Here is a 142,125-nt window from a genome sequence, read left to right as displayed (position 1 = left end):
TTATGTGATCCTCACTGGTTTAGTCTCCTGATGATTGAGCGCGGCTCAGTTTTAGATTCAAGTAAAAAAATATACGTTGATGTTGTTTTCAGAGACAGTTTTAATCCACCAGCGAATCCAAGTGAAAGTCTTTCTTATGGTCCTTATCCAACAAAATGTGTATATTGGATGGCCATTCAAAAAAAAAGCTAGCCAATACAGTATAGATTTTTGGACATGCAATCAATAGATTTTCTTAGCTTTTGATATTGTGATTCCTCACATAACCATCCATCAATCTTCAAACCGCTTATCCTGTACTCAGGGTCGCAGGGGGGGGGGGGGGGGGCTGGAGTCTATCCCAGCCAACTTCGGGCGAGAGACAGGGTACACCCTGGATCGGTCGCCAGCCAATCGCAGGGCAACACAGAGACGAACAACCATTCACACTCACATCCACACACCTACGGGCAATTTAGAGTTCCCAATCAGCCTAATCCCCAGAGCATGTCTTTGGACTGTGGGAGGAAGCCGGAGAACCAGAGAGAACCCACGCAGACACGGGGAGAACATGCAGACTCCACACAGAGGGGCCACTGGGGTGGAGTTGAGCCCAGGACCTTCTTGCGTCAAAGATCAGGCAAAATCAGAAGCACCGATGATTAAAATGGTGCGATGGATTAAATTCAATCGTTGACGGATCCTTTTATTCTGACAATAGATTTAAAGTAGTGAAAGTAATCTGTTGTTTGACAATATCACAGCCTGTACATTCAGCGTCAGCTTGTATGCAGGTATTTTATTTCCCCTTATTTCAATAATTGTGACATCTTTTGCAATTAAAACATGTTCCAATAATGTGAGTTTTAACAGTGTTTGAATATACACCATTCGTTTTAATTACTGAAGGTTTTTCAAATAAAAATGCATGTGTAACAGCATTAATCGTTTGAGTTTGAGACTTCTCTGTACATGCTTAGTGTTGGAAAGTTATAATCTTTTGAGCAGAAACAATGGAAATATTCACTTAATGTTGCAAAACTATTAAACATTTAGATGCCCTTGCTTGAGAAGAAAGTATTAAATCACTCAAGAGAAAAGTGTGAATCCAAAGGGTTTAGCATGAATATGCGGGATGACGAGCTTCAGTCCAAAGAGACACATTAATAATAAAATTGCTCATTGGAAAAAAAAGATATCTTAAAAGCTTTAGGCCACAAAGTGCTGTAGGAGTAACATCAGAGGCGTTAACAATGGGCTTAAGTGATTAAAAAGCTGTTCAGTCCGTCCATCTCCAGAGCAACGGAACTTTTTCATGAAGGAGAATCTCATTATTGCCGCCATTACGCGACACCAAAGCAGATGCTTCTTTGAGGAGATCATTGCCATTTGGAAAACTGGTTTTAATGGATAGGCTGCCATCACTTCAGAGGGGAACAAGGCGGAGAGACAAACTCAATTAATCACACTGTGGCTTGTTCAAGGCTCAAGGTGGCGGCTTTGTACCCTGATGCTCATTACACCTGAGCTGGCGTCTTGATGTATGAAACAGGAATGGCTTACTAAATGTTTTGGGCTTAAAGCTCATCTATGTTCAGCCATTCATCATGTAAATTGACTCTCCCCACCCCCGCTTTGTTGTGCCGATTTGATCTCTGTAAAATGAATTCGTCATACCTGAGCCTCTTTAACACAATCTTCACTTGGAATTTAACACAGCTGAGGAACGTCTTTAAAAAGAAGAGTCGGTTCAGCGGATCATTTGATGAGAATGCTGTTTTCGGATGATTCATGTAAAACTTGGCACAATGAAACAACCTTTATTATACCAGGAGACATGCCATAATGGGTGTCTGTGTCTCGATTTTTAGTTGATATCTTTTCTACATTTGTCATTTTGTTCATTACAAAGCAGAGCAATGCCCCAGTTAAATGATGCAGTTGATTTATATATAGAGCAGAAATTAATTTAAAAAAAGCAAAGGAAGGGAAAGCAAAGGGTTCTAAAAACGGGGAAGGATGTGAATGTGTGTGTTGTCTTATGGGAATGTAACATAACAGTAATTTCCATCAAGGAAAACTAAGATACAGATACCAGATACAGTGAAAAGGAAATGAAGGAGAACAAACTTATTTTGCTCCAAAGTATTCATACTTTTCACCTTCTGGGTTTATGAAAATCCTTCAAATTAGACACATATAGAATGAGAGTGTCTGAGGCTGTAACCAATGACAATATAAGTACATATTATTATTCTAAAAGGATCAGGGTTGAAAAAGGTTTCTTAACCACTAACTTACAATATATATTTGAACAGATTATTCCATCAATGTGCATGATTTTTGCTGTCCATCAGACCTTTTTTTCTCCGGCCTCTCGGGTGATTTTGCGCCGGCGGGTTGATGTCAGAACCGGGTTGCTTTGCCCGCTCCCATTTGCTCCTCAGAGCTGCGGTGTGGGTGTGACGCCCAGGTGTGACGGGTTCACAGCTGTGCGTCTGCATCTGCTGCTGCTGTACGCACTCCGGGGGCAGGAGGCTACGTTTCACAGCAGACAGCGACAAACGTCCCGCATTAGTGTCATCTGGCAGAGAGGAGGGAGCCTCGTTGTCTGTCCCGATTAATAATCTAAAAGGGCTGCACTTTATTCAATAAAACAACCATTGCGCTTCCTCAGATAAAACTTATGTGTTCGGGAGACTTCCCTATAAAACACACAAATGACAAAAGGAAAAAATGCATTTTTAAGCTTTAGGGTTTTTTTGTTTTTGTTGTAATGCCGGTTTCTTCATACTTACTTTCTAGATATTCTATTAGGCTTTAGTCAATGTGTTTACTTACTTATGTGCCGTTTACTCTCTGGAAAGTAAAAAATGTCTCGGGCGTACTGGGTGCAGCTTAATGTAGAGATGATCTGGCCTCTGTAAACCTGAGGCGATAAACCACAGCTACTCCTCCATGCAAAACCCGGGAGATCCCTGTCAGATTGGATTTGTGTGAGACCATCAGGCTGTAACAGGAGGAGGGGAGCATCTTTTATGGGCATTATGTCCACAATAGGACTCAGATCTACCTTGTTCAAGCTATGGCGTTGCCACGGATCTCTTGCTCTGGTCCTAAATAATTGAAAGCACTTAGTGTGTCGGCATCATTGGGGACTTTGTCCACCCGAGTGACCTGCATGATGGGGTCAAAAGAGGACAATGTGAGACTCCCCAGGAAAAATTGAGAAATCTTTGTGAGACGTGTCTACAAGGGCTTTTACTACTGTGGCTGCAGGGATCTGCTGACAGCCTTGTGCTTTCTTAACACTCATATATTGCATCTTTCTTAAGTATTCTCAAACTCAATTCTCAATGGTCAGCTACAGACCCAAAGTAGAACAAATTGCTATCTAAGAGAGGGGGAAAAAGTTATAATATGCAATATTGTAATTAAAAAAACATGGAAATTTATGCATCATAAAGAACAGGTAATTTAGGGGCTCAAAGAAGGAAGGAACACTGAATTAATACACATTCTGCCTTTGCTTTCAAATGATTGTAACAGTGATTAAAGATCTACAAGGCTTTACAGAGACTACTACCAATGCTGCTGCAGATTAGATCTTAAAACAGGTTGGGTGAATCTGCAAATTACAAAAATACTCTAAATTAATTGTGAAATTGTTAAGAACCAGACAGGGAGAATTTTCGGAAGGTTAAAGACCAGTCGAGCTGCTGCGGCGCTGTGTTTTGCCACCTTACCGAGTGGCGTGCTGACTCAGCAGTGTGTGAGAAGATGTGCGGACAGCAACCTGACCCTCTCGACCCGCTCTAATGCTGGTGCCGTATCGATTCACTAAGCCGTTTGCGGACAGATTCCGTGCAATTGGCCCTTAAAACCAATTTATGAGGCCCCACCCTGCCGTGGATAAGAGGAGGTTTCTCCGATCGGTCGATGGGGCCTGAGATCACCCTTCTCCTCGGCGTGGAGACCCATATCTGAGAGGCCTTTTTGGCAGTTTTGAGCTGCAGACATGCGGCTACAACTTGGTTTATTTGTCGCAGCTGAAGAAGAGGGAGTGTTGTTGTCCAGCACAAGCTTTGTTTTCTGTGAAGTACTTTGATCTCGACCTTCAGTCCACTCACCTCTTGGTAGAAGAAGTCTGAGAGGGATGAAGAGTGGAAATCTAACTCAAAACGAAGCCTTTACGTTCTGCGGCGAGACGGGACGTGACCCCATGTCTCTTCCATGCAAGCTGTCTTCCTTGATGCCCTGGGAAGAAGCCGGAAGCTTTAATGCGTTGCGGCAAATGACAGACAGCAGATGTGAGAGACATTGGCGCCTGAGAATCAGTGACATGTTTTTCTGCACTACAAGCTATTATATATCTCCTTAGGCTAAAAAAATAGTTTTAGTTTTAAACTGTTTGGACTGCAAACAAAATTAAAATCTGCATGTCCACTGTGATGTGTTTTCATAAAGCATTTGAAACTGCATTCTTTGCTGCTGGTAAATCCTTTATTTGACATCAAATTCTCTTCCCAGAGTTAAAAACCAATTTCCCCATCTTTGTAATCCCTGCAGAATGGCCACACAACATATACCATAATCCCAGGGATACAAGATGAAATATATCCATCCTGGGGTCTATTCCTTCACTGGATCATGTCAGAAGAAAGCACACTGAACCAATCTGAAGTTGTTTTGTGTGATGAACATGTAAGATAGGAAGGAAAGGTCATTTAAGCACAAATGGAAATCCGCTTTAGACCTTTGTGTACTTCAGGTGGATTAGGACTGCTTTTGGGTCATTTATTTATATTTATCGTTAAGCTTTCATAACTTTGTGGTTCAAGTGAACCGTCGCGACTGGGGGATTTTCTTTTCTGGCTTTGTTCTGTTACGATTTTTTGCCTGAGGTCACGCAGTGTAAACACAGCTCTGGACAAACAAGCCCAACTGGATTTTAAATAAAAAATACCACAGGTCGAGTGAAAATAGTGCATGCCACTCAGGTCCAAAGTCCCTGCATCCCGCATGTACATCTGTTCACATCCAGCTGGGTCCACAGATTCATTCAGGCCCAAAAGCCACTTTGTATGCAAAACACAACGTCCTCTCAATGTTAATGTGCCATGTGTGGTATAAAACTCCAAGAGCCTGTGACACAAATTATAGATGGATATATCTATGTATTATTTGTTAAAATGGAGTTCAGAGTGAAGGGAGGGAGTGTAGGAAAAGCCTTAGAATAATCGTTTAACTTGTGGTGAAAAGTAGGTTAGAAATGAGGCCAAGGCTGCATAAATTAAAGGCAATTTTCGACCTCATAATTACAGCGTGAAATCACTGGCAATTTCTTTGTCACCAGGTAATCGCGTGCATATCAATTACATTTTAAACAGTCATTTTCATTTCATATGATTATATGAGCCAATCAAAAATAATTTACTTGTACCAGCTTCCACAGAATATTCACCTTTCTGCACTTTTAAAGTCATATGAAACCACATTATAGACAAAGGCAAAAACAATATTGACATATTGACATATAGAGACAAACATCTAAAACAAAATGTGTAGCCACAATTCAAATGTCTTCTAAGCTGTCAGAAATTCTTGGTTCAAACGATGTCATTACAATATGGTATCAACTTCCTGAAGCCTTATCATTTGTTTTGAACCCAAATCAAAATATATGGTGTGCACTGGAATGCGAAGCATTATGGCAAAGTCATTGATATGTCGACATTTTGCAGAGAAGACTTCCCCCTTAATTTTGTCTTTTCAGTTTCCGGAGAAAATCGATAACAGACAATTCATTGTGAGACCATAAAAGACTAATACCTCTAATGGGAATGTAATAGTTTGAATTGGGAATTATAGATGAAAGGTTTATGTTTCCATCATTAGTTAAAAACTAAAGCAGTATACATCATGATTGGTCCGAAGGGCCATTAAAAAACGAACAAACAAACATAAAGTTGTGTCTGTGGTCCATTTTCATAGCTGGGATCCTCCAGATCCAGAAACAATCCCACTTCTCGATATGTGACCCAGATTTAACACAATCTGGATTTTCTAGGACTCAGAAACTAAATTGATTAGGAGTATCTAAAGGATTAGTGCAATACATTGTAATAAAAACCTACCTGTTCCCAAAATGAATGCATTCATTCGATTTGAAACACAGAACTATCAAGACAAATGTATGTGCGACTTTTAAGCCGACAGTATGTCAGATAACATTTTACTTGTTGTTACAAGACTGTCAGAAAAATGTTCTTTTGGTGAGATGAAGAGCGTTTCAACACTGATGAATATATTGCATCTGAATCGTTGTTTTGTACTTTTACTTTTTATTTGCTCCTCTACGGTAAACTCAATGTTGCCGAATTTATCCAGAACTTCCGCATCCTGCTTCATTTTTCATTCAGTAAGTATTTTCCATATCTCATGAGAATGTTCATCTGACAGAAACATTTAAAAATACTCATTTGAGAAAGACTTAAAAGTTACTATTATTGCCTGAGGTGAGCGGATTACAAGACCCAAGGAAGCTCGGATCAAAGCGCTGCCGATAGAGATCGAGAGAGCCGTCGGAGGCTTGGATGAGCCTTCAGGACGGCGTGTTCAGCTTCTCCAGAGCAGCCGGTACAGCAGGAAGGTAGGAGAGCAAAGGAAAGAAGGCTGTAAAAGACGAGATTACAGACTTCAATATGAACCGTATCAACAATCTGTCATTTCCACAAATGTATTGACTAAGAGCCACACCCCCCCCCCCCCACACACACACACACGCATCCTGAGTGATGACGGAGGGATTTTGACAACATGATTTTGATGCCTGCAGCCTTCATGAACCTAAGCAAACAGAATTTGAAGCCTTGACGAAGGATTTCAGAATTGATCAGTTAGTTTAGATCTTCTTCACACTCTGTCACTTTTTGACCGTCTGCGTCGCTCAGTGCCAAAAGTCCTCATGTCCTCTGAATTTGAGCTGCAGTCAGCAGTACATTCTTGGCCTATCCTCAGAAAATATTCCATAACAAATCTCTGTTCAAAGAAAATGTAGCCCGCAAATCACAGGGATGATGTGTGAAACGGTTGATTTTAACCTCAGCCGTAAAGCTTTAAATGACAAAACAAATGGTTAAGTTGGGCTTAGGGAGAGAAATCACTTGATTATACTTTAAGAAAGATGGGTTGGGTTATAATATGAAAGCTGCTGTAAACATTTGTACAAGTTATTAACACTGGGAAACCTCAAAACAAACATTGTGAAAAGCCATCAACACTCATGCTGCACAAGTGTTTATTCTTCCTTTTTTACTTATCCCTGGTTTCTTAATATTATCATTTTGAAAAGTGTCAATGGTCAATCAAATAACTCGTCCCCACTATGAATATAGTGTGGCAATACAGTAAATATGAGTTGAGACTATGTACATTTCACCCCGGTGAACTTCTCTAAAACAGCTCCCTTTGAACTGCAAATGGGAACCGAGACAAGAAAAGAACAGAAAATGAGAAAAGGAGTTTATTTTACTGCTGCTGAATGGGAGTCACTCAGTTCCTCTTTAATAATAAAGAGCCAGAGATGAAAACAATATATTCATTTTTTTTTGGAGAGACAAGGTGTAACATCACACCTGCAGACGCACTAGACAAAAGTACATTGGCTGACATGACAATACTTTAAAGAGTTCACTGCCTCAAGTTTGTTTACATCTCATTGAGAATTTTTCAAAGGTTATTTTTTCTTCTTTAGGTGTCTAAGTGACTTACAAGGACATGGATTTTCAAACTGCTCTACTGAGAGAGTACGCTGCAGACGGCTTTCGGGTAACAGGATCAATTAAAACACTTGGAGCATTTTCGCACCGTCAATTAGCGTCTACTTAAGGTGTTTTTTTTTTTTTTATCTCTGACAACATTATAATAAGAAAAGAGAAAACATTCAGCTCTAACCTTTTCAGGAGACAAATTAGAATTAGAAATGTGAGAGTTTGAGAGGGGAATGCACAGATATCGTCAGCATGATGTGTAGAGTACAGAAAGAGTGTTTTACTCAGTTTACTAAATATTGTTTTGGGAGATAGCAGAACGAGAGTGTCCGAGCACACAGAGTGACCGGTTTAAGAAAATGTTCTTTTTTCTCTCCGGACCTTCGCATAATGTTGTCAGGGGACACAAATCGACGGTGCAGAATGGCACCCTGCGATTACACTTCAGTCTGTTTAGTATCTGCAGCCTTCTCCCTCAGTACTGCACCAATTTCACTTACCTACCCAAAATAGGGTTGAGGTAGAAAGAGATCAAAGTTACCCATTAACTGCTGGAACATGAAAATATGTTTCATCTCTCCTCTTGTTGGGCTGAGTTAGTGGCAAAGGTGCACCAATTATTTCCTTTGCCCTTGGTGGAACATTAGTGCAGAACAGGCTCAACGTTTTTGGTCCTCCTCACACACAACTAAAATCATCATGATCAAAGGGAATATTTCCAAAAAGCATTGTTTATATTGCTTCAATGGCTGTAGGTGAAACTCGGGTTTGTGCTTATTTCTGATGGAAAAACCGTACTTAAATAGACTTTCCACTATAAATTGGCTACATTGACTTGTCTCTTAATGCTCAAATGGGTCCACTGAGTGTGAATAATGCATTTAATGTGCTTTCTTAAACGTGATAATGGAGCTTAAAGGCAACTATGTTAACATTTGGTATAGCAGAATCTTTTTTATCATCAAGTAATCTAAATAACTCAACTCAATTTTGACATGGAAAAAAGAAAAACATAAATTCCTCAGATTCTTTATACAATGTATTTTCCTCAGAAAACATGGCATAAGGGTGGCAAATGAATAGCATTAGCGTCCTTCCTTAGCAATGTGTCAGAATACATCATTCCAATCACATCATTATCAGTAAATTGTGTTCTAAGCTTTATTTATGTGTCCTCAAGTTTCTTACATGCATTGAACTGTAAACGTAAGCAAGAAGATAAAACCCAACACTAGAACATAATGGAAAATGCTCCTTGACTTCCCATGTGGTCAATAGCTAGTGAGTTAGAGAAGTCCAGACAGGCTGCTGAAACAACACTATGGGAAGCCGTTAGAGAGGAAAAACATTGACAGTCCACCGCGGACGGTCGATACGGCTTTTTATTTGTACGGAATTATTTCCCCTCGTCTGTCAGAGCTGTCTTACTTGCGTTGAGACACAAATTGTGATTAAGTGTGTTCAGATCTTACAGGGAAGCCATGTGTTCACATCTACTTTACTGCTTTTACAAAAGGATTGTCGACCGACCTTAGGCATGACCTCATCAGCCGGACTCCAGATATTTGCTTTTAAAAGGGTACAGAGATCTATCTTTTTCCCCCTCCCCACAACACTAACTCTATACAAATTGACTTTTTTAGCCTGAAGTGTAAGTAAACTAATTCAATTAGCAGCAAAACCTACCTCCAGAGGCTTTAAAGTTACTGTTGAGTGAACACAAGATGAAGCCACCGGGGACACTCTCTCCCACCCCTGCCTTTGCTCTCAGTGCGCAGAGTATTAATATCACTGCGTCTGTTGTTTAATGGTTTACAGTCTGCCACCATGGCGATATGAGATACAATAATGTGCCAAAGGATTTTCCATTAGTCAAAATGCACTGAGTGAAAAGCTGGATACACTGAGCCCACTTTACATCGTCTGTGCAGCACCTTGACCCTGCATCAGAGGACACAGTGGGAGACATAATGTATTAACTCAAAAGATCTCAAACAAAAAGAGAGAGACATTTCTAAAGCTCAGCCTGCAATGATTCACCTTCTCTTTTCCTTTCCAGAAGCCGGATGAATGGATCAACAACTTGAGGACTTTTAAAAGGAACGTTTCAAAGTCGCACCCAAGGAGCAATGTAATGTTTGACTGGTGTGAGGAAGTGAAGCTATTCACAGGATAGGTGTTCACTACTATAACATCCTGTGGTCAATTCAAGTCACCAGCACGGGGAAATAACCCTTTCCAGGAACAATCGAGGAATCTTGCCAACAAGTACTGTATATAAAAATAAAGAGGCAGAGCTGGAGAGGAAGAAAAAGGAAATTATTCACTGGCTGTTATGATGCACCGGGATATGTGAAAGGTTTAAAATACCCGTTTCCTTCTAAAGGAAGTAAATATTCAGACAATTTTAATTATGGAAATGTGCTACCTAATTTTTGCTATTTATGTGGTAGTTGTACTTGCATTTGCTACTTTATTTACAAATAATATGTTTCTTCTGCTGTGTAACGATACTCTTCTGGTGATGTGATACGATACACTTCATGATACAGGAGTTACGATTCAATGTATTCAGATGTATTGCGTTATATTAAGAATACACAACCAGAACCTTTGAGAAATAAAAGTAGAACTTTTCAACCTGAGCAGTGGAATCTACATTTGCTTCATCACAGTCTCTGTAACATCAACGGCGTGCACTACTTTGAGAGGGCACGCAGGTGGTGGAAACCTTGCCAATTTTAACAGTTGCTCAAACTGATGTTGATTTCAGACATAAGTGGTTATTCAGAAATAAAAATAAAGTCTCCTGACATGTACTACTCCAAAAAATGTGATTGGGGAAAGCCTCGGATTTTGCAACTGTGACATGGAAAAGTGTTTTTTGCGAATATGGCAGGCCACAGAGCGTTAACTCAGACTGAAGGCTACTCATGTACAGGAAGGTCGAAAAGATCAAACTGTGGTATATCAATATGATTAGATAAGATTTCTTCCCTGAAAACTAGCTAATGGCAAACAGACTCAAAAGGTGTTGCATTGTAACAAGTTCAAATTAAGACCTTTGAAGGAATAATCATACAAAGATTTCACTTTTACAATATAAAATGGCCTGTACTAGTTTGTGTGATGATAGTTTCTGCGAACATTAGTGGGAGTAGAGCAGCAGTGGTGATGCATATTTCACTCTTTATCCACTTCATGTTCATCTTCTCTCACTCGCCAACATTTCATTAATCAGGAGAAGCTGTCACATTCCACACTGAGTAATTACAGCTAGTGTTGTTTAGTCGACCCGTTAAGGATAAAAATATCAGAGATGAGGTGATGATGAATAGGGTGAGGTGGCTATTAAATGTGACTAAAACTAACTAAAACTAGACTAAAATGTAATTAGTTTTTGTCGACGAAAACTGGACTAAAACTAAGAAGGATTAAAATAACTAAATGTGCATTTTCGTCTAAAAGACTAAGACTAAATCAAAAATAGCTGCCAAAATGAACACTGAGCTGAGACAAAAATCACAAAATTGATGATAGAAGAAGGAGCATTTGTCTTTCTAACCTAATGGCAGCAGAAGAAAGAAATAGCAGGCTTTTTATAGAATCGGTTTCTTGAATAATAAGGGGTTTTAAGGTAATTAATGCAACTCGCAGCACTCTGGAGGCAAAGGTCAAACCAATTGGCGTTAAATTCACACTTTGTAAAACAATCAAAGTGTAACTTTGAAAAGACAAGTTAACAAGTTAAAGAGCATATTGGTTGAGTTTCCTCGAGGATTACCTCATTTGTTTGTCATGAGAGGCCCAATGACGCACTTGTTGCATGTAATTTAGACATAATTCAATTACACTTACCATTGGCCCCCCACCTATGAGTAAAATAATCAGCCCGAACACAACAGAGGATAAATGGATCTTCATGTTCTAGATGCATTAAGATAGGTAAGCTGAACACAGCAGCGAGGCTTTAAAGAATTAACTAATTAATCACATTTTGAACTTCATTCATCTCGATTAATGGCGATTAATGAATGTTGTTGTTGTTACAATGTTGTTTTTAAGGAATGTTCTTTTTCTTCTAAAGACAAAGTAATGAGTAATCACTTAGGAAAACATATGTTTTAGACACTAGTGGAACATGTTGAACCAGCGACTCCTGCTGCTGCTGTCCTCCTGCACATCGCTCTCAATTGAATAATTCATAATAATTTATTAGCTGTATTTGAAGTGCCAACAATCTCCTCACATTTAGCCAGGACATTTTCATACCACAGTCTTTTAGGGACCTAGTGGTGGTCCTCTGCAGACTGTGTGCCGCGCCGGCTAACGTTAGATGTGGAGATGGAAGTAGCCTAGCAGATAGCTTAGCCTAGCAGTGCTTTAAGTGTTCTGTTTGCCACTCACCCCTTCTGTTTGACACGGGGAGTAAACCCTCTGCATAGTTATTCTCTGTATGTCGCGCCTGTTTGTTTCACTTCCAATGCAAAAACGCTTTCTCCATCTTGATGTACAACTGACTGCAGCCAGCAGCCGTTTTGTTTCCGCGGCCAATTTCCGGTTTACTTCCGGGACCGGGTGTAAACCGCAAGTAAACAAACGTATATTAACTAAGTTAAAATATTTTGTTGCATTAATCTCGGCCACAGTAATCGCAAACACTAACGCGTTTCATGTTAACATTCATAATATATATAAATACAGCTGCAATTTTTCTCCCAAAAAAGAGACACAAGCTTTCATACACAGACGCGGACAGATGGCAGCCCCAGGCGATGCACAGCAGAAGTACTGCAGCTAGTCTGCAATATGTTTGGTGGCGTCTATCAGGAGACAAATGACCATGTCATGTAGCAGTCTTTGTGCTGTGCTATGACACGTTAATTGTGGGGGGGTTTTGTAGTTGGTAACACAATCTGCCCATTGAATGTTTTACATAAAACAAATTTCTTTAATAAAATTCAAATGGATCTATTATTGCATCTATAAATGTTTAATGCAAACTGTGCAAGCATATTTGTTACAAAAAAAAGTCGCTTTGGAAAAAAACGTCAGCTTAATGACATGTAATGTAATGTCATAAAACCTGCTTTTATATATCAGCACTTGTGACAAGTTCAAGTGACATGTTTAATTTTTACAAAGTATTTTTAAACCTCAATGTAAACATTTGATGATTCCCACAAATCAATATTATTTTTTTCCTCAGAAATCGATCAGACTAGCCTGCTTATCTAAAAAGATTTGTTAAGCAGCAGTCTGTTGGAGAACGTTATCTCAAATCTTCACTTTGAAAACTTCTAATTGCTATGTTTGTATTTCAAAGTTCAACCTCAATACCAACATGGAAGCAACTTACCCTCTATGTTCAAATTTACTGTGACTCACAAAGTAATTGTTGGTAACCGTGTTGCTTGGACTATAAATGCAAGTGCAGTAAAGTTTAACGTGGTTGTAATTGTAAAAAGTCAGTCAGATAAATTTCCATTTGGTGGTCAGAAATTGCAGACGAATGGAAGCAGCTGGATTAAATAGAAGTTCTTTGTTTTCTACACCACCGTGAAAGCAATCACAGAGATTCTTTCAGAAGTCATAATATTTGAAGAGTTGAGGGTCTTTTTGGCTGGTGGAAAAACATTTTAACCGTGAACAGAGACATAGTCTAAACACAGAGCAGACTAAGGATCCTTAAAAAAATATATGCAACAATTGCCAAATCAAATAGGCGGTGGGAAGCAGTGGGAATTACATGCAATCTGTGTTTCCTTTTATCTGGGTGACCAGAGAGCTCGTAACTTTTGAACAATCTACCCTTTCGGAGGAATTTGTTCCCTCATTAAAACAACACAAGTCAAATCTTCATCTCCCTGCGCCAGAGAGCATGGATCTGTGTGACACACGTCTCCAAACTTTGTCTGTAAATAATTAATTTGTCTCTCGTGTTTTTTTTATTATTCACTCTGATGTAAATTATATTTGAAGGGCTGTTTTTGTGCATCAGTTTTGATGGATTGTTTTGTCATGCTTTGTTGTAAATAAATGCTACTGGTTCTTGTGAGTCTTAAATCACATTTACAAAGCTTCGAGGCGTGTCACTGCTCATTGCAGGTTTTATTGTCTGCAGCGGTTTACTCTTTAGATCCCTTTTGAGAGATGTCGCATTCCTAAAAACGGCCTGCAATTATTACTGCGCTGTAAAAGTTTATAGCCTCTCACACATCTTTAATCACGGAGACAAGCGGTGCCGTTTGTAAAGGTAGTGTGCCCTCCTATGCATAAAAATAGCTGTTTTATAACAACATCCACAAAAAATAGACTCCTCCACAATAGCCATAAACACCACTCGTCCCTGACAGGCCTCCATGTAAACACGGCCCGTCGTTCGACATGGAAATACATCAGAGAACAAATATGGAAGTACTGTGTTTTGCGTTTGTTTTTTCACACCACCTTTCTTCGTATCCACTTATAACTTTTAGACAATATATAATAATAGAGTTTAACATTTTAGCTCGCAGGTGCTTCAATTAACAATGATATACTGTATATTGTAGGATATTAAAACGAATTGATAACCAGGTTCATAAATTAACTATAAATAAAATGCATTTAGTGTACAACAAAACACAACCATGATTCTGGGGATATGTATTCGATAAAGTAATGGGAATGTCATAAAACCACTGTAATTTTTAAACTGTAATCAATAGAATAATACCAATGTACAGTTATGATTGTATTCAATGTAATATGATCTACCGAAATGCATTCATGTAATACTTGATATCGACACAACTGATAGACTGAGAGGCCTTCAAAAGCCAGGGGCGTGGTCACCACTCCCAAGGGGTGTGGTCACAGACTTTCACACCTTTACTGATCGGTAGTCAGCCATTGTTCTCGAGTTCGTTGGTTGTAAACAACAGACATGGTCTAGGGATGGTCGAGAGACTGCCCTGTGGCCTGTTGGTTGCGGAGACGAGCGTCTCCTCAGCTGAGATGTCCTTTTTAGCACAACATCCTTTCATTTATTAAATACCTTTGATTTTTACTGTTCACCCCAAGATGTCTCCCGTCCGTCTGGTGTTTCTTCATTATTTGAACACAACAATATGTATATATATATATATATCTTCAGAAATACCCAATGACTTTTGTCATTTTATGGTCAATTTCACGTCTGCTTTTCTGGGTACAAAAATAACTGATTGCAGGTATTATTTGACTATGTTTGACAACATAGGTGAAGAGTAACCCAGTCCAAATAATTCAGCTCAGCAGCAGAGTGTGACTACATGGATCTCATCCATCGCTGATAACACTTCTCTTTGGTATGTGACAATCCCAACACTGCAACTATGCAGATTATGCTCCATCTTAAATTAGCTTGCAGTTTCATCCTCGAGGTGGGAATGTAATGCAATGAGAGACAAGGTTTTTCTGTAAATGACCAGGAAAATGCCCAATGCAAGAAAAAATAGCTACTTTGTTGTTTTTTCCCCATTGCCCACAGAGTACAGAAATAAGCAAAGCGCATGCCTTTGTATCCCCACTGCCAAGGAATTTTAAGTCTCGTCATAATGACCGGTGGTGAGGAGGCTGTAAAAAGATTCCACAGGTGCAGCATAGCTAGAGAGAGCAGTTCAAGAGTTCACCTGCACACGCCAAAGCTCTAATTTGCAGATAGGCAACAGCTTTTTGTTGCTGCTCAGTGCTGCTAAGAGTAAAAAAGAGTGGAAAACAATTTCTCCTTCCCATTTTCCTCTTTATATTCGTATTCAGAATGAGCCTCTATTTTGAATGAAACATTATATTTACACTACATTACAACGCTTTTATCCTAAGCGACTTAACAATAAGTGCATTTCAACCATAAGGATGATGATGATCATGAAATAAGCCGATTTACAACTTGTTATAGATAAGAGCCATTATTAGTGGAATTTCAGTGCTACAATTTGTTTGTGTTTTTAGTCAAGGTAAAGTCTGAAGAGGTGTGTCTTTAGTTTGCAGCGGGAAGATGTGAAGGCTGTGTGCGGTCCTGATGTCATCAGAGAGATCGTTCCACCATTTCGGAGCCAGAACAGAGTGGTGATCTTGTCGAGTGTTTAGCTCTAACTACAGCGTCTTAAAAGAAAGACGGATAGAATGGTCAATACAGGGCTGACGATTGGAGATGATGGTGTTAGCGTTGACGGTGATGATAACAATAATGGTGATGGTGACAAAAGTAATTACTGACTGTGTTGGCAGATGAGAAAAAAAGCATTCTGTGGACAGATTGAGCCGTCAGCAGCATTGAGTGAAGCTGATGTGATCTCGTGGACTAACCCTTAGCGGGAGCATCCATCCTGGCTTCCATCCGTCCTGGCTTCCCTACACAATAAAACGGGAGCCGGAATAAAAAAGAGCAGTAACAGATGGAAAGAAAACAGCAGATTGAGTAAGAGATCACAAGAACTGTTTGAAAAGGAGAAAAATAAATAAAAGAAGAGAAAAATACAGACCAGCTGAGGAAATCGAGTCACTCAGCCGAACACAACTGTGAAAACCACCATCTTCCCTTTTGATCCTATTCCACATAAATCATCTGTCTCTGAAACGATACTCGCCAGGCGTCCACCCCCATCCTTTGAGATAACTTTTCACAAATCCCTGGATGCTTGGGTGAAGGCTTCCCCCCCCCGCGCCCCCTTGTCTGAGCTGTGATTATTTGGCTGGGGCTCTGCCACATCAAACCCCGCCAAGCTAAAGATTCCCCAGAGGAAAAAGCGCGAGAGATCTTCTCCACCACCCACCTATGCAGGCCAAAGATACGAGTAAACCAAATGGCACCCCACGGGATGCTGCCATCTGCTAGCGGACACCCCTCAAAGACACCATCACAGGGTTTTTAACGTTTTTTTATCTTCATTTCTTGTAAACGGCCCAGAGTCAACCCCAAACTGAGAAAAGTGAGGGTTATTTCACCCCTCAATACCAATCCCGCTTCAGCAGCCTGCTGTAATCTCTCAGACGAGGTGACCGGCCTGGCCTTGTAGGGGACATGCGGGCCGTTAGAAGCAGAGAAGTTGTCATGCTCGATGTGTGTCGGCGCTGATGAGGTCTGACCAAGGTCCTAAGAATTGCAAGATCAGGAGTTTGTACGGAACCGGTTTACGGTGTTTAGTTTCGCTCAGGTTCACCTGCCATCTCTCATGTCTGTACATTGAAACACAGTTTCAAAATGTGAGCTTTTAAAAAACACCTTTACAGCAGTAATTCTCTCCTAATTATGTTTAATGCGTTTTTTAAAATTATTAATCATGTGAATTTTACCTAAAGCAAAGAAAATCTCCAAACATTAACATGTGAGAAAAAAAGCATATAGCTCTGGATTAAAAGGGACTTAATGATTAACTTATTACCTGAAATACTGGCAGTTAATTTACGACTGTCATTTCATGGATAAACTTTCAGGTCTATTCATGTTTAGGAAAGATTTCCAATCCCATCCGACCAGGGATCAAACAGGAAATGCAACATCTCAAAAAATGAGTTTGTAGTATTTGCTGTCCTCCAATGTTTCTTACATAATTTAAAATGCAGATTTATAGTGATATTAACAGGAAAAAACTTTTAATGTAACCAACATCAGGTGGGAAACATTCAGCTCCCTGTCCATCGCCCTCCATCCAGCTACCAACCTTGTAGAGATTAATCCACTGTCAAATACTTGATGCTTTATTAATGCTTTGTACTTCATAGAGAGAACTCTTAAGTGAGCAAAAGTGGAGAAATCATTTTACTAACATCACAGAACAAGTTCTTCACATCAGTCTCGGGTGCCCAATTTTCTATTTACACCTTGTTCACACACAATGACACATAGTGACAATATGCTTGAGTAATGAGATCTCTGTTTCCAGAAATCGTCTCACCCTGCATTCACTGATTTTGTCACTTGCTAATAAAAACATGGATTTCCAGAAATCCACAGAAATATATTCATTTTAGGGGAGAGAAAGTGGCATGTGACATCTGGTGTTAACTGAGTGATGAATATCACAGCTTTCCAGAAAATAATATCGGAACTTTTTTTTTTTGTGTCTGTAAATCCTATTCTATGTACGGGCATCACAATAAATCAGTAAAATATATTTTACACATATATTTTCTCTTGGCCAGACTTTATCCGGTAAAGTCTTGTCAAATCATAGCAGTGAGATTTCAGTGTCAACGGGTTGTCTGCAGGCACTTGAAAAAAATCAATTCAGACACGGTAAATAAAAAAGGAAAAGAAAAATTGCTGACAGCATTTCTGATGGATATATCAGCAACACGTTGGCAGAAGCGGGTAAATGTTGATTCAGCCGAGAATCTCAGGCGGTTATCTCATTCCCGCCTGTCATTTCTATTGTCGTAGGCAATCCACTCTGCGGTAACAGTCTGTGTTTAACCTCCTCGGGTGATCGAACGCTTCCCTTCCAGGGCACTCCGGGCAGCCCCCCCGGTGCAGAGGGGGATCGATACGTGGAGCATTACATCTTATCAGGCGCTGATTACTTTCTCAACATTGATTGCAATTGGCTAGTACGTCATTTTGTTTTGTCGAGCCTGTTTGGTTTCCATGGATTTAAATGATCAGCAAACAGACCCTGACCTCGGTTGTCAGAGGGTTCTGTCACTTTAGCTCAAACTAATCACATCCAATGTCACAGCCCACTGCCGCTCGCTTTGTTAAAAACAACAGGATTAGTGCAGGGCGTTGGCCATCTTGTTACACTTTTGTGTGCTGAAAAAGACAACAACAACAATGCAATTCCACAAAGAAGACTTTAGGCTGCATGTGTGTGGGGCTTTGACCCACGGTCAAATGTGATGTAAACATTATGTTTATACAATCGGTCAAACAAGCGTGTAACCACGACCACCATTGGTCGGCACGGTGGCAGACTTTTGCAGTCAAGGAGAGGTTGAGGGCATGTCGGTACTTTCATCTGTGGGGCAGTAATCCCAATCCCTGCAGCTCGCAGCTTCCAATCTCTAAAGAGAGGAATGTGACGTAATCCAATATAGACACATACATCATTCATGCGTGCATTCCCATGAAGAATTCTATCACAATGTATCATCCACTGAAGAGACCACATTTAAAGGGCAGGTGGAGTAGATAACCAAATATGCAGCCACTGGCTCCATAAAACAACTCTGTTTGTGCCATCATGTTGGAGATATGATCATGCAAACAACTAGCTTCATGTCTACGCGTATCTTGGTTTCTAGCTTTCAAGCAAAAGTTGTGTTGTTGTGATTGCCTGCGTCTCAGCGGGTCGTACACTAACCAGACAAGCGGTTTGATCCCAGGCTGCCCCTGTCCACATGACAAATGGACTTGCACTTCTATAGCATGTGTAGTCTTCCAACCGCTCAGAGCGATGTACGCTGCATGCCAGTATTCAGCCATTCCAGCACTGAGGGCAGAGCCTGCTATGCATATCATGCCCATCCTAAACTAATTCAGATTCACACACCGAAGGGAGGCCTTCGGGAGCAATTTGGTCGATATGCAGACGTGAGGAGTCGCCCCATCAGTCATCAACACACACCTCTGCCCGATCCAACAAAAAACACTAGTTACGCGTAAAGCTAAATGACTAGAGGATTTATCACCGACGGTAAAATAATCTGGATCTTTGAATTGTTGGTGTGTCTCTCTTCACTATAGAGGCCAAATCTTGTTTACGAACGGACGACAGCAGATCAATGTCTGTTATGTACCGAATGTCATGTTGGTTAAAATATTAAATTAGCTAATGTTTTCTTTCCAGAGATTAAATTCATTGTTTAAAGTCTGGTGTAATCTCGTTTTTTAACAAACCTTTTTTCTCAGATATTCTTTTGAGCTGAGCTCAGCAGTACATTTCCCTCCCTGCTCAAACCAACAGCATTGCTGTTGCTGCTAATCTGCAGAGAGAGAGAGACCTATCAAGGGCCAGATAAAGCTGATGTTGTGATTTTAAATGACATATACCATGGTATGATATCGCATCTATATCAACCACCCCTTACCAAAATACGCCTTGTCTTCCATTCTACATATTAACTCCAAAATTGCGACAGTTTGACATGAACATTTTCACATTATTCAAGTCTTTTTGAAATGTTCTTCGAGGCTCGCAAATATTTTGAATACACCTTTCTTCCCAAACTCCTCTGCGCATACATAACAGCGGCAATCACCCATAATGCAACAGCAGACGACGGCTGTGTGAGGACGTGATGACATCCTGAGCCGGTGTTGTGCTGCGTTCAGGCTTCACATCTCCGACCATGACTGTTTGATCTGGCGCCTTTGCTCGAAGCTCTCGTACTTGACTGTGGTGGCAATTTCTCTAAATGATACAATTTCTACCTGTCACTTGGATCTTACAGAGAAGTCTGTCACTTGAGATTATGCAGTTCACTGTGTGCATTTCAATTTGAAACACTCTTTTCTGATTGGTGTGTGTTGTGTTAACCGTATCATTTAGTTAACTTTTTAAATGAATAGTGTTAGCGTGCACGTTTGCAGACGTTCACAGAATACGAATAAACTATTTCCATCAATTCAACAGATGCTTTTTCAGGACAAGGTGTCAATTCAATATCAAGCCTTTAGAGGAAGAAACGGGTGCAGGTAAATTAACACCTTGAGTGAATTAACTCTGAAAGCAAATAGTGCCAAAAACACATACATCCATATTAGTGGCCGGCAGGTCGACCTCTCACAGTGACCTTTTCACCACCGGCCAATATTTTCTTTTAGACAAAACGTTCCTGGTGCCATGCTCTAAAGTGTATCTGTAGGCAGTGCAGAGAGATTGTTCCCTCTGCATCAGAGGGAGCAGAATATAAGGAAACAACTGTTTCCTGGCATGCTCAGAGCCTGGCAGGGTGGAGCGGGTCCACTGATTTATCGCCGGCGCCCGGTTCACACTACATTGGCAGTCTGGCTCGCCTCTTAAATTCCCCGATAACACTCGGAGCTTGTCAGAATGAGGCACATGTTGCTTCACATTTCTCTTTATCTTGGGTGTGATTAAAACAAGTCTACTAAGGTTCACTGATTTATAACAATTTACTGAGAATTTATATAATATTTAGGTAAGCAGTTTTGATTTTAGGTTCAAACTGAAATTTAAATACTAAACAGGACATTTCTAAGTTTTGTATGTTTTGTCATTTGTTAGAAAGACAAGATCAACCCTCTGTTGTTTTCTTTTGAGAGCTCATCTGGGTTAGTCTCCGCTCCACTAGTCTCTTTGCAAATTCTCTTTCAGTATTTCCTTCATCTACCTTTCTGGAAAATGAATTTACAGACAAGGCAGCACAGGCATTGGGGTATAACCGCAGGTATGATTCCACTGTGACGGGGTTACCTTACACACAAAATCCACTAACACTCTTCTGAATGTATTTTGTGCTGCGATCTTGGTCGCCTGAAAGCATGTGCATCGTTCCGTCTGGTGCGACCTCCTCTATTGTTCAGTTTTATTCAGCGTTTAGCTGACAGCGCAGGATGTTATAACTGAACTGGTACCAGGATGGACATGTTTATTTTATTTTTTTGTTTTCATTCCAGTCCACTCCATGGACCTGAAAGTCAGACTGGTTCGTATGGAGTGAACCACACAACAAACTGTAGTAAGCTTTGGTTCCCATGCTGGATTTTAAATGAAAATCATGTTGACATTTGGAATGACTGAAAAACAGAGATTTGCCTTCATCACAAACGGTTTCTGACATATGAGAGTCAACGTCATGTATTGACATTCCTTTTGCACGGTATGATGTGCTCCAGTCGGTGAACCATAGATGTTTACAGCACACCTTGAGTGTTAAGTTAAATCTAAAAATGTCAGTCAATTGCTTGGAAGGGTGACGCATAGCCGGAGGCGGTTCCCACATGCACAGTGTTCTCAAAGCAGTTGTCTCTGTGAAAAATATGCACAAAAGCTGACGACTGAGGAATGTAGTTTTTTTTTAAGAGGAATTATTGACTTCAGGTAAGGCAGGGCAGGTCCTCAACATCGGGGCAAAAGAAAAATAGATCTAAAAACAATAAACAAGAATAAAAGTTGCAGTGCAGTTTATGAAATAAACTCCATTCATCCACTTCAGCCTTGAATCTAGTTTAATTAAAGTAAGCAGCAGAAAAGTCTTCAGTCTTTATTTAAAGCCGCTGAGAGTCTTAGCAGACCTGCAGCTTTCTGGGAGTTTGTTCCAGATTTGTGCAGCAGAAGAACTGAATGCTGCTTCTCCATGTTCGGGAACAGAAAGGAGAGACAACCCACACAAATCCAATTTTTTAATATTCCTTTAAATTTAATAATTTACGGTTAGTGGTTGAAAACCTCAGACACTAAGTATGTTTGTAACATACAATCAACACGCAAATAAGAAACCAATCCTCATCTACCAAACCCTCACTTGATATGCATTGGTTCTTCTAAGAAGTCAGATACAAGCTCCGGTGGTAGAACAATGGTATGACTGAGCCAGCTGTCATTCATTTGAACCGCCAGTTCCCCAAGATATCCCATTACACACCAGCTAGGTTGGGGTTGCCAGGTCAAAGTGACCTGGAATAGTGGAATAATCCACACATGTAATCTGTGAGGTTCCCATCTGCAGCCAATTTGGCACAATTCTCCCTAAATCCCACAAAGCTCCCAGACATCGCTGACTGATCTATAGAAGATGCACAGGAGTCTGTTTTTTATTTTGAATTCCCTCACTGTTAGATTTAAGGGAGCAGTCTGAGGGAGGGAGGGGAAAAAAGGGGGGGGGGGGGTCATGGGCATTAACTATCTGAACTAGTGATCCTCCTTGAAAGCACACACCCTGTATTTTTCCTCCCACAGCAGTAAATTGTGAAGGAATGTTGCCCCAGCACCAGATCAATAAAGCTACTTTATAATTTAACAAGAACAGATGTTAGCAATCCTAGCTATGCCCTGCTACATAAGTAAGATAACCATGAAGAGGTTAGTGTGTGTGTGTGTGTGTGTGTGTGTGATTTCAGTGTGTGCGCTGATGTTTCAGGAAAGCTTCTTCTGTAGCCAGCCGGGTAGCATCAATCGTGCGATCCCCTCTATCCGTGCGGTTATAAACGCTTAATCACAGTGAGGATTAACCTCATCAGAAATCACATTTCTTTTTTAATTCATGAGGACAAACTCTGAGTTTGAGCTGGGAGGCTCTGCCGATGGAAACAGATCATTTGTACAAGTGAACAGAAAGATGCCTGCTGGCTATTTTCCAGCTGTGTTTACATCTCATCTTAGAAAATCCTCTTTAAATAGAAAAGCAGTTGGTTGGTCAGTTTGGAGACTGCAGCACTTTAACACTCAGTTTTGACGGATTCTCATTAAAAGGCGCATTACGTGACAGGCAAAGTTCAGGATTTTATTTTTCGTACATGGCTTTCCCCATCTTGTATAAAACCATTTCCAATATGCATTCATTTAAATAAAGTATCCCACATTATTGAATACTAACACAGTAAATCCCAAATCATGTTAGCTGGCTTATGTATAACATGACTGCTGCTTAGAGATATCTGAAGAGGCTCCAAGGGATATGTCAGTAATTCAATTAGACGCAATGAAAAGCACACGGCATCCCTCACAGGGACCGCTGGATGCCTTCCATCCATTCTTCTACACTTTATTAGATCCAGTTGTTCTAAATTCGATTCCTGCTCAGTTGGAATCAGTCCACGGTGGAACGTGGACATTTTTGGCAAAAAGGGCTGCAGGCGTCCTTCCACCGGTGACCTCACCGAGGCCAGGTTCTGTGTGAGATTGGATCAGAATTGGCGAGCAGTAGTGCAGAGAACATGGTGAGGTAAGTGCGTAAACACAATCAAGCGAGGCAAGACAAAGGAATGGGCTCGCGCAGCTTTGTCTGACAGCATTATCCCGGCTATTGGTACCAGTGGAGGGGACTCGGTAAACAGCTTTCTCCCCCAGATGCCAATAAATCCAAGGCCATTACGCGCAGGAGGGAAGCATCGGTTTGCATGCTAACTGCAAGTTCCTACAGAGAAGCTCACGCACACACAGCGCGCTCATGTATACATCCGCACATGCATGCACACACCATATGCAGAAACACGTGCGCGCACTCGCATTGTGTGACCGAATAAAACCAAGTGCGGGTCTTTGCTTCTGTTGCTAGGATACCGGTTCTTCTGGCCCCAAAGTAAATCAGGGTGACTGGTGGCAGATACGGCTGTGAGGAATTAACACAAGCTGAGGTAACAAAGAAAAAGTAACTTCTAACTTCAATTAAAGGGAGACCGGCTCCATTCAGCTGGGTTCAATTTAAAGGTTAAGTTCGCAATTTTTCAAATCAGGTGCCAATATGACAATTAAAGCAGGACAGCAGCAATCTGAGTTGAATGAAGTGGAAATCCTCTGATGTTACAACTGTGAGACAGAAGTGAAAAATGATCTCTTTCAGTGAAATATTGTGCGGGTAAACAGAAAGGAAATTTTGTACCCCAAAAGGTTGGATTTTGTCCACATTCCTTAAATTGGGAGTGCATTAGAAGGGATCTCTTAATGAACCATGGGCCGGTGCAGTCACTAGTACTAGTAGTGTCCACTGTAACCCATGTGACCCATGTGACCCATGAGCCTTCTCCCCACACATGCACAGTAGTATTGTCAATAAGCGATTATGGCCATTGATTTTCTTTCTCTTCTCTTCTTTCTCTGAGGGTCCACAGTAAAGCTCTGTGAAACTGCTCATCCTGTGTGGGTTTTTATACATAATAATCCACACTTTGTGTCATTCCCACAAAACCTGTTTTTTATTTTTTATTGCCGATGTTTCCACTTATCCCCAAAATTTCAACCCACCTACGTCCTGTCACATTAAACGAAGACACATCAAGACATAAATTATTCAGAGTAGCTTCACCTTCAGCTGTTTGCAGGATCCTTTTCAGTTTTCAATCAAAACGCCACACATGACTCAATATGTTTGAGCATCGAACACTTTAATACATCTTTGCACAGTGTGCCACGCTGCCTTCATAACTGCTTAGACTACTGTCTAGACTACTGTGGTAATTTAAGGTATTTGTAAGTGTCAGCCCGGTGAGGCGGGGGACTTAAAATCTAATAAAAAAATATAAGATAAATTTATAAAAAGGGTACCAGCAACGCCACCTAGTTGCGGAGTCTAGGTCTCCATAAAAACCGGTTCTTTGTTCATCGAAGGAAGAACAGCATGGGTTACAAGACTTAAAAACGTGGTTTAAAAGGAGGATTTTATTATAACTAAAAGTCCATAAATAACTACAATTGTAAAAAGTCCAGCTGGAACAAAGCGCTAAAAACAAGGTTTAAAATTCAACCAGCCGCTGATCCGTCCGGTCCTTTCTCTGAGTTTCCGGTTGCCAGTGAGGTGCCCAATCCGTCTCGTCCTTGTATGCACCCTGCCTGCTCGTCCGCTGCCTTGTCGTCCTCCACTGCTTCACTCCACTGTGGCTTCTCCTTCCTGTGGCTTCTCCTTCTCGTGGCCTCTCTGCTCGTGGTCTCTCTACCTCGTGGTCTCTCTACCCCCTCTCATGCCGTGCTTGGTGTCCTTATAGCAGCTGGGGTGATTGGGGAGGGGAGGTCCTTTCTCCTAGTGAAATATGGTTGGCCAGGGCTCTGTAGTTGATTAGTCCCTCCAGGTGCATGTAGTTGACTAAACATTGGTTTTATAAATAAAAAATGTAATAAAACAAACCATGCTAAAATGTTATAAAAACAAAACATGCTAAAATGTAATAAAACAAAACATGCTAAAATGTAATAAAAACAAAACATGCTAAAATGTTTATAAAAACAAAACATGCTAAAATGTTTATAAAAACATGCCATACATAAAACCAAAACCATGCTGAAATATAACCAATAATTAAACCACAATGTCCCCCTGGTGACATCCCTCCACTCTTTAATGTTGGCAGTCCCTGCAACATGAATACCTAAACGTCCCTATAACGAGCAGGTGGTTGGCCGAGGTTAGTCCTGTTTGAGCGTCGTGGCGCTACTTCTGGTCCTTGCTCCTGCGCCGGGACCACCACTGGGGCTGGAGCAAACCCATAGAATGCTGTTCCTTGTGGCCAGGGTGTCTCTTCTGCGGGTGTCTCTTCTGCGGGCCCATTGGTCGGTGGGTTGGGGTCTGCTGGAGGAGCTAAGCAGACTTTTAAAGCATTTCTATGTACAGTTCTTTCACGGCCCCCCTTCTCAGGTTTTATCCTATACACCAACCCTGTATTGCCCACTAGTTCAACAATAACAAATTGTTCAGGGTCCCACCAAGTACACAACTTTCCTTGACCTCGTCGATTTCTGTTGCGTACCCATACTCTCTCTCCAGGTAAGAGTGGCATGGCTTTAGCTCTTTTGTCATAGTGTTGTTTACTTTGGGAGGCTGCGTTACCCATTTTCTGTCTAGCTATATGATACGCTAGTGAAAGTCTCTGTTGGTGGTCCAGTATCCAACCACTAATGTCATGGCGTAGTTGCTGGGGACCGACACCAAGTCCCACATGTACAGGAAGCCTCAGATGTCTCCCAAACATAAGAAAAGAGGGAGTGTAGTTGGTTGCACTGTGTATTGTATTATTGTAAGCATGTACCAACTCAAGCAAGTATTCTGGCCAACGGTTTTGCTTCTCTGTCTCTAGAGAGCGGAGCATGTTTAACAAGGTCTGGTTAAAGCGTTCTGTTCCACCATTTCCTGCAGGATGGTACGGCGTTGTGCGGCTTTTAGTTATACCATAGGTATCGCAGAGCTGTTTCATCAATGCCGACTCAAAATTTGGTCCCCGGTCAGAATGGAACCGAGCTGGACAGCCAAAAGGCTGTATTACATGAGTCCACAGAGCTTTTACTGTCGTCTGCGCCGTTTGGTCATGTGTGGGGATGGCCCAAGAGTAGCGTGTAAATAAATCCGTGGCAACAAGGATGTTTTGAATACGGTCTGTTGGCCGACCTAAGGACAAGAAGTCTAGCCCTATTACCTCAAGAGGGTATGACACAGCTATTGGGTTAAGAGGGGCCCTAGGCTCTACTCTTTTCCTCTGGAGGCTGCAGGCAACACAACCCAAATGGAAATGGCGTACCTCTTGCTCCATGTCAGGCCAATAGAAATGCTGTCGTATCCGGGCCAGTGTTCGATCCACACCAGCATGGGCAGCGGCTTCATGGACCTTTTTCCAGACCTCTTCACGCCTTGAGCTTGGACACACCACCTGGAAGCGTACTTCATGGGTATGCTGGTCAGTAACCTTACGACACAATATTTTGTTTTCAACTTTAAGTCTTTTCCGCTGTTGCAACAGTCTCTGTGTTCTACAGGACAAGGCTAGGCGTTCTGGTCCCGTCGGTAGAGTCTGGTTTTCTACATACCTCTTAGCCACTTTTATGTCTGGATCATTGGCTTGGGCATCTTCCCATTCGCTGCTAGCCCACTCACTGTCCTCACTTCTAGGGGTTAGCTCAATGGCTGCTGTGGTCACGCTTGCTCCTGTCTCACACTCCTGGTCTGCAACCCTGGTAGGGATGGGGTCAACTGGAAACCTGGACAGAGCATCTGCATTAGCATTGCTTTTACCTGGGCGGTACTTGACGTCGTAGTTGAAAGAAGCCAGCTGAGCGACCCAGCGTTGTTCCACAGCACCCAGGCGAGCAGTCTGCAGGTGAGCAACAGGGTTATTGTCTGTGTATACTGTGAACTGTGTTCCAGTCAGGTAGTCTCTGAATTTCTCAGTCACCGCCCACTTTAGAGCCAGAAGCTCTAGCTTAAACGAACTGTAGTTAGCATCATTCCTCTCGGTTGGGTGTAGACTTCGGCTGGCGTACGCTATTACACGTTCCTTTCCCTCCTGGGCTTGGGCTAACACTGCTCCCAACCCCTGGTTGCTTGCATCGGTGTAGACAATGAAGGGAAGTGTGTAGTCAGCGTATGCCAGAACAGGGGTTTGTGTCAAAGCCCTCTTTAGGGCATCGAAGGCTGCTTGGCACTCGGAGGACCATTGCACTCTTAGAGTCTCAGACTTTTTATTTGCTGGAATGCCTGTCAACAAGTTATTCAGGGGACGTGCAATTTTGGCAAATCCAGATACAAAGCGTCTGTAGTATCCAGCTAGCCCTAGGAAGGCTCTCACTTGCCTTATCGTGGATGGAACAGGCCAGTTTGATACAGACGAGATTTTATCAGGGTCAGGTCTTACCCCAGAATGGTCCACCACATGGCCCAAAAACTTGACTTCTTGTTGGAGAAGTTTACACTTGTCCAATCGCAGTTTCAGGCCGTGCCGCAACAATCTTTGGATCACTTCATCCAAATGCTGTAGGTGAGAGGAAAAGTCAGGTGAGTATATTATGATGTCGTCCAAATACACCAATAGGGACTCCGCCATTTGTCCACTTAAACACTGTTGCATTAGGCGCTGAAATGTTGCTGGTGCATTACATAGGCCAAAAGGCATGCGCTCAAACTCGAATAGTCCCAGTGGGGTTGTAAAGGCAGTTTTCTCTCTGTCTTGGGGGTCCATCTCAACCTGCCAATAGCCACTGGCCAGGTCAAGGGTAGAAAACCACTCGGCTCGGGTCAGGTTTGTTAGAGTCTCTTCGATTCTGGGAAGGGGAAAGGCATCTTTATGGGTTACGGCATTAAGTTTCCTATAGTCCACACAGAACCTCCAGTTACCGTCCTTCTTCTTCACCAGAACTATGGGTGCAGCCCATGGGCTACAACTTTCTCTGATTACCCCCTTCTCAAGCATTTCTGCAAGTAGGTTTTTCATTTCCTTGTACATCAGAGGCGGAAGAGGTCGGTACCTTTCTCTGATGGGCGCTGCATCACCTGTATGGATACGGTGTTGTACCAGGTCTGTCCGACCAAAGTCTTCATCATGGTTAGCAAACGCGTCCTTCCACTTGAGCAGCAGGGTGCATAGCTCCTCCTGTTGCGGTTTAGAGAGATCAGGTCGGTTAGTCAGGTTCCTTACCTCTTCAGGCAGCTCCTGCCCCTTGTGGTCGACTGTTGCATCTACCAAAGCCACTTCAACAACACCATTGTCTTCCAGAGATAGGGTAAGGTCATGAGATCCATGCACATCAGCTTCATCAATGTGGTACAGCTTACCCAATTTCTGGTACCGCCCTATTGACAAGGTGTAGGGATATGGATTACAGACACGAACAGGGATCCTCCCATTTCTTACCACTGCTAGTGTCCTAGCTACGCCAACATTGTTGGTTTCAGGTAGTGCTTCCATCAGGGCACAGTAGTCAGTTCCTCCCGGGCCCATCCGAGCACGGCCCCACACCAGCAGTTCACTCTTTGGTGGGACTTGGATATTTTGGCGAGCAGCTGGCCGCACGTTTCCCAAGAATCCGTCTTCTGTCATGGTGGCCTTGATACGTCGACAGGTAGCAAAAGCATCCCGCCAAACTCTCTGGTTCTTCAGCTGCTGTGGGGTGGAAACAGGCCTTCCAGGCTGTTTAAAGAGTGTTTCCCAGCAGGCGGTCACAACATTCATACCTATGAGGAGCGGGTGGGTGCAGTGTCTATCTTTAATAATCACGACTCCTCGTCCAGGTATTTTGATGCCTTCCACTTCTAGATCAAACACTGCGTAGCTAGTGTAAGGGATCTCCAGGCCATTGGCTGCCCTTAACTGGAAAACTACAGGGGTCTTCCCAAGCTTAGCTTTGGAAAAATGCTGCTCAAATAAACTCTGCTGCATTAATGTAACCTGAGACCCCGTATCCAACAGTCCTTGCAACTCAACCCCTTCAATCGTTACTCCTATAGTTGGACATTGCCCAATAAAGGCTTCCGTGGCCCTTAAGTCGTGTAGTGCATCAGCAACCCCTGCCCCTTGGACCTCAGCAGCAGGGACGACTAGTTTAAAGCCGCCTGGGAAGCTGCAGGCCTCCTACAATACCTGGCTATATGTCCCGCTTGTCTACATTGGCGACAGATCGGCCTACCTTGTCCATCCCAGTCATTAACACTGGACGCTGGTCGCGACCGCTCCCTATGTTGTGTCAGGGGCGGTGGGGGAGCATTGACTGGTTGAAGGAGTGGTTTAATTTCCTTCATTAATTCTTGGGCGAGTCCTTGCATCTGGGATTTCACATCTTCCATGATCTCTCGCTTCAGCGAGTCTCTCCAACTTTCCTTCTGTAACAAAGCAGGGGAGGCATGAGAGTTGTTCACAGAAAAGCATGTTACCTCCGGCTGTGTGTATCCGTGTTCTGAGGCCAGCAGTAGTGCCTCTTGCCGTAGTGCAGCAAAGTCTTCGTCTGGGTTACGGCGCGCATACACCTTCAGCGCCTGAGTCATTGGGCCTTCGTTTAGCCCAAGCAACAACTGGTCTCGTAGCACCGTGTCAGAGGGGGCGTTGCTTGGATCATGCCGCCGCAACATGCAAAACAGCTCTCTCAACCGTAATATGAACGAAGGTACAGTCTCTCCAGGTTTCTGTTTACAACCGAAGAACTGTGATCTTAAAACCGGGGTTGGGGTTCTATCGCCATAGAGAGAGTCTAGATGGAGAAAAATCTTCCTACCCTGGTCTCGCTCACTGTCTTCAAGGACACTGACCTGGCGTTTAGCCTCTCCTGCTAAGGCTCCCAACACGATAGCTGCCTTCGCAGCCTCTGTTAATTCTTGGGAACTTAACAGTCCTTGAATCTGTTCCTTCCAATCACTATATTTTAAATCTTCACCTGGCCCTTTAAATTTTGGCAGCCACGGGGCACCAGGAAACACAGGCATCATCATCTTCGAAGCCTTTATGTCTTAAATCACCACAGCTGTTCTCCAATCCGATCCTGCCAGCAACTGCCAGAAAAGTTCCCTTGTCAGCCCGGTGAGGCGGGGGACTTAAAATCTAATAAAAAAATATAAGATAAATTTATAAAAAGGGTACCAGCAACGCCACCTAGTTGCGGAGTCTAGGTCTCCATAAAAACCGGTTCTTTGTTCATCGAAGGAAGAACAGCATGGGTTACAAGACTTAAAAACGTGGTTTAAAAGGAGGATTTTATTATAACTAAAAGTCCATAAATAACTACAATTGTAAAAAGTCCAGCTGGAACAAAGCGCTAAAAACAAGGTTTAAAATTCAACCAGCCGCTGATCCGTCCGGTCCTTTCTCTGAGTTTCCGGTTGCCAGTGAGGTGCCCAATCCGTCTCGTCCTTGTATGCACCCTGCCTGCTCGTCCGCTGCCTTGTCGTCCTCCACTGCTTCACTCCACTGTGGCTTCTCCTTCCTGTGGCTTCTCCTTCTCGTGGCCTCTCTGCTCGTGGCCTCTCTGCTCGTGGCCTCTCTGCTCGTGGTCTCTCTACCTCGTGGTCTCTCTACCCCCTCTCATGCCGTGCTTGGTGTCCTTATAGCAGCTGGGGTGATTGGGGAGGGGAGGTCCTTTCTCCTAGTGAAATATGGTTGGCCAGGGCTCTGTAGTTGATTAGTCCCTCCAGGTGCATGTAGTTGACTAAACATTGGTTTTATAAATAAAAAATGTAATAAAACAAACCATGCTAAAATGTTATAAAAACAAAACATGCTAAAATGTAATAAAACAAAACATGCTAAAATGTAATAAAAACAAAACATGCTAAAATGTTTATAAAAACAAAACATGCTAAAATGTTTATAAAAACATGCCATACATAAAACCAAAACCATGCTGAAATATAACCAATAATTAAACCACAATGTCCCCCTGGTGACATAAGCATAATAGTTACCACAGTGGGCGCACACAATTACTCAAGCTATTTAGCAGAAATTATCTGAAAGAATGAGTTGAATAAAACTCGTGAGACGTGAATAGGGACAGATTAACTAAGAAGTTCACATGTGAAGTGATGGAACGGAGTTACATAACAGCAATGCACCAGGTACGCAGGAGCAGCAAAAAGCCTGCCAGCCATGCAACGGATCATTATTGCCTCACACAATTTCATCTTTCATTTTAGGCACACCATGTTCTCCCATGAAGTGTTACGCAGATATACATCAGATAACCATCGGTACATTAAAAAGATAGTTCAGACGTAATTCCGAGAGTAGCCACAGGTGCGCTGATCACATTAACATGCGCCTGTGTGTGAGCCTATGGTGGCCGTCCCACAGGCCACTATACAGCTTTTTTTACATGTAGCTAAATGAGGCTACAGGTGAATGTTGTCGCACAATGACAGTAAATGAACGCTTACCATTAATATTACGTCCAAGATATGGTGAAATGGTGAATAGGAGCAATCCGCACAGCAGGTTACAACAGTCAGTTTTGGGTACTCACACACGGGTACTTGCTCTATTTCACCACATGGCGAATACAAATCCAAACAGCATGAAAGCACCATTATCCCACATAGATTTAATGTAATCACAATTCACGTAATAAACACAGCAACCAGGAGCCCGGAGCATCTTTGCGCCAAATCCATTCGGACAGCAGAAGCGAGCGTAGCATCCACAAGCACACGGCTCAATAAACATGCTAGCAAAGGTAGCTCAACGCTTACCTGCATCAGGTGAAGCTGTGGTGTTCTCAGGCGCATCTTTGGTAGAAGTGTGAATTATTTGAAAATGAAAAATATTCAAGTAAGCTATAAGTACCTCAAAATGTTAAATGTAAATAGTTACTTCTCCCCACCGATTAAATGATTACAACTGTAGGAAAATAATATCATGAAATAATTGTTGAGCAGCAAAAACAGAATGTATAAACTATGAAACTAGTGAGGTGAATGTGAATTACAAACGCACCCTGAAACTCTTTCATGACAGAAATAGAAAAACCAATGATAGACCTGAAGGTTAATTGTCATTGCGATGTATCCTTAGATGACCTCGTGACATTAATGGCTGAGATGCTGGTGGAGGGATGACACAGACGGCTAATTATTTTTAATTTGGTCGTCAGTCCGTCCACTGGCTGCTTCGTACATATACAACACCTCCATAGAGACCCTTGCTTTTACAGCAGTTTAGTCCTTCCCCTGTAAACATTTTGGAATGTCTGTGTTCACTGTTGTCGTTGTTTTTTGATAAAAGGTGTTTGTCTACCGTCAAAACAGCACCAACCGAGAACGTCACAGTGCATAGTGGAGGGCGAGAGAGAGAGAGAGAGAGAGAGAAAGAGAGAGAGAGAGAGAGAGAGAGAGAGAGAAAAAAAACAAGGACGCCAAACAGATCTGATAATGTTGCAACGTGAAGATTGACTGAAGATTACCTGATCACAGATCTTTTTCCTTCTTTGGATTACTGGAATGAACCAAACCGCGTGTGCTCTCAATTCAAGTGTGCCCTGGAAAAAAATGAAGTACTACCTAACACATTGTATCGTCGCCATTCCACTACAGAAACTCACAGTCCTTAGCACACCCGAGCAAGAGGGTCAAAGTTCCCAAAGGTGTTATGAGCAAGTGGAATCCCTGAATTGAAAACACAGTTCAAGCAGCAGCACGTACTCTATGAAGGCTGCCGCAGAATGTGCTTAAAGCGACAACAACAAAAAAGCAATTTGGAAGGCAGCTCATGTTTTTATTTCCAACAGATGGTGTAATCGAATATTTCACGACAGTTGCATCACACAAGAATGGAAACGTTCACAGTTAATAGAGAAGAAGAGCTACACATAAATTCCATTCATATTGATTGTAAGGGTCCGTTGACTCCCTGCACCCGGCCCAGTCTGTGGTTGCATGAACGCATCTGAACAGAAGGTGTTGTCTGTACTGTGCTATCAAGCACTGTTAACTTCATATGAGATGAAACTGATACAGTGATCCAATCACATATCGGTCAGCATCCAGTTGTCTCACCATGGTGCCGTATTCCGCTTTAAAGGGAGCCATCTTCAAGTCTGTGTGGTAATTGCTCCGTGCTGCTGTTTTTACTAACTCTGTTACTCCTGCTGTGGATCGATCTGCTCTTGAGAGAAATCAAAACATTCATAATCATAACGTGTGGATGTATTCCATATTTTTTTTCCACAGGTGTGTGTTTCGTACAGCCACCGGAACGTCTGACTCATGACTTCAACATCTGGCCTGAGTTCAACCTGACAGGTCAGCTCAAGTTTTCAGGTATTTGCAGTGTAAATTAAAACATCTGTATACACTTTAACAAGAGACGCAAATGTAGTTTCCTTCCAAGAGGACATTCATTTATTTAAGACTCAACACCAAAATGTATTTACTTTAGTTTCAGTCTGGTTACTGCCCTAATAAACAAGGTGTTGCTTTAAATGAAGTTATTTTTGTTGTGAGTAGCCTTCATCCTGATACTTCTTATTAAGACAGCACATTCTCACAGGTCAAAAACTCCTAGAATGCTAAAAGCTGGATAGGATTTACAGAATGCTTTTCCCTGCTTTCAGTGCCAACAAATGCCCAGATGCAAGACCTGCTATTTGATCTTCCTTTTCTTGTGATTGGGGACACTTTTCGAATGCACTCGCATGGATTTTCCAAAACATTCGCCCCACCGAACAGCCGTTAATCCTTTTCATACGCTTTCAAAACTTACTTTTGTGAAGAGAAAGCCGGCTGATTCAGACCTCCTAGTACATCTCGGTCTGACTTTGAGAAGAGAACCATAAATACCAGCAAAAGAATAAGAGAAGATGAAAAATGTAAAAGGCACAAACACAAGCACCGGTCGTATTCACCAACAAATACTTCCGAGCATTGTTCTTTTATGTGTAGAACGGGGTACGAGCTGATTGCATTGTAGTAAAAATATTTCATTGGCAGCTGTGTCTGAAGTTTCTCCATTAATCTCCTGAGTTGGGGGTTTCTTTGAGTGGGAAACTAAATATCTTAGACCTGTCACAAAGCGGCGCATCACAGGATGATCAAAACCCCGCTCGGCAAGTTTTCTTGTTGTCTGAAAGACGGGGGCCTCTTTGGAGCAACGAGGGATGGGGGGGAGGGCGGGGGAGACTGGTGGCAGAGGGGGGAGGGCTTGGAGGACGTACAGAGAGTTGGGAGCAGGGGTAATCCCCCCGCTGTCATTATCCTCACTTCTTAGCTACAGTCTGCGAGCTCCCCCGTAATGAAGGCCATTTCGAAGGATTTTCACCTGGCACGCGCTCCGAATTCCGCAGCAATTACCAATACAGAGAGATGCGTTTTACCTTTAGCCTTTACTGCGGGGGTTATAAATAGTAATCCATCGACGTCCTGCAGAACTGTAAAAATGCAGCATCTTCGGCACTTCAGCTCCCGGGTGAAAAGGACGCTTTACTGCTTCAGAGTGACTGCTTCCCTCTGCCTTCGTGCCAAAAGAAAAGTCAACAAACGGAATCTATTTGTTTATTTGTTAATGGTTTGCCTGGGGAGATTAAATAAGAAATGCAGATGCATTGTTATCCAATGAATGAAGTCCACCTGAGCGAAGAGGCAAAATGTTTTTGCATGAAAGCTATGATTATGTGCATTCAACGTGCTTGTCAGTGATTACAAACTGAATAGACAGTTAATTAGAATATGTTGATCACGTAAAACCTTTTGGTTTCCCAGGAAAATATGTAAGAAGAGGTTCCAATTGTCTGCGTTCGTCTGTATATGAGCACAGTTCACTAATGCTGCTTTCCTGGTATGAGTTAACTTCACTGTGCATAACCGGGCTTGGTGAGTCCAACCCCCCTCCACCTCCCCCCCACATCCGCTTCGTCTGCCAGCCAGGGTTTCACACTTTGTGAAGCTCAGACTGATGCATAATGACAAAGTGAGATGAGGTCATTGAACGTCACGCTGCACAGTGAGAAGTAGTGTGCTCACTTTCCTTTCGCTTTGTTAACTGCGTCGGTTGAGGCGTTATTTCATCACTTAGTGAACCTGTTCTTCAGTTTGCAGCCGGATGTGATGTTAATCCCTTTGTCCTGCCGAGAAGCTGATTTGTTTGCAATCTGGAACTGGCTTTCTTGTTCACGCCACCCAGACAATCAGACTGGTTTTTTAGTTTTTGGTCGGACTCTTTCCGTGTAGCCACAGTGAACGTGGGAACCCGGGCTGTGATTATAGCGTTTGTAACTTCATGACAAAACAATTATACTAAAGACATCTAAAGACATCTGTAACAAGTCACCAACCAGTCAAGTATTTAGAAGATGTATGAAAGTTGAACACCAGAATCCAGAAATCATTATATTGTGGTTGTAATGTTTCTATGTATTTATTTATGAACGTATGGTTTGCTTTGAGTTGATTTCTTTCCTGTTAACTCTGTCTGTTTGTTGCAGGAGTTTTAGTTCTAGTGTTTTGTATTTTCCTTTTGAGAAGTCTGAGTGCAAGGAGAATAAGATTTTTGCAGTTTCCATTGTCCAAACAGAATTATCTGGATATTGAAAAATGCTTCTCCTTCCATATTTGCTGTAAAACAACGTGAGACACTTTCTTTTTAACCAATTGAACCAATTTTCACAATTGATAACTTGCTTATTTAATCTATTTGAGAAACTTTCAGCAACCATGAGAAACATCAAATTTTAGATGGTTTTTTGTTGCTCTGTTTCATCCTGTCAGCTGGCAACTTGTCATCAGATCATTTAAAGTTGTTACTAAAATTGGGTAATTTGCCTTCAGCTTGTCAAACAACCACACACAATTGCATTAATGGTCCTTCACCGAACCCACTTGAACTTGAAGTTTTTGATTAAACAGCTGAGGCCAGTGTGACCTGCCGTGGGACACTGCGCTGGGCAATTATTCGGTTCATAATTAAACAGCGGAAAGAGGCGAAAGAAAATAACAGCCATCGAGTGGAGGAATAGCTGATGTTCCTCCTCAGGTGTTTGACATGACAAAGAAGCCCAATGTGTTGAATTTTCATTAATCAAATGAAAAAATAAGTGAATTTAAATTTCCGACTCAAAAGTATAATATTTGGTAGAACCAACGCTGAACAATATTAGGGTTTGTAGCCTGAAGGGGAAGCTACGCGTCAATTTGAAAACGAATAACTCAAAAGTAGATGAAAACAAGAATAATACATGTAAAAGCAGTATAACGTTACAACTCTGAAGCCTGCAGGATTGGCATAATGTATCATGGATCCTTTTCTAAACATAAGTAACAAAACATGGTGGATTGTGCTTAACGTGTAAATATGCCATTAGAAATTATATTGTGAGAGTTGGTCAAATGTGCACTAAATACACATTTTCCAGTATTTTTACAAGAAAGATTAGTATCAGAGACATGACACACACAGCAGGTATATTATTTATAGCCATAACAATCTTTTTTACCCATTTTGAATCTGTTAAGCCTGCCAGAGGCAGATAAAACCTGTCTTTAATACCATGCACAGTTTGACACCAACGCCAAAGAAAACGTTTTACAGCACGTTGATCACTGCAAAGATTTATGTTTGGGGGAGACACTTAATTTAACTGTGAAGTCATAAAAACCTGTTTACACAAGTTTTTGGGTAAAATTGAGCTTGTAGCACTTTAAAGAAAAAACATGCAGTAGGATATGTGAGGAGCTACTTTTGGTTTTCCTCCTGCTCAGAGCCAAGGGCGCGCAGGAAGTCGCTGAGGTTGCGCTGAGGGTATTTTCGCTCTGTGAATTTGTACTATTTTCATGCTAATGCGGTCGGACGCTTCTGATGATCCTCAAAGCGGGGTTATGTTGTACGAGCCGGCTCCACGACTTCGCTGAATTCACATTTCTCCAGGAGACACGAGGGCAGAATGTGAGGAGGATTACTAAACTGCATCTAAAAATCATCGTGTGGGAGGGAGGGCAGGGGGCAGGGGGCAGAGGGGGGGGGGGCACTCTCGGCAGCATCAGCATTTACTCGGTGAACAGAAGAAATAAAGAACAGGCGTTTGCGTTCTTTCCCCAGGAAAGGATGTATTTTAAGAAGTGGAGTTTGACCTTTCCAAACCCCCCGCTTCTTGTACACGTTGAGAGTTGCTTCGATGCGAACTGGCCTTCGCCACCATGACCTACAAAGCAGAACGACTTTTTGCAACCATGGGTAAAACCAGAGGGATAAATAATAAAAACCTGTGAGCCTTCTTTGCTTTCAGCTTAATGTCAGCATAGGAAGCAGAGTTTAATTGACTATGTATCCAAATCCTGCAGAAATGTAGTCTCTACATGAACATTTCATGATCATGAACACGTGTTGGGCATCACAAACAGCTCATTACAAACTGGTTTCTGACCTCAGTGACGTGACACTTACTCATCGACTCTGTGAAGTAACTAAAAGTCTCTCACGCTGGCTGTACATACGAAATCTGAGTCAGAGGAAATTGCAAAACAAAATACAATATCGGTGAATCTGCAGTTGAGTATTGGATATTTGGGAGCCTGCTGGTGCTGGAACCATTAGAACAGCTCCACTGTGTAAAATGTTAAAAATGCAGCTCAACAGGCGGTGGGATTGTGCAACTTGGACTGTGCGACGACCCACGGATGCACTTGCACCGCGCACAAAGAAGGAGAACAATGCAAGGGATGAATAACTGGTTTGTCTCTTTCATCGATTTCCCCCTGAAAGCGGAGCAAAGGGAGGACTCCTGGAGGCTCTGCTGAAAAGCCTTTTTCAACCTAAATCCTGAGAAGGCGCAGGCTCTGTATGGGCGACAAATGCGTGTAAAAAGAAAGTCAGACTGCTCAATTTGAATATTTAGAGCTTCATGGTTAAATGGTCTCTAATCTGAGCAGCAGTCACAAAAGATCTCCCTGGAGGGTTTGAGCCCCTTTCTGCTGTTCTAAAAAACACATATAATCACAACCCAGTGTTGTTCCCTTTCGCTGCTTTCTTTGGTCACATTTCTAAAGTTACATCACACCTACCAGCAGCTTTTAATTTTTTTTTATTATCTACGTCAAATACCACAGCATTACACCGACGTGAGTCACATGGGAGGGGCCCCATAATCGTAATGTGGGCGTGGCCTTCAACCACCTGACAGCCAAAAGAACCGCGGGGACCGTGTGGCTCGCGACGCACAGCTCGGAGGAGGCGCTCCGGTGGAAGTTGGACTCGCTGTCGGAAGGAGGAGTTGCGCGCTTCTCGGAACACACCGGAGAGACGGACCCTTCGGAGCGGCACGAGATGTAATCGGAGTCGAGTCGAGAGGCGTTTAGTTAAAAAAAAAAAAGAGAAAAAAGAAACGAAAAGGTAAGAGACCAGCGGCAGTTGGCGGGCGCCTCGGTCCATGCGAGCGCGAGGGGGCGAGACCACAGAGGAGGAAACATCGCGCACATCTTCGCTGTAGTTGCTGTCATTTTTTGTATTGTTCAATGATCTCGACACCTCCATCCTTCGTGCAGCCTGTAAACAGACTAAAGTACATACTTGCGCGTTTGTTATGTATTGGTGTAAAGCAGTAGTTCAGAGGTTCGACTCAGATAAACTCAATTATTTTTATTTACCACCAAATTCACAGTCTTTCATGGTGACTTCTTATGCTAAAAATGAATTGGATACGTTGTATTGCTATGGTAAATAATTGAAAGAAAAAACAAGTTTGTTTATTATGGTATTACTTAAAAATCAATACTCAAAAATAAAAATCAGTTAAAAAATATTTTTTGCATTGCAGATATGTTGCTCCCTTTGAGCCATAAGCCTATTAACAATACATTTAGTTTAAACGTGTGTGAGGGAATGTTTTGTCCCTGCGCCAGATGTTGTGCCTGGTGTCTCATTATCACATCTGTCTTTCTTCCCCTGCAGTTTCCACCGCTGGAAGAGAAGAGGCATTTTTTTTCCCCGTTCCCCTTGTCTTTTCCTTTCTATCGGACTGTCGCGCTCGGGCAGCTGCTCTTTCAATGTGGGTTACCGTTTTGGTGCTTTCGCCAGGCTGAAATCCTCCAGGGTCAGGACCTCCCTCATGGCAGCCGTGCTCCTCGGGCTGCTGCTCTTTGCGATGCAGTCTCCCCCCGTCCCCTCCAGGCCCACAGCCGACGAGGGTCCCCCTCCTCCCCCCACCAACGGCACCGCCGGCCACCCGAACGGCACCCTCCAACAGCTTCCTCACATCATAATCATCGGCGTGCGGAAGGGGGGGACGCGGGCGCTGATCGAGATGCTCAGTCTGCACAGCTCGGTGGCGGCGGCTCAGAACGAGGTGCACTTCTTCGACTGGGAGACCCACTTCCAGAGGGGCCTGCCTTGGTATCTCAGCCAGATGCCCTACGCCTTCCCCGACCAGCGGACCGTAGAGAAGACGCCGGCCTACTTCACCTCCAGCAAGGTACCCAAACGAATCCACCAGGTGAACCCCGACATCAAGCTGCTGCTCATCCTCAGAGACCCCACGGAGAGGGTGCTGTCGGACTACACCCAGGTCTTTTACAACCGCCTCCAGAAGCACAAGCACTACCAGCCCATCGAGTCCCTTCTGGTTAAGGACGGCGCCATCAACCTGGGATACAAGGCTCTCAATCGCAGCCTGTACTACCTTCACATGCAGAACTGGCTGCAGTACTTCCCACTGGAGAACCTCCACGTGGTGGACGGGGATGAGCTGATCAGGGACCCTTTCCTTGAGATGAAAAAGGTGGAGAGGTTCCTGGAGCTGGAACCCCAGATAAACGCTTCGAATTTCTACTTCAATAAAACAAAAGGATTCTACTGTCTGAGAGACCACGGGCGAGAGCGGTGTTTGCACGACACAAAGGGCAGGGCCCACCCCCGCGTGGCGCCCGCCATCCTGCAAAAACTCTACCAGTTCTTTCAGGAACCCAATAAGAAGTTCTTTGAGCTGGTGGGACGAACATTCAACTGGAAAATGAACGGGTGACTCTCGGTAGTTTAGCGTAGAGTCGCGTGGGGGAATAATCTGTTTTCCTCACTAACAATGTAGACGAAGAGACAAAGCTAATGTACATTTAAACCAAGTCTATTTTTGTACTAGCACGTTTGTAACCGGAGTACGATCGAGCCAAATACTGCAGCTCATGACACGCTCCGTTGGTGCATGTTTCTTTATTTTCATTTTCTCTGTGCACTGTTATAAACCCTCACTGCTGTTCGAAGACCTCTAAAGACATTCAGACTTTAGACTGTGCCAGTTGATGTGTTGCATAAATATAAGAGCCGGGCAGTTTAATATTGTCATACCCTCACGTTTCGCTTCATATGATATGACATTGTTGACGTCGAACCGCGTTAAGCTCCTGAAGGACCTGCTGCTATGATTTTCTCAGTCACTTTCAGGCACGAGCCAGATTACTGTTGTTTTTCTTCCTTTTGTTACTCAAATGTCTCTTTGTGTAAGACTTTGACGTAAAAATGCACATCATATATTTGCTGATGATTGCGCTGTACTGTAAATATTTTTTTTTTTCAAGTGAAGAATTAATACCATAATAAAGATGCATTTTATTTTTAGAATGTCTTTTTTTTTTTCTTCCTCTTTGTTTATCTATTTTTATTCATCCATTATGCATCCGTCTGCTGTTGCAGTTGGTCGTCAGATCTTAACAAGCAAAGAGGACGATTTATGCTGCGCTAGAAGACATGCGCTGCACTCATCTCTGTACATTACTGGATCACACTGTTTTAAAAAAAAAACTTTTTACTTCCTCTTGCATGAATCGGCGCTCTTGAACGTACTGTTTGACCACGTTCTGTCAGCTACTTACCTAAAACAAACGCTTGTGCAGCTGGGAAGCTCTCTTGAATAACTATCATCCTCCAGCCACCAACCGAAAGCTTTACCTGTCAGGGGTTTTTCCTCACACATTTAAAGTAACTTTTACCGTGCTTAATTGGGATGAGAGAATGGAGAGTGGGCTCATAGGTAAAGTCCGACCCAAGCTCAATCCGAACCGTGAGAAATCAAAAGTTGTTTATGCCCAAAGGCGCAGTCCTCTCAACTCAGTTATTTATTTATTTTTTAAGAAGCAAGGGATTATTTATTCAAATCTTACTGCAACTTTGAAAACATCAGCAGCACTGTCTCAAAGACATTAAGCTCCAGAAAGAAAAAAAAACCTCCAGTAGCAGTTTCATATTTGAATGTGGCCAGGATTAACTCGGGGAGGCTTACTGGGACTCTGCAGACAGGATGTTAACCTCATTGACCCTTAAATGCAGACCAAAGCAATATTTCCCTCTTTTCGTCTCTTATTCTTTTTGCCCTCAGAGAGCAGAACTGATTTTCCGACGTGCTCCGACGTGTTTTTATTGGGGATAGTGTTGAGTAAGACTTTGAACAGCCACCGGCAGGCGTAGAGAAAAAGGCTGATCTCTGCCGTAGGATTGTCAACGAGTCGCCCTCATCGGTTGGCAAGTGCAGCAACAAGACACAGCTGTCATGTTCTGCTGTTGATGCTCTGAAGGTGTCGAGTCTCTTCAGATTGGAGCCGTCACATCCCGGAGGAACCCGCGGAAATGCAGTTGTCCCAACTTCAAATGAAGAAGTTGTTACTTTTCTGTAGGTCAAACAAGGACTGATGCATCTCGCTGCAATGTGACTGTTTGAACAACCAGAGAAAGAAAAGCCTCACAATGAATTAAGTACATCTTATTGGGTGCTGTTTTGAGGTATTTGTACTTTACTGCTTCTATACCTACCAAAATCAATAAGTAGTCGATCCTAATTGTACCATTACTTCTATTGTCTATGAGTTCTTTAGCAGATCCACCAGTGCTCTAAACCTCTAAGAAGTTTTCATTATCAAAGAAGCAACAGTAACATTGTCCAATATTTCACAAAATGTGCGGTTGCCTGGGTACAGTTTGCGCTGTAAAGGTTATGTACAGTCTTGAGGTTTTTGTTTTTAAAATGCTGCCTTCGGTGGAAAAACAAAACACAAAAAATGCTAATAGCCCAAACAACATGAAAGATGAAAGGAGTTTAGAAGCTCTGAGCGGAGCAGCAGAATACGGTTGGTTTGTTTCTATGGCCGGTCAAGTATTTGTATAATATATATCTTCAAACAAAGGGGAATAAAGATGTACTTGAAAATAATATTGAGTTTAAACTCAAGCTCCTGCATGTTTTCCCGAATGAAACATAAATCTATTCTGCTGGATTCACCTTAAAAAAGGACACATCTTCTCCGCTTTGGCCTCGAGTTCTTCTGCCTGTCTCTCTGAGATCTACTTAAACACAACTCAACACCAGAGTAGCATCTATTAAGAGTTCATGAACGCCCCATTAGTCTGGTCAGCTGTGCAGCCCTCGAAAGTTTTACACTCACAGAATTCCCTTAACGTCACCTAATTAATCTCAGCCACATAATTAATTTGCCTCCTCGGCCCACATGCAGTAAAGAGCCGTAAAAACGGGGCTGCGACCGGAATTAATGGCCTTGCCTCCCTCCTGGGCGCCTCCCCCCCCCCCGTCCGCTGTAGGAGGATTGCTGTGGAACTTTCTGGACCAACCTGGAGCCAAACTGTCCCCCACCCTCCACCCTGCTGCAGAGGCCCGAAGGGCCCCCCCATCGTTCTCAAACCGCGATCGAGCCGATCTTGTTTTTTTTTTGTTTTTTTTTATTCCAAAGGATGATGTGATCCGGTGGAGCAAAGCCACTTCTCCAGTCACCGGGGCTGCAGCTCGCTTTAATTGGAATAGATTGTTTGCCCACTCAATGTGTGAAGCCCGGCAGAAATAACACATGCACCCACTCTTATTGGAATGGAATTTAATGCTCTTTCTTTTGCATTCAGACGCACAAATAGTGTAGGATTGCAAGCCGTGTTTGCTTGTCAGCCGAGCCTTTACGTAGCCGTCTACATTTCCTAAAGATTGAGATCCAGTTGTACACAGTTACTGCTTATGTGAGGGGGTTTCCTGAACTACTCCAGGGTTCTTCTAACCATCTGGACGAAAAATCAGTTTTAAAATAAATAAAATATTCAGTTGTACAATGTTATCTATAATATTTTATTATTATTATGTCCATTTTCAATATTTTCAGACAAATAATGGATTCGTTTTTATTATAATGTATTTTTACAGCTATTTAGGTTAAGATATACCCCTTTTTTATCCTAAAAATTGCATTTAAAAAAAAGTGTATTATGGAAAAACATTCACAAAAGCGGTGAGTTTTGCTCAATGACCTTCAGGGCTTCTCAAAGATTGTAACATAGTTCTTTTTTTCCTTAAATGGACGGGACTAATCTGGTTGCCCTGCACTTAATACCTAAGGAGGGTTTGTAACAGCAGAACATGCAGAACTGCACACTGCTGCCGACAGTGTGTCCACATTTCATGTTGTTTGCATGAATCACCTTTTCATGGTACGGTAGAGGATTTTCTGTGTCTTTACACAGCATCTGGTCTATCACACCACTAATGCACTGAGCCCCGCTCCAGGTGTCACCCACAGCTAGAAGGGGGGAGACAGACAAGAAGAACAGGTTCACACCACGGTGCTGCATTTGGCTAGAAGCTTTTCTTTCCGTGTTGACATGCTCTCCAACCCGAGAGATAACAACACTGTGGCTTTTATTATGCGGGTAACCTTGAGACAAGGACATGCCCGGTAAAAGAGAGACTTTTAACAACCTGTACATCTTGTCTGCAGCCCTGACAGGCATCTCTGGTGAAAGCAGACAATAGTGAGTCATATCATTTCATCAAAGTGCTGGTTTCTGTCATTAAAAAGGCGACTGACCTTTTCCTGAATTGCAGATGGCTGCGAGTAGCTTTGGTCCCGGAGGCTTTCTCACCTTCGGGAGGGATATCCGTGACATCATCTAAAGGCTTTTGAATCTGAGAAAAGGTGCGTATGATAATGAACAGCTGTTCAACCATTCCGACACAGAACGGACACGTGATGACCATACGTGATGACCATACGTCAGCTCTGTTTTCATCAACATTTTACAGAGCCAAAGATAATTATTCCCCAAAGAGTTTGTTAATGGTCTTTTTTTATGAGCGTTGCAGCTACACGAACCTTCTTCCTAACTGACCGTTAGCTTTAGGTGTTAGTTACAGGAATTTCACAGATGTATTTTTACACCTTTGGTCCTTTTAGTCCCTGGACAGATGTGGAACTACGGTTCTAAGTTCTAGCTGAAATGTAAACCAGCTGTAGGTTGGAAAAGATAAAGCCAATCTGACTTGTTTATTGCTGTGAATCTTGAATTTTGTAATTTAATGATGTGCATTTCTTGTACAATGTAACCACTTTGTATATTACACTATATTTCCCTAATCACGTTACATTTTATGTTGTTATATTGTTTATATTTGCTGCCAATAATCATATTTTCCTCTAAATTATTGCTTTTTTTGTTTTGAATAGCCCTTGTTGTTCATAGGGTTAGTTCTAATTGTAAACTGGTTGTGCATCCTCTACTCTACTTGTTCTTTGTTTTTCACTTATCTGTTAATCTGCAGGCTACTTATGACCTCATGCCGCTGCATCACCTGAATTAAATCAATAAAGACTTATCTTATCTTTGACTTAAAAAGAAAACAAAGAGTCAGGCCAAGTTACGGGAGTCCACAAAGAATCCTCTGAGGTAACTAAGTGTCCCAGCTGGTGGCCCAGTGGACAGATGCTTAGCCCCGTCTCCCAACTGCTTGCATAGCTCTCTGTTGTTGCAGCCTCCTCACTTCTTGGCCGGTGATTTTGGCAACGGAAAGTACAAAAAAACAATCTGAAGCATCCTGTCCATGGTACGGTCCATTCATGTGTGTGGTGCAAACCTCCATCCGGACTCAAAGTTACTGAGTAAAATCTGATGGTCAAAGTTCACTGTGATCTCACAAAAATATGTTTTGGGCGTTAAATAGATCATTCCCATGCTAATTATTACACTTCCAGGCGAGAATGATGAAGCTGTTTTTTGTTCTTCTTCAGCTAGAGAGGATAAAAACACAAATACACACCCCTCCAAAATCTAATACTGTTTTTCACATCTCACTCAAAGTATTGAGTATAAATTGAATATTCGATCTGTGTGGCCTGTGGATGACGCAGGTTTAAAATTCCTTACTGGAAATTTCCATGTCCTTGTGTTGGCGCATTAACATGCTAGATTAACCTCACAAGCATTTCCATTGAAAATAAACCAGATGTCAACCCTTAAAATTAATTCTGTTTCTTCAGCTTTCAAGAAATATGAAGGACTTTGAGACCCCGACTGTTTCTCCTGCACAAACAGAAAGCCAGCCTTGCCAGTGGATGATGACATCACAGTGAATAAATTGAATCACCAAATTAAAAACCACAGAATATGACTCAAAGTTATGATTCTTTCTCGGGCGATCACACAAATCATCAATTTCCCTTCCCGCTTCTCATATCCATGAGCCTTTTCATTTGCCGGCTGCGCGCTGCAACAAATAATGTTCATGATATTAGATCAGAAAAATGTGGCTTTTACCTCTAAGTGAGCTGCTTCCGCAATCCTGTTTACCCTTTCAGAGCTAATGGAACGTAAATACATATCATTAGGTGACAGGGCCCGAGCCCGACTGTTTGATGGATGCAGACGCATTCCCATCATTCCTTCATCTCTGCCCCGGTCCACATGTGCTGCTGCTGTGCGAGCTGCGCTCTGATATCAGTCATTACCTGGCATGGTCTCCCCCGGCAGAGCAGTAAGCCTCCATGGCCAATGACAAACTCCCACTGCTAACAGACACCTCTGCATGGGTGAAGCATGACTGGGCCCACGGATAGCACTCACTCCCCTGTGTGCGTTAGTGTGTGTGTGTGTGTGACATGTCTTTCCATAGGCAGCATACAGATTTTGATAAGGAAGAAGGATTTTCAAAAACATCGGGCCCAAGTCCCAAGTCCCACCCGCCTCCCCCCCGAAGAGTGAACCACAAGAACAGCTCCAAATGGGTTCTGTTATCTGAAAACACATTGTTCCTCTGGACACCATGTGTCTGCCTATGGTTCCAATTAAAGCAAAACGTCATCAGAGTATAACATTACGAGCTGACAGAATCCTGCGCGTGTGGGAGCGCGAGGGGAGCTGCTGCATATTGAAAGCACGCGGTGGCCCCGTCCCTTGGTGCGCTGGGGCCGTGCCGCTGAACGCTCCTGTTCCAGGTCAATGGAAAACACATATTAAAGATATTCTAATTATGGGATGGGCCCCCCACCTTCCAGAGTAACAATGTGCGATGTGAGCGTGTTGGCATCAGAGCAACACAAAAAGGCCACAAGATGACAGAAGCAATCACAAAGACACACAATTAGCCCACAGCAATAGACAGTGAATACAAGAGGACAACAAACTGATGGCAAAACAATGAGGGGGGGGTGGGGGAGACTTTTGTTGCTGTTGACAATATAAACAATTTATTGATATGATTTCATTTTAGAAAATGTAAAGGTGTTTATCCGACCTCGTTTATTATTATTATGAATCCAGTGCTTTAAATGTGAGTCTTATTGTGAGAATACAGAAACAACAGTGTTGAATGAATTGAAGAAATGTTTCTTTTTGCATATGAAAACAAATTTGGTTTGACATTCTGCTCACTTCAAAAATGTCTCCATAATTTCATCACGCTCCAGTAACAGATCACGCCTCCTTTAAGTCAAACCACACTGTTTGTTTGTCTTTCTCAAAGCAGTTCACAAACGCATCTCAAATCCTCAAATGTCAACCCCAAGAAAATAGAAAACAGGTGGTAAGTGTGCTCACTGCGTAAAGACTAAATTACATTCATTCAGGGTGCCAAGGGAGGGAAATATCCTGTTGCCTTTTGCCAAGTGCTGCAAATAAAGAGAGGAAAATCAATCGGCTGTTTGGAGATTGACCCAATCCCTTTACCCCCGAGTCTTAAAATCCAATGACCTGCACGGATGACATATTGCTTCTCACCTGGGGAATGATAATGATGTGATCTTTCCACTAATTGAAACATGGGCATTTCATTCTGGTGTTCTCTTTTGTTTTGTTAGCACCAATGAAGACGCAGCCACGAAAAATCATGTCTATGTGGGTTTTTTCGGACATCTTGTTGGTTTTTATACTCAGGTATACGGAAGAGGTAAACATATCCCTGAAGTCGAAATTTAAACTTGTCCAATATTTTAGTTGATGACCACGTGCATTGAAGTAAGCACCTTGAAACATAATAACTCAACACAAGATTCTAAAAACCCATCTCTTTACAAATCCTTGCTCACTATCCACCCTGATAACATTCACAAAAACCTGTATTGTGTCATCGACCTCAACACACATCGATCTCATTCTTATTTTAGAACAAGAATGCACACTGCACACATAGAAAAAGGCTCTGAGTCCTGTATTGAATAACTTACAAAGATTTATTTAAAATCAAAACCATGCTTTGTCGAATTTTGTTGCAGTTGAAAAAGTTTCATTTTCCAAGATGACCCCCGGTAGATGACGCTGTACCTGTATTATTAAATAAGAATGGACTAAGGATAAGAATATGATGGTAAGGGTTCAATGATCACTCATCAGCCTCCTTTGTGGTTCTGACAATCATTCCCCCCCCACAGCAGACATTGAGCACTGACATTATCTTTGCTGTGCCCGTTGTAAGTCGCACATTTTCACCTGGCACGCTTTGCCTTGTGAATTCAACCAGAGAGATTCAATCACGCCTTTTTAACCACCGACCTTGGTCACAGAACATAAAGGCGCCATCATGAATACAAAGCGTCTCCGAGGGGCGAGAGAGTCGTGACGCTGCGACGGTGCAGCATGTGACCCGTGGCAGAATCTAACCTCTGAGGTCCAAAGGAGGCCCCTCCGAAACCTGGGTTGGCCGTCCTGTGATCTCGCAGATTAAACGCTCTCCGCAACAATCCCGAGGAGCCTCACAGAACCCTCTGCTCACACATCTCGTTGATGCTTCCAGGTGCTCTCCGCGGGGAGACGGTTGAGCATTAAAAGTTCCCCAGAGACGGGGTGAAAGGAGAAAAGAGGGAGCGGGGACATTGATCTTGTTGTGTAACACGGTGCATCTTGCCATAGGTCAATGAAATCCCATCGGCTTTTTTCCTCTTTTTGGTCAATATCCATTTGAAGAGGCTCTGCGGACGTTTTCTTCCCTCGTCCACTTGCATTCATCTTCAGCCAGATGTGTATCAGAGTGAATCAGATTGAAGACAGGGAGGGTTGAGGAAACGCTCAATGAGCACGGCATCCTCCGCAGAAATTAGACTTCTGTTTTTATGTTTAAATTCTAAATTCTTTCATAGCACCCCAAAAATATAGATTTATTAACAAATAAGTGTTCAACAAAAGGCATTTGTCATGTTTAGAATGTACACAGCTCATTTGATTATGCATTGTTGCTCCCTCTAGTGGAGTACATTTGGACTTAAAGTTGAGAATGTCCATAATAATGAAATTTATAAATGAATACCTACAAATATTCAGATGATTTACTTTATGAAAGGCTGCAAAATACTCAATCAAAAGTTAGAATCTTGCATTCAGTAAGTTGTATCAGAAGTAAAAGGAATAGTTCTCACTGATACACGGCGTTGGGCGATTTGAAGAAACATTTAAGATATCTGGTTGCATTTGACCATTGCAATGTTACAAATGACATAGACAACTTTTTATATGATCCCTTTATCTCTGTGACAACATTTCTTCTCTTTATTTCAGTGGATTAGCAAAAAGGTGAAGCTTGTATACGGTTTCCTAAATGTTAATGAACTGCATTCATACATAGTTACTTTGCACCACTTGCTGTTTTTAAACTTCCTTTGGTATCTTCCAATCAATGTCAGACTGAGAGCAGCATATTCGGCGTATTTATTCGACAGCGATGTAGTTTGAAACAAAGAGCAGAAGCTAAGTGTTTTTCAGTCAACAGGATACGGTTCGATTCTCCAGCCTCTCTTTTGAAGGTTGTTCTCATGGTTCAACTCCGAGTCAATGAGACTGTTTTACATATTACCTTGGCAACTGAAGTTTTTATCATTAGGCCGTTGTTCAGAATTTCCTTAATAGCAGTTTCATTCTAATCCAGACATTTGGTATGGAAATGTGACTCCCCTCTGCTTTGACAAAATAGGGCTCTCAGGAGAAAGGATTGTGTTTCTGACTCAAAAACAAGAGCTCCATTAACATATCAAGAAGCTGGAGAGAGATATTCAACACATCTTCCCAGTAGGCGTGACTGGTTCTGTTAGGAGTTGTTTTTGTAATATGATATATTGCTGGGATATTTTTTGGGAAGGGGTATTTTTTGCAACGTAATAAAAAATACCCCTTCCCCCTTATTAAAAAAATAACATCCCTCAAACAAAAACCTCATGTTGCAGATGCGGCTGCATGGATTGCGCCTCCATCCCTGCAGTTTGAATTAAACCTGGAACTTGCAGGAACAGACGTTGGGGAAAAACTCAGCGTCGCGTTTATGTCAACGCTGTCGAAGAAGGTCACTGAGTGTCTTTTTTTATTTATTTTGAGGCGCAGGAGTGGAGCTGCGGTGCTGCTGGTGTGTGATAGCAGAATGTGTGGGGGCTCCAGGGGGTGCATTAGCCGCTGTCTGGCGTCTGAGAGGGTGAAGGGGAAGTGGGAGAGAGGCTTAATGTCTGTCTACTTCTATTTCCCTCTTAATTTCACACACTGTTGAGTCAGCCTATTGACTGACTGCTTATGGTGACGCTGGCGGTCCACCAACACTGCAGAGGAGGCAGTGCATATAACTCCTCAACTGCTCCATTCCACCATGTAGGCCCTGCGCTTATTTAATAAGGCCCATTCTGTGCGAGTGTGCGTATAACATGCCTCCTACATGGGAGTGTGTGGTGCACTTATGGGCTTGCAGCTGTGGGCATCCCGGCGAGGGTGCGTGCTACCTCTTTGTGCAGACACGAGTAGAGAGAGCGATCCTACATGCACTCCGAAGGCTCTTAGCACCTTTGTGTCCCATGTGTCACTCGAATCAATACTCTTGTACTCTCTTTTTGCCACAAGTTCCCGAAACTTTTTAGATATCAGAGAGAAGCCTGAACACAGACGATAAAAGAAGAATCTAACTTCTTCTTCCACATCTCCTGTCTCTGCAGTCTAGGCAACCGGATTATAGCTTCAGCAAAGACTGCGGTGCATCATCATTCAAACGGATATTCTTATTCTCATGATTGTGCCCATCCGGGTTTCAGCTTACTTTGCACTCACCACCTCCATCGTAAAGTTATGGGAAAGCTTGTCTCTGATTCGGCCTAGAGAACATCAGATTGTGTCCCCTCTACATCAGCGAAAAGTGTATTGAATGTGACCATCAAAGGGAAACTACTCATTTATAATAATATAATATAATATATTTCCTCTATTATTTTAGATGAAAATTGTGCGGTACTCTTGTTTGAAAAAGACCGAAGATGCTTCTGCAAGTCTAGAGCATTTTTATCGCTTTGCCGACTCCTTTTATCGGCCAGGAAGAGAAAAACCACATCCCTGTACAAAGCACCCAGTTGATTCATCGAAAAGTTGCAGATCCCAAAGCATCTGGCTGCGATAGGTAATCCAGAGCAGCTAATTTATGTACTTACTTTTTAAAAAAACATTATTCATGTGAAACTGAACTTTATAATGCAAAGCTTTAGGAGGCTGGAGATGATTCCCCAGATAAACAATATATTGCCCAACGTTATTTTGCCGAATGTCTACATTAGTGTCAACAAAACAGAAAATATGTGCAATTATTGTGTAAGAATTGGTTTCCTCAAAAGCTATAATTCGTATCTCCTTCATTCTGCAAACTAATCTCTCCTGAAATCCTAGGAAGGTTGCTTGAACAATTCTGGAATAAGATTCTATAAACCACGTCAGACAGTAAATCAGGTCTGTCTGCAGTGGAAAACCAACACGTACTGAAAATGGTCTTCTTTTCTAGGTCACAAGAATGAATAAAGTAAATCACCGGCTTGTAATCTGGCGGCTGTCACCTTGTTCCCCGACTAAAGGCATCTTATCAGCGGCGACCGTGCCTGGGCCATTTGGTTAGCGGGGTGTAAATAACGTTACATTGGTCACGAAAGCGAGATAAGGTGTTTCATGAAATGTGAGCCACCTTAAGAAATGTTGACAGGTAGCTGATATTCCTTGGAGTTAATTTGGTTCGAGGGAGGAGAACCAAGGAAATGATATACAGGAATCTGTGCAGAAGCTGTGAGATATCAGAGCCAAATGGGGCTGTGCATTTTCCCTGATGGTGCCGAGGGTGTATTGTGTGCATGTGCGAACAGCGGGATATCATCACCCTTTTTTTTTTCGCATGGTAATACGTGTAATTCAACAACAATGTTATCAGCAGAGAATTGATTCAAGGAGAAGAGAGTGCATTCCCCGTGTTAGTCCTCGCCCTTCTCCTCATAATAAACCCCTGGTGTTTCTGTCTCAGTGAAGAAAGCTTCGGGCAATGGGCTTCTTCAACAGGAGATAGAGGCCACATCTGCCGCCGTCATTTGTTATTCAGTGAACCACGTCTCTGAAGAAATGGATTTACTTGTGTGCCCTCTGCAGGGAAAAAAAAAAAAAAAAGGTCGGCCCCTACCTCGGAGGTGCCATTTGCCGCGCGGCGCAATTATTAATACACAGCGTTGAGAAAAAAGGGGGGCGGAAAAGCATTCATACCCATTTAGAATTCCGGTGATGAAGACAGATGAGAAGAGAGAGGCGGAGGGATTAGGAGGGCACAGGCAGAGACGCTGTGGCAGGTTTTTTTTTTTTTTCTTCTCTCCAGAGTGTTGCTCTACTGTTTCCAACCAAGAAACTTCTGCAACTTTTGAGAGAAACATCACAAGCTGCAGTCAACTTGAACACATTCCTGTTAGCGCACGATCATTTTAACCTTTGACCCTGACAATACCTCACAGTGAGAGTACAGGGGTGTTCGGCCTTTGCCTGCGTGGACATTTGTTGAGCCGCTCCGCCGGTGAGACATGACTGAGGCTTTGTGAGCGCTGCATTCTAAGCGCTCCGATCTAATGACAAGGGTATATTTTAAGTACCTCTTGTACCCTTGAGCCGAAAGAACCGGGTGTGCAAAGCTTAATTTGGGGTTTTTCTAGGATTCATTCCTGCAGGACTGCCTTGGACTAAACGCTGTAATTGAGTTGGTTTGGACGGACTGTATCCCGCCTCGTCAATAATTAGCATTATTTAAAAAAACGGCAACCGTTGCTAGCAAAACAAAGGGAAAGCATATCCAGATTTTCCGACGCCAGTCCATACCCCGAATGAGCTTGTTTTTTCCATGACCCTTTAGTGGACTTTAGATGCTAGGAGGTGGACTTTTCACGTTAGGGCAGAGTCATGCAAGCTGTTTCTGCTTCGAGTCTTTACACGCACGTTTCCTGCCACCTTGGCTTCATATTTAACAACATTTACTATTTAGAGATTCATTTCAATCTTCACATCTAATTCTTTTGTAGGAGATGTATATATTCCAAAGTGCTGAAGTATTCCCCTGGGCAAAGTTCCCAGCAGAAATAAGAATCGGAGCTCCGCAATGTCTCAGTTTGATGTAATAATTTCATTGCCTTACTCAGAGCTGTTTTGAATATGTAGGACAGGGGTTCTACATGGAAAACTTCACGCTGCTGTTACCTTAAAAAAAAAAACTGTTCTTCTTCAGCTTGTCGTGCGCAGAAGAAGTTTCCCCAGCAATGCAAATGTTTTTTTTTAATTGCTGCACGGTTGCTGCTCTCTTCCTTCAGTCCAAAGAGGGAAGGTTTGGGAACTTGTGAGGTGTTAATCTGGCAGCAACGGAAAGTGCAGAAAATTCACATTTCTCAAATCGTATTTAACCAAAAGAAACATTTGAAAAATACAAAGTAGCAAGGTTTTGTTTTTCCATGTGACATAGGTTCCTTTTTTGAAGACACTGTATCTGTGGTGCACATTAAGCATCTCCTCACCCTCCTTTTCTGCTGTGGTCAATACTTTTTCCCTCCCACGCTCTCCACTCACTTCACTGAAGTATTTCTCTCAAGGTGAATGTGGCTGATCCATCTCATCGTTTGCCACCATTAAGACGTTACCGATCCTCAATGACAGGAAGCTGAGACCAGCTGTTCCATGTCCTGCCACTAACCCTAATACTCTCTTATCATATTTTGGTTAATTTTGTTCGAACGCAATGCGGAAATCGAATACTTTCGAGATTTGGGCTGATTTCCTGAAAAAAGTACACATCCAAGTTAGCTTAGCAACAATCTGCTGACAAGCAAACCCCAATTCCCTTTTACACTTGAACACACAAAATCATGTGTTTAATCAGTGAGCCTTCGAGTTGTTGGCAGATGGATTTGCTGGCTAGCTCTTATCCACTTTTCCAGTTGTTGTTTTTTTGCTAAACTAAACTAACCTGTCTGCTGGCTCGGTTACCTGGTGTCAATATTGTCATCAAAGTGGTTTCATTTACTGTTGTTGTCTAATTTACCAGGAAGCACATATGTATCGCATCAATACAGGAATGTATTTTGATGTTAGCCTTAGTTTGACATGCATATGTTAAGAAAATAGAGTTTTCAGCATACACTTAAGGCTTGTAGAATTCTTTTTTTTGGCAAATTCGTTATATGTTCCCTCTTTTGTTGTTTTTTTGTGTGTTACGTTACGTGCAGAAAAGCCACTTTGTACTTATGTAGACTTCTCCAGCATGAACAAAAGACTTTCAAACACTCTTTTCAAAATGCGCACAGTGACTGTTTGAATGAAGACTTGTGATCAGTGAGCTGGTAACATAATCAGGCATTTCCGTCACAGCTTTTTTACATTCTCGCCTTCTAATTTGAACCACAAGAGGCCTCATGAACAAAATAAACGCTGCAACCTTTCCAATTCATAAGCAGCAGACCTGAAATGCCAAACCTGCATCAAGTTCCGCCTGTGTGTGTGTGTGTGTGTATGTGTGTGTGTGTGGGTGTGTGTGTGCGTGTGTTTCTTATTCAGGAGGAAGGAAAGCCTCATCTTGCAGCCGCAGACATGTTCTAGGATGTTCTCTATACTTAAAGGTGAAGGAGTCTTATAGCTGCTCTTCTTCAAAAACAACAATCTAGAAGTTTGTGGACCAAAGTCTCTTGAAACATTTTAATTTTCAGCACTGGGTAACCTGGGACCGTTGTTGTTTTTGTCTTTTTTTTATTACAATGAGACAGAAATTAAAGAATAGAACAGTATATCTGTTACTTTAACCACAGACACTGAGGACTTCATTCTCTATTCTAGCAGTGTGTATTTTTACACAATGCTTGTTGATCTTTGTTCAAAGATAAAAACACCTTGTTGGTTCTACGTTAGTGTCCCAGAGGACCTTCTTTGTAATACACAAAATTCCAAGTTAAACTATAATAATAAAATGTGGCTGACTGCATTTATTGAGTAAATCACCTAATGCAATGATCTGTGATTGCTGGCACCACCAGGTGGTGACTGCAAAAACAACAACATTTGTTACACAAGAGGATTATGTAAACACAACTGAAGTATAACTGTCATTCAGTAAATTAAAGAAGCTGACAAACATACTAGAACTCAAGAGTGCAACATATTTTGATCAAATTCATGTTTTGTTGGTCCTTTATTGAACCGATGTGGTGATATTTTACATTGTTTTACTGTAAAAAAAAAATAACAGTGACTAGTAAGTATTGTTTTTCCAAAATACCTTAGTCCTCCCAAAACTAGTCAAAGCAATATCCCCCATCGTGCTGCAATAAATACACAATAATGATGTGTGTTATTCCTTAAGTGAAAACAGACCCAAAAAAATAGTATTTACTGCTTTAAATAACTATAGTGCTGATTAAGCTAAACTGTTAAGGACGTTTTTGTCTTATTAAGACTACCATCTTTACAATAAAACACATATACTGGACAATTATATTAGATTTCAAAAGCACAATTCTAACATAATTAACAAACACAATACAATTAATAATTACAAGTGACATTTAAATATCATATTTTTACACTTTTATTTACTCTATTTGTCAAGAAAAAGGGTATGCTAAACCTTAGACACTTTTACTATCATAATTTGAGTTCTACATATTAGTAGAAGTAGTTTTAACATTCCAGCTGCTCCTATTATTATATTGTCATATCACCATTATTTTAAGCATGTGAGTATTCTCAGACTATTGTCCTACGTTCTTAGCACACAGTGTTAAGTATCATTCCCTTATTGCAGCCATGGATTTCACAGTCTGCAGAGAATCTCACTGTGTTTTTCCCTCTGACACCGGGATCAAGTCATTAAAGCCATCGCACGGTCATTTGACTACTTTTCTGTGCCCAGTCGTGTCCTTTGACCCACTTGAACCTGGCCAGAACACAATGAGACCCATAGATAATATGAATGGAGTGGCTGCCTGCTTCAGACACTGAAGGCGATGAGGATGAAATAGGCTGCACCTGCTTGGACTTAATGGGGATGGATTGTGTCGGGGGGGGGGGGTGTGATGTAGAGCCACATTCACTGGAGGCCCGGAGCCCGTAGCGAGGATCTGAACTGTGAGCCTGCTGAGCGGCCCGGGAGACCGATGCCTCAGCTCCCAACAGCCTTTTACACACGTGACCACACCGGAGGTGGCCTCAAAGTAAATACCGGGATTCAACGGGCGCGAGGTTGCATCAATTAGACCCGACCGTGCTGCTGCGCACCCATTATTCCTGGTCCCAGTGTTGCTCGTTTGGAACCGCCAGAGAAACACCTTGTTCCCACTGCATGAACACGAGCAGAAAGAGAAGAACCTACAGAGTCTTTGCCCTTTAACCACCCATTTGTGATTGTGAGGCTTTTTCTGAAGCTGTAACTCATCTTGGCTTCTATGTAACCGAATCTGCAGCCCGTTCTCGTTCCAAGGGCGTTAAATGCCGGCGCTTTGTATCTCGCCTTGGTGTCAGATATTGACGCGCAAGGCGGCCTTTACCGTCCATGCGGCATGCATTACATGCTACGTTGTTTTACCTAGATTACCTTGTTTTTCTGGCCAATGCCTCTCCAAATATAAAGCAAAAATAATGTTGCTCAAATATCAGCTCATCAAACTCACCTGCCTGCAATGGGCTCAGCTTTCCAAGCAGATTGGTGCCTCTACCAAACTCACTGTCCTTAATTCTTAGTGTTTGATTGCTGGTTTAAAACCCTTTTTCCCGAGCCTCAGGAGGGCCATTTGCCTCCTCAGCAGCTTCTCCTTGCGGCCGTCCTCGCTTCTCCTCATTAGCCCCACACTTCAGAGACGTTGCTGGCCTTCAAGTATCAGAACTGATTTAGTTCGAGTGAAAATACCCCAAAGAGTGTTTGTTTTAATAATGTACCAGCATGTTAAAAGCAGCAGTGTACAATAGAATAGTTCTCTAACTTGCTTAATAATAATTGTAAATAACTACAAGTATTGACTCCGAAAAGAGTAATGTGCTACTTTTAATCAAATCAGAAAAGAATGCGGACAGCTTGAGAGCAAAGCAAGCGATCCTGCACATACAATATCTAGTTTTTATTAAAAGAACTCAAGAAGCAGACAAGTGTAATTTCTTATTTGAGGCTCTTACTAAAAAACATCTGGTGCTTTGTAGATTTTTGTGAGTTTGAATGCCAGGACACGGTGTCTACAAACACATGCCGGTGGTATTTGTGTTTCACACCACAGACAGATGGAGGACCAATGAGAGATGTACGCCAGCGATGTATCACATTAAAAGAAAGTAAATGCGTGAGTTTTGTATTCTTGGTAAATCGATTTTCATCTGTTGCACTTTTTGATGCCTACGCCCATGTGTGAAAAACCATCTGGAGGAAATGACTTCAAGGTGTTTCCTGTGAACATGTGGGTGATTCCATAGATATATTTTTAAAGGCTAGATGTCACGTCCATATTTATATATATATGATCCATAAACTGTTATTTGTTAATTCTTATTTCTTGATATAAGACAACGCATAGTGGTGTCTTAGTGGCATCTTCAAGTTAATAAGTAGAAATTTACACTTGATGAGTTTCTTTTTTTTAGATATTACATAATTGTATGAGAATATGTCTTCCCGCTTAACAACACGTTAGCATCGTGGAGGCGTGGCTGCAGACTCTTAGTGATTTCGTATGTTTAGATGACAACGGAACATTTTGAATCTCATCTCCGTCAGTATGTAAATCTTTTAGTGGATGATTCTAATACCGTTAACAACACAGACAACCCAACATTAGCTGTACTTGCTCGCTGGATTGGCTTGAATTGGATGCTGGCCTGCTGATGATCTGAGTGTGGTGAGGCGCAGCTCCTGGCCCGCTAACGATCCGCCCTCAGCTCATCATTAGCCCCGGATCCTCGCACTCACTGACACACTTCTTCCTGAGGCTCCCCGCCACAGCGGGGGGAATGACCGGGATAAATAAGAAATAATCAAGGAATCGCTCTGGCTGCGAGTTGACCTGGATACGGGGCTCCTTGCCGTCGTGGAGCCTCAGTCGACACACATGCTACCGTTATAATGAACGGACTGAGCGAGAGAGAGAGAGAGAGAGAGAGAGAGAGCCACAGTACCATCACACTAATGCTCGAGGAAGAGGAGAACGCTCACTTGGGGTTCAGCTGATGCAGAGGCTTGTTTTAGTGCGGCTTCAGCACGCCGCGTCGGCTACCCGCGGCCTACATTTGGAGCAGCATCATTTGCGGTGAGAACAAAGATGATTGTTTTGTTTTAAAAGGAATTGGAATGAATACTGTCAACAAGGAGGCCCTGGTTGTTTTTCAGAAGACCGGTTCCCAAAAACAACCCGTCCTCCAATGCACAGAGTCTCTACGCAGCGACCTCCGCTCTTTACTAAACTCACAGGGCCAACACGCACGGCTGCAGTATCAGATCGGGTATCTTTCTCCGCGGAGATAATATTTCATGTACAAGACATTCGTTTTCTAGTCAACTTTAGCGGTGAGCCGACGCCGGTCTGCGTCCATCCATCATCCGCTGACCTTCAGCTCTGCAACCCGACAGGCTGCCCGGGGGCACGGGGAGGGTGACTAATGTCGTCTCAGCCGCCACCTCCCCGCACCAAAGGCCCCTGATGTCCGTCCAGTATTATTCGACCCTGGCGTCTACAGATTTCTATCTGTTTAATTATTCACGCTGCTGAATCACACGCTCACCAGAGATAGCCAGACGGGGCCAGACTGCTCGCCCGCTCCCTCTCCGTGATCTTATCTATCTGGAGGCATGACACCATCTAATCTTTCTATCCTGCAGATTGGGAATGGCATCTGCTGGGCTGTCCGCAGTACAGTCCGCAATCAAGCAAAGACTACACAGAAAGTCGAAGTCAATGAAGTCAGGCTTACAGCAGAATAACAATCTTAAATGATGTCCTGTCTTCATATTGAGCATTTGAAGAAACGCTGCTACACATTTCAATGAAACTATTGTGCATTCCGCCACAACGATCTAATCAAACACAAACGGTGTTGGTTCACTTCCAGCAAAGAGCTTAGAGGGTCAAACAGGGTCTGAAACACTGTTACCGACATCACTTTCATATGTCCTAAAGGATTATGAATCCCTTTGATGAAAACTGTTTTAGGGTCATATTTGAAGAATTCACCAAGCCTCCACCCCCTCTGTGAGTGCTGGCCTAATAAACTACTCAAAACACTTTTTATTGATATTTTGAATATTTTGAAGCATTTCATCCTGAAAAAGTTGCTCTTTTTAGACATTCTATTTTTTTTATTTATACCACAAACATTGTAACTCAAAATTGTTGACCGTAAAGCACAAACATGTTTTTTCCTAAAAACATGCTTCAGTTTCAAGTCTTGAAAGCCTTGTTCTTAACTGCAGCCCTGCATTTACCACCACTGTGTACAGAAGGGGCTCCACGTTCGTTCTACCTCTGCAGCTGCTCTTGAGCTCTCTCTTTGTGTGGTTTGTGACAATCACACGAGATCACAGCTGCACTGAGATGCCTGTGAATCTGTGAAGGCACAAAAGACTCGGGTTGTGTTAATCAAACGAAAACAAACCCTCACACACACACCTCACCCAAATTTCAACTTCTGTGTTCCCCTCCCCCCCCCTCCACCTCCTCTCCACCCCCACCGCCCCGGGCTGGGACCACAGATCTTATTTCGAAGTGACAGGTCCAGGACAGAAGAGGGGAGGTCGGTTCCCTTTTTGGGCTCCCGGGAAGAGGACGAGTGCGGGGTTGAGGACACAGGATGAGCTGCCAGATTGACAGGCCGATGGGGCCGTCGCTGTGGGCCGAGGTGTAGGGATGTTCGGGGAGTTGACGTTTGCGGCTCAAAAGATAAGCATCAGTGAGAACTTGAGAGGCTAGATGGTAATCTTTCACAGGAAGTCAGGCTATACCGTTGCAGAAGAAACCACAGGAGAGAGGCTGACCTTGTGCGCCTGTGCTCAGCTGCAGCGCCTGTTCAGAGGAGGCCGGGCCTCCGACCCGCTTCAGACAGCAAGAGTTTATTTAAACATAACACCTGCTAAATATCTACAATATCTTTAACCACAGTTTACTCATCAAACTTCCTCTGACAATACGGATTTGAAGATGGGATATGAAAATAAGTGTTTTCAGCATCACTGAAATGAAAAAAAGAAATGAAAACGTTACATCCGACGAGACCGCGTGTCGTGTAGAACATATTGGTTGCAGAATGAGGACGGCAGGCAGAAGATCTCCCAAGTAATTTCCTGGAAAAGGGCACTCAAGTTTAAATAAATCAGAGTATTGCTCACCCTTAGATAAATTACTAACTGCTGTCAGTGTGTCTTATTCACGGACCATAAAACCCGGCTTCATGGCCGGTTTTAAAATATTCTCAGCATGATTCAGCTGATTCCTCTGCCTCATATCAGCTGTTATACAACAACGATCAACAGAGTTAAATGACTCTTACTGTCTGAAACTTGGTTAATGTGTTTACCGGGCTGCTGAGACAAATCCATGTGGCAAATGGAAACTTATTTAGTTTAAGTTTTTAAAGCATAACTCACATGGCAGTATACTCTCCACTAAGTATTTATGCTATTAACTGAAAATACTACACTAAAGTGAAATATCACTGACATTAATAAAATATTGTAATTTGGGTTCACCTTCTTCGTTTGCCATATAAATGAAGCAAGATGACGATCTGATGGAAAGAGTAAATGTCACGATGCTTCCTTTCGCACCCGGGCAGATCAAATGTTCAAATGTCACCACGCTCTCGCTCAAATTAAGAGATATAACCTGTAACACCGGAAGATTCATTTGACCCCGAAGCACTGAACAAACGGTCTGGGCCTGGTGATCAGATGAATGTTGCCTGATGACAACCTCACAGGGCACAAGCCCCCTCAATGCCTTTTCTATGTATCAACGTGATTTTGCAGATATGAAATGTAAAGAAACACAAACAATGCTTCCACTTAATAATCTGCAAAGAAGAATAAGCCCCCCCCCCCCCCACGCTTCAGTGAAGATCTCAGGTTATAGGCCAGTTTATTACCACACAGGAAGTCCTTTTGGGTTACTGCCGTGGGCTGCTCAACTCTGACAGCGTTGAAGCCGCCCAGGCTTCTTCTGTTAGTCAGTGCGAGGAAAATTAACCGCACAGTCTGTTATCAAATGCATTTTAGCAAAAAGTCAGACATACGCTGGACACCCACTGCGGGTGTTGTACGAGTCGTCTCTGAAGGTAGGTAGCTGCTGTTTCTGTGAGCGCGTAGAAGTTGATTGGCTGTAAAAATACATGAAAAGGACGCCATGAAGACGGGACAAGCTTTGAAATGTGGTATTTCCTGCTAGAACTGCAAATCTTTGCAAATCTGTGCTTTGACAACAATTCAAGAAGAAGGCGCAAACTAGTAGTGATGGTTGCACCTAACCCTGATTACATACGTAAACTACCTTTAACTTCCGATTACTATTAATAACAGCTTTAACATCCTCACAGCAAAAACAATCAACATTTTATGACAAACAATCCACGGCATGTGCTAGTTGGGTTGATACAGTTTCTATCCTCAGTCTGAGCTCTTTCTCGATGCCTGTAGAAAAGCCGGTTCACAAATCCTTAAGTCGCCCGGCGGTTCGAGTTGCCACAAATCCTCTGCACCCAATTTCCATGGGGCGCAGGTTCATTCCCCCGACTAACCGCTCAAGCTCAGTCGCTGCTGGCCGCGAGTATCTAATCTCCTTTTCTTTTTTCAAACGTCTCATCCAACACCACTTCCCATGGCCCGGTAAGCTCCGCAAAGGAGACACACTGCCCCGCTGAGTGTTGGACCACACCGCCAAATCCAATACTGAGTTTGATTTTCCTGACTGGGAGCTGGTACCTGTAATGTCTCCTGGCATTATCACAATCCCCGAGCCTCGCTTAATTGCCCTCACTTCTATTTTGGTATAGGTTTCCTTCCTGCTTCCTGTTTTGTTTTCCTTCACAGCCGAAAGGATTCAAGGACAACAACGTGTCAGTCAAAGATATTGATTGTTGCTGACCCTGTGTTTCTTTTACTATTCATGCTCCCAGGAAACAAGGTTTTCAAAAGTGATAGTATGTTCAAAAAAGCTCATAAATGAAGGATGTGTGACAAAGATTCAAACAAATTGGTTTCAGTCAAGTTTTTGCTATCATCACAACAATGTCTATATCTTTAAGGATGCCCTTCAATAATTTAATTATTGTTAGAATGAAATGACTATTTTTAAGGTAAAAATATTTTTAAAGAAATACAATATAAACATCCATATTATATACACATTATGTTGATTAAAAATGTCTTGGGCTGTCAACATTAACGCATGAATCTATGTGATTAATGGTCTGCAGTGTTGCCACAGGTACTTTGAAAAAGTAATCTGATTACTGATTACTCCTTTAAAAAGTAACTTAGTTATTTAACAGATTACTTTATTTTAAAAGTAACTAAATCAGATTACGTGGATTTTTTTTTTTTTCACACTTTTTCAGGGGGGCGGGGAGTCTGTTCAGAGCATCTCTCTCTCTCTCTCTCTCTCTCTCTCTCTCTCTCTCGCGCGTTAGATTACTTGTTACTGGCATCACTGATGGTCTGACCCGCGTTCGGTCGGAGTGGGCAGTAAAAAATATGAGTTTGACACCCCAGTGCTAGGCTACTTCCATCTAAGGTTACACTGCGTGGACCACCACTGTGCCCCTAAAAGACCGTGGTATGAAAACGTCCTGGCTAAATGTGTGGAGTGTTGCCACTTCAAACACAGCCGTTAAGTTGAGAGCAAAGTGAACGAGGACCGCAGGAAGAGATGCTAGTTCCACCCATTGGAATCCTGCCTCCAAGGTGATCAGATCTTTGTAGTTTTGTGTTGAAAATAACATCAACAATTAAACAACAGTGTCTAAAATACACACATTCTAAAGTGATTACTCGTTACATTTAAGATTTGATCTTAAACAGACAAACAACAACATTCATTAATCGCCATCAATCGAGATTAATGAATTTCAAAATGTGTGATTAATTAGTTGATTCTTTTAAATAGTTTCTATTTAGGTAAATCAGAGTTTTTTTGTTTCTCGCAGCATTTGCCCTTCTCTCCTTGTGTTCAAATAAAACTGTAAATCTATGAACATTTTCAACATTATTATATCCAATGAATGTTCAAGCTGCACCTCAGATGATCAAACAGTGAAGGGCCACTAAAAGCTCCGCGTAGTTGGGTAAAAAGACCACGTCTTTCTGCATTGGAGGGGGGAAAAAAGTCCAAGGACACACACTCACACACTGTAGCAGAACACCCATCTAATGATGTTTTCCATTTTTGTTTCAGTCCCTCGTTAGCTGCAGAGAGAGAGAGAGAGAGAGAGAGAGAGAGGGAACGGTCATGCATCTGCTGTGATAATGGTGAGTTATGGCGCCCGACCGTTTGCCCCGATGGTTCCACATGAAGATTCCCGAGGGAAACTTTGAGAGTCTGCGCCCCCCCACCCCCCGCTTGTATGATTACCTGTTAGCACAGAAAGGGGGAAGGAGTGAGATTCTGCTCTGTCATTGTTAGTGCACAGCAAAAACAACATCAACCTGAGTCAGCATTCATAACTTTTGTGTTGCATTATCATTACTTTTTAAATTATAGTTTCAATTTGATTAATACAATAATCAGCCCTCAAAATAATAAGAGCTCAAAAGATGAATGGTATTTTAGTTTAATATAAGGGAATTATTTGAATACATCTTTAAAAGAGAAAACAACATTAATATTATTCAGAATTAAATTAAAGTTCTCACTCTTACCCACATGAATGTTTCGCTCTGGTTATGGATGAATTACGTTCATATTTACTGTAAACAGTGAAATTGCATAGATCACATTAATGAAACGCTGTGTTAGCTGTTTCATTTTTCGGGAAACCTGCCACCGTGTTCTGATGCTTTCTTTGATGTACTTTCTACGCGTCGTTGGCTCGTGATGCTTTTTCAGAAAAGCATCACGGAGAAACGACGAGATGTAAAACGTTTTCCTTGATATCATGTTTCTGGCTTTCGGCTTCCTCTTTCCACTTTCCAAAATCACACAAACTCTTCGCTCTCTCTGTCTTCAACAAGGGCGATGTGCTGCGTACGAATGAATAAAACTCTGTACCAAGAGAAGAATGTTCCCGACCAGTAATAGTCATCTGCTTGCAGGATGATGACAGCTTTCCCTTGTGCTTGATTAGATCCCTGTGGCCACCTGAAGACTCAAAGTGTTCCTTTTTCCATCTGCAGCCTCCTGTTGAACAGATGAGTTAAGAGATTAAACAACAATTACTAAACATATGGCCCCGTGTGGAACATTTCCGTAGCTGGAACTTCAACATCATCATTTAATATGGCGATAAATCCCCCTAAAATCGAGGGCAGTATACTTTAATGCAAGTATAAGAACGCTTGTGTTTACAGCACAGGACGTCTGAGTCAGCAGATGTAGACTTTGTGCACGAGCCTGCCGTTGGCTGCAAATCTCATGCGGCATCGTCTTCTCCTGCTATCTGCACCATCTATTTTGCCAGGTCCCCAGGATTGATATAGAGGAAGTAGGTCAGAGTGTTTTTAGACCCCAATGGCAGAATAATAATGTAGCGACCCTGTTGGGGACTCGGTCAGGTAGCGTCACTCTCGGCGCTCCGGCCAATCAGACGGGACATGGGAGGGTCTGTCCGGGGGAGCATGACGTAGTTCCGGTTGTTGTGTTGTTGGGAGTGTTGACTGAGTGAGCTGGAGTTACTGTGTCGGACGCTGTGGTGTTTCGCTAATAAAAGGATCTCTGCCCGGCAACTATTCGTCTCAGCGTGTTAAGTATTCCACCACGCCCGGACGTTACAATAACATGTGCAGCTCCACCATTCTTCAGCTGTGAAGACTGGTCTGGCTGGGGCAGACTCCAGCGCTGCTATATATATAACAGCAGCAACGTCCCAGATACTTCTCTGGCCATGGGACTTTTGTCACATGTCATGGTTGGTCAAATATGAAATGTTTTCCCCAAAAGCATAACTTCACCCCAAAACAGTGATTTTAGATATGTTTGATAGGTGGTATCATGCTATAGGAGCCTGGACGTGTGCTTTTTTTTATTTTTTTTTACAAAAGACACTGCACCTTTCAAAAGAATCTTCTGGATTGTTCTCTTCATTACAAATGAGAGCTGCTTCTAATGTGAAACATAGCTTTGAAATCAAACGGGAGAAGCTGGTGTGTTGGTCTGCGATGACTGATGCATCCTCTTGTCCCATATTCATTCCGATCTCACCCTTTTCCCCAGCTTCGCCACAGCTGCACAAAAGTATAGTCCCAGTGCCTCCATCAATTCAAAGAAAGAGACAATTTGTATTATTTAACACTTTGTCGCAGACCGGCTACAAATGTGTGCTGTAGAGAGTGAAGCTGTAAAAAGGAAATGCCTCGTGTGTACTGTTGCAACACCTCACCTATAGCTTCCTGTGCTTATCAGTGCTGTATACACGTAAAGCATCTTACGCCGTCTGCTCGGAATATATATTCATGTGTGATGGTCAATGCAGTGTGTTGCTACACACAAATGTCATCAGGTTTATTGATTTCATCTTTTAAAACCAAATGAGCATGCTCTCTTCCAATAAATCCTGGCATGCAGAATCAGATTGTTTCCAAAGGGCTCCTTTGGGTTAAATCCTGGTGAGACGCTTCAAACGGTTTCTCTGAGATGAAGCTGTGGAAGTGTTTCCAAGTTCGAGAAGCTGAAATCTCTCCCTCCACAGGATCGCAGAAACAGGAATAAAAGAAGCAGCAACTACAACAATGTGACGGAGCCCGAGTACGACGTGGTAGATGACCAGGACGAAGGGATTCATGCGCGCATACTTCCTGCCAGGCCCTTGAATGATGAGAGAGAGTATGCAGGTAGGGAGGGGGGGGAAATGACCTGTCACTCACATCCACGCTGCTCTCATTCTGTGTTGTTTCCGGTCCAGGATGCGTAGATCTGAAGCCTGAGGGGGGGGGGTTCAATTCAAGGTTTGCTTTTGTAATCACAAACAAATGGTTGTCTTCACGGTTCAGTGGGTTGAGTGAATGTCACCTTTAATATTTGTCTAATACACGTCTCATTCTCATTAATCCCGTCCCTGCCTTTAACGTGTAAAAACCTAAGAATGCCGAAATGTCCAAAAGTTTGCATCGCGACGCAGCGAAAGTGAGTTTCTTTCAATTTCCTGGAGATATAAATCTTCTGGTGAACATAATTAGAAAAAAAGCTGAATGAAGTGCCACCCACAAACTGTGGGGAGAAACGAAAGCAAGCGTGCATCCGAGAAGCAGGGAGCTCACGCTGAGCGCCCACCACATGCCAGCGAGTCTCCAGGGCCGTCTGTTGGCTTACAATTACCCAGCAGTCAAAGGGGACGTAGTGTGAATACACACTCCCTTTATCACCCTGCATGGATGTGGCCCCACAGCCAGGGGCCTCGCAGCTGCACGTCTACAAATTCACACTGAACTCGGCTTTAAAAAAAAAAAAGTGTTCACCCTCCGCAGTGTTTAAACGGCGGTGCAGACTCATTTGAACCGTCGGCTAACAGCGGAACCAGTGAAGCTGCTGTCGGGGGCGTCTCAACTTGTTTTACATTTTACAGACAGGGATCTCCCGAGGTCACCGGGGGCAACCAAACTCTCATCACTCTGCGCTGTAAGTCTTTTTTTTGCACGGATTCATTCTCCGTTACGACTGTAAAAGTCTGCTGATTGTCTTTGTGCGCTCCTCCTCACCAGGGTCATGCCAACATGCTGCCAGGGGAAGTCCCACTTCCTTCAGGTGTGAGAGACATTAAACGCTGCATCATCGGAATTTGATACGTCTGCTGACGTTAGCTCAACTGCGCAACTTAGTTTGCCCAATATTAGCTGACGTTTGCAACTTTCTTTTACTTTTTTTTCTTCTTGGCTACTAACTGATGCAACACATGGTCACTTAACCTGAATTATTTAAATGTAATATTAAATCACTCAAAAGGGTCACCTGCAGAACCCGAAGCACACAAAACGGACAGAAAACTTTTCAATACCTTTTAGCTTAATGTTATTATGTAATACTGTTACTAAATGGCACAAACTATTAAGTAAATGGTTCTAATAAAATGTAGCAACTAAGGCACAACTCGCCGAAATTTCTCTAAATTTAACATTTTGAAAACCTTTTTTAATGAATTTCTGTGCTGATGATCCCGTTAGCTGCAGGTGCAATAATGAAAGATGTAATAGCGTGCCGGCTGATGCTTGTTCTTTGGGACTTATAATATATACATATATATAATATACATTATGTCCTTCTCTATTGCTTGTTTATCAGTCAGCGGACCTGCAGTGAACCGAGATCTTAAACCAGGCAGAAGAAAGGTCAGATTAGGTAAGTCAACTTAATCAACTCTTATTCCACCACCTCAGAAGCATCTCACACATTCACATCTGGATCTTACAGATAAGAAGCCCTCACCTTGGCTACCAGGAGAACAGGTAAACACCTCATATGCATCCAGTACTTTGTTGTTGCTCCTGTTACTGTGTCAATAAACAGTTGATTATTACACGTAAAATAGCTAATGATTTTTCTTTCTTTTTTACATCACAGCGCTTTCACAGGTAATTTACTCAAGCACTATCCAATCTGTTCAATGTTGTTTTTAAATGAGCTGTCATTGCACTCGCAGAAGTATTTCTGCTTCCAGGCAATCTCCATCACCTCCGACAGAGATAGTGAATCAGCTGCCTTCGCTGACGATAGGCGAATCCAGCAGGAGAGGGTGAGAACTGTTTTTACTTTGACCCCGTGTGACCTCGTTCAGGCTTCACAGTTTGCACAGCGGGGCAGTGGCGCCATCTACTGGTTGGAAACATAATCACAGAAAGATCTTGTGGCTTCCATTGAAGAGGTCTTTTGTGATGTCATATTTAATAATTATTTTAAAAGATTTCTTTTTTTTATTTCAGGGGTCTGAGAGAGACTGAAAAAGTAAGGAGTCATGAGTACATTTTTAAATGTCAGTGCTTTCAGCCATGATATTTTCATTATCATTTTATAGATTTTATTTATTCTTTGTTTGAATCTAATTGTGTTGTTAATACTTCTAATAGGCTGAACTCATTTCACAACCCAAAGGTAAGAGCTAAACATGTGAGAGTGTCATATTTCTTTGGTCAAGCTGGTCTTGACATTGGTCAAAATGTTTAATGTGTCTTCATGTGTTCTTCAGGTCTACAGAGTGCTGAGAGTATTTTATCCCTTCATTCCAATCTAAAACAGTCTCTTGATTTGGAAACTCATAATTTAGAAACAAGGTGAGTGTTTCATCTCTCTGGCATTTCAGGACAATTATGTAATGTTAAGTTATGTTTGATGGCTCTTTCTTCCTTTATTTAGGTCACAACAAAATCTAGGTAAGTGATCTTATAGATCATCAGTATCCAAATACACGTATTGATGAAATGAGTCAACACTAATGTCTACTTAAAGAGAGGGTGCGATCACAACGTCATCACCACGAGTGGCCTCAAACTAAAGAAGACGTTGACCAGCATGACTTTGTTCCAATGGAAAAGCCTCAACAGGTAAACTGGCTACGACTTAATGCAGTAAAGTCTATTAGGCACTGAACTAAAACCAAAGTATATTTAATTGAGTCATCAAGAAGAGTTTGAGGTATTTTAAACTTTACTTCCACTCTACAACATTTCAAAGACAAACATGACTTTTATTACTAAAAGTAATTACACAGTCAGATTTAGCTTTGCAGATTTAAATTACTGATACTAAATATGAGTCAACCACTCAAATGATGATCTATTGTTATGGGTTAAACTACCCATGAATATAAAAAGTATTTCATATTTAGCACATTAAAACAAGAAAAGTATTTATTACCAATTCTTGTTCATTTATTTTACTCTATCTTTGTGGCTATAAAAGTGCCAATTCTGCATAATTTTCCTTTTTTGTGCTTTAATTATATTTTGATGCTAATATTTGTCTTGAGATTGAGTAAGATAATAAAATGCAGGACTTTTAATGGCGACAGTGTATTATCAAAGTAACTAGATCTGAGTACTTCTTCCCTCACTGCTAATGTTTGGCAGACCAACAGCGAGGACGACTGGTATGTTGGGGCTTGTACTCGAGCAGACGCTGAACACGCCTTACACCTGGTCAACAAGGTAGTGTATCTCCTCTTTCTGTTAATAGCACACTTATTGAATGATCTCATTTTACACAAGAACAACTAATAAAATAAACATGAAAATCAAAGGTAAGCGTTCAGAGTCGATAAACACCGACAGGTTACTTTTAGGAGGCTCCTTGTGAAGCAAGGCAAGAAAAATCAGGTTCACAATCAATTAAGAAGAGAAAATGAGAGTTTGGAATAATTCAAAGCTGATAATATCCATTTCTCATCACTTCTATTCTTTCTTACCTAAAAGAGACAGTACATTCTTTCCCACATTGACCTCTTTAGGATGGAGCCTTTCTGGTACGAGACTGCTCCATGAACACCGACGGGGAGCCCTTTGTGTTGGCCGTGTATCACGAGAAGAAGGTTTACAATATCAAAATCCGGTTCATCGAGAGCTCCGGCCAGTACGCCCTGGGAACGGGACAACGGTCCAATGATGTGAGTGGACAAATGTCTGCGTGCAACGAACGCTCTCCTCGTCACGTTTAGTTCAAAGCTCATGTCATCTCTCCTCAGATGTTCGACTCTGTAGCAAACATCATCAAGATTCACTCCATATTCCCAATATCGCTCGTCAGCGGGAGGATCATGCCCCGAAGACAGAGCCCAGAAAACTGCGTGCTGACGTTTCCTGTAACAAAAAAGGATCTCGACGCATTGCTGGAGTGACTCGTGAAGATAATCGGCTCAATCTGTCATGGAAAAGAAGAAACCTGATGTAATGATGTCATAGATTTAGCTCTTTGGTAATGGAAAATAACCATCAGATTACGGCTGAACTTCATGAGGAGCGAGTACACAACTTGTAAAAGTGTTTACCTGTGTCAAATAAAAAGAACCTCTGTACCTCGTCATTATTTTCATTATCAACTAGAAAATTTATTTCTTGCAAAAAAAAGCTTGGGAACGCTGAATGCTGAAATGAATCTGTACTGGTATTAGTACAAGGATTAGCAGCAGGAGTATTGGTAGTAGGAGGAGGAGGAGGAGGCCCTCGGTTTACAAAGTCACACAGAGTCGTCTGCACACCACTGAACTCACTGTTCTGAAACTCGTCGAATGCTACAAACGCCCCCAGAAGCCCCTCGGTGCAGATGTACAGACACACAAGTCTCTAAAACTCAGTTCCTTACTACAGATGATTAACAGGCAGGCAGACGATTAGTGGACAATGTACTTTACAATGTTGGCCTTAAGGGTCAATCTCGAGGCTTCTAATGACTCCAGGCTGTGGCTCCCATCCGGCCTTTAGGAGTGACCCAGCACAGTAGTGTTATATGTATGTAAGCTCCCAGATTTGGGGGTGAACCCCGATAATTTGACCACATAATGTCTGATAAAAGATCACAAACGAATATAATATTGCAGAACCCCACAGGAAACATTAGAATCTCGGCTACAAAGCCAACTTATCCGTTTGAGACGGCTCCAAACACAACTCCAACAAAGCTAAAAACAATTATTATGTTATAAGAACATTTTTCCCCAAATTGTGCATAATTTGTGGACCCATCGATCGAAACTAGAAGCTAACAAAGACAAACAGGAAAAATGCCTTTTCCCCAGGTTTTTTTCATCTGATAAATATCCAGCTGCCATTTTGTGCATCTCTCAAACATTCCTTCTGGTCTTCAGATCAGGTTAAAGGGGCCGGAACTTTCTCTTCTCTCCTGTGAGGCGTGTACTGAAACCTCTGTTCCGCTTCACTCTTTCAAAGTAAAACATTCGACATATACTGTCAACACACTGTGTTCTAGTCACTCGATTTTAAAGGGACGGACACTCCGTAAGTTGCTTTTCTTTTAGGCAAATCAGATTTTTTTTAAATTTTTGCTGTGTGCCATCTTCTTTTAGTTAACCAGTCAAAAATATGTACACATCAGAACACACTCGGGAGTTTTCCTGTTCATACTTAGACCTTGTATTTCCAGAGGAAATTTCCTTTTTTATCATGGCTATGACATTTTTGAACAGGGCCCTAAAAAAAGGATGATTTTTGTTTCGCTACGCAGTGCCTGACCAATTAGTGTAACACCCAGACTGGGGCATTAGGTCACATGTTATTTTCTCTTGTGTTTCTGTCACTCACCTTTCCCTCTCGTTTCGGACACCTCCCCCATGCGTGCTGCCACCCTCTGTGATTGCAAGCCCCACCCTTATTGTTTCCACCTGTGTCTCCTGTGTATTTAGTCTGCGCCGACGGCTTGTTCTCTGCCAGTTGGTCTCTTTTGTCCAATGAGCTTACCAGCGATTTTCCTGGGTGTGCCGCACCGTGTTTTGACACATTTCCGTGTCCATTTAGTGCTTTTAGGAAAGAAAAAGGATTTTCAATCATAATCTTGATTCCGCAGGCAACCGGGCAGCGAAGCTAATACAGTTTTGTAACTGAAACTGAAATAATGTTTCACCTTAGTCAATATGAGTTAGCCCACAGAGTCTGCACATTGTGTTCTGGGTCATCGGTTTGTCAAGATGTTTGTGCGTCAATGTTTAATATCTCATGGTGACTAAGCAGCTTTTGCCCAGAGCCCCCCCACCCCCCCCCCCCCCCCCCCACCCCCACACACACTGTAAATGATGATGCTTATAAGCAGTGTTGGAGAGTCACACAATACACTGGCGTTACGTATATACAAATAATGAGTAACTGTATTCCGTTACAGTTACAATGTTGAAATCAAGGGATTACGTGACGGTACTTCTCTGTTTCACGTGTTATTCACTCTATAAAGAAATGAAGGCAACGTGATGCATTTCCCAGAAGACCCAACATGAAAACGAATGAAAATTCTATTTGCGTGATCAGTAGCTGCTAATGGATTCTGAAGAGGAGCAGATGCCGCAGCAGGAATGCTTTTCTATCCTGGAAATTCAATAAGCATGTCATGTTAAAGAAAGAGAAGGGAGAACAGAATATAACTGTGCAGTGCAACCTTTGCTTGTCAGCAACCAACCCTAACCTGAAAAAGCATCTTAAAGTAAGTTTATTTTTTAACTAGCCAAAGGTAGTCATCTGCTGGTCACTGTCGATGCCACCGATCCCTCCGAGTTGGTTGATGAGAAGAATCCGCCACGTCAATCAATTAAAGTAAAAAAAGTTAACCCTAAGCATGCATCAAAAAGCGATCAGCTGTCGGACTGTGACCTCTTTTATATTTTCCCCACACCTTAAGAACTGCTCTAAACTGGCTTGTTTTAGGAGGTCATCACAAAAGATGTTTTTTTGTACTTCTTCATTCTGCCTTATTAGGTGCGATGTAACGGTTGCTGTTCGTGGTTTGTCCCCCTGTCGCCCCTGCCCTGATAGCTTCACGCTTATCCTACTTCTCCATTCCCCAGTTTGCATGTTTACCGGATATGGTTGTTTTAAGCACAGCAGCACGTGTTTACTGTGTATGGTCATACAAAGCACAGCATTGTTTCCTACGTTGTTACAATTTTGTTCTACCAGAAAAAGAATATAAAAGAAACACAAACAGGAACATACACTCACCTAAAGGATTATTAGGAACACCATACTAATACTGTTTTTGACCTCCTTTCGCCTTCAGAACTGCCTTAATTCTACGTGGCATTGATTCAACAAGGTGCTGAAAGCATTCTTTAGAAATGTTGGCCCATATTGATGGAATAGCATTTTGCAGTGGATGGAGATTATTGGGACGCACATGCAGGGAACGAAGCTCCCGTTCCACCACATCCCAAAGATGCTCTATTGGGTTGAGATCTGGTGACTGTGGGGGACGTTTTAGTACAGTGAAGTCATTGTCATGTTCACGAAACCAATTTGAAATGATTCGAGCTTTGTGACATGGTGCATTATCCTGCTGGAAGTAGCTTCAGAGGATGGGTACATGGTGGCCATAAAGGGATGGACATGGTCAGAAACAATGCTCAGGTAGGCCGTGGCATTTAAACGATGCCCAATTGGCACTAAGGGGCCTAAAGTGTGCCAAGAAAACATCCCCCACACCATGACACCACCAGCAGCAGCCTGCACAGTGGTAACAAGGCATGATGGATCCATGTTCTCATTCTGTTTACACCTAATTCTACCATCTGAATGTCTCAACAGAAATCAAGACTCATCAGACCAGGCAACATTTTTCCAGTCTTCAACTGTCCAATTTTGGTGAGCTCTTGCAAATTGTAGCCTCTTTTTCCTATTTGTAGTGGAGATGAGTGGCACCCGGTGGGGTCTTCTGCTGTTGTAGCCCATCCGCCTCAAGGTTTTGTGTGTTGTGGCTTCACACCTCGGTTGTAACGAGTGGTTATTTCAGTCAAAGTTGCTCTTCTATCAGCTTGAATCAGTCGGCCCATTCTCCTCTGACCTCTAGCATCAACAAGGCATTTTCGCCCACAGGACTGCCGCATACTGGATGTTTTTCCCTTTTCACACCATTCTTTGTAAACCCTAGAAATGGTTGTGCGTGAAAATCCCAGTAACTGAGCATATTGTGAAATACTCAGACCGGCCTGTCTGGCACAGACAACCATGCCATGCTCAAAATTGCTTAAATCACCTTTCTTTCCTATTCTGACATTCAGTTTGGAGTTCAGGAGATTGTCTTGACCAGGACCACACCCCTAAATGCATTGACGCAACTGCCATGTGATTGGTTGATTAGATAATTGCATTAATGAGAAATTGAACAGGTGTTCCTAATAATCCTTTAGGTGAGTGTATATCTCACATCACCTTGCTATTTTATAGTTGTACCAGCCAGATGTGCGACTTTACATTCTCATATGTGCTGATTTTCTAGCCCCGGAGCCGTTGAAAGACTCTGATTAGCCCTGTTTGACATTTTGGGGGCTCGTCCGGGATGAGAAGTTTTCCTTTATAGGTGAATTCTGTCCAAAACGCTTTAACCCGCTGAACACTGCGTACTCCCAGGCCGCCTCAAACCAAGGTAAGCAGAAACCTGTTACCACTAATTCTGCAAATTGAATAATATAAAATAAGTGTTGTGGATTGGTGGTGAAAAATCAAATTGATACTTGAGCAATTCGCTAAAATTAACATTTGAGAAAACCGGTGAAAAGGAATAACACCGCCGAGTCAGAGAGCCTGAATTTTGGTTTAGACGTGGTGAGAGGAAAGACTGATAGAAAGAAAACTTGAAATTCACTGTAAGAGATATGTTTTAAGGAACTGAGAACATAGACAGACCGCAAGGGTAACATAAACTGGTGGTGATAATAAATTGATTCTGCGAGGTTAACATAAACTCGCGGACACATAACTCTGACTATGAAAGGTTAACATAAACTTTCAGAACAGGCGGGGAAACTTGCCTGAGCCGCGGAAAACCTTACGGTGTCATACAGAAGTGGCCAGTTGTCTGCTCGGGTGAAATCCATACAAATGGAGGGTGGTGACCAACTGAGGCTGTTGTTGGTAGCGGTAGGTGGAGATACCACCGACGAAAAGAAACATGGTGTTGTGGAAGACTCGATATGCGAGAAGGCGAGTGTGTTGGGAAAATGGAAACTTGAGAAATTGAGAAAATAAAAGACTTGAGGTACACACGGTTTTCATAATGAATAAAAAGTAAAGCCGTGGACAAAAACAACAACAACAACAACGGCGTAATTCGGGAAAAACCACCTGCATGCGAGGCTGAAAGAACGGATGCGGTTCCCTCTGGATTATATCCAGCATTAAATATAACGAGGGGAGAGTTAGAAGTGGAAGAAGGTGTACAGATAAGAGCCTGTTTGTTGCCCTTGTTTGTGTCGCCATGGTTTTACTCATATTATTGCTTGCTTCAGTTTCATTTGATCTAAGTAGCGATTTTGTAGTCAGCAACCTAAAGAGTGGTTCTCTCTTATCATGGAGCGACAGTGCCCATGCAACCCCCCCCCAGGAGACTAGGGGGAACTCGTTTCGACATTTTTTTTATTTTCTTATGTTTCTGTGTTCATTCCAGTTGTTCTATATTTGATGTTTTAGATTTGCTTGCTAAACAACCCGAGACTTGGTCTAACAAAAACATGTTTTTTGCAATATTATCGGTGATTAAAGAATAATCAAAAGAGTGGAATGTAATGGTAAAATATGTTAACACAGTCTTATGCTAAAAGAGTGATTACTGTCTCTATTGAAGTAATGCGCGAAAAGCAGGGAGATTCAAAAGTTACCTTTTGCAGCTGTGTACCAAGAAAGGAGGGCAGTCAAACATGCTTTCACACCAATGCTCGAACAAAGGAATTCTGTTACCCCCATCTTAACCTTGGTTCTTATCACAACTTGGTTTGCAATTTTTCAAACCTGCCACTTAGGATGGCCTTTGTGTGTGTGTGTGTGTGTGTGTGTGTGTGTGTGTGTGTGTGTGTGTGTGTGTGTGTGTGTGTGTGTGTGTGTGTGTAAAAAATAAATTGACTTTTACAACTTTAACACATGCATTTTTTAACACATAAGCATTTTTTGGCATGCATTGATTATGAAAAATACAATCCTATGGTTTAAATTACGAGAAAACATTAGTATGGACTTCAATGAACAAAATCAATGTAAAGAGAAGGATTATTGTCTGACAATCATCAATCATGTGTTTTCCAAATTAATTATGATGTTTTCAACAAAAGCATGTGTCAACAAACTAACAACACATCTGGTTTCTGAAATTTCATTGGCTCTTATTACCTCCAATCAGCATTGGCTAAAATGAGCTCGCGTTCGCTTAAACTGCGGTTAGATTTTTGTAGTATGCAGTTCGGGACTACAAAAACAAAAATGTATCTTTTCAATGTATTTAGAATACAATGCTCAGATTAGTTAATGTATCAGAATACATTACAGATTACAGTTTTGGGCTTGTATTCTGTATTCTGTAAAGGAATAGTTTTGAAAGTATCCCTCCCAACACTGCCTATAAGATTGTAATCAATAAGGACCAGCAGGCCTTAAGACAATGTGTATTCGTATAGCGGAGAGAGGCTCCGAGTAGTTTTCATTATCTCACTAGGAATGTAGGGAGTTTTAAGAAGAGGGGCCCTCAGTAAATCAAAATGGGGCCTTACCAGGTACCAAGTTGTACGGACCCACACCTCCTTTAGGGGAAGCTACTGCATTAGGACTACACAATAGACGTTACAATAAATCAGAGACCAGCGTGTTTAACCACTGACTGATAGACCAGCTGTTAATGGTCTGTTGACTGCTGAGGCTTGTGCAGTCCTCGTTTTGAGAAATATTCTTCATCTATTTTTTTTATCAAACCGGTTTCATTGTAACTTTGTCGTCTGAACCCAACACTTCCAAATAGATATTCCTGCTCTGAAGAAGAAAACATTTTGAGTGGCCTTGAAGCAAAGCACTGTGTACGTTTTCAATGTCCCGTTTAATCATTTTACACCGGTGCAGAGTAAGAATCTTTCTCGCATAATTGGTCCTTCGAGCCGGATCCCAAGAACACTATTTCTTCTCAGGGTTTGGACCTGAAACTGTGCACATGGACTCGGACTCTTTCAAAGTCCTCCGCCTGTAAAGGAGTGCTTTGGATAAGAGAGGCCAGGATTTGGCTTAAGAAAAGTTTTAAAGCCTTGTAGAAAGTGTGAGGAAAAGTTGTTGTTGTTTCGTCTTCAAGCTTTTTGTGGAACGTTAAGTAAAGTTAGTTTTTTCTTAAAACTTTGGTTCCAAAAGTTTATTTCTAGTAGATTTACAAGCCCATGCTAATCTGTTTTTTGAGAAAATGAACGACTTCAAACGGTCTAAAAAGAATTGGGGATGTGCACTGAAATGAATCTACGGAGACTCAAGGCCAGATAACAGATGCTCAGGCTTTCTTCAAAACAACGGCTAGGAGACTAAACAAATCTTTGTTGAAACAACGAAGGTTTTGAGGCAGTGTTGTGTCACTGAACACTGTTGAATGGAATGAATTCTGAGTGCAAATTTTTCTGTGGGAAATAATAAGATTATGCACTTTACTTAAATACCGAGACATAAAGATCGTCCTTTCCGTAGGATTCTGGAATCACGGTTCGCCAAGTGAAATCATTTTTTATCCCAATGGATGTTTTGCTCCTCGTTGTTTGTGGGTCCCGTCTAATACTTGGTATTGGTAGACTACTGTGTACTAGTGTACCAACTATTATATTATATAGTGTACCAACAATGTATTGGCAAAAAATGGTATACGGCATGTTGTAAGATGTTTATTTTTTCCATTATGAGTTTACACTTTAGACAAAATATATCTGTGACATAGCTTCCTTTTTATTTAATTGGAATGGTTTCATTAAAAAATAGTTTGATTGAACATTCTTGTATTTTTAAATTAAATTAATACCCTTAAATTAGTATATAGCATAAACAGGGAATGTTGGGTAAACCTAAATAATGTTTCATCTTAGTCAGCATTACTTAGACAGCCTGGGACCTCTCACACAGAGGCATATTGTGTCCTGTGTCATCTCAGAATCAAGATGTTTGCGCGTCAATTTAGATGATCTTGTGCTAAAGACTGCGTAAGCTGCTTCCCAAATAACAAGCCATGAATCACCATCATCGCCCTTCTCAATGAGAAGAAGGCAGCTTTCGGGTCTGGAGACAGAGACGAACTCAGGAGAGACCATCGAGACTTGGGGTGAAGCTCAGGCAGTGCAAGGACTCCTACAGGAAGAAGCTGGAGACCAAACTGCAGCAGAACAATGAAAGGGAGGTGTGGCCCGGGATGAAGCGAATAACTGGCTTCAAGGTCGGAGGGAGAGAACGAGGGGCTCCTTTGAGACGGCCAATGAGCCAAACGGTTCCTTTGCTATATTAGTTTACAGCCCCTCGGCTGTCTCCCCCATACATTACACCAGCCAGACACCCCCCCCCCTCCCCCTCTGTATCCCCTGGTGAGCTGCACAGACATCAAAGACCTTTATAAATGAAAGGGCCCTTCCACCCACTCTTCTCACCCAGGTGAGACCACTGCTGGAGAGACTCCATCAAAGCCCAGGGTCATGAAGACCTGCGCCATCCAGCTGTCTGATGGCCTGCGACGTGTCTTCATTCTGAGCCGGAAGGAGGAAGTCCCATTGCTGTGGAAGACATCGGGCCTTGGTCCCTGCACCCAAAGAAGACACCTGGCCTCAATGACTAGCGACCTGTGGCCCTCACATCCCACGGCTCACCTTTTCACTAAAAATACTATATATACTTACACACACTGTATATGCTTGTATTGTGTGCACATCTTTTTTGCTATTTAGTATTTTATTAATTATATTACATACGTTATTTCATTGTGTGTATGTGTGTAATTCATGCGGAGCACTTACTGTATACCATACGTTTACTATGTGACCTTACATACTGCTACACACAAATTCCCCCTGGGGATAAATCGCGTGTATCGATCAAATTTACTGTTTAATGATTTTGCTTCAGTGTAGAGAGAATTTTTCTAACCATTAAAACATTTTTTTTTCTTTTTCTAAAGGTTCTTCCCACTTTAGTGTTGACATTGCGCACTCTGTGCGGCGATGCAATTCTGTTGAACAAAATGGAATAGACTATACATATCGCAACCATTTTTTAATAGAAAAAAAAGAGTAGTTACATGACTGTTATTATAAAAGCATGAGACACAATAAGAAAACCAAAATAATGAACCAAAAACAGCTTTAACAGACATGAGAATTTCTAGCACAGATGAGAAGAGAATGGAAGGCAAAGTAAAACACGCCCTTAAACATCTTTAAAATAATATTATAGATTTATATAACAAACAATAAAGTACGTCAGTTTCTGACTCTGCCGTTCCAGGAGAGTAAAGCACAACTTAACTGCTTTAGCTGAAGAGGCTGTGGAATGTGAACCAGTACCTACACATCATGAAAAACAGCTATCACATTTTATATTTATAGGTATGTACACAATAAAATCTGCGAGTGATCAGAACGTATATACACACAATAAAGACTGGGCCACCAAAACCTGTTAATTGTTAGGTGGAGCACCTCATACATCGTGGTAACTGATTAATAACACACACACACACACACACACACACACAAACATTGTGACGCTGTCGCAAGAACCAAAACAGTTCCACAGAGCATCCAGAGAGAAGATTGCTTGTGTACTTTTGATGGAAATAACAGGCTCTCTGAATCACAACAATCACTTAATATGTACATAAGATCAGATGAACGCATGTGGCTTTCTGTAACAGTAATAAACCAGCTTGCGAGGCTTTCGTCAGATCCATTTTTTTTCATGGCAAAGGGAGATACAAAGAGATGTTACATGAAGTGTCATCGGAGAACCGTTGGGAACAAGGAAAAAAAAAAAGATCCGAGACGACGATGAAACTAGTTTCAAATAAGTTAATGAAAAAATATCTGATGGATTACACGACAAGAATAAAAATACAATTTTAAAAAATGAAGAAAAACAATGCATCATGATTCTTTAAGCTTTATTTTCTTATATTCTGCGTTAGCAGATTAAAGCTGTTGGCTCCAGCCTCAGACCTGACCCGCGGTGCATTCAGGCGCTCACAATCAACTGTTAATGACATTAAGGTTTTATCACCAAGATTGGCGGCAGAAAGGCAGAAAGGGGAAAACACTGGTGAGGAATGTGGGCACATTCCAAGTTTTATAATACAAGTGACAATTCCCTTCACACAACACATTAAGGAGGAGTGGCAAAAAATATGAACCATTTCTCTGCAACACCCGGTTATTTAAAATACATACAAATCAGAGAACCTGAACACACACAAGCGTGTGTGGCCCAGCTTCCATTATTTACACCACGTAGTGGGTTCTTTCCACCGCGATTGGTCCAGTTCAGGTGATCCATTTACCAGTGACTGTTGGCCGAATAAATACAACTCAGTCACGCAATTGTTCTCCAATTTCTGGGTATGTAAGGAGTTGCCTGAATGCACCACTGCACTACCGACCCACACTTTAAACCGGCTGTGAACTCTTGAGAGTTCTCAGGACAGATTTTGAGGAGTTTTTTTTTTTAAGCTTTAAGAAAATTGTGTTAAAAAGACTTTTGGGATGTAACATAAGTGTCATCTCAACTTCATCTCTGGGGACCAAAGGAAGTAGCGCTCTCCTTCCATGTGCGATGACTGGAAACACATTGGTTGTCTTCGTCTCGGACTCTTCTGTTAAAAGTGTGCATTGAAGAGAGAAAAAAGGGGACGCTATGGATGCTAAACGATGGGCAAAGCTTTCCGAAAGCTCAACAAATCTCCAAATAATGCGGTCACAAACATTTCATCATTATGCTATTGGTTGGTCATTCAGTTTGGTTCTTTATGACATTGTGTTCTGAGGGAGCGAGTGCACTCTGGTTCAATACTCTCAGGTGTACTACACATAGATCAGGTAAAATCTAGAGGAGCCAGATTACTGCCAAAACGTTACTGATGAAAACATAACCAAAAATAAAACAACCACAGGATGTTATCCTTTTTAAATAAACAGCATGCATTTCCGCCTCAACTCTTGGCAGATCTACCAAGTTCCCAAACATCCGGAACAGTACTCAACATCTGTGTAAGACTGCAATCCCCCAAAGCAGATGTTCCTCGGTTCAAGGTAGTCAAACTACATTGCACTTGAATAGTCCACATTTCATGCCTGTACAAACAACATGTAACACAATGATAACCAGATGTTTTTTAAATCGTATCCCCCCTGGCTCGTATTTTCTCTTTCTTTAAGTCATCACCTCTCCGTTGTAATACTAGTCATTTTGTTCATAATCCCCCTTCCCCCATTTCTGGGCGCTGATAAATTCACGGAAAGACACCGACAGTGCACCCCAGCACCTCGTACTTCTGCCCCATCACTTTGCTCAGCCTCATTTTTAAGATTTGGCACTTGGGAGCCAACTCGGAGTCTCCCGTGTCCGCGTCGGCGTCCAATCTGGCGCCCTGTAAGGCGACCCGGGGCTTCGGGTGGTTGAGCACCACCACGGGCTGGTAGGGGCTCGGCCGTTTCACCAGCTGGTCCACCTTCAGCGGCATCGGGTAAATGGCCGCGCAGTCAGTCACACCGCCCACAGGTGTCTTGTATCTGGCTATTCTGAGTTTCAGCCCCTTCTTGGGTTTTTTCCACAGGCCCACCTGTACCCGCTTGAGCGAGACGGTCAGGAACTTTGGGATGTCGTGCGCTGGCCGCTGGGGCTCCGCCTCCACACGCGCCGCGATTGTGGAAACCGCTTCCTCGGCCGCTGGGGACTTAGAAGCTGGAGTGTGACTGCGTTCCTCAACGTCTGTTGCCTTGGCGCCGTTTTTCTCCTCCTTGACGGGGTTGTCGGCGGGGGCGGGAGGATGCTGCATACCTTTATCCTCGACTTTGACGGAGTCACCGGTCCGCTCCGTCGACAAACGCCTGTGGACGATGGAGTCGTCTTTTGCGGCCACCCGAGCGTGGCATGTCGCCGGCTCCACCGCCCGCTCCGTGGCGTTCGTTACCGCCACCTGATCTTGAGCTTTGCTTTCGGCGCCGCTGCTTTCATCCATCACTATACCGCGCAGCGCCATGACCAGCGGTTGCATGGAGCCCTGGACGTGCTCCGGCTGTTGGCTAAGTGAAAACACGGAGGAGATGATGGGAAAACCCTCCGGCTCTAGCGTGTCCCGTTCTCCCGCCCTCTGACCGGACCCGACTTCCTGGGCCCAGGACGACGCCTTTGGACCCCTGCAGCTGGACGGCGCCGGCGTTTTGACCGACGAGGACTCGCTTAGGTTTCTGGGAATGGAAAAAGACGGACATGAAACCTCGTCCTTACAAAGCAGTTTCGGCGGAGGTCTCACTTGGGCGGATGCCGCCAAGAGGACGCTCAAGGCCGGAGAAGAAGAAGGTTGCTGGTTCAAGCCCACCGCCTCTTTTTTTATTATCTGAGCGGCGTTGCTCTTGAGGCGTATCTCGCCCGGTTCCAGCTTCACAGCCACAGAAACATCCCGGGGAGGGATTTTTAAGTCGCTCGCCCTGCTGGGTGGGATACTCTTGGAATGCTCTGGAACCAAATTAGTCCTCTCGTCCACGGCTCGCTGAGAAACACGCGCCGCCGTGTTCTCGGGGTGCAGGGCGCTCGCAAACCTTTGGCCGAGCCTGTTGCAGATGACCGAGGCCACGGCTGCATTGTGGTTCACCGGTTCGCTCGGGGTACCTTGGATCACACTGTTTCCGTCTCTTCCAGTGTTGAGGATGACTTTGGGAACCTTGTTTGGAACGACTGTGTGACTTTCCAAGTTGATTATTTCATGCGAGGCTCTTTTAAATCCATTTTTCTCTTTGTTTACGTGATTCTGGAGGTTTTTGGAAACGGGGAAAGCGACAGGACGTTCCACATTCACGGGGTTTGTTTCACACTGCTTCCTGTTGACGGTGCACATCCCCATGCTCATGGATTTCACCGCGTTGGGGCGATTTAATGAGTATAAGAAGGGCTTTCCCAGTGCACTGTTTTGAGGCACTGTGCTCCTCGTCTCTTTTATCACAGACTCGTTTTCCTGTTTAGAGACGAGCCTCAGCTTCAGCTCCTTGGTCCCGTTGACGGTCTTCACCTCAACGAGCTCCACCAAACAGCCGGCGGGGATCGTCACCTCCTCCGGAAGAGACACCGTCAGAGCTCTGTTGTGCTGCACGAGTCCATTCAAAGGGGTCAGAAGTTCCGCATTGCCATGCGTGGCACTTGCCCCGTTCGTGTCCAGTGTTTTCCCCCGCAGTTCATCCCAAGCCGGCCTGACCGCAGATATTCCCGGGATGGGCACCGTCACCCGGACGGCCGGCCGGAACGATGCCGGATCAGCGGTGGGCACACTAGATAAGGCACCGGAGGCGGGGGCATGCGAGTTTTTTGTTGTGCCGGGCCTAGCGAGTTCTTGAATGAGGCTTTTACTGTGCAAGCGATCGATGTGCTTGACCAGGCACAACCGCCTCATGTAGCCCTGTCCACAGTGAGGACATTTAAACGGATACTTGTTGCTGTGTTGCTTCAGGTGGGCGTTCAACTCTGCCTCGCTGAACGTGACTTTGTTGCAGTAGAAGCAGTAGAACCTCGTCCCTCTGTGTTCCAGCATGTGCCTCTTCAGCTCGGCGGCGTCCGGGGAGGCAAATCCACATTTCTGACAGCACTTCACGTTGGAGTTGCTCAAGACCCGATCCACGACATTGTTGGGATGACCACCGTTCACGGAGGACCTCATGCTGTGGTAGCTGACAGGATTCATGATGAGGCGAGAGGTCGGCCGGTCATCTGGCCGCAGGTCCCGCGGGTCATACAGCAGAGCGAGACCAGCTGCACGCGCCTCCCACTGCGGAAATGGGATAGATAAAAACAGAGATTGAACCTGACACTACTGTTAATAACACAAGGCCGACATGTAGCCCCTCCTCCTCCAGGTGAAGCATTTCCTTTAACATCTGACGCCCGAATAGCGGATTGCGGGGAAAAGCAACAAAGCGGTTCCCCTTTTCAGTGTTTTCGACCGTTTTCCTTCTGTAGTCCGCCGCTGTCTACACTTAAACTCTAAGGGAAAGGCCTCATCTGACCACAACAAGGAGGGTGGAGAGACGACGGCCCGCTTTTCAAATGTTTATCTTCGCAACAGAGTCAAATCCCGCGCACGTACCTTTTTTGGGGTGTGTGTTTTGAATTGTCGTCTGTTTTGAATTGAATAAATCCTGTTCGTCGATGGGATATTGAAGCTCATCAACGAGACCAACCGAGCGGCTTTGCACTAGCTTTGCTTTAGCAACCGTTAGCTAGCGGACACTACTCCGGACAACGAGTTTCCTTGCTTACAAAATAAGAGTGCGGAATACATATACCAATGTTAAGTCAAAGTGCAGTTAGTTTGTAGATAATGCTCTCTAAAAACGATGATTTGGTGCATATTTTTATTCATTGGTAAAACAAATGTTGATTGATCATCGATACTGTTTGAAAATACATTCTCGATTAAAACGCCAACGCATTAGTTAATCAAGAATCAATATGTTAAAGGAAATATTTCTTAATTCACAAATTGTATTTTTCTATTTGATTTTCTCTACAAGGGTTGTCTTATTCACCAGTACAACAAAGCTTTGTTGAAAATTAACCGGGTTATTTCGCGAGATTGGCGTATTATTTTGAAAGTTATGGCCGGAAGTCTGCCTGTTTATTTTTTATTTACAGCTTGCGATCTGCAGCGTAGGCCTGCGCTATTCTTGAAGAAATTTGCTACGCAAATCTCCATCACACACCGGGGTGATTCACGCTCGTCTCTACATACGCGCCCGCAAAAGTGACGTTTGTTAATGGTCGAGCCGTCGCCGTTATTCGCGACCTCAAACAGGACACCCTCGCTTGTGTAGTTTAAATTTATAAAACTGCAAAGGAAACATTTCTACATGATTCCCTGCCGGCGTCACTGCGTGTCCACTTCACCCCCGTGACACAGGAAGTGTTCGAAGCTTTTCGTATATTACGCTAGAATAAAGTCAAACTTCGGACGTCAATAAAACGACCCTAAACGAATAAACCATGCTTTTCAAACGAATCAACAGACTGCTTCCGTCCCTGACGTTACCAAGGTGAGCAACACGCCGTCTCCACGACAACCACCAACGGTTTGAACCCGTCTGTCATTTATTAGCTGCAACTTTGTGTCCGTCTAAAACGTAACGTTACATTTGAAGGGGTTCGTGGTCCGCTCCGCCGCTGTTATTGTAACACTGCAGCTCTGATGTGAGCACCACCATGACTATTGTGAAAACCCGTTTCTGGGATTTACAAAACCATTGTTGCGATTCATAATGACACAGCAGTCAGTGGCTTTCCCTTGACCCTCCCATTTTGTTCCCCACGCGCACACGCTGCGCGCTCCCTCGAGCTTCCTGGTTATGGCAATATTAACCCAGCTCACCCGGACGCCGGCTACCTCCTGGCTCAGAAAGCAGCTTTTCTCGTCTTCCCGCAGACACGCAGCTCTCAACCGCCGCGACATGGCCTCAGGAGACCCGGAGACGACCCGGCTCGACTTCCTGGTGATCGGCGGCGGCTCCGGGGGTCTGGCCGGGGCTCGGAGGGCGTCGGAGCTCGGCGCGTCCGCAGCCGTGATCGAGAGTCACAGACTCGGAGGTACCTGCGTGAGTAAAACAAACAAAAAAAAGACAATAAAACAACTGCGTGATCCATCCTCTGCAGCTGGTTGCCAGGTTCACTGCGAAGCCTCCGGACTCCTTTTGTGCAAGTGTTTTGTGTTTCCAACAAAATCCGCCTGACAACAGATGAAACGGGCGTTGGGGGGGTCGATGTCTTCATATTTAAGTTGAGCGGGGTTCACGGTGGTGAAAACATGATCCTGTACAGGTAGAAGTGTTCTGGCTGAAGACGTTGATTCATCAGGTGGTTGAACACAAGGGCGTCATACATAGGCTGTTAAGTAATTCATTACTCATTAGTGTGTTCACCCACTACTGTGACTTTTCATTCGATCTAGATTGGAAGTTGATGAAAAAAGACCTTGTTCTAAACCAACATCTGATTGTACAAAGGCGGTACATTTCTGCTGATTAGTTTCCAAATGTTGGTAACAGATAAGGAAATAAGCTCTAATAAGATAATTCAAGGCGCAGAAACCATGTTGCAAAGCATTGTATTGCGATTAAATATTGTATACATTTTGCAGATTTTTTTTTAACCTTTTTGTATGTAAGTTCATAATAAATGTTTCTAATTAATTTTACATCCAGCCGCATCATATGAAGATGCTATGGCCCTGTGTTTATTATTTGAATAAACATTTTAACACATCATGTTTGATGGCAGTGTCATCCAACTGACGGGGAACTAACTTGCTCTGTTTGGATGTGTTTTTCAGGTCAATGTTGGCTGTGTCCCAAAGAAGGTACACTTTCCTTTTGTTTTCAACTGTTGTTGCAATAGGCCAAGTTGTATCTCTCAATCAAAAATCCGCAAGCTCTCTAACCCTGGGCCTTCTCAGGTGATGTGGAATGCAGCTGTTCATGCCGAGTATCTCCACGATCACAGCGACTACGGCTTTGAAGTTGGGAGTGTTCGTTTCAGCTGGGAGTAAGTCGCCGCGTCGTTATTTCACCATGTTTTGTGCAACTAAAGCGAGCTCTTCTGCAATATCTAGTGCTCGTTCCTGTAACCGAGAGGTGTCCATTTTTCGCAGCAGTCTGTCGTAGTCATTGTGTCGCTTCTCTCGGGCTCGTTCTCCGTTCTTTGACTGAGTGGAGGCAGGGTGAGAGCCAAAGATAAGCCCGTGCAAGGAGTGGCTCTCTGCAGCGCCAGGGAATAATAGGCAGGGTAACAAAACACGAGCGTACATCAGGGCTGGCAGGTCGATGTTCTATCAACCAACCAACCAACCGTCCATCAAGACCGAGTCGGAAAAATGTGTATTCAAATACAGCAAAGGTGTTTAATGGACTCCTTGCATTCAGCACATGTTGTTTATTGTTTTATCTGTTTTGAAACTAGTAGAATATTTTAGTTCTATAGTCAACTGTAGTTTGTGATGATGGGTTGTTTGCGTTACTTTGTCCACCCCGTTTTTATGTTGCAGCAGCAGGATCTGTTTTAAAAGTTTTTGTAAACTATACAAATATTTCTTGTAGTACTTAAAAATAAAAAAAAAATGTTTGAGCTTGAGTGTCATCAGAAGTGAAGTTAGGAACTTCCTTATTATTTTATTGACTAATGGAGATTGTCGGAAGTTGTAATGTTGAACTTCCCTCGGACCTCTAGTCTACTAATCTACAATAGTTTATTGCCACTAGTATATCCACACTTCTATTTTTGCAATCTGGCATTACATTAGTTCAATTGTTTATGCGTGGGATTGTATATCTCAAAATGTATAGTTAGTTGTTTTTTATCCCTTGAGCGTGTGCAAGTGAGCCGACTGGATCAGTTTCCTGGGCAAACACTTTCGCTCAAATAATGCAATGGGATGAGTGTGTATTTTGGAGCTTATTCAATCGCATGAAGTGATTATGAAAGGCTGATCTTTCTCTGCATTTGTTGAAATGTATGTTTCATTTAGAGTTATGATTTTTGAACAGTGTTTGTGTTGCATTTACCATCTGAATGCCAGTTTTTCTTCCTTGTGTGTGTGTGTAAACAAACAAGCCCTTATCTTTGATCATTTCCTGTGTTTCCAGAGCTCTCAAGGCCAAAAGAGACGCTTATATTAGTCACTTAAATCGTATTTATCGCAACAACCTCGACAAAGTAAGTTTACATTCTTATTATGTTTATTATCTCCAGTTGTTATTTCCTGTTGTTTTCCATAAATTGAGCTTCAGTTTATTTTGTTCTTAAAATAATGATTGCATCAGAAATAATGATATCTGATTCCTTTTAGGCTAAAGTCCAAAATATTCAAGGTCATGCCAGGTTTACAAATGACCCTGAACCGACTGTGGAGGTTGATGGAAGAAAGTACACAGCGCCTCACATCCTCATCGCAACCGGAGGGCAGCCGACTGTTCTGAGTGATGCTGATATTCCAGGTAAATGATGCGCTCAGGTTTGACCTGGAACAGTTAGTTTAATTTAATCCAGGGTCGGCCACCTCTTTGATACGAATGACCATTTTTAGATCTTATTGTTATTCATGTTTTTATTGAATTTGAGTTTAATTGACCCCACTTACACATTTTCATTTTTAACAAGTCACACATTTGATTTTGTCCATGAAGGCAACATTTGAAGAAAGAAATAAACATTTTTCTCCAGGAGTCAGGACATTTTAATTCAAATCAAAACTATGAATCCAAAAGGCTTTCCCATCAAACCTGTTGATCAGGACTAAACTTTAGGTGACAACATCTGAGGAAGTGTCGCAGCTCTTATGCAATTCTTCAAACTAACTGGCAATAGGGGACTTCAACATTTCCTGCACACTTGTTGCTAGTGTGCCTTTGGTTACTTTGCCACAATGAAATAAATAGAATGGCTGTCCTGTTTTCCACTATAACCTAAAAGACAACCATAAACATAATTGTGCATAATATACTGTGTATTAATCATTTCAGGGGGAAATCTTGGCATCACCAGCGATCGCTTTTTTGAACTTGAAACATTGCCAAAGTAAGCCCATCTGTGGGAAACTCTCTTTTTAATACCATGTGAACAGTTTGTGCCTATAAAATAAGGCTTGGTTCTCCACTACAGGCGCACCGTGATTGTGGGCGCAGGTTACATCGCAGTGGAGATGGCCGGCATCCTTTCTACCCTGGGCTCCAAAACATCAATGATTATTCGACAGTCGGGAGTAAGGAACCCACAGAATCACAACTTCAATCACTTTCAAAGGTGTTCACTTGTGCAAATACATAACTCAATGTGCTCCAAAACGCTCTCTGTAGGTTTTGAGGAACTTTGACAGCTTCATAAGCACAAACTGCACCAAAGAGCTGCAAAACTCTGGCGTGGATCTGTGGAAGAATTCTCAGGTGAAGTCTGTGCGTAAAACGGAAAAAGGACTTGAGGTGACGGTCGTCACCAAAGACCCAGAGAAGAGGAACGACGAGGAGAAGACCAGCACCATCCAGGAAGTGGACTGCCTCCTCTGGGCCATCGGCAGGCAGCCCAACACTTCTGGATTGAATGTCGCCGCCGTGGTAACAATCATCATGTAAACTGGGTGCTGAATTGGGCCGAGGAAGCGGCATGTTGGCTCGGAGAAGAAATTGGGCAAAAGTTTTTGGAAAGACAAAATAATTTAACCATGCGTAATTAAAATAGTAATGGTGCATTTAACTGATCACTATCTCTTGTCCTAAATCTGTGTGCCAAGTGAATTAATCTTCTTTGGCTCAGTTTTCCTTATGTCACCCTAGTTTTGGCTACTTAACTGGCCACTTCATCATAGCAGCGCTTCAGGTCATTAGTCTCTTAATGTCACACATTTTTAATAATGACAGCCCGACATAAACCAGGCAGGGATCCCCTGGATTAGAGATAATCCAGGAGCAGGACCAGACCCACTTAGTTGTTTGTCTTTGTTTGTTAGAAGCAAATAGTAAAATGTTTTTGAGCATTAACAGAAATATTTATAACAGATTAAATTACAGTCAGTCTTCCTTTTATTAACTTTGAGAAAGAGTAATAGAAATTTATAATGCATTGTGGCATATTCTGGCTCTTCTTTATTTGCTAACCTTGGCGGAAGGTGGGAGTGAAATATAAAAGCAGCAGCTCACACCAAGCTGCAGCAAACTAAAGGAAATAAGACTGAAGACAGAAGAGTGATGAGAGACTGAGTCGTTGGCATCTTAGTTTGGTATTCAGGCCCAGAGAGTCAACAGAGATTTGTCTTGTCTAATAATGCTGAACAGCACGCTGTAGTGGTCGTGTGTTCTATGGTTTATATGTAGTGCTCTGAGCCTCCTCAGAAAGATGACTTCTTGTTTCTTTGATGGTCCCTCGTTGCTTTAAAGCTAAAGTCATCACTGTCTTGCTTGGGTTTATTAATGGAAAAGACCGAAAGGACCAAACTATGTCAGTAACTCTCCCCATAGTAATCCCAACAGAGGTTTCAAAGGAACTGAGAGAATCACTTTGGGGCTTAAATGGGATGTTTCAGCTCCTCCATCCTGACCAAAAAACAATGTTGTCTCTGTTTACAGGGTTTGGAAATGGACGAAAGAGGCCACATTGTTGTGGATGAGTTTCAGAATACCAGCAGACCAGGAGTCTACGCTGTGGGCGACGTTTGTGGCAAAGCTCTTCTCACTCCTGGTAGGAAGTTGAACCAATAACTCGAATACTTTCGCAGAAGTGGAAAACCACACAGTTGAGTTTGTGTTGTAGTTTAAGTCGTTTAAAACCCAAACTGAAGGCTTCACTAGTATTTGGTAATCAATGTTGAAAATCTTTTACTTTTTGTTTTTTTATGCATAAAATGCATTTTTGTATCTGTTATTAAATACGTTACTTTCGAGTGCACATCTGACGTGTTAACAAGCTTTGGGTGGAACTCGTTGCGCCTCCTTCAACGGTGCACATTGCAACAGCTTCATTATGGTTTTTTCTGGTTTCGGAATGAAAGGTTTTCCCTGCAATGTTTTGTCAGCACATTTACCGATGTAATGTTGTTTGTCGGGGGCAGTTGCCATAGCCGCAGGCAGAAAGCTGGCCCACCGGCTGTTTGAGGGCAAGAAGGACTCCAAGCTGGACTACTCCAGCATCCCCACCGTGGTGTTCAGCCACCCACCCATCGGAACCGTGGGCCTCACAGAAGGCGAGCACTGCTTTCATGGATGTGTGGCGTTTTTCATCCGTTATTGTACTTCATGAGAACAATAATTCAAAACACTTCATTTGTCTCTCCGTCCCAGAGGAGGCCATTAGGTCTAGAGGAAAGGAGAACGTGAAGGTCTACAAGACCTCTTTCACTCCGATGTATCACGCCATCACGAGCAGGAAGAGTCAGTGCATCATGAAGCTGGTGTGTGAGGGCAAAGAGGAGAAGGTAGGAGTCCTATGTTATAATATAATCTGTAACATAATGAAACTGAAATCGGCTTTAAAATGTGAACGTATTTGGGGATTTGTGCACGTTCTGCCTACGTCTCTGCAGATGCTTCAAAGTAATTTGGGTAACTGTGGGAAGTCTCCTGACTTAAGTAGACGTAGATAAGGCAAGTTTAGGAAAATCACAAAAACTCAATACCAATGCGTGTGACAGTGTCTTTTTACTGTTTACTTTTTACTAGCGACTGCAGTGATTCTCAAGGGCTGCCGTGTCTCTGTTCCTCAGGTGGTGGGCCTGCACATGCAGGGCCTGGGCTGCGACGAGATGCTGCAGGGCTTTGCTGTTGCTATCAAAATGGGCGCTACCAAAGCCGACTTTGACAAGACGGTCGCCATTCACCCCACCTCGTCTGAGGAGTTTGTCACAATGCGTTGACCCCTTTCCAGCTTTACAGACTCGCGTACCAGGACAGAGTCGCTGCTCTGTACCAGTCTCGCATCGGTTTAACCACTTGCTTTAAAAAACATTTTCACTCATTTTAAGAGACATTATTTGTGCACAGTGCACCTTTTCCAACCTCTTCCTAAACGCACCAAGACGGAGTTATTGCCTTCTTAAACTGTTCTGTGGGTCTTGATTATTGATTTAATATTCTGGGTTCCATTTTAATGATTTGTAAATGGAAGTGGTGGATTTACAGGTATTGTTGTCAAGTGATTTCATTTGGTAATCAAAAGAACACGCGCACCTCTGCTAGTGTATGTATTTGATTTGTTAGTCATTTGTCGGATGATATTACAAACACTGCTATGCACATATTTACTACTTATGCGAGGCCGTAACATATCTACTTTTCTGAAGGTTCAATAAACAGGTTTTATTTCTAAACCGTTGTGATTCCTGTCTCTTAATTCTTAAAGATTGTTTATTGTGGAGCAGAGTTGCATCACTTTTCCCCACTAGTGCCGTTCCTTGTCTGTACATGCATACCGCCCAGATGCAATAGTGTTGTGGATTTTATAAATACGTTACTTTATTATAGGTATACAAATAACATTTTATTTTTAGCTAGTTTTTTTTTTGTGTGCTTAACAGTTGAGTCATTTTCACATACAAAACATGAAGATTAAAATTCCTCTATCAGTATAATGTTGAAATGTACTCCATGACCCCATACACAAGAATATAATTATTTCTAGATTCAAATAACAATAATATTTAAAAGATATTACCCCAACAGAGCCAGGGGTCCATTTCAAGCAGGAGGTTCAACAAACTCTGAGTCAGACTGTAAACTCTAAAGTTGATTTACCCTGATATAGGAAGCTCTGAACAGCTGTTTACAGTTTTTCTCAAATGCTAAAACACATTTCACAAACGTTTCCTCCATGTTCCCCAATGTCTAAACACAACACCCTTTTCTAAAGCTACATAAACACAACCACACCTTTCCACTTCAAAACTCAAACTTTCACACCAAAAGAGCAGCTCGAAGCTTTCAAAAATGTAAACATTATACACATCATTACACACTACAGCAAAACAATTGAAAACACAATGCTCAATTTGTGAGAAGGTTCTTTGTTTCATAACTGCCAATGCATAATTTTAGAAACTTTACAGTAATGGATCTTCTTAGATCTCTGCAGAGGATTAGGAATTTAGATTTGTGAGTTTCATATGAAGAGTATAAGTCTATAGTAAATTCTGCATGTACAATACTGTAACACAGCTCAATGCAAAGACAGAATCTATTGCACACAACAATACTCTTGAAAACATGATCAGGGTGTGAAGTTTTTTTATTTACTTTACACCACACACACCACAATCACTGTGCGGCATCATGGCGCTGAGTTGCATCGGGCCACATCAACTCATCCACGTCGCAGGCTATATTGTCTCTTGCCAGGCACCTCGGGAAAAACGGCCTTGAATGGCGAATCCATCCTTGGAAGGCCTCCACTGGGATGTCAACACAGGCCGGCTCCATTGCACTTAGGAGGTACTCTCTAGCGTATGGTTGTCTGTCATAAACCTTCCATCTCCACGATGAGAAGAACTCCTCTATAGGGTTCAGGAAAGGGGAGTAGGGTGGCAGACAGACGTTTAAAAAGTGGTTACTGTTGGTGGTGAACCACTCTCTGATTTGGTTTGTTCTGTGGAAGCTTACATTGTCCCAAATGATCACATAAATGTGATGTGCGGGCCCAGGATGGTGTTGTTGGCGGTCCAGGAGGATGTCTTTTATCTCCTCTAGGAAGGTGAGGAGATGTTGGGTGTTGTAAGACCCAAGGACAGCCCCTCCAAACCCATGGTCGCACAAAGAGTAATATTACCCCCCCGTTGGTCAGGAACCTCAGTGATGGCTCTTTGCCCAATGATGTTACGGCCTCTTTGCCTTCGTTTCTGCAGGTTAAAGCCAGCCTCATCCAGGAAGAGGTACTCATGAGGTCTGGCCATCACGTCCAACTGTAATATCCTCTGTGAAAATGTGAAAGTGCACAGGTGTTCAGAACAACAGTCAATCATGTAGCACAGTATTGTCCAGAAGTAATGTAGGCCACTGAGCAACACAGTATATCCACTAACTGTACTGTGAACATGGATGTATACTTACTTGCACATACTCGTAACGTAGGTCTTTGTGTCGCGCAGAGTTGCGCTCAAAGGGAACCCTATAGACCTGTTTCATCCGCATCTTTTGGCGCCGGAGAACTCTGTCTATTGTGGCCAAGCTGACATCATCAATGCTCTCAAAGTTGACATTATCGGCAATGACTTTGTCTCTGATCTCCCGGAGTCTGATGAGGTTGTTCTCACGAACCATATCCACAATGAGGGTTTCTTGTGCTGCTGTAAATATGGCAACCCTCCCACCTCTATGTGGCATTCTTTCAACTCTAAAGAAAGAAACATGTGTTGTCAAGATTGACATGTTTTACAATACAGTAACAACTGATTTGAAACCAATAGACTACTTCACAGGCTTGTTAAATTGTATTGTGACAAAGAAAGCAATAGAGTACAACACCTGTTGTTTTGTCTGAATGCCCTGATAATGGTGGCCACGGTGAACCTACTCAGGTTTGGACGGACTCTTAGTCCTGCTTCAGCCATTGTCATGCCATGGACAATGACATGGTCAATGACTGTTGCTCGCATCTCATCCGTAATGATGGTGCGAGGTTGTCTTGCTCTCCCTCCTGGACCTTCTCCTCTCCCTTGTTGGCCTCCTCCTCCTCCTCTCCCTTGTTGGCCTCCTCCTCCTCCTCTCCCTTGTTGGCCTCCTCCTCCTCCTCCTCTCCCTTGTTGGCCTCCTCCTCTCCCTCCTGGACCTTCTCCTCTCCCTTGTTGGCCTCCTCCTTCTCCTCTCCCTTGTTGGCCTCCTCCTCTCCCTCCTGGACCCCGGACTCCTTCATTGTCATGCCATGGACAACGACATGGTCAATGACTGTTGCTCGCATCTCGTCCGTAATGATGGTGCGAGGTTGTCTTGCTCTCCCTCCTGGACCTTCTCCTCTCCCTTGTTGGCCTCCTCCTCCTCCTCTCCCTTGTTGGCCTCCTCCTCCTCCTCTCCCTTGTTGGCCTCCTCCTCTCCCTCCTGGACCTTCTCCTCTCCCTTGTTGGCCTCCTCCTCCTCTCCCTTGTTGGCCTCCTCCTCCTCTCCCTTGTTGGCCTCCTCCTCCTCCTCTCCCTTGTTGGCCTCCTCCTCTTCCTCCTGGACCTTCTCCTCTCCCTTGTTGGCCTCCTCCTCCTCTCCCTTGTTGGCCTCCTCCTCCTCCTCTCCCTTGTTGGCCTTCTCCTCTCCCTCCTGGACCCCGGACTCCTTTATTGTCATGCCATGGACAATGACATGGTCAATGACTGTTGCTCGCATCTCGTCCGTAATGATGGTGCGAGGTTGTCTTGCTCTCCCTCCTGGACCTTCTCCTCTCCCTTGTTGGCCTCCTCCTTCTCCTCTCCCTCCTGGACATTCTCCTCTCCCTTGTTGGCCTCCTCCTCCTCCTCTCCCTTGTTGGCCTCCTCCTCCTCCTCTCCCTTGTTGGCCTCCTCCTCTCCCTCCTGGACCTTCTCCTCTCCCTTGTTGGCCTCCTCCTCCTCTCCCTTGTTGGCCTCCTCCTCCTCCTCTCCCTTGTTGGCCTTCTCCTCTCCCTCCTGGACCCCGGACTCCTTTATTGTCATGCCATGGACAATGACATGGTCAATGACTGTTGCTCGCATCTCGTCCGTAATGATGGTGCGAGGTTGTCTTGCTCTCCCTCCTGGACCTTCTCCTCTCCCTTGTTGGCCTCCTCCTTCTCCTCTCCCTCCTGGACATTCTCCTCTCCCTTGTTGGCCTCCTCCTCCTCCTCTCCCTTGTTGGCCTCCTCCTCCTCCTCTCCCTTGTTGGCCTCCTCCTCTCCCTCCTGGACCTTCTCCTCTCCCTTGTTGGCCTCCTCCTCCTCTCCCTTGTTGGCCTCCTCCTCTCCCTCCTGGACCTTCTCCTCTCCCTTGTTGGCCTCCTCCTCCTCTCCCTTGTTGGCCTCCTCCTCCTCTCCCTTGTTGGCCTCCTCCTCTCCCTTGTTGGCCTCCTCCTCTTCTTCTTCCATGGCCAGCTCTTCTCCCTCCTCTGACTCGAATTCCTCTTCCCCTGACTCTGCCTTCATCCATTGTGTTGGTTTGGAATCTTCAGCAAACTGTGCACTCTGAACTTGCTTTTATACATGTGGTCACAGCATTAGCAACAAGTGTCTTCAATTTTGAGTCGTTGTGTGTAATGATTGACGGCAGGTGTGTTCATTGTGTTCAAATATTGCTGACTGTGGCAAGCATTTTGCATCACATGAGCTTTCATTTGAGAATATGAGCAGAGTTCTTTTGCAACTTGTGTTTTAGCAAGGGAAAATGTGTTAAGATTTATGAGAACGGAGGATTGTGTTTTGTGCTGTGACTGAGCTGATCACAGCGGCTCACCTTGACTTCTTCTTCCGTCATGGAGAGTCCTTCCACTCTGAGGTAGCTCCAGAAACTCTTAGCGTGGATCGGCCTCTCTATCACCAGCACCAGCTCCCTCTCCATCCGATACCAGTCCAGCAGGGATGGCCATGTCCTCTCTGACTCGGCCGCCAGCTTCAACATGATGGCGACCTCTATGGAGATTATGTTTCCGTTGTCCTGTACGCCGCGCCAGAGTTGAGGATTAGAGAGATTCCTCTGTGATACATTCACAAACAGTGTCGAACATAGAACATTTTAACAGCAGCGGGCGTTGCTCACTCACCTCATGTGTGAACCAGACTTTGTCAATTGGGATGTGTTTAATGGCAACCTACGAGATAGAAACAATACTTCTGTTAGAGAGTGTGTGCGTGTGTGTGTGTTGGGGAACTTGTGTGCAACGTTTACCGGTGTCACGGTTTGGTCCCTCTTCCTGTTTTAGTTTGAAGTTTCATGTTCCTTGTGGTCCTGGGTTAACTTCACTTCCTGCCTTGTCTTGTGATTGCGTGATTGTCTCCACCTGTGTCCAATCACCTGCACCTCCCTTGTGTATTTAAGCCCTGTGTGCCTGTGTTGTCCTTGGTCGCGTCATTGTCTATTGTCGGTCATCGTTGGTGCATGTCTTTGGTTTGGTTTGGTTTGGTTTGGTTTGGTTTGGTTTGGTTTAAAGAGCACTCGGTTCAAGAAACTCTGCGTTTGAGTCCTCCCTGCAGCCTGCACCAGCAACCAGCGTGACAACCGGGAGGTTGTCGGCTCTGCGGTAGCCAGCAAACACGGATCCATATCGTCCTTGACCAATGTTATCCAGTTCCTTATATTTGGCTTCAAACTCTTCTGCAGACAAAAACATGTTGCTTTAATACATTAGTGAGTGACAGCAACTATATGTCACCTAAACTCTACCCATCCTATGATGGTGATACCAATTTTAATTTGACACTGAACGTGATAAAGCCTAAAACTACTGACGTTGTTTGGTGGGCTCCTCCTCAACGTCCTCTGTAACCAGTCTCCTCTTCCTAGTCGGTCCATCCTCAGCATCGGCGACCTTCCTCTTGTTGCCTCCACAGTGGTGTTGCAGCTTCCTACAGATGAGCAACAAAACACAGCATGGTCAGTTTGATGACAGTCACAACACCAACGTGGACAGAAAACCCCTCAAACCACAAAACGGTGTCTTTTCTGCTCAGCTGAATCTTCTTTAAGTGAATATTTTATCATCTCTAGCAGATTCTCCAAAAAAGAACGCTGGCTCAATAATGGAAAACATACCCCAACAACTCTGCAGAATAATAGTTCTAAATTTTCATGTGTGCCCTTCGATTAACAATTGAACTTCACATACGTGTCTTCTCAATATCGCCCAACATTTTAGGTTGGTTGTTATTTATTTTAACTCGCTTGGATTACAATGTCAGGATACGTTTTGTTATAAGGCGGATACTGTGGTCTCGGGTTTTAACAGACACGTAAAACAAATTACAAAACCCCCGTTGAAATATTATGAAAGACAGATATTTTAAATCCTGAGGGAAAACCAAAGCATCTGCATTCATATCGCTATAAGGAAGACAGACTTGAAGTTTATTTAGATAAATACACCAAGACCCCAGTTGATGTAAGAGACCAGAGCCCATCACCCACCACAGTCTGGAGCCTGTTTCAGTGAACTGATGATGGGAAGCAATCAGCTTACCAGTGACTGCTGAGGTGGACGCTGAATCCTCTCTGAGTTTTGTCTTTGCTTGACTCTTGATGGTGGGCTTCTCCTCAACGTTCTCGGTAACCAGTCTCCTCTTGCTACTCGGTCCTTCCTCAGCATCCGCGACCTTCCTCTTGTTGCCTCTCTGCCCAACAACTTCCACAGTGGTGTTGCAGCTTCCTACAGATGAGCAACAAAACACAGCATGGTCAGTTTGATGACAGTCACAACACCAACGTGGACAGAAAACCCCTCAAACCAAACCACAAAACGGTGTCTTTTCTGCTCAGCTGAATCTTCTTTAAGTGAATATTTTATCATCTCTAGCATATTCTCCAAAAAAGAACGCTGGCTCAATAATGGAAAACATACCCCAACAACTCTGCAGAATAATAGTTCTAAATTTTCATGTGTGCCCTTCGATTAACAATTGAACTTCACATACGTGTCTTCTCAATATCGCCCAACATTCTGGGTCAACGCGTAAGTTCCGATATAGTGTTGTCAGTTAATATTTAATGTACACACTAATCATAATTCATACATTTTACTCATTTAAAATTACCTTTTTTACACTGATAGAAGGTATTGTGGCCGCCATCCTTCTGTAGACCAAAAGCAGCAACCTTGGACGCATCGACAATCGACTGGAACTGCAGCGACGATCTTTTTCCAGGTAGATTAGCACATAAAATATATATTTATTAGGGCTGTCAAAAATAGCGTTAATTAGTTGTTTGTTATTAATCACATACATTTTTTTAACACATTTCACGCATGCGCAGTGTGACAAATTATTCAGGTCAGGAAAGTACCTCTTCTTCTAGGGAATGCACTTTATCCTATACAACACATTACTGCCACCTGCAGGCATATGTCAGGCCGTCAGGTTCAGCAAGTCGTTTGCGCCAGTCCACGCTGAATGTTGTGGACCGGGGGGTGCCGGTGCTAGCGGTCAACGTGGGGGGGGGGGGGGGGGTGCTAGCGGTTTTCTTTGCAGCGCCAGTCTCATCTTTTTCAGTTCTAATCGACGCGCTCAACTTCAAGGTGTAACTTTTATTATTGTTCGGTCTGAAATGGCGCGCCCAGTGACGGGTGGTGGAGCAGTATTGTTGTTCGGGTGGAAACTGGGAGAAATTCGGGAGAAAGGTCGGATTTATGTATCTTTGTGTATATGTTAGAGTATATGTATTTCTAATATTTATGTATGTGTATATATATATATATTTATATGTATATGTGTGTATATATATATTTATGTATCTTTGTGTATATGTTTGTGTATATGTATTTCTAATATTTATGTATGTGTATATGTATTTCTATATATTTATGTATGTGTATATATATATATATTTATATGTATACATATGTATATGTGTATATAAATATATATAAAATATATATAAAAATAAATATATAAATGTATATATATATATGTGTATGTGTGTATATATATATATATTTATATGTATATATATATATGTATATGTGTATATATATATATATGTGTATGTGTGTATATATATATATATTTATATGTATATATATGTATATGTGTATATAAATATATATAATATGTATATATTAATAAATATATATGTGTTTGTATATATATATGTGTATGTATATATATATATATATTTATGTATGTTTGTGAATATCTATATGTTAGTGGGTATGTATTTATAAATATATTTATATATATATATTTATGTATGTTTGTGTATATCTATATGTTAGTGGGTATGTATATATATATATATATATATATATATATTTATGTATGTTTGTGTATATCTATATGTTAGTGGGTATGTATTTATAAATATATTTATATATATATATATTTATGTATGTTTGTGTATATCTATATGTTAGTGGGTATGTATATATATATATATATATATATATATATATATATATATATATATATATATATATATTTATGTATGTTTGTGTATATCTATATTTTAGTGGGTATGTATTTTTATATATATATATATGTATATATTTTAGTGCATCCCTATGTAATGTTATCTATATGTTTGTGTGTTTGGTGCGTTCTCATCCGATTATCTGAGCCACTGGTGATTTCTGAGCTGCTCCAGTGTTGGACGGGTGGCGGGATACTTTCTTAGACACATCTGGAGGAAGTCGTAGCAGTCTGGAGAGAGAAGGAGAAGAAAGGTAAGGACCATCATCAGAATTTGAAATAAAAGGAGCAGATTTGTGTCTCTCAAAATGTTTGTGTATAACATTCTTACCTGTAGACATCTCTTTGGGGAGAGACTGACCACCCATATAGAACTTGAGCGTGTCGAACACTTTCTTTTCCTCGTGGAGGGCATCAAACAGCACCGCTCCGATCTGAAACACTGTGGTGGGTTCTGCTGTGTACCCACATTCACCATAAATCTCTGGGGGGGTCACACTACCTAGAACACACAGACATAACAAAAAAAGACAGTGAGGATGAGAAGCTAAAGTGTAAAAGTCACAGACGGGTGGGTGAAGAACAGAAGCAAGCCGGACATCTTACCGTAAAACTCCAAGTATCTCCGGTTCCAATCGTCGTAACAGCTCACACCATAGTCGATGAGGAGAAGTCGCGGGACTTTAGAGGATGTCTCAATCAGAATGTTCTCCGTCTTTATGTCGCGGTGGAAAATGTCCTTGCGCTTTAGTTTGAGTGCCACATCGACCAGCTGCCTCAGTATGATCTGATGGACAAGAGAGAGAAGAGGGATCAGAAGAGGACGGGTCGACGCACTTTCATCGCTGTGACTGAGCTGATCACAGCGGCTCACCTTGACTTCTTCTTCCGTCATGGAGAGTCCTTCCGCTCTGAGGTATCTCCAGAAACTCTTAGCGTGGATCGGCCTCTCCATCACCAGCACCAGCTCCCTCTCCAACCGATACCAGTCCAGCAGGGATGGCCATGTCCTCTCTGACTCGGCCGCCAGCTTCAACATGATGGCGACCTCTATGGAGATTATGTTTCCGTTGTCCTGTACGCCGCGCCAGAGTTGAGGATTAGAGAGATTCCTCTGTGATACATTCACAAACAGTGTCGAACATAGAACATTTTAACAGCAGCGGGCGTTGCTCACTCACCTCATGTGTGAACCAGACTTTGTCAATTGGGATGTGTTTAATGGCAACCTACGAGATAGAAACAATACTTCTGTTAGAGAGTGTGTGCGTGTGTGTGTGTGTGTGTTGGGGAACTTGTGTGCAACGTTTACCGGGAGGTTGTCGGCTCTGCGGTAGCCAGCAAACACGGATCCATATCCTCCTTGACCAATGTTATCCAGTTCCTTATATTTGGCTTCAAACTCTTCTGCAGACAAAAACATGTTGTTTTAATACATTAGTGAGTGACAGCAACTATATGTCACCTAAATTCTACCCATCCTATGATGGTGATACCAATTTTAATTTGACACTGAACGTGATAAAGCCTAAAACTACTGACGTTGTTTGGTGGGCTCCTCCTCAACGTCCTCGGTAACCAGTCTCCTCTTGCTACTCGGTCCATCCTCAGCATCGGCGACCTTCCTCTTGTTGCCTCTCTGCCCAACAACCTCCACAGTGGTGTTGCAGCTTCCTACAGATGAGCAACAAAACACAGCATGGTCAGTTTGATGACAGTCACAACACCAACGTGGACAGAACACCCCTCAAACATTTTGCCTGAAACATGGCTTAATAATGTAGAACATCCTTCTTAAGTAGTTTTCCTTTGAAAAGTGTCGGAGATTTATTTCAATAATCCAAATAGCCCTTAGACCCAATACCATCCACGAGTTTAACAAAACAATGAATGTTTATGACCCTTAAAGAACAATTTGCCTATTAATGTGGAACGCGGTGTGTTTAGATAAATACATGAAGACCCCAGCTGATATAAAAGACCAGAGCCCATCTCCCACCACAGTCTGAAGCCCGTGTTCAGTGAACTGATGATGGGAAGCAATCAGCTTACCAGTGACTGCTGAGGTGGACGCTGAATCCTCTCCGATTTTTGTCTTTGCTTGACTCTTGATGGTGGGCTCCTCCTCAATATCCTTGGTAACCAGTCTCCTCTTGCTACTCGGTCCTTCCTCAGCATCGGCGGCCTTCCTTTTGTCTCCTATCTTGCAAACGACCTCCACAGTGGTGTTGCAACTTCCTACAGATGAGCAACAAAACACAGCATGGTCAGTTTGATGACAGTCACAACACCAACGTGGACAGAAAACCCCTCATTCTAGGTTCTATTTTAACTCGCTTGGATTACATTGTGTGGATACGTTTTGTTATAAGGCGGATACTGTGGTCTCGGGTTTTAACAGACACGTAAAACAAATTACGAAACCCCCGTTGAAATATTATGAAAGACAGATATTTTAAATCCTGAGGGAAAACCAAAGCATCTGCATTCATATCGCTATAAGGAAGACAGACTTGAAGATTATTTAGATAAATACACCAAGACCCCAGCTGATGTAAAAGACCAGAGCCCATCTCCCACCACAGTCTGGAGCCTGTTTCAGTGAACTGATGATGGGAAGCAATCAGCTTACCAGTGACTGCTGAGGTGGACGCTGAATCCTCTCTGAGTTTTGTCTTTGCTTGACTCTTGATGGTGGGCTTCTCCTCAACGTTCTCGGTAACCAGTCTCCTCTTGCTACTCGGTCCTTCCTCAGCATCCGCGACCTTCCTCTTGTTGCCTCTCTGCCCAACGACTTCCACAGTGGTGTTGCAGCTTCCTACAGATGAGCAAAAAAACACAGCATGGTCAGTTTGATGACAGTCACAACACCAACGTGGACAGAAAACCCCTCAAACCAAACCACAAAACGGTGTCTTTTCTGCTCAGCTGAATCTTCTTTAAGTGAATATTTTATCATCTCTAGCATATTCTCCAAAAAAGAACGCTGGCTCAATAATGGAAAACATACCCCAACAACTCTGCAGAATAATAGTTCAAAATTTTCATGTGTGCCCTTCGATTAACAATTGAACTCCACATACGTGTCTTCTCAATATCGCTCAACATTTTAGGTTGGTTGTTATTTATTTTAACTCGCTTGGATTACAATGTCAGGATACGTTTTGTCATAAGGCGGATACTGTGGTCTCGGGTTTTAACAGACACGTAAAACAAATTACAAAACCCCCGTTGAAATATTATGAAAGACAGATATTTTAAATCCTGAGGGAAAACCAAAGCATCTGCATTCATATCGCTATAAGGAAGACAGACTTGAAGATTATTTAGATAAATACACCAAGACCCCAGCTGATGTAAAAGACCAGAGCCCATCTCCCACCACAGTCTGGAGCCTGTTTCAGTGAACTGATGATGGGAAGCAATCAGCTTACCAGTGACTGCTGAGGTGGACGCTGAATCCTCTCTGAGTTTTGTCTTTGCTTGACTCTTGATGGTGGGCTTCTCCTCAACGTTCTCGGTAACCAGTCTCCTCTTGCTACTCGGTCCTTCCTCAGCATCCGCGACCTTCCTCTTGTTGCCTCTCTGCCCAACGACTTCCACAGTGGTGTTGCAGCTTCCTACAGATGAGCAACAAAACACAGCATGGTCAGTTTGATGACAGTCACAACACCAACGTGGACAGAAAACCCCTCAAACCAAACCACAAAACGGTGTCTTTTCTGCTCAGCTGAATCTTCTTTAAGTGAATATTTTATCATCTCTAGCAGATTCTCCAAAAAAGAACGCTGACTCAATAATGGAAAACATACCCCAACAACTCTGCAGAATAATAGTTCTAAATTTTAATGTGTGCCCTTCGATTAACAATTGAACTTCACATACGTGTCTTCTCAATATCGCGCAACATTCTGGGTCAACGCGTGAGTTCCGATATAGTGTTGTCAGTTAATATTTAATGTACACACTAATCATAATTCATACATTTTACTCATTTAAAATTACCTTTTTTACACTGATAGAAGGTATTGTGGCCGCCATCCTTCTGTTGACCAAAAGCAGCAACCTTGGACGCATCGACAATCGACTGGAACTGCAGCGACGATTTTTTTCCTGTGTGTGTTCCCTTCGATTAACAATTGAACTTCACATACGTGTCTTCTCAATATCGCTCAACATTCTAGGTTGGTTGTTATTTATTTTAACTGGCTTGGATTACAATGTCAGGATACGTTTTGTTATAAGGCGGATACTGTGGTCTCGGGTTTTAACAGACACGTAAAACAAATTACGAAACCCCCGTTGAAATATTATGAAAGACAGATATTTTAAATCCTGAGGGAAAACCAAAGCATCTGCATTCATATCGCTATAAGGAAGACAGACTTGAAGATTATTTAGATAAATACACCAAGACCCCAGCTGATATAAAAGACCAGAGCCCATCTCCCACCACAATCTGAAGCCCGTGTTCAGTGAACTGATGATGGGAAGCAATCAGCTTACCAGTGACTGCTGAGGTGGATGCTGAATCCTCTCTTGTCTTTGAGCTCTTTGGAGCCGTGCACTTTTTGGATAACCAGACTTCATCCAAGCTTGTCTTTTCATCTACAGATGAGAAAAAACAGTAAGAAAAATGCCCAACAGTATTTCAAGGTAGCCACTCTAAATTAGAGCCTTCTTCCCCTGACAAGTCCAATAAATCATCAACACCAGTTAACGCAGACATCTGTCTGGATTCCTCACTTACCTCGAAATTTCCTGATAAAAACAACCATCGTGGCCTTTTCACAATCACAATTTGGGCTCGACAAGAACTTCTGTGTGTGCGCAGTTACCATGTCTTGCAACTAACTGACTGAATTTGCCAGAGTGTGTTCTCAGAGTGTGTGGAGAACGGAACACGGAACATGGAACATGGAAGGTGGTGGACCGTTCTATCCCCAAGGTTGTTTCTCTGGGATCACAGTGAGGCGTTCTAGAACATGCAAATGACCATTTAGAGTGAGATGTGTGATTGGTCGTAGAAAGCAGGCTTATTGCAGCCACCAATACTGATAACCTGTGTGATTTTATCAGTATTGAGAGACGTACATATCCGCACAAAATGTGTTATTTTTTTGCACAGGTTGTACATTCAGTGCAATTCAGGTTAAATACAGCCCCTATAAACTATTTCCTGCCAAATATGTCATTTTTGCACAGATATAACTTGCAATCGTTCTAACAATTTTTATTTGATTTTGGCTGATAGACCAATCTGGTTACTTGAAAGTGATTGCAATTTTTTCTATTATTTGAAAAAGCATACATGGAGGAGTCACAACCTGTTATTTCAATTACAATTCAACATGTACAATTTAGTTGGGGAAGTGGGGCGTGAACATCTTTTTGTCAGATATCCAAAGTACTCATCTTCTTGGTCCAAATCCGAGGGATGTTTACGTAGTCGTAATTATATTTAATACTGATGATCTAAGACTAAAGATCAATTTCTTAACGTTACAGCTCATCACTGGATACATCAGCTCCAGAACAGTTTCTTTTTCTTTCAATTTCATACATTTTCTCACCATTTATTTATTTTATAAATATAGACTTTAGGGGTAATAAAACCACAATAAAAGTCCTTCAACCAGTGTTAATTTTGGCAGCTATTTTTGATTTAGTCTTTTAGACAAACATTTTAGTCTAGTTTTAGTTGAAGAAAATTAATTACATTTTAGTCTAGTTTTTGTCACATTTTATGGCCATATTAAACTCCTTTTCTTCCCGTCTCAGGCCCAGAGACGCGGTCACGCAGGGGCGATCCCACAGCGTCTCTACGCAGCTCGAGTTCCCTGATAGGGAACAACATGTCACGCGTGAATGCACTTGCCTCCGTGAACCCTCTAACCCTCCCAGTAGTTTCCCACTTCTCTGGATCTCGGAGTATATGTATATAAGAGGCAATGTTTATATCGTTAAGCATTAGCTGAGTACATAGGTATCTATTGCTTGGCTCGCAGAATGATAATATATCAGATAAAAGCATAAAACAAAAGTATAAAAGTATAAAATACCCCACAAGTGTTAATTTAACAACGGAGGACTTCATGGTCATCTACTTTTGTAAGCACTGAGTAGCTGTTACAAGTTCAAACAGTGTATGTTTTTAACATACAATATGTCTTTGTTTTATAATTTGATAGATTATACTCTAGACTGGCCTTTTTTAAAATGTATTCTACTTGTTTTTTTTATTTTTTTATTGTAGAACCACTTTGCAACGGTTTAAGTGGTGTTTAAAGTTATATTATTGGTACTCTTGTTATTGTTTTGTAAATCTTTTCTATTTGGTCTTCTGCCCGTGGAGAGGATCATGTCAGCCCACAGCGGATAGCCGACTGACTTGTGAGTCTTCAAGCAAAAATGATGACAACACCTGCCTGAAGTTTCTTGAACATCATGTCATGGCTGCATGAGATTCTGTCGCACCCGTCTTCAGTTTGACCCAGTGACTCAAACACCAGTCTTGTCAAAGCTAACCAGAGGTAAGCAGTGGTATAGTTCAGTGCAGCAAATAATCGGTGTAAATACAAGTCAAACTTCACTGACTGGATCATCCTCAGGTCCATGGCACGAGCCTACAGCTTCATTACTATTTCTTTTTTTTAATGCTCTGAACTGACATCTCCCTTTAATTTTGTTTCACATAGCAGTAACAATTAATTCATTCTAGGGCATATCCTCATGTGTGCTATCTTTCCCAAAATCTTCACTAAATAGATTTGCAACTGTGTCTATGCACACAAGTGTTCCATACTATTAAGTTAATTTAATGTTAAATGCAGGCGGGCATTGTTTCCAATTGGACTGGGTGTTCTCATTAACAAAAATCATACTTTATGGCAAAGGCAAATATATTCTCAATTGTACACTGAGTATTTCAATTATTCAAATGCCATAAAACTCTACAACAGGATCCGTATTGTAGTTTCTCCTATTTTTGCAACAATACTTGTTTAGTCTTTTAGATGTTTTTAAAAAGCTTTAAAGTTATTGTATCTTAAACAATTTACGACAAAAAATGTATAATTGATGGGATTAATTAGATGTGCAGTTATCCTGGTTGTTAAAAATGGAACCACATGAAACGTAAAGATTCAGTCTGAGAGTGAAGATATCTGAAGGCTGCAAGGTGACAAATTAATCACACGTTGATGCCTTTGTGCTAAAATCTGTCCTCTTTTAACATTTAACCTGATTAACTATAAAGTAGAGAGTGTTGATTTCTTCTAGGTGATTGAAGCTCAGTTAAACACAAGAAGGCAGCGAATGTGTCTCTGCTCAAGCAGTGCATCAATCTAACTTTGCCTTTGTTTCTGTTTTTGGGCTACAGAAAGGATCATCCCAATCCGTAGTGAACACCTGAGGATACAAGCCCTCAAGCAGAGCGTCCTGAAGCGCTCCGCTTCCTGGATCTTGAATTACGATAAGCTTTATGTAATATTTCCTGATGTAGACTGAAATATATGCCAACCAGTTGTAATACATAATACCTTATTTTTTTGCAATGGAATTCTGGCAACTACAGTTGCCGGCAATTTGCTTTGAACGTTGTAATAAAATACCGTAACTCATACAGTAGTATTGTGTTTATCTCTGAGAAAGACTAATTAGGTTCATAGAATAAATGCTGTTTAAAAAAAAAAAAGGAATTGTCATACAATCAAAACGGTTCTCAACTGGGAATTGTACGGGTGCCAAAAATATACCCTACTGTCTCATACGGTGTCACTTTATTTTTTACGGTAAACCTCTGGCAACCACAACTGCCTGTAATTTACCATATATTTCACGGATTTCTTTTTACAGTGTGTCCGTTTTTTTAATAATCATTTTCTGTAAACAAAACAGTTCTCAACTGAGAATTTTACGGGTGCAAAAAAATATACCGTAATGTCTTATATGGTGTCACTGTATTTTTTACGGTAAACCTCTGGCAACCATAGCTGCCAGTAATTTACCGTATATTTCACGTTTTTTTTTTTTACAGTCATCATAATGAGATAGTATCTCATGAGATACAATGATGACTTTGACTTACAGGACATGTTGCTGTCACTTTTATCCAAAACGCCCATGGTTTGACATCATTTTATGTGGAGTATTTGGGGGTTAGGTGTCTTGCTCAGGGACACTTTGACATGGGACATGTCTTCATTCACATCACACATGTCAAGGTATCATAAAAAGTCCTCGGAAATAAGATTTTATGGACTTTATTGTGAATCCATCCAGACCCAGAGACATTGATGGCAATAGTGATATGCAATTTGATGATCCAGGTCAGAGTTGTGGACAGTCAAAAGTATGCCCAGAGGCTGTGGAAGAGAATAAATTATTTCGAAATGTGGCTGTATGACTTACAGTTGCAAGCCAAATTTCTCCTTCCTGCCTGTGATTCAGACGATCATAGAGGACTATCAACATTTACATGACGTCAGCCAGTCACATCTACTTTTCAAACACGAGGAAAAACTAGAAAATCTGGGGGTAGCAGAAAATTGATACCCTTAAATGTGAAGATATTTTCAGAAAATGTAATTCACAAACATTAAAAACGGACCATAGAAGAAAAACTGTCTTCAAGACTAACTTTTATTGTGTCAAGTCATTGCTCCTTTTTCTGGGACAGAATGAGTCAGGCAAGGAGTGTTTTGGGCAATATTTCCCCATTAAAGACACTGTTTCATCACTTAGGCGGTCAAATGTGTTTGAACACCGGCATTCAAATTCAAGAAGTCAAATGTTGATCACATTCAACTGGTGTTGCTATGTAAAGAACAGGACTTTTAAGTATTTTGGCCAAGAGCTAGCGATTGAATCTCTGATAAATGATCATAAAGATCTTGAAACAAGTGGCATCACCATGCCTGATGGCAAGACCTACAAAGGAACTGTGTGTGCCATTGCAGGTGACAAGTAGCGACTGACCCTGAGGTTTAGTTACCTCCCTTTTTGAAACAGACAACCAAGAGTTTCCCTCATTTCAGGGTTAACTTACTCTGAGTTTCCACTGAACCCGCTTTCTAGAATACCCCACAGGTCTGCTGCAAAACGCTATATTTACTTTTGCTTTTACTATTTTGGATTTAGCAGACATGTTTCTAATTCTACTACAAACGACGTATGGTGTATCGATTGGCTGTATATTATAGTATTGACTGTTTTAAATAATATACGTCCACCACTGTGTAATATAGCGTTTAAAACCAAAATAAAATTGAGTTTGTGGATTGATTAAAAAAAAGAAACTACCTTGTTTGGTTATCGCGGTACTAGTCAAAGTAACCGATCCAGCTCTCGCGAGAAGACGGTCGACGTCACATGTGAGTCACAGGTCACGTCCACAGTGGCTATACCGTCTATTTGACCATAGATTAACAAAATGGATACATATTATGCAGGACAAACCTCACAATAGAAAGGTATTCGTTTTTTTGATGGCCTAATCTAAATGTACGCTCTGTACGGTTGTTTTAGCTAAATAGCACGGTACAGAAAACGTATTACCTGCGGCCGCTAACGCTGTGTTCTTACTGCTACTAGCTAGCTAACGTTGTTAGCTAACGTTAACTTAACTGTGTGTGGCTCCGTTGTTGCGCGAGCCGGCATGTAAAGGCAGTAATTCACCAACCTACTGATTATCAATGACAGCCAGGCGTTTGTGTCAACTGTGTTGAATATTTCACTCTGTTTATAGCCAGGGCAAACGTCACTGCCTGGCGACGCTTTAAACGCTTACGTTAGATGTTGAGAAGCGATGCCTTTGCGTTAATCTGTCTGAATTGGGTTAAGTGGACAAGCTAACACAACAGCGGCCGTGTGTCATTTGCGTAGCCAGTTCCTACACTCCGGTACCGAGCCCCGCGCCAGCGAGGATGTTCCCCAGCCTGGCCCACCGACCGTGGCACGTCTTCTGCAGGGTGTCCCTGCAGCACCGGGCGCCTCTGTCTCAGCGGTCGCCGAGGTTCCCCCCGCTCTGCTACGGTGAGATAACCCTTCATATCGACGTCTTCCTTCGACATGAAGCTTGTTACTGTGCGGTAATTTACAAACGGTGATGTCATGCATTCGGTTGTGCAGGTTGGCAGAGCGGAGGCATGCACAGCTTGTGGTTCAGCCTCCCGGACTGCCGCCTTGCCTCTCTCGGGCTGGGAAAAGTGCAGTACTACTCGACCTCTGGCAACAGTACCGATGATCCCCCCAAATCTGCATCCGGTGATGCTCCATCAGCAGAGAACATCCTGTCTGCTGCTGTGAAAGCCACCCCAGCTTCATTGGGTGAGTGTGCTATTATTTTCCAGATAATGCTGAAGTTGGTTGTCTGATCTTGGAGTTTTGTCCGGCATTGTCCTGTGTGCATTAATGTTCTTGCCCCCCCCCCCCCCCCCTGTTAGAACGGCTGAAACGGTTATAATAGCATGCCCTCACACTCTAAGCACTGGAAATGTTTTTCTGGTAAATTGAGATGTTAAAGATAATTGAGTTGATTTGAATCTTTGCCGTCATAGATCCGACATCTCAGGGGCTGACAAAAGCAGAGACGATTCAAGTGAAAGGTACTGATCAACATTTATGATTGCTTCACATGAAACCGATTTGATGCCTCACTTTTGATTCCCCTTCTACTTCCAGTACCTTCAGAATGTGTATGATTTCTGGCTTGCACAAGAATGGGCACTAACGAATGTAGATGTTCATAGTTTCCTCTCTGTTGTAACACGCAGTTAGGGCAGTCCTGAAAAAAAGGGATTATGGAGCCAAGTACACCAAGAACAACTTCATCACAGCAGTCAGAGCCATGAATGAGTTCTGCCTGAAACCGAGGTAACTCCTGATCCCGACACTGTCCATTTCATTGATATGTGCATCGCTAAACTGTATGTCCCCATGGCCAAGCTGAATTAAGATGCGTACAGACCACAAATTCCCTCCAGTTAATTAGTAAACGTGCTGTTGTAATCAGTTGATAGAAGACGGCATAAAATTGTTTACCTCGGGTCCTCCTCCATCTTTTACTTACCTACTTCCCATTTCATGTTCACAGTGATCTGGAACAGCTTCGAAAGATCAGGAGACGCAGCCCCCACGACGACACAGAGGCGTTCACCGTCTTTCTGCGGTCGGACGTGGAAGCCAAGTTGGTTACACATCTTTTTTGCTTTAAACCGCGAGAGATATTCGGAATACAACACTGTCTCACTTAAAAGAAGTAACATTGTAAATGACCAATTTTTTATTAGTGTATTTTTCCACATTTGTCGAACTGTGGATTGTTGTTCTCTGCGTTAATTAGAGCACTGGAGGTGTGGGGAAGCCAAGAGGCTCTAGCCCGAGAGCGAAATCTCAGGAAGGAAGTGGAGAGAGAATACCAAGAGAGTAGGTTTTATTTTTTATTTTTCCATGACTGGTGTTGAATGTGTGTGAACATCCCATAATACTCAATCTCTTGTCTCAATGCAAAAGTTTGACATTTTGCAAAATTTGTGTTTTCACTTTCTGCCACAGCATTTGGTGAGAAGAGTCGCAGCTTGGATCCAAAATATAGTCCCGCACATAACCTCCCGTTTTACACTTTGACTTTTTCTCTGATTTAAACAAACACAATATAAAAATCAAGGTCTGCAGCTTTTGTCATTTTGAACAGAACCAGACTAGTTGGTTTCCCTATTTTCCAGCCTGAAGTTACAGTGTTAATCCTCTCATCTAACTTTCTGCCACAAGGCAAATGTGTGTTCCGTCAATTTTAAAACAGAATGCAATTGTTAAATACTGTGAGTATTTGTGCAAAATACCTAATTGTTTCACAGCTGTTGTTCATTCCTCTGTTTGACATCTTTTTTTCTTTTCTATCGGACTTCAGATATTTTTCGTAATCAACAGCTGTTGAAGGAATACAAAGACTTTTGGGGAAACACTAAGGTGAGCACTTTTTATCTCTGACTGTCCTTTTGAGTATAGGATCAGTTCTCCACATCTTGCAAAAGACAAAGCAATGTGGACATTGGCGGTGTATTTGTGTGACCTTTATCTCTGTGACAGAGGTCACAGCGTCTGTGTGACTTCCTCTACTGTTATTTTAATGACTATATAATTCTACACCTCTCTTGTGAGTCACGGTATATTCTGTACCCAACAGGTTTGCTTTTCCACAGTATTGTTCATGAGAAAACGTAATACATCAAATAATGTTGATCAATCAATAGTCTTTTTTAAATTTCGCTTTGCCTTTTCTTTGGTCCTCAAAGCCTCGATCAGACAGGAGGGCGACTTTCCTACAAGGGCCGGGGAAAGTGGTCATGGTCGCTATATGCATGTAAGTTTGGATTCTCTCGCCGTGGTTTCTGTCTGCTGATCGGTTGTGTTGGATCAGCGGGGGGGGGGTGAACGGCCGACGGTGGGGGAGTAGTAGTCTGTCCGCTTGTGCCGTCTTTCTGCTAAATTCCACACTGTTTCAGGGTGGGCGCCCCCTAATGTAATGGTTGGGGAAACGCTGTGGAATGTCGGCCTGTACTATACAGGGATGCCTGGGGGAGGACATTTTTCTACTGATGAATTAACCTAGGGTAATGCAGGCAAAATCTGTTTCTGAGCTTTAGGGCGAGCAGTGGGGGGTATCGGATTAAGGAGGAACCACAAGTCTCCACTTGGTTACTTGTTCACTTTATCTGAAGAATAGATGTGTAACGTAAACAAAATTTACCCAAATATTGACCACATTTGTACAACAGATCTAGTTTCACTTGAGATCTTTTGTTTTGAACAATACTCTGCTCTCAGTACCCGGCACATTAGTAAAGATGTGAATTGGGAACCACGTGGGACCATGTCTCACATGACCTGTAAATAATTGGATTAGGATGATTGTGTTAGAGGACATGTGCAGTCACGTGAAGCCTTTCCTTCACTTAGTTTGGGCTCACGAGATCCAAAGGTCCGGTCACAGTGTTAATGATGTTATTCAGAAGTATCGAAACAAAAAAGCTAAAATACTTTGCACTAAATAGAAAATAGTTGAGATGTGAGTGATCGTAAGTTTTTAATTGTCCTGCTTTTTTAATTAAAGCTATTATCCTTATTTGTACTGCTGTTTGAGTGCTTTATCCACTCGTCTCTCCTGTTCTTCAGCAATGGGCTGAATTTTATCTTCAAGCTCCTGGCCTGGGTGTATACGGGCTCATCCAGCATGTTCTCAGAGGCCATCCACTCTCTGGCCGACACCTGCAACCAGGCCCTCCTCGCTCTGGGGATCAGCCAGTCTGTCCGCAACCCGGATGCCGGCCACCCGTAAGCACCACCATAACACCACCACACCAGCAAACCAATGAGGGGGGGGCTCCGGCGTGGTCGAAGCGTGAACAACTCGTTATTCTCTTGTTGAAGTCACTGCCGGCTGTAAAAATGAGACCCTTCGTCTTGTCCAGGTACGGCTTCACCAACATGCGCTACATTGCCTCCCTCATCAGCGGAGTGGGTATTTTCATGATGGGAGCCGGCCTCTCCTGGTACCACGGCATCATGGGATTGCTGCACCCGGGGCCCGTCGAGTCTCTGCTCTGGGTGAGTGTCTGCTCTGATCCGTCTATGGGGGTACCAGACACACATCACGGGAAATGATCCAACACGCCACCTTTCTGTGTTCCAGGCTTATTGTATCTTGGCGGGCTCGCTGGTGTCTGAAGGAGGTGATTTATACGATGACTTTGACGACATTTTGACATTGCGTAGCATTTTGTACTAAGACCTTTCTTTGTATCTGTCTTTCTCAGCCACGTTATTAGTAGCTATCAATGAGATAAAGAGGAGCGCTCAGCTACATGGAGTGTCTTTTTATGAATACGGTACGTACAACTAGAAGTATTTATTAGTAATTGATGATACACCAGGAATGATAATGAAGGCTAATTGTTGAGTCAGCGCTATCTACCACTATATAGCCCAAATTCAGACATTCTGCTCAGGGGGCTTTGCAATTTGTTCATCCCACGACTCTCGCTGTCCTGATACTGATGCTTCCCCAGAGAAATGTACCTGGTAAATAAGAAAACTCCTTGGATGGACCGACATGGAGATGTCTTTTGCACAAAATAAACCAAATGTAATAGTCACTGGATCCTGGTCCCAGGAAAGGAAATCAGCCAGCATGCTTCCAAAGCACATATAACGTTGCACATATAATGTAGCTATTCAAATTATGAATTGCTGCTTTAAAATTCTGGTGTAAATGGGGTCTTGTTTGTGGTTTTATTTTTGTATGTGTCATGTATGCAGTAATGCAGAGTCGAGACCCAAGCACCAATGTGGTGCTGCTGGAGGATGCTGCTGCTGTGTTGGGAGTCATCATGGCTTCTGCCTGCATGGGCCTCACCTCACTTACCGGTAAACACAGAGGCTGCGGGACGGTTTCAATCTGTCCTCCTCTTTAAAGTCTCTGCTGGGACTGTGTGTCAATGACCCAGATTCCTAAAACTGAACACATTCTTCTTCTTGTCCTTTTGTCCCTTGGCCCCTCCCGTCCCAGGTAACCCTTGCTATGACAGCCTGGGCTCTCTAGGCGTGGGCACGTTGCTGGGCACCGTCTCGGCCTTCCTCATCTACACCAACACGGAGGCTCTGCTGGGTCGCTCCATCCCGCCCGAGCGTGTGCAGAAGCTCACCGAGTTCCTGGAGAACGACCCGGCAGTGAGGTCAGCTCATGGACACCCCCACCCGCCCACGGCTGTAAAAGACAAAGCTGGTCCCGATGTCGAGTCCGCGGTCCTTCATAGAAGTCCAAAATAACCCCAACATAAGACCACATGGTCTGAAAGTGACAACATAGTTCTGCTGAGGTGGATGGAACACAATCAGGCTTTAAATAGGCTATCTGGTTTTTACTAGTGATTCCATGCATCTCTTTAGCGCCAGCTGGACACAGAGCGGTGCTAATGGATCCAGTTTAACGCAACAACAACATTTAACGCAAATGAGCAGTAACAATCTTCATTTCAAGGGAAAAACCTTGTGGCCTTTCAACCAGTTTGTGTGTTGTTCCCATTTCATTATAAACACATCATGTCGGAGGGGAAATGCACTGAAGTATGAAGTAGCGATAGTTTGTTTCCTGACTATCTTGGCGGGTGTTGTTATTTTTATTTTGAGCAGGGCCATCCATGATGTGAAGGCCACTGATCTGGGGATGAGTAAAGTGCGCTTCAAGGCTGAAGTTGACTTTGATGGCCGAGTGGTGACACGGTCTTATCTGGAAAAACAAGATATTGACCAACTCCTCAATGTAAGTCGTTTTCCCTGCTTTTTGTTCTATCTCATTTCTTCATGTGGTCTTTAAAATGGGATCATTTCTCTTGTAATATTGCAGCTTTAAATCTTGATCTCTGCTTATCATTAAGTGATGTCATCATAAGATGTATGGCATGCAATAAATATATTTGTAACTCTATCATGAAGCCTTCTATTTGTGCGTGTTGCTGACAACTACCAACTACATTAAAGCGTGATTCATTATTCCTTTTTTACAAAATAACAAAATGTTTTATGTGGAAGCTCTGCTGCACCTTCCATAAGTAACATGATTGTTGGCTGTTTTTCTTTACAGTATACAAATATTATAAATACTAATAGCAGTTCACAAAAATGCTCTCCTGATGATCTTGTTACTTGCAGATTTAAATAATTGTCATGAAATCGTGAAATTGACGCTCTTAAAATATGTGATATTTTTTGCTGCCTACCTTTTATCTACAGTTACTAAAGTTGATGTGTTTGTGTGTGTCTGCAGGAGATTCAGCAGGTGAAGAACCCTGAGGAGCTGGAGAGCTTCATGCTCAAACACGGAGAGAACGTCATTGACACTCTCGGGGCCGAGGTGGACCGCTTGGAGAAAGAACTCAAGGTTAAACCTCCTGATTATTGTCAGCAAAATACATAGATACGCCATCCACTATTTCAGGATGCTATTGTTGGACTTTTTGCCCAGCAAAGACAGACTTGGAAGTCACCCGGTTATGTTCCCCTCTGCAGCAACGTAACCCGGAGGTTCGCCACGTGGACTTGGAGATCCTATAATGGCGGCCGGATCTCCGCTGAGGGAGCACTCTGCTATATAAAGACGAGGAAAGGCCTAAGGAGGGTCATGCCTGCCTCCGCTATCTGCCCCCTATGCTGACCATGCAAAAACAAACTTCCGTCTTTGCACATCTCAAGTCTTACTGTAGAGTAGTCCATACCTGTAATGGAGGACAGAGTTTGCATAATAATCAATGATCCCCTCCTCCCTCCCCCCCCGAGATCCACTTTCCCAGCGTGTTTCTCACTAAAGACCAACAAGTGTTGTTAGGCGCTTGAAACTGTAAGAGGATTTGAAATCTCTGGTCCCATACGTCTATGACACAGTCGTCTTGTGGTGGTTTTGAACTCACATTCCTGCATTAATGTGTTTGGGATTTGGTTGGGGAAAAAAGAGAAAACAGGACCAGGATATCATTTGCTTGACGTGAACTTTTCTTGAATGTGACGCTTGAACCACAGTGACAGAGTTTCTTCCGTTGGTACGAAGGAAACTTGTGAGCTACCTATTCAAAAAAGATTTAACTGCTAATCGAACTAGATGGTTTTTTTTTTTTTCTTTTAATGTGAAGACGGCACGATGCTGCCATGGTCATCTTATAAGTTTGTGATGAATAGATTTTATTTATATTGCCAGGTTTAAAAACAAAAAAAACAATGTGTTATTAAGACTTTTAATTGAATTGTATGCTGGAGTTAAATAGTGAATAAGGTTAAATACAATAGCACATAATAAGCATCAGCTTATGCAAAACTAGATATTAGAAAACTGGGTTATGTAAATAAATACATCCCCCAAATATTATCAGGACCAGTTGAAAGTCTATAGGAAGTGGCATCCCTCTCGTTCACTCAACATTTCTCTCTCCGCTAGCTTCACACTCCAAGCTTTGATGCTCTCCAAAATGTGGTCACTTTGCGTAGTGAGGTTAGGCAGCTGATCAGCAGGTGCCTGATTGTATGGAGCCAAAGACGAAGGGCCGGAGGGATGCGAGCGCCCCGGTGTAAATAAGTGGTCCATGTACAGTTGGTGTATCTAATGATCCAGTGAACTATCTCCTACTCGGTTTTTCTGCTGAACGCTCGGTGTCAAACTGCGCTTTTCTTTGGGTTTTCATTCTGCTTTTACTTTAGTCAGCCACAGCTCACCTGCAGCTTAAAACATGCTTGGGAGGGGGGGGGGGGGTCGATCGATCCGTGACTATTGGGAGGTTGGATATCTATTTTTGAATAGTGTCAATAGTGTAATATTTTCCCGCCGGTTGTAACAATGTTGCTGTGCAGAAGGAGTTAAAATAAATTTGAAATAATTTATTAAATAATGTTGCTTTCCTTTTACTGGTTGGATTTCATGTCAGAAGTGCTTCATGGCTCACATCCACATGTCTGTAGTTGACACTTGTCAACAGGGTCTCGCATCTGGATCCTATCCACAGAAGAATGACTCATCTGGAGCACTGAAGAGGAACGTTTTCCCTTTCTTCTCGACCGAGGACCTGTTTCCTGTTTAAAGCTCAGATGTAAACCCAAGTCCATTAGGTGGTGCAGTTGTGTGGATGAGAGAGAGAAAAGGGGAAGGGAAGGGGTGGGGGGGGGGGCACTTTAACCTGTACGCTGACGTCAATAAAAAAATAAAAAAATAAAACCCATCATTTCCCACCAGTCTGCGCACCGACGGATCGTTCAAAACATTACGCATCGCGGCCGGAGCCCCGCTGCACTACTCGACTGAAGTGAAACCTCACCGGGCCCCGGGGAGCGGACACGTTGCGGACAAACGCCATCATCGCAGGTTTTTACACCATTGAATGTCACGTCTTAACATTTCTGGGTGTCATGTCTCATCATACCATCCCCGAGATCACCGGTGCCAGAGCCGCCGCTGGCCCGTCTTGGTTCCTTTCGTCGTCGTCGTCCCCCCCCCCCCCCCCCCCCCCGCAGAGAAAGAAGAGGTCGCTTGTGCACTTTGAAGTAAAATACAAATTAAAAACAAAGAACCAGAAGCTCCTTGGGCTGATTTGGATCATTATTAAATGTATTTAATGGCGCGCCTGTCCACGTCTTGAGATCAACAAGCAGACCGTTGTCATTTGTTTGTTTTCTTTAGTGGGCTTTTTTTCTCCAGTGGATTTAAAGCAGATGTTTTTGTTGTAGTCTTCGACGCATCCGCTAACATTTTCGGCACCGGGAGACCACAGAAGGGGGCGCAGTAAATCTGCACAGTTGGGGTCTCAGATTTTCATGCACCCCTCCCCTTCATCACCACAAGCCTGCGGTTACAAAATCCCGAACCCCATTACTGCTCGGTGCGGAATTGAATTAATGAAATGCGATTTTCGTGCAGGGATGTAATCGTCTCTCATTAAGCATGCGTCCTTTTCGCTTTTTCGTTTTGTTTGTCTCCTTTCATTTTTCGCCTCCTGCACAATCCATGATTTATTTTGGGTCGCTGTTTCAAACCCAGGTTGCAGGAGCATCTGCACGGAGCAAAGGCGGCGTTTTAGACGACAGCAACAAAAACAACAACAAAAAAATAAAGAAACGAAAAAAGGTCTCCGCGGCGGGCGCATCATCGGCGCCACACTGCTCTACGCTTTTAGCCTCTTTACAGTGCTGCCTTGTCTGATCAGGTTCAAGCAGCATTGTACAGGGCTATGACAGCATAGAGAGCCGAGCTTCTCTGACCCTTTGGATGGCAGCCACCCAATGACCTCATCTGCGAAGAACTCCGAACGGCGAGGATGGCGCGTGAGCGGAGATGTTGCCGATTTGAGTGATTTGTCTTGTTGTTGTTTTGTTTGGTTTTTTTTGCATGCCGATGTGGTCTTAAAAAAAAAAATGACATGCGTTGCTTTTGTTGTTGGGCTTGAGGAAAAACTGGAGCACATGGAGATCTCTCTGGGTTGAATTATTCAAAGCAAATTTAAATCCCTCTGCAGCCGATGCATTATTGAACCAATTAGTCACATCGCATGCTGCGACTGGATTCACCCATCTGCACTGTCTCCGTTTCCCCATCAAGAGCTGCTGCTGTTCTGAACAAGCCGTTTCCCAAAACCGTCGGATATGCTGAAGCACCTTGATTTAAAACCGTTTTAATTAACAGTTTTTAAAAAAAAGCAGTTTAAACAGGAGAGGGTTTTTTGGAGTCCTGAGCTGTAGGGCTGTCTTTCATCTCAGAATAAAAAAAACGATCACCACATTCCTCACTGACAAATCCTATTGACCCAAATGTGACAGCTTCAAAAGCCTGTTTTTCTGTCCAACCAAAAGTCATATTTAGTTTAGTATCACGGTCAAGAGATGAAAAAAAAAACAGGAAACCCTCACAGTTGAGAAGGTAAAACTGATTTATTTTTGCTTGAAAAAAGACACTTGATTATCAAAATAGTTGCCTGTTTTTCAATCATATCACATTATCTCTTATGTAGCACCAGAAATATATTGTGTACTATTAAAATGTTTAAAAGCACTTGACTCCCTTGATTTATTTTGATTTAAATGAGTATTTGTCTGTCCTAAAAACACAACAGCTTCCATTTAATTAAACCCCATTTTCCATTTACAATCCTCAATGTGAGGGTTGAATTATGTTTGGAGCTCTTGAGTGAGAGTAGGTTACATGCAAACTCGTCCTTTTTATTTATTAGCTCTCGGTCTCTATATCATCCTCAACTCATATGGGCTTTCTAATGAGAGCATTGCTAACGAGCCTCCTCACTTACCGAATAACAAGCTTAAGTTGACCTCGTGTGAAACTAGTTCACAGCTCACGTGTTTACAGAAACCCATCAATGGAAAGGTTTGCACTGAGCTCAGAAAAAGTGATGTGATTCTTCTCGTTGCTTACTGAGGTTCAGCGGACCAACAATACCAGATCCCCCCCAATTCACAGATTTATTTTTTTCCTTACTGACATGGCCGTGGAGGAGGAGCGCTGCTGGGTTTCGTTTCATTGCCCGGGTCACAGTCCAGTCGGAGGCCCTGCGAGGAGGATGCTGGTTCAGGCACGTAACATCCTCAGTGGCTGCAGCTCACACAGGGCTGCAGGCCGTTCTCGTTGCAGGAAGTGCACTTGAGGGCTTTGAAGGAATCCGTGAAGCAGTTGCGGAACACGGACATCTTGCTGCCATGGCACATGGGGCACGGGACGAAGGCATAGCCCCCACAGGTCTGGCACGTCTGGGGCTGCTGTACTCTCTAAATACACGGATAGATAGACGCGTTTCAGATAACGGAGCCAGCATTTAATACTCACTCCCACATTCTTTGGGGAAAACAGTGCTGGTTTCTTTTTCGTCCTAAAGCACACACATTTGGAGATACATCTTATCAAATTAGCTTAATTTAGTACAAAGGAATGACTTAAAACTGATGATATGATATTTTGGATTTACACGAGAAGATAAATACCTCTTGATATGTTATGTTAGCTCAGCAATGGTATTTCCAACAGTATCGGCAAATTGCTTCAAAGGGACCAGTGCATCAGACAACACAAATATAATGAATTCAGTTATTTTTAGAAGATCAATTGTGTCCATTCCTCAAAATGCGAAATACTTCTAATCCTGTTAAACAAGACTTCCTTTTGAAAAAAAGGTAAACGCAGAGAAAAAAGTCTGTTTGCCGGACAGCGCTGGACTGATTCATGTATGTATGAACTTTCAGGGCTGCATGTTTTGTCTTTTTTTGTTTTAATAGCCCGCAGAGACTGGAAATGCACGACTTAAATGTCATAAGCTTCACAAGGATTTGTATGCGCTTATGAAGACTCTCTGTTGGGTTGAACTTACAACCTAGGCCCGGGAAAAGGCCAGTGCTGGCGTCACTGCAGCTCAGTGACGAGCAGAAACGCCTCACAGAATTATAGGAAAACGTGTGTTTAAATGCCATCAACCAATCAACTCATCGTCAATGCAAACTAAGCGGAAACCAACCTCTATTTTGGTTAGAAGATCTTGAAGCTCTCCTGATTCGTTCATGCTTAGTATTTTCTCAGCACCCTGAAAGACACCATTCAATATGAAATGAGCGCAGTCCTAACACACAAGATGTTGAGCCAGGATGTCAATGTGCAGGAGAAAGAATCAGAGCCGACCCCGAGGTAGTGTCCGTCAATGAACACCACAGGTAGCGAGGGAGGTTCCCCCACGCGGTTGCACCGCTCCTCCAACTCCTTCCCGTACTCGCTGTCCAGGGCGATGTTCTTCTCCACAAACCTCACCCTGTGGTTCTGGAAGATCTTTCGGACTAGCTGGCAGCGCTCAAATGTTGTTCTCACCACACGGAAACTTGTGGTGTAGATCACTATCCGCCCAAATTCAAGAGATATCGCCATCTAAGAAGAGGTCAAAAGTAATCTTTAAAGCTGTAACAAGGTTCTTTGGGTGTTTTTTAAATTCATAAACATACCTTTTACTATGCAGAAATAAAACCATGCCTCCCAGGTGGAAAACATGACAATGTAAAATGTCTGTGTATGAGATATTGGCTTAATTTTATATGATGATATTTCCACAAACATTTCTTATATTTGGTACAGCTTTTCCAACTGTGGAAAAGTAGTCGCACCTTCTCAAATCTGAATTATTCAAAATAACAATAAAGAAAAACTAGTAAAGTATTTTCATAAAAATAAAAAAAAAAGCTTTTAAAAAAAGAAGCATTTACTGTTCTGTACTCTATGCAGCCCTGTCATAATTTAGGGAACTGTTGGGGTCTTGAAATGCTTCACGTCATTGAGAACTGTGAGGCTTTGTCATTGGATATGATGTGCAGCCTGTCAAGGTGAAGCCAGGATTTTACCAAAGGAGATCCAAATATGGCAACTAATCCCCTAAGCCTTGTGTTTGAAGTTTATCATTTATAATCCCCTGATATAAAGTGGCTCATTAGAAAAGGTTTTAACCATTTATGTATCGTTAACCTCACTTTCAAGAAAGCATCCCATATGTCTCGGTACTTGTATAAGTGTCCGTTCTTTTAACAGAGTTTGGTAATAAATGTACCATAAAGAGTTCCTTTAGGATAAGATCAACAGCAATCATTTAAAAGAGAAACGGCCTCTTCGATATGACCCTCGCCATCACCTTTGCCTCAGCATGCGGGCCAAAGTGTTACATCAGAATCCGAAAGCGGGGACACTAGAAAGCGCCTGGAATTCATTAACCTGATCAGTTTCTTGAAACACTCAATGGAATGCATCATTAATCATTAATTGTTCCGTCATCTTGTCCTCTATTGTGAGCTCATATCCCCCTCTTACGCCTCAGAGTAGCTCCATACCTGTAAGTAGACTGGAGGATACTGATGGGACCTGCTGGTGTGATATTCCAGACTAAATGAAGCAATAAGATGTAACCACGCCCCCTTTCAGATGTACTTACACTGTTGTAATTGGGAAGGTTCTCAAACAGCGTCTGACCTGCGCTGACTTTGTGCTTGACCCCTCTGACGGTCCCATTTTTACTGAGTATGTTGACCCTCCTCGTTGTGAACATCCAGTCCTTGGTGGCCCCCGCGTACACCAGCAGCTCGTCCGGCTCGGCGGCGTCCGGCTCGGAGCCCAGGTACCCGACCAGGTGCGCCTCTCCGCTCGTGGAGGGGGTGCTGGCCCGCTCTGCGTCGGAGCCGCTGGTGCAGTCCGAATCCAGGGAGCCCGAGGGCCCCTCGTCCTTGAACATCTCCTTCAGCACCCGGCCGCTGTTCCCCGAGGCCACGCGGAACCTCACCCGCTTCCGTGGCTTCTCCGGCCCGGCCACCGGCATCGTGCCCTCCATCGCCAACCCCCCTGGCACATTACATGGTCGGCTCCTCTCTGCTCATTCGGAGGTAGACGCTCGGCTGGGACGCACCGGTCTGTCACCCATGGATTACTAGCAGGTTTTAATACCCCCAGTTTGAACAGGTCCGAAAAAATAAAGAAGACTGAGAGCCTGTAAGCTGCCTCACAGCCGGACTCACCGCGATGGTAAATAATACATGCATCTCCACCATGGCAACCCAGCAAGCTTATCTCGCGTAAAATGATAGTTGTCTTTGAATTATTCATGACAGTTTACACAGTTTTCACCAAAGCTTTGACAGAAGACTTTTCATGGTCTGACTTTGTGTTCATTAATCAAGCAAACATACATTTCTCCCTCTCAGGGCGAGATGTCAGCCGACACTCGGAGGCGACCATATTGTTATTATCATTGCACCACATGTTAGTCATTTCATGCATGAAGGGGCAGATTGCTGCAAACAAGCAAACACCTTAGTCAACAAAACTAATTAGCATGTTAGCAAACCAGGTTAGCTTCACTTAAATCTTAGTTAAGGTGTAGTTTAGTTTGCCGAACATCACATTAAGGTTTAATAACAGCTTTCTTGTTATCTGTAAAATATGTCAAATAACGTGCTAAAATAAAATCCTGTGACATATTTTAAAGACCTCACGTTACATGACGTTAATGGTTATTCCTTGACCTTGTTCACATGGCGTCCCCACGGAGCAGCCGGTGGCTCGTGTCTCGGGGACACGACACGCCAGCCTGTCCATAGAGACGCCTCGGGCAGTTTTTTTTCATTGTGTCACAGGTGACGAAGCGGCTCCCAGGGGATGTGACGCGTCGTAGTGGTGACAGCACCACTCTGTTTGAGTGCTACAGTTTGGCCCCCGAGTTAAGAGATGCACTCACTCACACACACACACACACACAGCATATCATCACCTGTTTGTGGCGTTCACATTGTGCTGATCATTAGAAATCCATCCAGTAGTGTAATCAATATTAGGGCCTGTGGTTTTTTATATTATTGCTGCTGATAGTCAATGCCGGATCCCGTTGGACTTTAAATTACCACCTGAGGACCCGGTCTCTAAATCTCTGCCTTTTATTTAGCTGTTTTTTTCTTCTATTAAAATGAATGAAAACTTCAGTTTGAAAACCAAAACTTCTTCATGATCTGAAGATGTTGACTGCATTTACCTCCTCAAAAATATCTATAGAACCAAACAGTTTAACCCTGGAGTTTTTTTAGATCCATATTTTCTTAATAGCATTCCTCTTCTGCGCTGCATTGCTAGTGCCTTTCAGTTTTCTTAGTGTCTGGAGATAAGTGAATTAAAGCTATAAAGCTGCTTATATGAACACAGTGTTCTTACAATTAGAATAAATCAGTCATGATCTTAACATGTATTTTAATTTTAATTAGTTTATTTTTATATGACAGGGTTTCTTAATCATCCCTTCACCTTACAAACCTCTTTGGCTGTTAGATTCCAGAATAAGACGTTACAGTAGATGAATGAAGATCATGTTGTTGAAAACCTCCCGTACAGACAGGGTGGGACACACCGATCCAGATGTTCGTGAAATAAACTCATGCCATGTTGAGCCAAGCAGACATTTGATCTCATTTTACCACCACTGAGATGGGGATAGTCCATCCAACCTGAAGAGCTTTTGCCTCAGCACTCCTCATCAGTAGCACTATCGCAGCCACCTCCTCTCCATTGAAAAGAATTTTGAAAAGATTAATAAATCACAGCTTTCCGTTGGCTCGGCCGTGACTGAGTGGAGGAAGTCAAATGGTGCGGATTGATAAATGGTTTTAATTTTCCGAGGTTGTATAAAAATATGTATTCATAAATTGCCAGCATGATTTTACTGTTAACTTCACAACATGAGTGATTTTCAGAACATTCTTGGGTTTATGTAATAAATTAATCTCCATGTCTAGAGAGAACTGTATTTAATGCAACTCTTGCCGGACCATGAAATGTGCCGCTCTGCAGGTTTGACAAGATGCACACACGTTAATCGTGAACAGGGCTTAGGGAGAATGACTCTGCAGGCACCGTTTGTGTGTATGTGGCCATCAAACCACCTCACGGCCCCTGACTAAGGATCACCTCCACAAGGGGGCAGAGTGCAATTCAATCACAGCAGAATGTCGAGCTCTGAGAGCTGTGGGCGAGAAAGGAAGGATGCAGCTTGGGGTCTGATGGCTGCATCCCGCTGCTTGGTTTGATCAGTCTTGAGAGAAGGAGCAATGATTAATGACAAAATTGATGACGCAAATTCTTGAAACCAAGTGAGAAGGAGCAGGATTGATGTATCCCGATGAGATGGCGACTCAAAGTATTTGCAGCCATGAACATGTTTTGTATTTTTTTTCAAAGAAAGCACAAAAAAGAAAAAATGGTCTTATCCCATCTTCATTTTTTAGCTTGAATTCAATATCACTGCAGTGGTGATCATGAATCAGCCTTTGGAATGCATGAATCGAGCGTTATTGTAACAGCTTTACCTGTGAAAAGGCCCAAAGGCCTGCTACCTAATAGTTTAAATCAAAGCATCAAGGTTACATTCAGGGGAGGTTGAACATCAGCAGTTTCAAGTATGGGATAGACATCCAGTAGGGAAATAGCCTTTACTTAATTCTCTACAGTCAACTGGATGCCCTTTATAACGCATCTGGGATAGGATCCGGTAAGCTGGTGCAGGATTTAAGCTGCATTACTTCTTTTCTTAGTATTTCCTAACAGCTGCAAAGTGGCTCAAAGTATTTTCCTGCAGAGGCAGGGGCTTACAAACACCATCGTTTATTATTCAGCTAGACTTTTCTCTGAAGGACACTGCAAACTCACCACGTAGAGAAGGTTAACGTGAGGTATTAAAGGCCTGTGGATGAGGCTGTTTACAGCTAAGAACGGGATTGAGGATCACGCTCATTAAGGTTTTTTCAGGCTTTTGACTGATAAAAGTTTTGAGTCAGACTTCACTTCACAGAGTCCTTTTGAACATGATCAATGTATACATTTGCCTGATTGATGAGTTTCACGTCATTAAAGTATTTCATAATGGGGATTTTGTTATGACCCAAAAATAAATCTACCTTTCTGGGGCTGATACCATCATTTATTTCAGTTAACAAGAGCAATTTTGAGATTTGGACAAACATGAAATAAAAAGGACTTGATTGTGAACTCGTATCAATGTGGTTGTGGGCAGGATATTTTATTTGTATTTAAATCCCAGCCTGCCTACCTGTATATTTACCATGGCGTAACAAAGAACGTAGGGTATTGATGGTATCAGTGAAACGTTTTTTAGGTCAAAAGATAAAGAAATACAAATGAACGGATAAAAACACTGCTTGCGACTGACAATTGTTGCGGCTGGTTGAATAAGCCATTGTTTGGGCCCGGTCTGCTGTAAAACACAAAACCAGAACACACATAGACACATAATCGAAGAGGCAGGCTCCTTGTCACTGTTGCTTAGCAACCGTGGGAGCCGTACCAGCCAAATCCCCTGGTGGCAAGCTGATGTTGAATTAGGTGCATTGGTAGAAAGAAAGGAAATATTTATGTGAGATGTGTCTCTAGCAGGCACAGGAGGAGGCGTCCATGTTCAGGTGTACATTTCTTATTTTTGGATGTGGTGAGTCCTGAGTTCCTGTAACACAATTCCTCTGTGTTTTTGTTTTGGCTTTTGAGAATACGACTGGCTGTTGAATTTTAGAGAAAATAAATTATATGTATTATCATAATCCATTCATATTGCTTTAAAGATATATAAATTCTGATTTATTCTCCATAAGCACTCCTCATACACAAAACAAACTCTTTCTAATCCCCACAACTGTAAATATATTTCAATGAAAAAGTGGATATGGATCAATGTCGTCGCCTACATCCCTCACAACAAAGTTTCATATTGAATGTGAATATGTTGGACGTTTGGCATCAATGACTAAAGCGAAAGAAATGGAGGACACTGTAGCATTACAATACTGCCAGTGAATTCCACACATGATACAACCAGTGTGTGTTTAACACTGCAGTTCTCTGAGGCAACTGCAGTGGTGCTGCAGCTGCACAAATGCTGTCTCCAAGGGTGATTTGCATTTCCACCGCAGTGTCAATGAGAACACACTTTAATTTACTGTACCGCCCGGGCAGAGGCAGCAGAGACGCCGTTGTTGCTGCTTTGTTCATTGTATTTGTATATTGTATTGCCTTCATTTTGGTAACTGAGGTCCGTGGTGGGTTTGTGAAAGGAGAGGAGCACAGTGATTTAAAGGAAATTAAAGTGTCCCCTTAGATTGGACCCTATGCTGAGTCACGATAGTGATAAATACTGGTGTTTGCGCACAAAGACTTGGTTTCATTGTTGTGGTCCAGGATTTTATTTTTGATATGTTTAGGGGTTTAGGTTTCTCTGTCTGTGGAGCGGAAGAATCATTTGATTTATTTGTGTTCTCAGCAAAATCGCTGTGCAATGTCTTAGTTTGGATAAAAACCATGTTGAATTCTACACAGAAGTCACATGGCCCCCTTAAAGTCTAGATCTAGATTAAACTGATCAGAAAACCTTTTGGAAAAAAAGTCCACTGTTCAGAGAGAGACTACCACATTTATCTGTTTAACTGCTAGTGCAGTCCAATACAGTTAATGAAACATTTCCATTCCCCATATTCCTCGCGTACAAATGAAAGAGGATTATTAATGTCAATATTCTCATCTTACTCTTTTATTATGAAGTTAAACCAGGCATTTTTCCAATATCCTCGATGGCAAATGGCTATCTGCCTGGTCAGAGGTGGGACATTAATTTTACTGGTATTTTATACCTTGACTACGTTTTTTAAATGTGTATTTTACTTGATTTCTGAAGGACTTTAGGACTTTAACAAAAAATGATGTTTTAGTCTATTATAAATGTAATTCAGCGATACTGTTGAAATATAATAATAATATATTTCAATATATAAATGCATTGGTGTTTTTTTGTATTGCTAATCGTATCGTTATATAAAGAAAGCAATGTAAGTGAAATTAATGCCATATATTGTGACATACATGTGTGTGAACATTCTATATTACATTTGAATGTTTGAGCCTACAGAGCAATTACATAAATAAACACGTTTCAAAGAAGAACAAGACACATTTGTGATAAGCCAACTACTACCCAGGGTACTATTGTTATGTCCCCAAGTTTTGAACAACATCTACTGCAGAGAGGGGGCGGGGGGGTGTTCACGCCAACGAACCACTTCTGCGCCAATTTTAAATCCTTGTCCTTTTAATATCCTTGTCGTAAGCATTACTTACGCCGCCTCTATTCACCATCCAGCACTTTGTCTTTCATCATTTCCTCGAAGATAATCGTTTTCATAGTCGTTTTCCCGACATATATTACCTCGCCGCAGTGAAATGAGAATGATTATGCCCACGCACACCCCTCCTCCTTCGGGCGAACGTGGTACGGTCCCTAATGGGGAAACGGCGCCGTCCCCCCTTCACGTCAGTTTCTAGCAAATCCATGTCCACTCCTGCTACGCCGAAGACGTCTATCCGCGTTATAATCTGACGTGTGAGGCGGGATGCCGCGGGATCCGTGAAGCCGGGGGCTCCTGGACGTGTTTCTGTCACCAACCGGGCAATGAATGTTCCAACTCGTCTGTATTTCCCACTGACGGTAAACACGCAGCAGTAGTGTCCACACCACAGAGGTGGCTTCTGCTGAATTTCAGCCGTTTTTTTTTCCTCCATAATTTTTTGACGTTTGAGAAGAAAAAGGAGAAGCAGCGGCAGCGGCGGCGGCCACAGGGAGCGGAACTACGCACGGCCGCCTGATAGGTGCCGTCGCCCCGGCTCTCTGTTTGCAGAGATGCCGCCCGTCCGGAGAACGATGTCGGATCTTCGTACCCGGTCCGAGGGTACGTAGAGACAATTCTTCACTTGGCTCCGTGCGTGGCAGAAATGTTCGTCACCGAAAGCAGGGCCGACCCGGTTGAACGCTGTTAGGTTAGCAGGAGGGAAAGTTGCTAGCTAAGACTGCGAATAGAGAAAGTGGTGCCCCTTCAGGGGTCAAGGAAACACCGGTGGTGGTGGTGGTGGTGGGGGGGGGGACTTCTCTCAAGGAGTCGTCAGAAAAAAAAAAGAAAAAAAAACTACTTCAAGAAAATAACTTTCTCCATAAAGCGAGCCTGCTGTCATCCCTCCAGCTAGCTAACGTGATATCTATCAGCACGGGGGATCCCAGACAAACGCATCATTGGCTGCGTGTGTCCTGGCATGAACCGCTTCTTTGGCGTTAACATCATAACGGGGGGGGGGGGGGGCACCTGACCCAGCTGACCTGGTACCCAACCAGACTGGTACACCCCTCCCATCCACCTCGAAAGTCTCATCATCCCGTGCTGCAGTCATAATCCCCACATCCCCTGGCGTTAATAATTTGAATGCTCGACGAGGGGATTTGATTTATGTTAATGCTCCGAAGGCTGCTTCATAGATTTTCGGTGTTGAGGCGCTCTTTGTTCATCCAGGACCTCACCTGTCAGGCTGGGCACATCCACGCCCTTTTCTGGCTGCAGATGCACATTCCTTAGGGGTTTCCTCCCTTTTCTTAAGATTCCCTTCCCATCACTTATTTGTGACCCATCCTGACCTCTGACCTCTTTGGCCTTGGTCCGAAGTAATCTGATGTCATGCTCTCGATCAAAGTTATTGCAGCACTTCAGCTTATTGCTGTATATGTGCTAGATAAGTTGCTCCATAACTTCCATAAGTTGTCTTTGGTCCGTGTTCATTCGTGTGTGTTCATCTGTACTTTGTCGTTAAACATTGTGACAATCCACCATGGCCCGATTTAGCTTCACTGCTGGTGCGATGTCATCGCAAGATGCAGTGTGCAGTATACAGTATTTCTGAAATGGGTCCTTCATGGAAATAGCTAAGACTGGGAAATGACTATTTTAAATATTAACACACTATACTGTGGAAAGTAAACCCGTATTCATTTTGCAGGGTGAACAATATTTATAGAAATATTTGCTTGAATGACCGTTATTGGGTTATGAAGATTTTGATACTTAGGACCTCTACAATAAAAACCTGTATGAGCTCCAACTATCTGGAAATGAAATGAGATTATATTTTATAGAAAACTGTTGACCAAAATGGCTCCTGCAGTCACAACAGAGAACTGTTCCGCAACATTTCTTCCGGCTGCTTCCACGGGAGCCCTAAACACTCTCCCCTACCCTTGAGTTTTATTTTTTAATCACCACGCTGCATCAGGCACACTTCCATCTGGAAAGGGCAGCTCTCTGCCAGGTTTACCACCTAATCCGTCAGCGGGCCGTCCGTCAGCTCGGCGCACGCCGCTCGCTCCCTGATCTCGCCCACCACGAGCCGCTCGTCACCTTGTCACTCTTCTCCGCTGCGCCGTGGAAACATCCGCCGTCACTGCCAGCCAGCCCGCGCCGAGGATGCTTAGCCAAAGTAATCTCATCTAGGACACTCGGGGTACAGGTGACGCCAGCGGCCGTCGGCGCGTTTTAATGTTTGAGCTTCTTTCGACGTCGATCCTCCCAACACAATTTGCTATGATAGGCGGCGAGGCGCTTGACACCTATTAGCACATAAGCCACGTTAAGGCTAGACAAATGGCTGGAGATGGGGAGGGATAGACTGCTCCCTTCTGAGGGGATTGAGTGCTGCCCATGTGCCGGGGCGGATCAATGGCTGCTAATAATGTGGCACAAAAGCCCAACACGCCACTAAAATCCTGTGTCCGCCCCCCCTCGGGCCTCTCCTCTATGTCAACGTGGTCTGCAAAAGCGGTATGCAAAAATATTGAGAATCTAAAAAAGGAAACCTGAGATAGTTCTGCAGCCATGAACTCAATTATTGTAAAGTCTTCATGTCCTGAATGGCTTAAGAGTCCTTAAACTCTTAAAATCAGGTCTCTGAAATTCATGAGAGCCTCTGATTCCCAGGTCAGCAGGAGATCCTCAGTATCAGATTGCATGTAGGGAAGTAAATCTTCTATATTCTCCTCAGCTTGGTCAGCAGCTCATGACAACGATGTACAGTAACGAAAGTTTTCACTTTCTGTTCCCAAAAACCAAATAATTCATGGAAGCAACATTAGACACTGGCCACATAGGGGCCCTGAACTGTATCCACTAAATATATTTATTCATTTGTACTGTGGCTTTAATTAATTTAATTTAACCCGGGCTGTATTTGACCACGTGACGCACATATGAGAAGCCTGAAAATGCAGCCAGCCTCCTATCAGGAGTTAGTCCAAATGATCACGGCGGGATGACAAGGTCAGATGGAGAGGCGTCGGCAGGCCCTCCACAGTGAAGCATGACCATCGGTGCCTCTTCCTCTTCATGACCTTGTTCACGTCTCAACTTTATGTCCCACTTGGCCGCTTCGCCTGCACGGTTTGACACGAATGAGTCATATTCTTTAGATGACAATAACGTCTCCTCCTTAAGTGCATGCGCTCCTGCAGCAACGGCAGAAGTGTAGTTGATCCAGTTAAGAGATACTGTCTGAACACATTAATGCTGTTGTAGACTGAAGCCTGAATCAATGGTAAAGCTCAATGGTGTCTGGTTTGTTATTTCCTCTACTGAGCTGAAAAAGGGAGTGTTACTTCCTCCCCTTGTTCTGGATAATGGTCCAGCTTTCTTCTTCTTCTTGTTAAGCTCACACATTATTGACAGCAGGTCATAGAAGATCACTGAAGAAACTGGAGTTTAGGTGGACTTACCTACCAAGTACAGCTGCACATTGTACCCTCAAAAATGATTGAAGTCCATTACGTTTAGACATGTTTGACAGAAGAAACAAATGAAGAACCAGCGCTGTAGTTAAGGGATGTTCAAGATTAGGCAACGAAACTTACTTTAATATGGCTACCAAGCTTGTATGGTTAAATAATATAAGGTCTTGGAGTCCAGCAGTGGTTACAGCATATTGGTACCATTTAGTTTGAAATGTAGTATGTAGTCTAAAATCTCAATTTTCATTGAAGTGGACATCTTCAAATTGCTTTTGTCAGACAGGAGTTTTGCTGTATAAACTGTATAATAGCAAGGCCACCGCTTTGGTCCTGACTTCATAATGATATGAATCTATATTTCCCTTCTAGCGTAATTGTTTGAAGACGATGGATTGATTGAACTCATTTTTCTTATTCATTTTCCGTTGTAGAGTTATAGATTTTACATTTATAGATTCATTTACATTTTCTACTCTGCACTACTGAAGATGTCTCCAACAGTCGAGCAAAAGTCTATTAAAAGAACTGTATATTTGAAGTGAGAAAATGAGCAGTAGCTTGATGTAGGGTACAACACAATCCATGATTTCTGACTGCCGGTTTCAGGTGTTTGACGTGCACGCCATAAGCCCTTCCCTTTTACCACTCAGGACGTCTCACGCAGTGCAAAGGCTTCTGACCCCGTAGATCCCTCGCTAAACTAATCCATCCCTCCCTGTGACGGCACAGCAAGCCCCAGCTGCCCGTGTTGTCCCTGGACCCCACGTTGGCCCGCCTGAGCCTCGGAGGAGCCAGACGGTGCCGGGGCGGGGATTAACTCTGCAGCTGCGCGGTTGTTGTTGTTGAGTGACGGTTACAGCATCCTGATCTGATAAGCGACTTATGGATTTGACTGTTGCTTAAATTGAGGGCGGTATCTTTCTGCCCCCTCTGGCTCTTTCCTCTCAATTCGCTAATGGTTTCGTCCCTGGCACCATGAATAAGTCTGTGGCTGACATTTTTATCTGCCATAAATGAATCATGAGCGCATCTTTCTTTGGTGATGAGCAGAAATGAATGGCACATCAGGCTCAGTCAGATGAAAAAGCCCAGAGCCCAGAGATTCGGAACTAATTTGACCCAGATAACAATGGTAGATAGCCTCGGGTTAAGGTGAACAATCTGCAGACTGACTACCCCCCCCCCAATGGTCATATTACACCTTACCTGTATCTGTAGTCTGTCTGTCTGTTGCAGATTTTCTCTTGACTCTGGCTTGGCTGCCATTCATTTGTTCTTGTTGGATCAATGTCAGTTGCCCCCCAGCTGCCTGGCACCGCCCCCCCCGTGGTATTATTGAGTGGATCGGGCAGGAGCCGAGTTGTGGCCAGGTCACGTGCCTCCTCATCTACACTTTATTGAGCAGCCTACAACTCTCCCAGGCTCATTAGTGCTCGTTCAGTGTCTTGACAGTTGGATTGGACTCTGCCTGGACCTATTTCTGGAAAACCAAAAAGCTTTTTTGCAATTTGAATCGCCTCCAGATGGATGTTATAGCCCCCGTGAGTCACTCAATGGCCTCTGAAGAATCTCAAGGCTTAGTCATGGAGCCAACTGACTCATCACTGTGTAATCACAGAAATAGTAGGTGACCGAGAAATTTGGTAAAATGCTGCCAGCTTGTGACGTGATATCTCTGAAGATTGTTTTTAACGGCTTTGTTTGAGGTCAAACATAAATAGCCCGAATATCCTAGAAATATCATGACTTTAACTATTTGTAGTTCATCTGCTTTGAGAACAAAGATCAGTTACTGTGACAATCTATGCATCATGCTTAGTTTTGATGAATTTGTCGGTCGTTTATTTTCTAATATTTGTTAATAAATGTGCTCGCTCCCACCCTTGAGTAAACGGGTCATTATTGTTCTTTGGCATTGGATGCACAGTAAGTGGCATCAGTAATAGCTCACCCAAATGTTTTATCCTCGAAGATGTTATTAGTTATGTTACAGTAGAGTTCTGGGCCAATCCAGTATTACCTCTGATTCAAGAGAAGTATGTATGAATACATGTATATTATACATTATCTATATTTTTTTAGTTCACATTTGATGGTTGCACAGAGTCTCTGTAACCTGCAACCCTCAGATGGAGAAATTATTTTTTAAATTATTATTTTTACCCCATTGGGCCCCAAAATACTTGCCCCCTTGGGACTATTGTTCCACCCGTCTGTCTGCTGGCTGACACAAGCAATAATCCTCACATCTGGCCTACGTCCAAACTCATTACGACACTTGATGGCATTGATCCTTGCACTGGAGGCTTCCCCCTCCAGAACCGCGTGCTTCCGCTCTGTACTTCTACTGAGCTTTATTTGGCTCCTTCTGACTCTTTTCTCTCTCTCTCTCTTCTCTTTCCGGGCCTCTGACATGGCTTCTAAAAGAGCCGGCCAGTGTCGCTAAGATGTAACGCGTTGTTGATGCTTGACACCGATCAAGTCGTGTTCGGCAGTGAGTCCCCGCCCAGTGTCCCATTCTGCGCTCCCTTTATTGATGTCAGGGTAGTTGAGCCGTGACCCGCCCGCAGTCAATGAAATTGGCGTCCACCGGGGAATATTAAGAGCAGTTCCCACCGGGGTGTCTGTGTTCGCCGCGGAGTACATTATGCACACTGTGCGCTAGAAGCTAGAGAAAAGAGCTGTGTTTAATGGAGGTGGATCCTGCTAATGCTAGTACAGGGGCAGCTGGCAAGTGACTATTTTCATTATGGAAACCTTCACCTCTCACACGCAGCCTCGTGGTGTTGGCCCATCAGGGTTGGTCTTGTGTGCTGCTTTTCCTAATTGAGTTAACGTCGCAGTCAGGGCGCGTGCGAGTGTCAAACCGGTTTGACACAAACCGTAACGGCATGTGTATTTTGACATGGAACGGCACCGATGAGGTGTTACTGTAAAATCATACCGTGTTCTGAAATAGTGGGATTGAACTACTAGCCCGGCGTTTCTCTACCCACCCCTCAAGCCCAACTGACCGCTTTGTGGCTGTAGCTTTACTTTCCTCTCCTAATCCAATTCAAGTGTTTAATATGTCGCTTTTAATTGGATCAAGTGTGCAAGAATAGTAGCTGTAAGAGAAACCTGGTGATTAGGTAGATGTCTCCAACTAGTCCAAAGACTTCTAGGTAATTCTGCTACCAACTGGTTTAGATAACCAATTTGACATTAAAAAACATGTAAATGTGTGTGTTTTTGCGATGAATTCTCAACAGAAAGATGTGATTTATTAGTCCAGTATGAGCCAAATATGGGCAGTTACCATTGGTCCATTTAATTCCCCATCATTTGCACTATTTATTCATTCAGACATCTGAGAAAAGTATTGTTAATGCTGATCTTTACAAGGGTTGTAACGGTACACCAGTATTTATCGCGCCGTGAAACCATACAACACTACGTCTTTTTGTTTGTAACCACAGCAGCATTCTATACAAATACAGAACATTTCTCCATTGAACATCATCCCACAGCACGTGTTGTGTGCAGTTAAAAAAAAAAAAATTTCAACTGTGTGTACAAACCCCCCCCCCTGGTGTCAAAGGAGAGAGCCAAAGTAAGTAAAGCGGTAGCAGCACCAACTGCAACTGGTGCATTGCAGCACCTGGCCTCCCTCAGCACGCGGGCTCCTGCTGCGAGGGCTCATTCGCAGCTCAGAGACCCAACATCAATCACGCCTCCTCTGGCCCGCTCTTTCACACCAGCCTTCTGCTGCAGTCACCAGCTATGCCAGCCCCGCTGTTTTCATTTGTCACTGCAGACACTCGGCTCCTTGATCGCCCAAGCTTCTAAAGATTTAGTTTTTGAGCTTAGTTTGTTTGCCGGCTTGGTCCCCTCGGGGTGCGAGGCGCGGCCACGCTTTGACATTGCGTTTTTTATCATTTGAGTCGCCCATCCCTTAAAAAACACTGGGGGTATTAAACTGCTGCAAAAGAGGAGGATCATCATGGTCCTGATTTTCTCCACACGTCAAGCCTGCGATGTTATGTTCCATGGCGGCTTTCTGTGACATTGATACTATATTGGTTGTGACCATACAGATTGTCTCATAACTCAGGCTGTTGTTTTCCGGTGCTGCAGCAATGACACAATAATGCTTGCGGGATTTCTGCTACACTTAAATTGCAAAATATAGTCAAGGTTTCTTCAATGCAAGGACTTAGTTTTGTTGCAATGCGAATACTGTTGTAGCCTCAGACCTGTGACATGTAGCATGTCTTTTAGTAATGTCCTTTACCCCGCCTTTACTCGGCGCTGTTACTCATTCCCAACCAGCTGTCTTCCAGTGTGACCAGGTGAGCTCTTTGGGGAAAATCCGTAAAAGAAAAAAAAAAACTCAGATAAAAGAGGCTCGGAGTACAGAAAACGCTGTGATGAAGGAACAGGGGTAAAACGACCAACCTCCGGCTTGTCTTGGACACTTGCGTTCCCATTGTGGACACCATGCACAAGGGCCTTTTTATTGGTCCTTTTTTAAGCAGTGATAATCACAGGCATCATGGCAGGAAACTTCCCTCCTTCAGCAGTAGGCATCATGCTTTCATCTACTGCCTAGATCTACACACCCTCTTGCCATTACGCTAATCCAGTAAGCCACCTATGCTGATCTGACATCTTGCATAAGAGGACTGGGATAACCTACCCATGCCCCCCCACCCCCAGTAACCACATGACTACAGGGGGCCGGTTATTTTTAGAGCTGCAGGCGCAGGCTAAGGAGACACACTTAGCAGTAGATGACAAAGGGGGGGGGGGATTTGGCTGTCACTCCACTGGTAATCCTCCGCGTGGAGCCAAGTGGATCATTAAAATAACAACACCTGTAATTCAAGAAACCGACTTTGTGTAACGGGAGAGGGAAAGCGGCGAAAGTTAGGCAGGAACGACAGAGGGGGAAGAAAAGGTCAGATTACGGTGCAAGTTTGATTCGAAGAATGCGGCAGCCTTTTGTTTCCTCTTGACACGACTTGGGGAAGAAAATGAGGTGTAAGGCAGACGGAGGCAGGTTGCAGCTGAGGCGTTTCCAGTGCGGGGCTCCGGTTACAGGACGTCGTGACTCGTGTGGTCTTTTCCGTTGTTGATGTTGACGACGTTTGGAGCAGCCGGCTTCCCCTCTCTTTGCTCCTCCTTCCTTCATGCCTCAGAATGGCCCGTTTCCCCCCCCCCCCCCCTGTTTTTAAAATATATATATATATATAATATAATATTTGTCTGCAGTTGAGGAAGCCATGCTATTCCTACCCCGAGCCCATAACTCCCAACACCACTTACTACCGCATGCTGTAGGGAAGGCCGTGCCCCAAGCCACCGGATCACGTGCACGCAACCCGAGAGTCAGAGGACTGTTGACTTAAGAGGTCTACCTTAGTGGCCACTAATCGAGACGTGTAAATTAAAACGCCGGGGTAGGGACGTGTGAACCTCGGCCTCGGGGATCTTGATTTGATTGCTGTCAAATGTGTCGGTTATTTCTGCTTCAAGTGGTTGACAAGGCTGTGAACAATTTCACAAAGCTTGTCTCAAGTTTCTGACCAATGGTCTAAATGCATTCAGTCATTGATGAGGAATTGATAAATAAATCATTTTTGCTAAGTAAAATATCAATTTTTTCTGTTTTTGCTTGAAAAAAGTTAACTGATCATTTCACTATTGGTAGTGACTAAATGACTTCCTGAACAAGAACCATAACTTTAAAGTCACAATAATCAAACGTAAGCGTTTTTTTCCGTTCAAACAGTAATGTCTATCTGTACAATATTTATGGGTTTAAGAATATCCAAAATGGTATTTAATATATTTTGGAATATCAAAAGAGCTTTGAAGAAGCCAGCATTTGTGTAAATGTGTTGAACCGGTTTAACTCTATTACAGGTTGGAAGAGTCCTTGTGCATGTTTGTGAGTCACTCTCTGCCCAACAGAGAGACCCTTTTGTGTGTTTACATTCTGCCGTCCAGCACTGCAGTGAGCGGCTTCCAGCCAGAGGCTGCACATATTCCAGTAACGTCCCCAGACATCCTTTTATTCATGACGCAGCAGCTGTCTCCAGCGTGGAGAGGCGGCGTGTTGTTGGCCCGCCGCTGCTGTTTTAGACCTCAAAGTAAGACGCTGAAATGCCTCTTAAATTAAAAAAAAAATAAAGGTTTGTGTATGAGTGTTGCATATATCAGCATCTGTGAGCCTCCCGTGGCCCTCATTTGATGTGTGGCTCCATCCCACTTTGTTGAACCTGCTGGGAGCAGAGCGGTGCTGACTCTTCCAAAGATGAGGACAAAAAGAGAGTTGACCGCCCGAGGAGAGGGTTTGTCGATTTCTTTTCTTTCAGCAGTGAATAGCGGCCTCCGGCAATTAAACATTTATTTTTCTGTAAAGGTCAAGAAGGCAGACCATTCGATTAAAGGATGTATGCACTTGGTATCGGTGTCAATGTGGACAAGTACATTTCGATCTGGACCATTTACAGTAGTGTGTTGCAGCCATATGACAGCTATTCTGTGGCTGATCCTCAGATATCTGCTGATGCCAGCAGAATGTCATTCTAGACGGGAAGTTTTCAGAAGCTGAAACGTCTCTTGTGTGAATTCTCTGACAGACTCATTTTCAAGACATTCAGCTTTGGCCAGGTTTTTTTTCCTGATGCTGGTCTCCTGAAACGGACGAAAAGCGGGAATATTAATTAGCATTAGTCCGTCTCTTTAACGTAAAGCAGGCCTTTCCCTTATTATACAACCGGGTCATTTGAATGCGGAGGTGGTGATGAGAGTGCTATTGTCAGTAACAGGTCATTGGGCAATCCCACTGCTATTTCTTCTAAAGCACTTTCCAACTCCTTACGATCGTAATTTGTGCGTTTCACTGCTGTTTGATTTAGATTATTGCTCTTGATCTGTGTAATGATCTTTTTTTAATTCTCATAAGGAGAATTGCAAATGTCTCCTTTGTGAGGCTTCAGTGATGGGAGGTTAATACAATGATAAAACAATACATTCATGTGCATCATATACACTGAATGGTATTGTAAGAATCTTACAAAATACCGTGATAGGAGTTTTTGGCCATACCGCTCAGCCCTTTGTTCAAATGAAATTTGATACTCTCCAAGTCTTTTCTATGAGACATTATACAACGCTCGCAATAAAGTATATTTGAAAGGCATATGACGCTCCAAGGTCACCTCTACAGTTTTTGCTTCTTCTTTTTTTAACAGACTTCCTTTTAGCTACTTTCCAACTCCAACAAGTTGAAAAGTTTCATCGTACTTTTGTCTTTTTGGTCTCTCTCACCCTGCAGGATACGAAAAGACGGAGGACTCGACCGAGAAGACGTCCTTAGCCGATCAAGAAGATGCGCGACTGATATACCTCAACCAGCCGCAGTTCGCCAAGTTCTGCAACAATCGAGTCAGGTACTACGTCGTTGCCGCATTTACGGCAATGTATTAAATCTGATGACAAATATCTATGCACCGTATGGTGTTGTTAAGCTTGATTTATTTATTGTGATGGCAGTAGACCTGCATACGGCACCTGTGACCTATTTTTGTCCAAAAGTGTCCAGAGGAAAGGAGTAACACAAAGGTCTGCTTCTCCACTATAGCTCCATTTTCTTTCCTCCTTAGCTGAGAGGGCGATCTCTGTGGGATTTAAGACAGATGTTGAAGGTCATGTCGGTAAAAAAAACTCATGGATTATATAGTCCCTCACCGTAAGGCTTGGTACCAGTCACGCGAGGTGGCCTGCCATCACTTGTCACCCCTCGGTTACAATCTAATATAAAGTGCTTTACATATGCTTCTCCATGTCACTTAAAATTATATTAAAAATTCACACTCAAAGTTGTGTTCTCTAAGGGATTTTGCCAGTTGTGCTATTTTTGACTTGTTACCCAGAGGCCATCAGCGCTTCTGTTTTCATGGCGACCCGCAGCATAACTTTGCCGCTTTGCCTGTAACCCCACATTAACCTTTAGGGTCACAAGTGAAACCGTTGAATTAGAGCAGGCCTGCACTCTGTGGCTGCAGCTTAAATGTCAGCCTGGGGAGAACGTCCTGATAGCAAGCCAACTTGACAATTCCAAGGCCATTTTAAAGGGCTTTTTTTCCAGCATATGTTGTAACAATTTGTCACGAAGGGAATAGCACGATCCTTTGTAAACTCTATGCTGCCCTTCTCTGGTGTGAAGAAAAGCAGCTAGTAAAAAGCACACTGATCAAGATTATTTTGGACCTTTAAACACTTCATATTTGAAAACAAGAACCCGTAGTTAAAACGGTGTGTTACTTTAATTTTTTTCCGTGAATAGCCTTTCCTGAAGGGCAACCGAACGCGCCGCTCTACAGGTACCATGACTGCTCCATCAGATTAGTACCTCCGAGATTTGTATCACCAGTAGCGCCTCAGTCAAGATAAACCACACTGGCACCTTTTTTTATCGTCTTGTTCCTGTTGAGGAGTGCAGTGCTTCCAGCGTTAAAGGTCAGCCTTGTTGGTTCAGGCCGTCCTCTGTCAATGAATATTACCGTTAGCATTCCTGCTGCATGAGCAACCTGAGGAAGAAGTGTATGCGCTTCCACAGACGCAGCTACAACATAACGGGAGGAATAATTGAAGTGCTGCTTGTTTTTATGCCATTTGTGAGGTCAGCTTTGTGTATCGACAAATAACACACACAAGCAGCTCAGAAAATTTGAGGAGCTGACTCCATTGTAACTCTTTAAATTACTCCACTGTAAGAAAATGCTGATTCTACTCATTTGGCCATTTTAAGCTTCCTTTATAGTTATGTAGATAGATCATGGTGTCCACTATCCTTGTTTGAGCTTAATAAGTGGTAATTAACTCGGGTCACTAAGCATTTACAATCCAGACGTGACTTCATTAACCCGTGTGGAGTGTAGCCACCGACTGCCAGGATGACACCGCCGGCCTCATGTTCGCGTTTCCCACGGATGGCTGAATGATATTGCATCACGGATGTTTAAGTAACATGACCTTTTCTGTGAAAGAGCACCTCTGCATATTTTGAAAATAAAAGTTTATTACACTTTTGTGTCCACACTGCTGGCGGTCACTAATTCAGTGTGCACCACTGGGAAAATAAAGTAGGATATCGCATCGTTACCCTTTTGGTTACAACACTTGGCTGATCTGAAGTGTAGGAGTTTCAGTAATGGACCGAGGTAAGGCATGCAGAATGATAAAAGTATTTTCACCACAGTTTTTAGAGTTTAAATGTCACCAGCCTCTATTCTGGCCACAAAAGGGAACTGGATGACTGCTCACATGTTGTTTATTCAAGCCAGGTCCGTTTCAGACGCACCACTCTCGGACCCGACTGTAATGCGTCCCGAGTTGACTTTACGAAGGGTGTCCGAGCTTTAATAGCGTCATTTGAACAGTGGCGTGCAGGCGGCTTTTGTTGAACTTGTATTTGTCCTCATGTTAGTGATTTCCCCCGAGGGCCCATCAAGCTTTAAACTGTTTAAAAAGATCCAATTGAATCAAGCAGATTGGTTGCGGTCTCAAAGTGAGCTGTGGAGATCTCTGACGAATGCTGAATCCAACCTTACAAGCAGCACTCTCCTCTCAGCTTGCTCTCAGTATCCCTCTGCAGCCTTCGCTCCCGGAGAGGGACACCGATGCCCACGTAGGTGGCCGCGTCCTCGCTTACGTGCACGCCGATTGTTGTCCGTTGTTTATTCAGCTGAACACGACTGCTGAAAGGTCCGGCTCTAATGTGGAGGTGACTAATTGCTGAGATGTTGACAAGTCATCCCATAGCAAACAGGAGTGGCCGAGCAAGGACCCGAGAAACACTAAAATTACACACAATGAAAGAGTACCTAGTTTGTCCTACTCACCATGCATCATGACCTTCCTGAATGCAGTCCAGTGTGTGTTAAAAGGAGAATATTTCTACTCTCACTTTGAGGCAAAAATCTTTAGTTTAGTTTATTTAGTATAAATGTTGCACTGGACGTGTAATGAGAATATTTGGTCCAGAAATCAATTCATTTTTGTGATGATTAATCAAGATCTTGATGTTGATAAACACGATTATTAATCATAGTAAAAAAAATTACGGATAAGCTTATAAAATGAATAGAAACTCCAACCCATATGTCAAGTGTTAATTCATTGTTTTTCATCTCAAAGCACATTTGCAGAGCTTAGCAACTGTATTCCAGCAGTTGAACACCATTCAATTATTTTTTTACGTTTGAGCAGAATAGGATCACCTATTACATCACATCATCGTCGTGATGTAAAGACAACACACAGATCTGTGCAGGGAGCTTCAGGCTTCTTTATTGTGGTAGTCTTCATCCAACCTAATGTGAATATTTAAATCTGAGAGGAAAGGTCATGGCTTCAGGTTGTGTTTACATGGGACACATAAAATGTATGAGCTTTCAGGAATCCAACACATTTTTATTTAACTTCCGCAAATCTATTTTTATTTTGTAGAACAATCCAAAATTGACATAAGTAAATGATTCCTGTATTGTGGCATTTTTCCGTTGTGGTAGTAGAGGGCAAGTGCTTCTGATTAGTGCAGCATGACCTATGATCTGGATCTCTGTCAGCGAGTAGGACAAAGGACGTGGTTATCTCATGTTGCCTCGACCCTCGGGCCTCTGCCGGGAAATAAAATGTACGATCCATCATCATCCATAAAGCAGAGTGATAAATCTGCTCTCTATCTGGTCCTACCTCGGCGGAGGAAGTAGTCTCTCTAGTAACTAGGGAATATGCTGTATAGTAAAACCCTGTCAGACCAGAAGGATGGAGTGAAAAAACGGAGAGATGCTGACAGATGATAAAGCAAGGGTCGTTAGATTAACACTGCAGCGGAGTTCTTTGTATCAACTATAG

General features: G+C 42.9%; 9 protein-coding genes and 2 long non-coding RNA genes across 14 annotated transcripts in view; 6 read left to right on the top strand and 5 right to left on the bottom strand.

Moving 5' to 3' along the window:
* Window positions 1-24,869: 24,869 nt before the first annotated feature.
* On the bottom strand, window positions 24,870-30,134 carry LOC119228571 (uncharacterized). Its single transcript, XM_062558693.1, has 4 exons — window positions 30,024-30,134; window positions 29,780-29,972; window positions 28,012-29,594; window positions 24,870-27,471 (listed from the first exon to the last, which is right to left on the bottom strand). Exons 1-4 carry the CDS (start codon window positions 30,132-30,134, stop codon window positions 25,759-25,761), a joined length of 3,600 nt encoding a protein of 1,199 aa, XP_062414677.1. The 3' UTR covers window positions 24,870-25,758.
* Window positions 30,135-38,775: 8,641 nt separating this feature from the next.
* On the top strand, window positions 38,776-41,191 carry hs3st1 (heparan sulfate (glucosamine) 3-O-sulfotransferase 1). Its single transcript, XM_037462156.2, has 2 exons — window positions 38,776-38,952; window positions 39,511-41,191. The coding sequence occupies exon 2, from the start codon at window positions 39,668-39,670 to the stop codon at window positions 40,577-40,579; it is 912 nt and encodes a 303-aa protein (XP_037318053.2). The 5' UTR covers window positions 38,776-38,952; window positions 39,511-39,667; the 3' UTR covers window positions 40,580-41,191.
* A 20,072-nt stretch (window positions 41,192-61,263) lies between these two features.
* On the top strand, window positions 61,264-70,269 carry LOC119211324 (cytokine-dependent hematopoietic cell linker). The gene is made up of 17 exons (XM_037462148.2): window positions 61,264-61,404; window positions 63,519-63,592; window positions 65,968-66,109; window positions 66,841-66,893; window positions 66,977-67,019; window positions 67,554-67,610; window positions 67,683-67,717; window positions 67,833-67,843; window positions 67,930-68,004; window positions 68,192-68,213; window positions 68,336-68,360; window positions 68,455-68,539; window positions 68,622-68,638; window positions 68,715-68,809; window positions 69,335-69,412; window positions 69,712-69,867; window positions 69,946-70,269. Exons 2-17 carry the CDS (start codon window positions 63,590-63,592, stop codon window positions 70,096-70,098), a joined length of 1,050 nt encoding a protein of 349 aa, XP_037318045.1. The 5' UTR covers window positions 61,264-61,404; window positions 63,519-63,589; the 3' UTR covers window positions 70,099-70,269.
* Window positions 70,270-78,948: 8,679 nt separating this feature from the next.
* Window positions 78,949-85,391, bottom strand: LOC119211313 (zinc finger protein 518B). 2 transcript variants are annotated; one of them, XM_037462128.2, is made up of 2 exons: window positions 85,311-85,391; window positions 78,949-83,714 (listed from the first exon to the last, which is right to left on the bottom strand). In XM_037462128.2, the coding sequence occupies exons 1-2, from the start codon at window positions 85,389-85,391 to the stop codon at window positions 81,189-81,191; spliced, it is 2,607 nt and encodes an 868-aa protein (XP_037318025.2). In that variant the 3' UTR covers window positions 78,949-81,188. The 2 variants fall into 2 exon arrangements, with proteins under 2 accessions (XP_037318025.2, XP_037318024.2); XM_037462127.2 differs by lacking the exon at window positions 85,311-85,391 and adding an exon at window positions 84,033-84,186.
* On the top strand, window positions 84,565-91,784 carry gsr (glutathione reductase). Of its 2 annotated transcripts, XM_037462139.2 has the most exons (13): window positions 84,565-84,978; window positions 85,365-85,533; window positions 86,268-86,294; window positions 86,391-86,479; window positions 87,577-87,646; window positions 87,780-87,927; window positions 88,453-88,507; window positions 88,592-88,691; window positions 88,786-89,040; window positions 90,049-90,160; window positions 90,531-90,662; window positions 90,760-90,893; window positions 91,182-91,784. In XM_037462139.2, exons 1-13 carry the CDS (start codon window positions 84,929-84,931, stop codon window positions 91,329-91,331), a joined length of 1,491 nt encoding a protein of 496 aa, XP_037318036.2. In that variant the 5' UTR covers window positions 84,565-84,928; the 3' UTR covers window positions 91,332-91,784. The 2 variants fall into 2 exon arrangements, with proteins under 2 accessions (XP_037318036.2, XP_037318038.2); XM_037462141.2 differs by lacking the exon at window positions 84,565-84,978 and having other exon boundaries at window positions 85,402-85,525.
* A 4,135-nt stretch (window positions 91,785-95,919) lies between these two features.
* Window positions 95,920-96,442, bottom strand: LOC134120936 (uncharacterized). Its single transcript, XR_009952484.1, has 3 exons — window positions 96,285-96,442; window positions 96,160-96,207; window positions 95,920-96,053 (listed from the first exon to the last, which is right to left on the bottom strand). It is a non-coding gene; the product is annotated as an uncharacterized LOC134120936 (long non-coding RNA).
* A 3,201-nt stretch (window positions 96,443-99,643) lies between these two features.
* On the bottom strand, window positions 99,644-101,506 carry LOC119210278 (serine/threonine-protein kinase pim-3-like). Its single transcript, XM_037460096.2, has 8 exons — window positions 101,497-101,506; window positions 101,057-101,188; window positions 100,827-100,921; window positions 100,696-100,743; window positions 100,389-100,589; window positions 100,121-100,301; window positions 99,846-100,016; window positions 99,644-99,745 (listed from the first exon to the last, which is right to left on the bottom strand). Exons 1-8 carry the CDS (start codon window positions 101,504-101,506, stop codon window positions 99,654-99,656), a joined length of 930 nt encoding a protein of 309 aa, XP_037315993.1. The 3' UTR covers window positions 99,644-99,653.
* Window positions 101,507-108,857: 7,351 nt separating this feature from the next.
* slc30a9 (solute carrier family 30 member 9) lies at window positions 108,858-116,188 on the top strand. Its single transcript, XM_037462136.2, has 18 exons — window positions 108,858-108,987; window positions 109,400-109,549; window positions 109,646-109,843; window positions 110,074-110,121; window positions 110,290-110,389; window positions 110,610-110,702; window positions 110,859-110,941; window positions 111,426-111,484; window positions 111,811-111,878; window positions 112,691-112,849; window positions 112,987-113,122; window positions 113,208-113,247; window positions 113,332-113,403; window positions 113,834-113,941; window positions 114,084-114,249; window positions 114,707-114,836; window positions 115,341-115,454; window positions 115,583-116,188. Exons 2-18 carry the CDS (start codon window positions 109,441-109,443, stop codon window positions 115,625-115,627), a joined length of 1,728 nt encoding a protein of 575 aa, XP_037318033.2. The 5' UTR covers window positions 108,858-108,987; window positions 109,400-109,440; the 3' UTR covers window positions 115,628-116,188.
* A 1,072-nt stretch (window positions 116,189-117,260) lies between these two features.
* On the top strand, window positions 117,261-119,099 carry LOC119210041 (uncharacterized). The gene is made up of 2 exons (XR_005119615.2): window positions 117,261-117,419; window positions 118,092-119,099. It is a non-coding gene; the product is annotated as an uncharacterized LOC119210041 (long non-coding RNA).
* Window positions 119,100-119,408: 309 nt separating this feature from the next.
* On the bottom strand, window positions 119,409-122,589 carry grxcr1a (glutaredoxin and cysteine rich domain containing 1 a). Its single transcript, XM_037459642.2, has 4 exons — window positions 122,017-122,589; window positions 120,729-120,968; window positions 120,568-120,633; window positions 119,409-119,827 (listed from the first exon to the last, which is right to left on the bottom strand). The coding sequence occupies exons 1-4, from the start codon at window positions 122,407-122,409 to the stop codon at window positions 119,648-119,650; spliced, it is 879 nt and encodes a 292-aa protein (XP_037315539.1). The 5' UTR covers window positions 122,410-122,589; the 3' UTR covers window positions 119,409-119,647.
* A 5,166-nt stretch (window positions 122,590-127,755) lies between these two features.
* atp8a1 (ATPase phospholipid transporting 8A1) overlaps window positions 127,756-142,125 on the top strand; it is an 82,026-nt gene continuing 67,656 nt past the window's right edge. The window contains exons 1-2 of one of the 2 annotated variants that reach the window (XM_037459637.2): window positions 127,756-128,347; window positions 138,542-138,656. In XM_037459637.2, coding sequence (XP_037315534.1) covers window positions 128,299-128,347; window positions 138,542-138,656 — 164 coding nt within the window. In that variant the 5' untranslated portion in view covers window positions 127,756-128,298. The remainder of the gene's footprint in view (window positions 128,348-138,541; window positions 138,657-142,125) is intronic. The other variant, XM_037459639.2, reaches the window with a different exon arrangement.

This window comes from Pungitius pungitius, chromosome 2, assembly GCF_949316345.1.
Source record: "Pungitius pungitius chromosome 2, fPunPun2.1, whole genome shotgun sequence".
NCBI lineage: Eukaryota > Metazoa > Chordata > Actinopteri > Perciformes > Gasterosteidae > Pungitius > Pungitius pungitius.
The sequence above is the reverse complement of the archived record's forward strand: the minus strand, read 5'-3'. Positions and strand labels throughout refer to the sequence as shown.

What these genes read in the sequence shown, in the direction of transcription:
- grxcr1a (XM_037459642.2), bottom strand. Translation starts at nt 122,409, where the DNA reads ATGGAGGGCACGATGCCGGTGGCCGGGCCGGAGAAGCCACGGAAGCGG. An exon ending in TTGACGGACACTACCTCGGG is followed by an intron (nt 120,634 to 120,728) that starts GTCGGCTCTGAT and finishes GGTGTCTTTCAG; the next exon opens with GGTGCTGAGAAAATACTAAG. An exon ending in ATCTTCTAACCAAAATAGAG is followed by an intron (nt 119,828 to 120,567) that starts GTTGGTTTCCGC and finishes CCGTGTATTTAG; the next exon opens with AGAGTACAGCAGCCCCAGAC.
- LOC119211324 (XM_037462148.2), top strand. An exon ending in GGAAGTCCCACTTCCTTCAG is followed by an intron (nt 67,020 to 67,553) that starts GTGTGAGAGACA and finishes CTTGTTTATCAG; the next exon opens with TCAGCGGACCTGCAGTGAAC. An exon ending in CGGGACAACGGTCCAATGAT is followed by an intron (nt 69,868 to 69,945) that starts GTGAGTGGACAA and finishes ATCTCTCCTCAG; the next exon opens with ATGTTCGACTCTGTAGCAAA.
- gsr (XM_037462139.2), top strand. Translation starts at nt 84,929, where the DNA reads ATGCTTTTCAAACGAATCAACAGACTGCTTCCGTCCCTGACGTTACCA. An exon ending in TGATTATTCGACAGTCGGGA is followed by an intron (nt 88,692 to 88,785) that starts GTAAGGAACCCA and finishes CGCTCTCTGTAG; the next exon opens with GTTTTGAGGAACTTTGACAG. An exon ending in GTGAGGGCAAAGAGGAGAAG is followed by an intron (nt 90,894 to 91,181) that starts GTAGGAGTCCTA and finishes TCTGTTCCTCAG; the next exon opens with GTGGTGGGCCTGCACATGCA.
- LOC119228571 (XM_062558693.1), bottom strand. Translation starts at nt 30,134, where the DNA reads ATGACTCAGGCGCTGAAGGTGTATGCGCGCCGTAACCCAGACGAAGAC. An exon ending in ACGGATACACACAGCCGGAG is followed by an intron (nt 29,973 to 30,023) that starts GTAACATGCTTT and finishes GCTTTGTTACAG; the next exon opens with AAGGAAAGTTGGAGAGACTC. An exon ending in TAATGACTGGGATGGACAAG is followed by an intron (nt 29,595 to 29,779) that starts GTAGGCCGATCT and finishes GTCCAACTATAG; the next exon opens with GAGTAACGATTGAAGGGGTT.
- LOC119211313 (XM_037462128.2), bottom strand. Translation starts at nt 85,391, where the DNA reads ATGTCGCGGCGGTTGAGAGCTGCGTGTCTGCGGGAAGACGAGAAAAGC. An exon ending in AGGAGGTAGCCGGCGTCCGG is followed by an intron (nt 83,715 to 85,310) that starts GTGAGCTGGGTT and finishes CCATTTCCGCAG; the next exon opens with TGGGAGGCGCGTGCAGCTGG.
- slc30a9 (XM_037462136.2), top strand. Translation starts at nt 109,441, where the DNA reads ATGTTCCCCAGCCTGGCCCACCGACCGTGGCACGTCTTCTGCAGGGTG. An exon ending in GAGTTCTGCCTGAAACCGAG is followed by an intron (nt 110,390 to 110,609) that starts GTAACTCCTGAT and finishes TCATGTTCACAG; the next exon opens with TGATCTGGAACAGCTTCGAA. An exon ending in GGGCCTCACCTCACTTACCG is followed by an intron (nt 113,942 to 114,083) that starts GTAAACACAGAG and finishes CTCCCGTCCCAG; the next exon opens with GTAACCCTTGCTATGACAGC.
- hs3st1 (XM_037462156.2), top strand. Translation starts at nt 39,668, where the DNA reads ATGGCAGCCGTGCTCCTCGGGCTGCTGCTCTTTGCGATGCAGTCTCCC.
- LOC119210278 (XM_037460096.2), bottom strand. An exon ending in GGAGGAGCCCACCAAACAAC is followed by an intron (nt 100,922 to 101,056) that starts GTCAGTAGTTTT and finishes TTTTGTCTGCAG; the next exon opens with AAGAGTTTGAAGCCAAATAT. An exon ending in GAGATACTTGGAGTTTTACG is followed by an intron (nt 100,017 to 100,120) that starts GTAAGATGTCCG and finishes TGTGTGTTCTAG; the next exon opens with GTAGTGTGACCCCCCCAGAG.